This window comes from Molothrus aeneus, chromosome 3, assembly GCF_037042795.1.
Source record: "Molothrus aeneus isolate 106 chromosome 3, BPBGC_Maene_1.0, whole genome shotgun sequence".
Classification (NCBI taxonomy): domain Eukaryota; kingdom Metazoa; phylum Chordata; class Aves; order Passeriformes; family Icteridae; genus Molothrus; species Molothrus aeneus.
In genome coordinates, this window is record NC_089648.1 from 90,539,830 (window position 1) to 90,684,008 (window position 144,179).

At 39.0% G+C, this 144,179-nt stretch overlaps 1 protein-coding gene across 1 annotated transcript; it reads left to right on the top strand.

Moving 5' to 3' along the window:
• Window positions 1-4,302: 4,302 nt before the first annotated feature.
• UBE3D (ubiquitin protein ligase E3D) lies at window positions 4,303-82,368 on the top strand. Its single transcript, XM_066545894.1, has 10 exons — window positions 4,303-4,364; window positions 4,691-4,893; window positions 6,851-6,941; window positions 11,183-11,414; window positions 15,506-15,575; window positions 17,994-18,063; window positions 18,885-18,993; window positions 24,089-24,258; window positions 50,110-50,248; window positions 81,451-82,368. Exons 1-10 carry the CDS (start codon window positions 4,303-4,305, stop codon window positions 81,469-81,471), a joined length of 1,167 nt encoding a protein of 388 aa, XP_066401991.1. The 3' UTR covers window positions 81,472-82,368.
• The last annotated feature ends 61,811 nt before the right edge of the window (window positions 82,369-144,179 follow it).

Consider the following 144,179-nt stretch of genomic DNA (forward strand, 5'->3'; position numbering starts at 1 on the left):
GGCACAGCTTATGACTATGTTCTCTTGTCCTCTCTCTGGTTGCCTGGCAGAAGAGGCCAATCCCGACCTGGTCCTTTCCAACCCAAACTGGTCTGTGATGCCATAATGTGATATTACCTTTATGTTAGCAGTAGCTGTAATGGGAATTTTCTAAAATTTCTTGTGGTTAGTATGCTTGAATCCTTACTACACATGAAAGTGTATGGGTGCCCACAAGGATGGCATTCAAAGGACATTTTTTTACTGCATTGCAAGAGTGATTTTTCAACTGGCCAGTTCCACAGTACAAAGGGTACAACTCTTAGACTGTAATCTGTTCGTTTTAAGTCATCATTACAGTTCTCAAATTTAAGCAAGCTTCATAATAGCAAACAGAGCTTATGGTTATAAATTACTTGAGTAACTGCAAAAAAAAAAAAAAGGTGTGTTCAGCTTACATGATTAATATTTTAGGCTTTGTCTGTTTTGTCTGAGGACAAGTATTTCTAAAATATTGCCAGGGGAAAATCTCATAATATTTATAAATCATCTACTCGGTGACTTACATTGCCAGCCAATATTTAATGAAGTCTAACTTTATTCTCCAGACTTGGGATAATAATAAAGAGTAAATGCAATTCCGTTTCTCATTAAACTATACCAGGAATCAGTAAATGAAAAATAGTAACTTTTTGGAAAGCTGACAATTTCCACTGGTTTTCTGAGGCATCAAGTATGACTCTACGTGTCATGTATTTTTATTAAAATGGTACACTTAATTCTTTTTTCTTTGAAGATACTTATAAATGCCTTTGAGAAGTAATTGTTAACTAGGTTGGTCGTGCTTTTGGAGCTATTTAACAGTGGTGAACTTCACAGAGGGGAAGTGACTGCCCATAACTGACCATGTGCTTTCACATGCTACTGCATTGCAGAGCAGCTGGATTTCTAAGCTTCCCTTGTGCTGAATTTAGTTGTGGCATTTACAGCTCAGAGCTCCAAAACACTTCTTTCAAATTGCCTCATCGACTTTATGTGCAGTGGCAATCAAAAAAACATTGTATGTCGTTGGGAAGAATATTGAGAACAAGACAGAGGTAGTTGTTTGGCTGCTGTGTAAAAGGCTGGTGCAGCCTCAGATTGATTATGGCATCAATTCTTGTCTTCCCAGCTCAAGAGAGATGTAGAGAAGTTGGGAAAGGCACTGTGGAGAGATGTCACTGCTATATTACAGCAACAGCAATAATGACTGTGACTGTTCAATGCAGAGACAGAAGGCAAAGTAGAGAATTGATCAAATTCTACAAAATCACAAAAGGCAACAAAGTTTTTGTTAACCAAACCCCACAGAATGAGAATAAGGAGGCACAGAGAATTATTTTCTGCAAAGCAGAAAACTTCTAAAACATACTGGCACCAGGGGCTGGGGATTTGGACACTATCTGTAGGTTGAAGGATACATTATTCATATTGATGACAAACACATCCATAAGTGGACACTGAAGGAATTGGGTAGGGATTACCCACAGGGGAAGTACCTGGAAACAACCACACTATGGAGCTCTTCCTTATTAGTACCTTATTTTACTGATGTTAGAGTCAAAATACTGGGCTGGGTCCAGCTCTGTAGGAAATTTACCTTCCTTTTTCTGTAATTATTTCACAGCAGAAATGGGGAGAAACCTATAATAGACAATTTTTAATAAGTGAGGCTCACACCCTGTGAACACTTAAGATTATTCATAACTTTGTAGATTTGGGTAAGCCTTTGTAACATCAAAGGCCCTTTTACTAATACTAGGAGTCAATTCTCCTATAATTACATGGGGTTTATGTTTGACGTATGACCTACTTGTCCACAACAATTTAGTTCACAATATAAATTTGTTTGTGAAGTAATTGGAAATGAAACCCACCACTTGGACTAATTATTTTTCTTCCTTAAAAAAAAAAAAAAGGAAACAAACAACAACAACAGAACCCCACACCACCACACTCAGAACAGCATGTAGACAGTACAGTCCCATCTTAGAACGTTTCAATAAATTCATGCTTTGTAAAAAACAACAAAATAACTCAGTTGAAACTGTCTATTTCCTGCTGTATTTTTTCCCCACAAAATCTAACCCTACTCCATTTTCTTCTTTGGGACTCTCCTACTTGGTTTTGATAACTCCAAGGACTATGGATTATTTCACTATAATCCTGTATTTGATCATACATTGCTATAAAAGTAACCTGTGCAAATTTGCCTATTTGTTTGAAGCTTTACAGATCATGTTTTCAAATAACTCTCTGCAACCACAGAGGGTCTTGTGACTTCTTAAAAAGTAAACACTTCTAACATTGCAGAAAGACTCCTTTTTTTCAAGTGAAAATTTCTTTCTATGGTGTCCTTGAATACTGAGCATCAACTTCTTACATACTCTGAGGGTGGCATCCTGGATGAAGTGTGCAGTGGTGGCAGTGTTCATAGGGTAAGGGAAAGTCACACAGGCGTGTCAGGGTGGACTTACAGTCTCTTGATAAAAGATCTCATGAGAGGCAGTAGAAAACCTCACCCTTGAGCAGCAGCTGCCTGAGTTTGCTATGAGTACAATGTGACAGCATTCAAGAGCTAGGTGCACATGGATTGGGAGGAATTCAGAAAGACTTGTAAAGCTGCAAGAAAGGGTGGAAAGGGTTTTCTCTTCACAAGGCAAGGGGTGAGTAGTAGTGCCACAGCACACAGTCCCTAGTACTGGGGAGCCTGCCAGCAGTCTCAGCAGTCTCAGCAGAGACTGAACAGACAGTCTGAAGAGACTGAACAGTCTCTGCACAGACTGAACTTTGCAGTCATGATGGAGTGACCCCAGCTGGCTGCTAGTTCAGGGGTAGAACCAGAAAAGCAAAAGCATGAAAAACTGTGGGTTTAGATCATAATGTTTTAGTGGATGAGGGAAATAACATACAGACAATCACTCACCACCTCCGACAACAAGACTGCTGATGTTCAGTCAGTATCTGAGCAATGGTCAGTTTGGAAGGACTATGCCCTGAGTTTCTACTGTCACGCCTGATGTTATGTGCCATGGAACATCACTTTGGTCGATTCAAGTCAGCTGTACAACCTCTTCCCCTGCCCCAGGCTCTTCCCCACCTCCAGCCTATTTGCTGGGTGGTGCAGAGCGAGACCCTGAGGAGGCCTTAACAGTGTGCAAACACCATTCAGCAACAGCTAAAACAGTTTACGATAAACCCTGTTTGGCCACGAATCCGGAGCACGCACCCCCAGGCACAGCCCACAGCTCCTGTGGGGAGGTGCCCGATAGAACAGACCCAGGCTCCTCCCGGCGGTGGTGTGGCAGGAAAGCAGATGACAGCCCGATGTTGACACAGAAGAGACTGGGCATAAGAAAACCCCGTGAGAACAGCCAGTTGCGCAGACCTGGACCTTGGGGCTCGGGACTCGAAGGGACTCGTCCCTGGGCCCCCAGGCCTGACTGTACGGCCAGCAGCGGCCAAGCCGGGGGCGCAGCAGACCCCGGGACACCCTCCCGCCGCTGCCTCCCAGGGCACCGTCGGGGCCGAGCTGCTGGATCCTGCGCTTGGATCGCAGCCACGCCATGCAGTGCTACGGGCTTGGGGAGGAGTGACCTGGAACAGCTGTTCGGCGGAGAAGAATCGCGGGGGCTGGCGAGGAGCGTAGGAGCGAGCAGTGCCCAGGTGGCAAAGAACGCCAGTGGCACCTTGGCCTGTATCAGGAACAGTGTGGCCGGCACGACCAGGGCAGTGGTGGTCCCTCTGCTTTGCAATGGAGGCCTCACCTCCAGTGCTGTGATCAGTTTCTGGGCCCCTCAGTTTAAAAAGAATATTAATGTGCTGGAGCGCGTCCAGAGAAGGGAAACGGGGCTCTAGAAAACTTGTCTTAGCCTCAGCCTCAGGAACGGCTGAGGAGCTGGGGTTGTTTTGTCTTGAGGAGGGTCGGGGGGTCCTCACTGCTCTCTACAGCTGCCTGAAAGGAGGTTTTGGGGGTTGGTCTCTTCTGCTTTGCCTATTGTGACAGGACTAGCGGGAATGCCCTTAAAGTGATACAGGAGACGTTCAGATTAGACACTGGAAAAATCTTTTCCACCGCTAGGGCGGTCAAGGGCTGGAATGGATTTGCCAGAGCGGTGGTGGAGTCGCCATCCCTGGAAGTGTTGAGGAGGCGCCCGAATGCAGCGCTGGGTGATGTGGTTTAGGGGTGACTCTGTGATCCCACGCAGGCGGCGCTGTGACGGGCGGGGAGCGGCGCCGCGCCTGCGCCGGCGGGAGGGCGGCCGCTTCCTGCGCGGTGCCGGCATGGCGGCAGCGTTCCTCATGGAGATCAGGCGGGCGACGCAGAGCGCGCTGCTGGTTGTCCGGTAGTGCGGGGCGCTGCCGCCCGCCGCCGCTCGGGCCGGGCGGGGCAGCCGGGGGGCGCAGCGGGTCTGGCTTTCGGCGTCCTTAGCCTTCAGCGCGGGGACCGCTTTGCCTGCGGGCTCCTCCCCCTGCTTGTTCGGCTCGGCACTACTGTGCAAATAAATTTTTCCTGAGAACGGTGCACTGTTTCTCTCGGCTGCTCCTCGTTCACCGCGTGGATCTCGGGGCGCGACTGGGGCTGAGGGGGAGCTGCGGGCCGGCCTGTGTAAAGCAGCAGCGCACCCCGACAGCTCCTTCCTGAGGCATACCCGTTGCTTTTCCTCCGCAGCGCGGCGGCGGAGCTCCCCAGCGCGCCAGTGGAGGTATCGGTGTGCGCGGATTCCCTGGAAGTGAGGAGCGGCGGGAGCTGCGATGCGGCGGCGCTGCCGGCAGGGGTCAGCCTGGCGCCGTCCTCGTGCCGCGGGCTCCGGCGCCTGCGCGGGGACGGGCTGCACCTGCGCGTGCGCCTGCGCCGCCCGCCGCCTGCCGCCGGTGAGGGCCGGCCGGGGCAGGGGCTGCGAAACGGGGGAGGGCGACCTGGGACATGGGAGGTTTAACTGAGAGAGGCTGTGAAGTGTGGATTCTGTAGGGCAAACACCTTCTGGAATTGTCAGTTTTAGAAATTGAAAGTGCAAAAATGACGAAAGGGAAACGCGGTGTGTTTGGGATCTGCTCACAGTTCTCCCCTCCTGTGCTTCCCCATAGTACTTCAAAGTGATTTTCTTTCTCTCCTATTCCGCATTTGGTAGGTGAAAATCGTAGAATGATAAAATGCTAAGGGGTTGGAACGGCCTTTAAAAATCATCTAGTCGCAAGCTCCCGCTGCCATTGGCAGGGATACATCCCGCTAGACCAGGTTGCTCAAGGACTTCCCCAAGCAGGCTTTGAACACTGCCAGGGTTGGAGCATCCTCAGCCTCCCTGGGCAGCATGTGCCAGTGTCTAACCACTCTCACTGTAAAGAATTTCTTCCTAATATCTAACCTAAACTCTCTTGCTTTAAATTTGTACCCATTCCTCCCCATCCTATTGGTAATGGAGTAATCTGATTCATCCAGGCAACTGCTATGCTTATCCAGCCTTAACCACTTAATCATAAAGGGTTTGTGTTGGGACTCATTATTCTCATAGCTGGGGTTTCAGAGGTTAATGTCGCAGGTAACATCTGCAAAGTTACCTTCTTTACTTCCATGATGGTCTAGGATGTGTTTACAATAAATAGAAGGCATGAGAGTACAGCTGTTGCTTTCTTTCATCCTGGCATCCAAGCTCAATATGTTTAGATTCATTTCATACGATGTGACACAGAAAGATATATTAAATAAAACAAAATTGCCATTCTGAGCTTTTAAAGTAGAAAAAGATGATAAAATATGTAATATACAGTAATGCAGCACCAGAAGCACATTGGAATACTCTGTTGGTATGCTGAGATGGCATCTGTACATTAATCTGTAATTATGCCTGTGCTTTGACAACTCAGTTATACTAAAATTACTTAATGTGTCCTATTAACAAGACATGTTTCAAAAGACCAACGATGCACTTTTAAAAATCAACCTTGGAAAGTCATGCTAGTGAAAAATAAATATGTGAACGAGGTGGTAATCAACATGTATATTGGATAGTCTTAGTTACCCTTTTTATGTTTTATATTATTATGCAAAATAGTTGAAATTCTGGAACGTTTTAAAGTACTTTTCTCTTTGGTTGTGTCCTAAATTTCAAATACTGAATGTCAGTGCTGAGAGTAAACTTTGATTCTTAATTTTGAGAAAGTGGCTGATGCAAAGCATATTCATACCTAGAACTAGGCTTAAAGTTTTACTTTCCTTCCACTTAATGTTGCCAGATAATTTAGGGAGACTTTTATAACTTCTTTTTTTTACTTTGGAGAAGTTGTTTGAGCTGCCTTTTATGAGACTCTTTTTGCTTTCCTGGCCTGCAGAGGCCGTTGCTCACTATCTTTTCCTGGAGTGGTTCCACAGTGGTTGGTTTCTTACCTGCCTGAAAATGTAAAACTAGTGCCTGACCCTGCTCCCCATCCTGACTATTTGTGTAACATATCAGTGTGTCCCCTCATATTGCAGATACAGTGATTGTCTGAAATATCATTACAAAAGAGTGGCATTGAATTTGATTTTTATAGTCCTTTCAATTATATCAATATATCAGCTTCCCTTCTAAAGAGGATTTGCACCTTGAAAATAATTATTCACATATACAGTTCCTACTTAGTAATATGGGGCATGAGGTGGAGATGACAAGTTTTTCCTAAATCTAAATACTTGCTTTTAAAAAAAATTAAGGTTGTGTTTAAAATGTCAGCCTTTTTCTTTGTCTGTTAGATTTATCCTTTTTGGTTTGAGGTATTTGGCAAGATTTTTTTGTACAAGTGACTGAAAATTTTACATTATTTTGAAGATTAATATATTTCCTTCCATCTATAGATGTGGTTTTTACTTTGAGGGAAAGCCTGAAACCCAACAAGAATTACATCTTTTACTGTCAGTCCTGTGGTGACATCGTAGTGAACGACCGGTGAGTACTGCAGTGTCTTGTATTTATAGCAATAAATGCCATTGTGATTGGTATTCATGTTATTTTGTGTACTTTGAGACAGCTAAAAGGTATTTATTTTGAAACTGGTAGACAAGAACACATTTGAAGCTCTGCAGATGACAAAAAGCAAAATTACCTGAAGCAGTTTTTAGCTGTTTATTCATTTGCTCCTTGATTTCTTTCTTTCTCTGTATTTCAGGTATCCTTTTCAGTTCTTTTCAGTCTCTTATACATTTCCTTCGGTCATCATGCTGTAATTATAAAGTGGCTGCTCAGAATGGGGATATTGACCACAGCTTCCTTTTAAGCAAAGCCTGCCTCCACATAATTCAGGGATGCTAAATTTGGGAAACAGGAACTGTGTCTTAGCTGTGTGACTCGTCCTTATCTCTGTTCCTTAAAAAGTCTGCAGAGTGAATGAGAATTTTAATAAAAAGGTGCTGCATTGTCTAGCTCCTCTGATGAACAATATTGATGGCTTCAGCTGAATATATAAGAATTGTTAGATATGTACTTACAGCCTTTTATGATCTGTGTGGCTCCTAATACTCAAAACAGTAATACAAATAAGTCCCATTCCCTAAATTTGTTATTTTCATACGTATAGATTTATGGCTAGCTGAATGTAACTGAATTATGATTTTTTAACTTTCTCTTCTGAAATGTCTCATCAGAAAGTCTAGTAATAACTCTTATTTTGATACATTTGTAAAGTAGTGAAACTTCTAATTTGTATTCAGTAACATTTGCTTTCAAAACATGTTGCCCGTTTATATTTGCATCTCTGAGTGGGAATTTTCCTGAATTTCAGCACATCAAATTCATATCCATGTAGTTTAAATCTTTTGGTTCTGCATCCTGTAATGTGACACAAGCAGAATTTTTGAGAAAGGAAAAAGAATGTATGTTCATGCCTTTTTACTTGGCATGTCTCCTTGGAGGAAGCCTCTGAATCCCATGAATATTACCAGTAAAAAAGCCTAAGACACGAGTAGAAAAGGGGAGCTGCCAGTGTATCCAACACATTCTGTTCCAGCATTTCCAAAAGGAGAGAGTAGCATAGTCAGAACTTCTAGCTACAGAATTCATGTGTTCCTCTCTCCAGGAAGAATTAAGTGTGACAGTGACAGCAAAGGTGGAAGGATTGAAAGGAATTGCAGAACTGTGTGAAAGAGAGCATATTAAAATCTGAATTACTAGGCAGGAGTCTGTAATAAGAAACACCTGAGATCTAGAAAATCATACCTTTAAGAAGAAATTTAAATAAATGGGGTAGTGTAGATAAGGCTGTGGAGAAGACATAAGGTTTTTCTAGTATCTAGGAAGTTGCTGCAAAGAGGGTGGCAGTAATCTTCAGTTGAAGCATGAGGAATCTAGGTGAAAATGAAAGAAAAAAAACAAACCAACAAACCACCCCAAACCTATTCTAAAGCTTATTTTTTTGCTGTTAGAGACTGCATAGGAAGTTTTCCTTTTAAAGGTTAAATTAAGAAATGTACTAGGAAAGGGTTAAATGTAAGTAATCCTTCCTTGGTGCACAAAAATTTACTCTATACATTTTCTGAAATCCTCTGCCTCAGTCTGTTTTCTTCCATAAATCTGATAGCTCTTGAGAGAGTTATGCTCTTCCATTCTTTTCAATTGCCCTCACATTACATACATTAGAGAAAATGATTAGATTTTTTTTTCTTCCATCATGCAAGAGCTGCAAAGAATTAGGGATACTTTCTTTTTTCTTTCTCTCCTTCCAGTTGGGCTAAGTGTACCTCATATATATAATAAGTCTTTAAGACTTTATTTCTGTCATGAAGAAATTCTTAAAGGCTTGTGGTGTGTGGATGCCAGATGCCCACCAAAGGCACTCTATCACTCCCCTCGTCAGCTGGACAGGAGAGACTGAATTTAACAAATAATAATTGGTACTGCACAAATATTCCATGGAAAAACTCATGGCAGGGGAAATCTAATTACACTTTTCCTCCATAAGTAGTGTTAAGCCTGACAGTTAACTGACAAGCTGGGCTGTCCCAAGATTTTTTAATAGGTAAATAATGGAAACTGCAGTTAAAGAAATGCAGTTGTTTTTCTCTGATAGAACTGAACAGTTATTTTATGTTTAAAAGTCTAAAGTCCATTTTACTTCCAGTTTTCAGTATTTTCAGTAGACAGAATGGTATTACTGGGTATTAGTTAATAATGACATTTGGGTTTACTTTTCTTCATCCAGTCTTAGAGGGATAAAGAATACTTACCTTAGACTGGAAGATCATTTAAGAGTTACATCCTTACGGCAGGGCTTTTATAGACTAGTGCTCAACTTCAAACTTTTTAAAAATAAGTTAATTACCTACTTTTCTGGTTGGAATCTGGGAACTATTTACAGCAGGAGATTCAGCCTGGCTAGATTAGACACTTTCAGGAGAAAGCTACTCCTAAAGGTACCAATCTAAGAATTGTTTGTTTCTCTCTGACTGTGAATGCAGCCTAGGTGGCTATTTTCAAGTACAAACTCAGTTGTTATTAGGAGCAAGTTTGGAAAGATAAGTCACCCTGTTTTCTAGGATTTATCATGTTATTTAGTAGCCTCAAGTTGTTTTGTTTGTTTGGTTTTTTTTTTAGGAAGGCTCTGTTTTTATGAGTTTTACATTTTTCCAGTTCTGGTAACCCAGGATATGGCTTCCCACCCATGAGTGGCAAAAGCCTAAAATACAGTGGAAATGGTTTATTTTCTGTATAGCTCAGAGTTAGGAGGAGTTTGTTTAGGAAATTCCTACTGGTTGGAAAAACTGCTTTTGTTGGGAAAGAAGTGAAAATCTTTATGCTGTAGACTGTGAGAGTAAAGAAACATTGATTTAATGAAACAGGACAGCATGAGTCTGCAGCTTATGGTAATGCCTTTTTTTTTCCCCTTGTAAGAACATTGCTGAGCTTTTTGTTACTATTGTGTAAAAAGCAATACAGGTAGACTTTTTTTTGCAGTGTGAGTCCAGGCACTGGAACTAATTGTAAAGAATCAATTAGACCAACATCAGAACTAAACTGTCACTTTGACAGGATTGAGTAGTATCTCAAACAATATATAAGACCACAGAAAATGAAGACAAACATGGGCAGTGCTGAGAGGTGATCTTAGTTTTGGTAAAGCTGCATCAGAGGATCAGTTATTCCAACTTTCATCTGCAGGTGGAGCAAGCAGAGTTTAAAATGTATTGTGTATCTAGATAAAAGGGATTTTTTTTAGTGGAACATTTTTCTTTCACCCACGGAACAATTTAAAAGGGCCAAGAAGCTACAGTGGGAAGAAATGACATCTTCAGAAAATGTTAGTCTGGGAACTTCAGGAGAGGGAGGATGTCTAACTGTTGGCTTAGCAGCTGTGTTTTTATTTGCAAAGTAGCACCATAAGCAAAGTTGTATTTGCAAGTTTTAAGTAAGGAGTAGAATCAAGAAACTCTGGTGAAGATTTCAGGCGACAGCTGAAGAAATAGAGTAACCATTCAAGGAAACTAGGCAGAGAGCAGAAAATGCAAATCCAATACAACTGATAATGAAAACAAAGTATTTTTCCAGAAACAGTACCCTTGGTCCATACAGCTACCCAGGAGAAAGGGATTTGCCTTTTTTGTATGTGACTTCTGAAAGTCAGATCTGAGTATCTGAATCTAAATTAAGATTGAATTATCCTTTGCTTGTTGTTTTGTTTGTTTGGGTTTTTTTATTGAAGATGCACTGTGGTATTTTTTTCAGGTATTAGCTTTTTCAAGTCTTGTATCTGAGACAACATGCTGAATCTTGCTGTGGCATGAGTCTGTTTCTATTGGTTTTATGGTTTTATAGCAACATTTGATGCAAGGGAACAGTACAAGAAGTAATAATACATGTAGTTGCAAATGCTCATTGTCATATTTTTCATGACTGGGTAGAATCTTTTTATTTTTGCCATGTGATTCATTTCAAGAGAGGACTATGTTAAATTCTGCCTTAAAATCATTGAAGATTCACCCTTGGGAAATGCTTCATCACAGATTTGGCAGGAAAATCAGCAATTGCTTTCCCAGAATATACCCAAAGAAAGTGCCTTTGGCTGGAAAGAGAGTCAAGCACTTCCTTTTGAGAAAAGGATACTTCCCCCACTCTTTGTAGGAAGCCTAAACTCTCTTTAAGTGACTTAGAAGTGAATTATAACATAACTGAAGTATTTGTCTTCTCTTCCCTCTAAGGAAATTTCTCAGAGTTCTTCCTCTACCGAGTGAAAACTGGAGTGATTTAGTTGAAGAGTGGTGTTGTCACCCCGACCCCTTTGCCAGAAGAACTTTGCACCCTCAGCATGGTGACTGTTTTGTTGGAGACACTTTTCTTCTGTTGAATTCAAGAAATGAATCACATGTACCTGAATCTCCCGTGTGCTGCTCCGAGGCTGGACACCATGTTTCACAGAGTGACTCCAACTTGGTAAAGTATTTTCTTTAAATAGTTCTTAGGTGGAGTTATTTGGACTTTTTCATTGTAAAGTACTTTTTTTAAACTAGTTTATTTAATTTGTATGTATTACAGAACTGGTCTGAAGGTCATAGGGAGTTCTTGATATTCAACTCTACAGAAGCCAGAAAATATTCCAGGCTATGTTTTACATTTTCTAAAGCTCACACCACAGTCTTGATACTGACCTCAGTATGCGAGTAGAATTTAGTACTAGAAACAGAAGCTGCTTAATTATGTAGTTCTAAACCCAGATATTTTCCCCCAAAATTATCATGAGTGAAGGACATCAGAATTCAGTAAATTAATAACTGTGATGGGTTAGGTGTTTGTTAAAGGGTAGTGGAGCAAAGAATGAGGTGGAAATTGAAGTAGCAATTGTTTTTTTCTTACACGGTGACTTGAGGCATAATCATGACTATGATTAAAGAGAAGTGGGATTTTTTTATCTTTTTTTTTTTTTTTAGTTTTAGAAGGACTTGAAAATATCAGAATGCGTGCTTTGCATTTAGATGTGGCTGACTTAGGTTCTTAAAGCATAGTAAGGAAATTGAGTTTGCTTGACTGCTCTGTCTAGTGAAAGGAACCTGCCATCCTATATTATAGCTCTTGTGAGGTGTTCCAGGGTAGGATAGATTCATCAACCAAGTCTGTATGAAGAAGGCTGTCATTTGGCTTAGAAACATCAAAATTTGATGTTGCACATCACCATTTGTTGGTGGTTATGTTTCAGTGGTGGGATAAAACCCATGAAGAAAGACAGTTCAGTGCTTTACTTTTGGACATCTAGCACTTGTATGAAAATTCAAGCAATGATCTTTTCTTCTGCCAGAAGAACATCCATTCAAGCAATGATCTTTTCTTCTGCCATGGAAGAACATCTGCCAGAACATTTGTACTGCAAATGCAACCAAGCAGTAGATTACCCTGTACAACAAGGGTTGGGCCTACACATGCTGTATTTTCTCACAATTCGAAGTATTAAACTGTGTACATTGCTGCCTTGGCGATTTGTGCCTGTAAAAATTGATGGCTTATTCTATAGAGATTTCCAGCATGAAACATTTTATCTCTTGAGAAGCAGACTGCCTGATTTCTACCTGCTGCTTATAGTGATATGTATTATCTCCAGGAAGAATCACCAGGATTCTCACAGTTCAGTGGCTGCTGGTGCTCCAAGCAACCCCTCTGTGTGGGGAGCAGTTCTGTCCTGTGGTCCCTATCTGCAAGGCTTGCAGCTTGGTCCCTTTGGTTTCTTGTTCCCTTGTTCTTTGAAAAACAGAATATGCAGAGAGGAAAATAAGGACTGATATGCTGGAAAGGTATCAGCATGGCAGAAGCAGATTAATTTGGCTTAACTCTGTGACAATGGAGTTATTTCTTCTAAGTTTCCTTTAGAAGGAGGTGGAGTAGATGATACCAAATTTCCAAGAGGACAATGCTTTCTGCCAGTGGTTGCCAAAATGAATTCTCAGTAGTCTTAAAAGAGATCTTAGAACACCAGGAATAAATATGGGAAGAGGCAGGGCTCATGGAGTTCATATTGCACACTTCTTGATCAAAGAGAATGTGTGTAAAGGATTGATTTGGAAGCAGAAACGTAATAAAAGGATGTGGAACAAAGATTTTATTGAGATGTTGGTTGAACCAGGATAACAACAGAACTTTTGAATGAGGGAGGAGGCTGTTTTATGTCGGGGCATACAATAGTAGTTCAGTGTGATGAATTTTCATGTTTGCTTCCTTATACTTGCATCGAAGTTGAGAATTTGTTCTTTGTTTGTATCCAGTCCCTTTTTCTACATCTTTCACACTTGCAATGAGTTCTCATTTCTGTGTTTGCTTATTTCCAGCATCACTCAGTTGCCAAGCAAATGAGCACAACTGTTAGATCCAGCAGAAGCTAGACTAATAAGGAAAAAACCCTCATACTGAAGCAGAAATTTCTTCCATAATATGAGTAATAGAAAGTTACAGGCAAGACAGATTGCTATTGGCATAAATGTTCTCATTTTAGAGAATAGTGTTGCAGTCTGCCCCAGTATGAAAGTTCCTTTTTAATTGCATTGCAGTTCTTTGGAAAGTGTTTGCCTATGACCAAAATAGTAGCAGGAATGTACCAGAGATGCTTAAACAATCTTTTCCAGACTCCAGTGGGACCAAGACAGCATCCGTCCATTGCAAACATATTTTTCACATCTATTAGTCTTCCAGTGTAACATAGTTCTTAAATGTCACATGGTTTTGCAGCATCTTAATAGTATCTCTTGGGGAAAATATTTTTCCTGACACCATATCAGTGATCCTTTGGAATAGGAACAGAAACTATTAGGCTTGTGATCCACCTGCATCTGCAGATTGCCAGCAGCTGCAAGTTGTCAAACAGATAAATTGTTTTAATTAGTTGAGCTAAAACTATCCTTTTTTCCATTGAAGCATGATACAAGGAGTTAGTGATGTTTTTAGGCACAGTTCTCAGTCAGCGCCTGTAACTATAGTCAGAAAAAAATACTCAAGTTGTAGCTTTCAAGGAAGTAGTGTGTATTCTGCACTTGTCCTGTGCAGTGTTTGTACCAGTCTGAAACACTGGCTTACACAAAACCTTTTCTGTTTATCCTTGCTTTTCACACTGAGCAAGTAATTTCACTGCATACGTTTGAGAGGACTAGCAAGGTAGGAATTGGGAAAGGAGATAACTGCATATATATGAATCAGATTATATTCCTGATCTCCATAACAAGGGGACCGTACTTCCAACATAGTCAGCTCTCAGACTCATAGTTCGATTCTCTGTTTTTGATCATCATTAAGGTTATATATAAGTGTAGTGCTTTCAGATCAGAGCTCTAGTTGCTACACCAGGTTAATAAGCCCACACAGAACCAGTTCTGAAGTTTAGACTTTGGATTAAAGTAAGAATTATGTCTGCTTGTTTGATGTATTAAATTTAAATATTAACACTGTAATTAGTAGGAGTCTAATAGGGTAGATTTCATCTAGATGTGAGATCTTTTTCAAAGGGCGGTAATAGATGCATAAAGCTAAGGCAAATATTCAGTGATGTTCTGGAGAGTGTAGAGACTCCTTGAACTTGATATTTTTATCCGCATTTTTTGTTTTTAATAGACCCTTGATGACATTGCTTCCTCTGAACTTAAGAAGGCTTTTTGAACTTGTTAATACTTTTAATATGAAAAATGCTTTCCTATCGTGAGTACTAAACTGTATTATGCATCGTGTGACAAATGCCTTCCTGTTTTTTTGATACAAACAGGGTTGGAATTTCATAGCATGAGCTATGAGGGCATATGTTTGGTTTTTTTTCTGTTCAGCTTTTCCTAAGCATTTGTGATTTTAGGTATCTCAATGATACCCCTCAGTTTTCTGTCTTCCATATGTTCTCCTGTTACATGTATTTTCATGCTACATATGGAAACTGTTTTGCACTTCTGACAGTTATTCTTTGTCAATACCTTTTCTTTATTTGTTTGAATAGAGGGAGAAGGGTTGTTCAAGAACAGAATCCACTGCACCTTTCTGGCATATCATGCTGTGTTGTGTATTTCTGCTGTTTCCTAGTAACTCAAAATAATCTGCAGACATTTTCTGCTCTCTGCTGAACGTATTCAACTCCTGTAAAACTGTCCACAGTGAACTGTTACTAGAACTTGTTACTGAGTAATGGTAGTCACATTGCAGCATACTATTTTATGTATATATTAGGGAGTACTTAATTTCTGATGCATTATTTTGCCCTTAGCACAATCAAATTTAGCTTATTGTTTTATTATCCAGTCACTCAAGATTACAAGATTCTCCTGTTAGCCATTACAGATTGTGCTGTATGGATATATTGCCAGATTTTAACATCAGTATGAAACATGCAAGCAAGTCCAAGTGTGGAAAGCTGAAGTAGTTAAGGCAAATATGTGTGCATGTAAACATAAAGAGGACAGAAACAAGTAAAAAGTTTCCTGTCTGCTCTGTTAATTATGCTAAGCTATGCATTCCATTTTCAGAATATCTGAGTGACATTTAAATGATTATTTTTTTTTGTCCCACAGAAGTCAAAAGAAAATACCAGAGTAATTTGTAAGCGCTGCAAGACAATGCTGGGAGAAACAGTTTCATCAGGTATGAGATGTCCAAACACAACTAGACTTAACTGCATCAGCCATTGAACACTGGAGGTTAAAAACACTGAAGGAAAATAGTTTATCAATAAGGTGCAGTCTTAATTCCTGTGTGTTTGTCTCATTCCCTTCTGGAACAGATGAAGTTGTTGTTGCTTCCTTTGTTAGATCTTGAAAATTACTTTCAGCAGGAATTTTGATTATCCTTGTTTCTGTGGCATATTTGGCTAATTCCAAACCTTTGGAAGGCACAATGCATGATTCCAGTTTACTAGGAATCCCAGTAAAAGTGGAGATTTGAGAAATTTTAGGTTGCTTGTCTTCCTGTCAGTTCTACAGAATAAGTGAAAGGTAAATTCAGAACTTGATCAACACAACTAGAAGCTGAAGATTGCTAACAGTCAGCCTGGTTTTGTGGGGAGGAAGCCTATTCAAAGAAACAGGTTATGCCTCATCTGATGATGAACTGATGGGATTATTGGTTTAAAAGCTGTAATTATATTGGATCCGCAGGGTTTACCTTAAGTGTTGTAAAGAAGAGTGTCTGGTTGTTTTTAAAATTCAGCTATTCTTGGAAGAGAAGCAATGATAAGACTGTTATTAGCAGGATTCATTCTTTCATCCTCCCTCTCTTCCACTGCATCAGTCAGAGTGAGCCTGCCTCAGTTCAGAGATCTGGTGAATATAAAAATATCTCAGAAAATGCAAAGCCTGTTTAAGAAATGCCATAAGGTGAGACAGGACAGAAGATCTTCTGTGTCTTCTGTTACAGAATGTTCTGATTGTCCTGTACAGGGATCTGAACAATACAGGCTTTAATGAAACCAAATTTAAGGTACAATGTTTGAAAGCCCTCAAAGCAAGATGTGACTTTGGGAAAGGAGTGCTGGGAAAAGAGCATGAATAACAAGGTCATGAGTAATAGATCAGTGGGAGTGGGGAAAGGCAAACACTATCAGTGTGCAGGGATTTGGTATGGACTCTGCACATGGCTGAAGTTAGATAGGATTTCCATTGTTTTGGCCATGTTTCTTCAGTAGTGCTGGAGATTTTGGTAGAGTTCAGAGAACAAAAGAGAAGTATAATGTAAGTCTAGGCAGAGCCATCTCTGTGAAAAGAGACTAGAGAGCAAACTTAGACTGGCATGCTTTGGTGCTTCCTCATGAGTAGGTATCAGTGTTTTGAAGATAAAGCACGATTAGAGTGCTGTAGCTGTGGAGACCAGGTTCAGCCTTGAGATTCCTCAATGGGCTATTCCTTCCCCCAACTCTATCCACATTTACTTGTATGATTTTTTCTTGGGAAATCACAGCTTCTATCCCTCTGCAAGCAAACATCTGAATTCCCAATACCCTTGTAGCAGTAGCACTAATTCATTACTCAGGGTAATGGCTGAGGAACTAGAGAGACTGAATTGTCTTTTTTTCCTGTCTCCAAGAACTCATATTATATGGAGCAGACTTAATTAAATTTAGAGGTAAAATATAACTTCCTAACACTGAAGATAATTTAGAAAGTGTAGTATTTACCTGAAGAGGGGGTTACCAAGCCTTTGGAGAGTTTAAAACAGATTAAGTGTCCTGAAATGTTTGCTTTCATTCAGTTTTAATGGTATGTGTGGACAGAGATCAGATGAAACCCTTCCATCCTTAAAACTTGTGGACCAAATTAATCTTCTAGTTGTTCACACCTTGAGACTTAGTAGAATGAATTTATGACTCTTAACCTATTTTGCTGGCCCTCTCGTTAGGCTGTATTTGCAGCACAGATCTTCAATATGATCATCTTTGACCTGCCTTCATTGATGGGGATTAAATTATGTCCTCAAACACTTCCATTTAGTGTGAAAAGCTGTCTTAGTGGAGCTTTTGGTGAACAGTTACATTGAAATTCAGAATGTATGCAGTGTTAACGTTGAGTGAGTGTGATTTTCGGAAAGAAGTTCCATTCTGCTCTTTGAGCAAAGAAGGAAATTATTCCCCCGTGTGAGCTGTTATTAAAACTGTCTCTAGTGATTCACTGCAGCATTACTAAGCAGCAGAGGGTACTAAAATACTTATGTAAGCTATGCTGATCTCAGTGCTTTAGGAAAGTTCTTTCAATTCATCTTTCGGGTTTGGCTTGAGCTCTTGCTTGCTTGGTTTCAAGATGATTGTTCCCAGCATTAAACAAAGATCAATATGAATGAGAAATTGCTGATCTTGTAATTAGCTGGGAGCAGTTTTCTTCAGGCAGTGTAGATTTTTTTTGTTATGGTTGCTTCTACTCCTACAAACCCAAGCAAAATATGATTGTCTGCTGCACCTCTTAATTGACTACTGAACAAATATTTGATTAGTGTAGTGATATGGTGACTTACAGTCTAATCTTACTAAGTTGATTATTCTATTATAGTTGAAAAATATTTTTTTCATTTTAGGTACCATTAAATATTATGTCACTGAGGTGGTTATTCAATCAGCTGAGGAAGGTTTCAGTCCAACACCAAGGTAACAAAATAATCACATATGTTTCAGAAGGGATTCTAGAAATGCTCTAATATTGTAGTTTCTTGAATAATTGCATATAATAACAGAGTGCAATTTTATATAATCATCACAGATTTAAGCATTGTAAAGGCAAAGTAGCCTGAATTCACTCGTGTGCAGTTTTGTTTGCTCATCTTTGTGTGTGATGCAGGAGATTGTGTGTAATTTGTCACAGTGTCTCACTATTGAGGTGCTAAACCAAAATAAAATGCTTTTTTATTTTGAACTCTTTAAGTTTGCACAATGTCTGGTGACTAATTATGGAAACAGAAGTCTATTTCATGTAAAGTTAAATTAAGTAAAGTTTGAAATGTTTAATTTGAAGTAAGACTTTTGAATTTTCAAGTAATTCAGTTTGAATTTAAGACTAAGATGAAACAGAACTTGATCTAGCTACCTGGTATCATGTACAATGGCTTAATCACAGTTCTTTCTTTTTGGGAATTGTATTTGAAACATGCATAATTCTGAACTTTGTGTTCATATGTGTAAAATATAATGGGGAAAAGCTTCTATTCAACCTTTGACAGTTGGTGTCAGCCAAAATAAAGGGTGTAAAGCAATTTAGAATCCTGATCTATTAAAAAAATTCCTGTTGTAGGAAATAAAAAGTTCTCTGGTGTTGAGTGAGAGGAAGATAAAGAAGCCCCATCTTTCAGTAAAATGTGATTGTAGGATGTAGTGGAATTGAAGTATGAGTTACTCATTTACCTGTAGTGCATAGAGATGAATGACTGTAGTTGCTGTGAAAACAGATAATAATGTGGTTAATTCTTAAACAGGTCTCAGTTTGTACAGAGCATTGTTGCTCAGTGTCTTTTGGAATTATCCTCTGCTAAAAGCACATTTAGATTCACCATAAAAGGAGATAATGGAAAAACCTATATTCTGGTAAGTTTTTAAATCTTCATCTTGGTGAAGAAGATTAACCCATGTATCCCAGTTCCTAAAATGTACTATTATGGTGTTCATTATTGTATGTTTAAAAAAATTAACAAATTCCAGTTCTTGAAGTGGTTCTGAGGTACATCTGTTCAAGTAAGAATATCCACAAGTTTTTACTCTAATTAGATGTGCACATAGAAATTTTATTAATACAGTAATGAAAGTACTAGAGATGCACCATAAGTAACACAGAAAAAACACTATTTTGTATCCAGAAAATATGGAAAGCTTAAGTTTTAATTTTTTAATCTATATTTCACCTTCTTGCTCCAGCACTTCTTCTCTTTAATCACCAGAAGTGAATCAAATTGTATAGCATCTTTCTCAAGCACTGTCTCAAGTCAGCAGGGACTATTAGTGTAGTCAGTACATTGCACTGCGAAGTGAAGTGAAAACAAAAACAAAATTGCCCTTTATTCCAAATGTTCTAATGCTGCTAAACTTGGTTAAGCTTGATATTTAGATGGTGACAGCTAGATTCCTCAAATTTGTAAGATGGATAAGAGTTAACTTAATACTGTATACTTCTTATAACCAGAGATGTTTCCTTTTATGTCCAAACTAAATATGGGTATAGAATTTGTATTTTTGCAGTTTATAGAAATAATTCATAGACACAAAGAAATACATGATTAGAGATTCGTGCCCTGGATAAACTTATAAATGCACTTTCTTGAGGCAATGTAATTTTATAAACTGTTGTACATATGCATTGTCCAAGTTCTATGATTTTGGATCATCCAGATGCTGAGGGAAGTGTATATCTGTTGCCTTTAAATAAATTTTAATGCCAAGACAACATTTGTACAACTACTGAGAAATATCTCTTCTGTGATGATAAAATGAAGGTTTCATAAGCATACCTAAAATTATATATATTCTAATTGAGGAGTCATCAAAAATTATTGTGATTTTTCCCTTGTAGCTTATCTGTTCCCAAGTTACGTAAAATTCTGGTGCTTAAGTCTAGTCGTTTAGATACAGCAGACTGATTATTTTTTAACAGAAAAATCACTTTATTTAGTAGATTGCCGTTACTTTTAGCTCTGAGCTGCATTTTTGCCAATGTATTGATTAGAGGAGTAGGCTGAATTAGATAGGGACTGGCTTCTGATTGGCATCTTTTCCTTTATATTGGTGAGTTGTTAGTTTTTTGCAGGTGTTTTTAGTATTTAACATCAGAAAGTCCTTACTCCTGTCCAGGATGAGGTTCTCACTACTGTGTACACACCAACAGCTGTTCTGGAGTCATGGGTTAAGTCTTAGGACTCGGAGGCCTTGTGGACACAAGTTTAATGTAAGCTCTGTTTATATTAATGATTGTCAATAGCTCAACAGTAAAACGTGGGTGCTTGAGGCAGTGAGCACAGAGCCAAGTTACACAAGTAGTCTCATCACTGATGCATCATGAACCAGCTGTCCCACTTGTTTGTTTTGATAATGAGCCAAAGCTTGTGCTTACCTACATGAATACACACAGCTGAAACTGTGTATGTGATAATTAAGGTTAAGGTTTCTCACAAGTATTTTTAATTTTTTTAAACCACATATGTATGTGGTTTAAACCACAAATAATATGTATACTTATTTTCCTCATTTCCTCTGGATGTATCACTTAACACTATCAATTCTGTTATTTGCACATACCATAATATGGGTTTCCATTTTTTAAGTTACACATATTCTGTTGTTTACGTTATACACTACTTAGGATGTTGGGTTTTCTTTTTTTCATTTTTAAAGGATGTTAATTTAAAAAAGTTTCTTTGTTTCAGGGAAAAAAGTGGTACATACAGGTATCCTTATTTGTCCTAACTATATCTCTGCCCTCTTCACATTTGTGAATCACTTGCCTCCTCTCTTTGCTCCAGTGTTGAAGGGTTCCCTGCCTTGTAGTTGCATGATTTAGAAGCTGAGAATAAGAGGAAGACAGCAAACAGATAGTGAGATAGGAGGACACAAGAAAAATGGGACATTATTGGTCAGCATAGCAGCATCTCAATAGATACCTATTTTTTCTCTACTGCAAAAAGTGTAGCTTTGAAAGCAGTAAATAAGTAATTTTATGGATAGATACAGGGAATTCATCTCATGGATGGGATCAACCTCATAAGACCCAAAAAGATTACATCTGTGAAAATCACTGTGTGCAGGGGTGGTTTGGACTCTTTGAACACTATCTCCAGTCTTTCAGTATTGAAGGAAAGGTGTTTTTTGGAGTGGGATTAGACTGTAAAGTGTTTTGAAAATAAGGCAGCTTGTATTTCAGGAGTGAGCTGAGAGGAGTGGGAAGAAATCCCAAGAAAATTAGTATGTAACAAAATGGGAGAGACCTGTCAGTCTGATTATTGTCCCTGTCTTGAAGGGCATGAGCAGAACCGATTTGTATTTGTTAAGATTGGAGGTGAGGTGGACATTGCAGTGGTCAAGCAGTGAGATAATGAGAACCTTGCTGAGACTTAGCTGCCCAGCTCTCTCAGGGAGCTTTATTCTTTGTGAAATACGAGGAAATGACATCTTTACCTGAGCACTCTGAGTGTGAGAATGAAATAGCTGTAATGAAAGATGTTTGCATTAGTGACCTGGGTGATGATGAAGGTAATGGTAATGTCTGCAATAACTAGGAAAGAACTAGCAAGGAAAAAGAAAAAGATTTAGCAGGTTTTTTACCCATGTTAAATTCAAATTGATGCCTAATTGTCCACAATTTGATGCTGGAAACTCAGACTGAGATATAGGGAAACTGATCACAGAATCTAAATTGTGGTATTTCAGCTGTTTGGTTCAAGTCCCTTGAAGTATAACCGGGGTAGCTTTGTTGCCACTTGTCCCCAAAGAAAATCTTTTTAAGTCTCTTGACAAAGTGATTTGAAACCAAAAGAAAACAATGAAAGGAAGATCAACAACCCCACCCCCTCAATACTTTTTTCTGATTCTGTCATTTCAGAAAAGGTAATCAATGGCATTGTGAATTAATTCTACACTTTATGTATATATATCTTCTGCAAAGTTTCTTCTCTTACTGGAGTTAATATGGAAGGAATTTGTTTGTGCCAGCTCTGCTGTACAAAGAAGTAGAAAGAAAGGAGAGATTGCACATTGCGAATAACATAGTTGAAAGCACAGCTCAAAATATGAAACTGTTAGCCAGAAATACATGTATAAAATTCTTAGAGTCAACACACTGAGTCTGGGTGAGCAATTGTTCACTCAGATTGAAAACAAGATCAAAAAATAATTCATACATAAGGAAAAGAATGAAAATGCTGCCTAAAGAAGTAAGTATAGTTCAGAAGTTGATTTTGCTCTGGGAATCCTTCCACCCCCAGAGATTAATTTACTTTCTCTATATTGTGTGCTAAATTATTAATGCAGATCTGTTGTGTTGCTGGTGAGACAAAGATATTCATACAAGTTCTAGAACATGATTGTGAGATGCCACATGTGGTACTTGTGTAGAAAGAGGTGCATTTCCAATGGACTATGTTGCAAATGAAATGCTTTGGTTGCTTTCTCTGCAGCAGATTGCAGAAGGATTCTGAAAGGAGCAGACAGCTGTTGCTACATTGTTCCCTTGTCTAGTTTGAAGGATATTCTCCTGCTGAAAAGCATCCCAGGAAGCTCCTTCCACACAGAATTGTTAGAAATTTCAAAAGGAAGAAACTCTGTTCAGTTTGTGTTGGCATGTGTTTCTGTGTTTCATTTTCTTCCAACACCTCTTCAGCACTTGGCTATAAGCACCTTGTGTAATGGTCCTAGCTAATGAGGTATATTTTGCAGTTTAGGCTGTAAATGTGTACAGTGAGTTACTAGAGCAAAACTGATGAACAACCTCTTGCAAAGCCAAATGTGCTTGCTTGTCATCATTCATGTGCATATGCTGAAGTGATTCTCCTCCTACTATCCCCTTCCAAGATATCTTTGTCAATATATCTCCTTCCTTCTTTATGAAGCTTCCACTGTAATGTTCTGAGCCTTGGGCTCTGATAAATTGTGACTGTCACATTCAATTACAACATATACTATGTGTCCTGTTAATGACTGCTTTCTCCCTCCACAGGGGATATCATGTGTCTGCTACATAACATTATGTAACTTGTTTTACTTGAAGCCGATTAGATCATGAGAAGCAGAAGATTGCTCTCTAGTGAGCAACACTGTATAAATCCCATTTTCTATGATAAATATTTCATATATAAACATTTCATACAGGTGCCAGATTTGTAAAAATTTATTTCTATTGTTAACTTGGATCACTTCACTACTGCAGGCTGTGAATTAAGGAAAAGCCTGACTTATTTGTATGGTGTTTAGCAGGAACCAAGTCAGAACGCTGATACCAAATCACACAAAGATTAAATAAGATCATTAAATAAGATAATAATGGGATGCAAAAAGTTCAGATTTCTCAAAACTCTCCCCAGTAAGTATTTCTCAAATTGCTGTGAGCAAATCGGGCTGAAGAATGCTAGTCCCATTATGAAATTTGATATTTATTTTCCAAGTGAAGGTCTGCTGCAGCTGTTTGTAAATTCCAACATGCCTTTTAGACCATGTTAATTGTTGTCTTTTTCCTTTCATGTATTAGGTCCATAGAGTCATAACCACCATGCATCTTCTAAAAATCCTCAATTTTTGGCACTTCAGTGGGCAGTCTTTCAGTTTCCTGTCTTTAGCCCTCAGTTGCTCAGCACCATATGCTTGACTAATGCCTAAAAAATTATGAAATTGGAGAAATAATACATCTGGTACTAAAAGAGATGACTTGGGACTATTGCTTTTGTTCCTACCAAAGGGAATGTGCTACAGCCACAAAAAGAGGCAACTTCAATACTGATAAATCAGTATTGTGTTACCCTTTTTTCTCCACTAGAAGCTGTGCAGACTCTCTAAATAATAAAATATCAATTTATGTCTGTTAATACTTTGTTAGAAACTTTGTAAGAATGTGGCTTTAGTATCAGCTGCTTTAGGGTCACAGTAAAGTAACAAATTGAAATGTATCTAATGTACAGTAAACAAAATTATTTTTCATTTATAGATCTGGCTTTTAAATTCTGACACTTTGCTGGTAGAGTCTTTAGGAAGTTCCTCCTCCCACAGTGGTTTTACACTGTTTGGAGATATCCTTACACCTAGCTCTGGACCAGTGGGATCCTGGAATGCTCTCAAAGTCCTTTACCAGCCATGCATTCAATGCAGAAATAAGGAGTAAGTACAACCTTTTTTAAACTCAGATTCTGGTATTCATTTTCTTTGCGTTAGTAATTCTTCCATGTTCTTTGGACAGTCTGTTAATCTCAGATATAAACCTCTTTGAATTTGCATATTTCTTATAATGTTTTTTTTAAGCAAAATGCCAGAGGAGTAGTATTTGGTTTCTATTACAGAGAACAACCAGATTGTTTTTAGATTTTTTGCATTTTAATATTAAAATATAGACCAAAGAGTTTTGTTGTTTCTAAGGGCACATGTTGATAACTTAGGTATTAGCATTTAAATTTCATTTGCTTTCAGCCCAATGACGACGTTTTTTCAAAAAGAAGCAGGGCCCTGAGAGAAGGGAAAAGAGAAGTGACAAAGGTAGTCAAGTACAGTGTCATAAAAATGTTTTTCTTTCATATGTCTGAGTGTACTGGAGCCCTCATAAAGGAAACATTTGATTTCAGCAATCTTTGAGTTCAACATTATGAAAAACATACACTGCCTAACATGTTAGAGCCTTTATTTGTTGGAGAGTAAAGATAAGAGCATGCTGATTAAACAATGGCTCCAATGTTTGCAGGTGATGAAGTATGATTTAAGCATAATTTACTGCTTTTTTTGTGCAGTGACAGAAAAGAAAGCATTGATTTTGTATAAGTCACACTTAAATGGGGTTTATTGTTGTTTTTTCTTTAAACTTTGGAAACTAGGGGAAAGATTTAAATAAGTATGAATGAAGACATTCACTCCATACTCAGTCAATACACAAATAATTTATGCCCAAGACTTCATAAAAGTGCAACAGAAATTATTTTCTCACAGAGACAAGCAAATGTGTCTATGAATTTAATATTTTTGTAGGAGAAACATACAACTAACAAGCATGTGTGATTCATTATAGTGTGTTTATCCTGCATGTTGCCAAGTGTATTCTTTTTATAATTCAAGCAGATGCAATAGTGAATAGCAGAAATAAACTGTGATGAATGGAGAGAATGCAAAATTTTAATATTTAGAGAAAAGGTCATTCTACATTGTTAATGTTAGTCATGTAAGAGAAAAAAATACCTTTTTTGATGTAATAGCTTCAGAAGATGGCTTTGGAAGACCTTTATGATCTAAATGTTATTTAGGGATCCAAAATATATCCTGAAGTATTATAATTTAAACTGCTTATTCTGAGAATGGGAGATGTTTTGCAAGAATCTGTCTAAAATGAAAGATATTTCACTTACTACTCTTAAGTCTTACAGAAGTGTAACTTCCAGTTTGGCTTTTCAAGTTTCATTTCTTTATCACTGAGAAAGCTTAATTATCTTAACACACGTTCATCTACTCTGGCATATTATTGAGATAAAAGTCATCTACTTAGTCATTTTCCTGGCATTCACAAATGCTTTTTTTGAATGAAGTTCTTAGCAGTAGTATTTTAGTGTGAGATTATATTCAGTTCTTTCTATTTCCACAGACAGACTTGTTAGAAATCACCTTTTTGCAACTTTTTTTCCCCGCTCCACTACTTTGTATTTATCTTTGGGATTTTGCAGTGAGCATAAAGAACAACTGAGGTTTTAATTCTTCTCTGACAGTAATTGGTATTTTCTCTATCTATTTCCTGGGCAAGTAAAATTATGGAAGAGAAAATGGGAGGATTTTTTTTTTTAAGCTTTTAAACTGTTGGTTTAGTATTGTTTTTCCATTTTTATATTTCTAGGAAAGCACAGTAAAAAGGACATTAGTACTTCAACCTGTTTGCACTAACTCATTTATCAGCTGGCCTCAAGTACCACCTGAATCTGTGCAATCAGACTGAAATCTTTCTATACCGAACAGGAATGTAAACACAGCATAAGCAAAAATATCAAAACCAGTATGACTTATTTAATGGGATGCATTTGCATTTAGAACTCAAGTGTCATGTTGTCATACATACATGATTTCTTGATTAGTGCAAGTTCCAAAATTTTCAGATGTCCACATTCTGATAAAAATTATAGCATTTAACCTTGCTGTCTTCTGCACATACACCTGCCTTTGGAATAATGGAAAGGTTTCAGAGCCCAGGACCTGCTTCCCATGAGAGAGGAATAAGCAAGGACACCTCCAGAATAGAAAGGGATCAACAGGAGGTCTGCATACGACCTAGACCCCAGCAGACCCCAGTAGTGATGTGTGCACTCTGGCATCCTGTTTTAGGTCAGAGGGCCTCTTCAGTTCCTGTGAGTCCCTGGGTACACTTGGGTTCTGTCCAATTCTGGCAGGGCCACAATCTGAGCTGTGTGATGGGAGGGGAAGCACCTTTCTTACCTGTGGACACTGCAGAGTCTGTGCTGGTTAGCTGGGCCATAGGTTAAAACAGATTAAGGTTACCTAGAAGTATTGTTTTTAATATCTAAAGATAGTAGCACAATCACATATTTGTAAAACATGTGTAAAGAAACGAAACAAAATCTGTATTTAGTTTATGTACACAAGCATAAATCTACTTATTGTGAGATAAATACACGGTTCCATTGTAGCAATTGACATCTTGGGCTTTGTGAAATTCTTCCTTGGCAAATGCTGCTGCTAAAGAGAGTCTGTTTGATATTGCCTAATAATTCACATTCAGGCACTCTTTCCTGGGGATGCACTTGAATATTTTTCTTGAGGGGAATGTAGAAGCTTTTGAATGTGATCTTCATTTCAAGACTTCCAGGGTGTCAGAAGAAATTTATTGTCTCACTCGAAAACTCATTTTATCCCTCCTTTATTCAGAGCTCCGTTTTGCAATTCTTTGTAATTAACTTAATGCTTAATGCTCTTCCTCGGATACAGAAGTGTTTTTCCCCTTAAACTAGGAATTATGTCTTGTGAACAACACTGCTTCAGTGAGCAACAGAACTCTCTTTCCTCCAGTAAATCACTGGCATATCTATCACTGTACCTTACATTCACTATTGCTCTAAATGTTAACAATGCAAAGGAAACAAACATTCAAGTAGGATAAATGTCCGTGGTTCATTACTGGCTGCTGACTGCTAATTACCCATTTGAAGTTATTGCTGTTTAGGGCTGGCTGATCCTGAAGCCTTTTCTAACAAAGCTGTGGTCTGAGTTTGGCTGAGCATTGCTGTGGAGTTAATTACCTGTTGTGTGGCATCAACAATATGCTAATTTCATGACAAATTTGTTGATCTGTGTTGACCATCAGCTCCTTTCCAGGTGGATTGTAGTCTAATGAGCAGCTTTCCTCTTTTTTTTTTTTTGTGCAGGTTTTGTGCCTTTATCAAATGACATCCTAATTTTGTTCAGAATTTTTTTCCTTCTTGGAAAGGTTGTGGCCATTTTTGTTCCCATCATGTGTTCTGCTGATGGCCCTTCCCAGCTCCATGTTGTCTGTAGAAGGAAGAATCATCTCTCTTCGTCCAGTCTCAGGGAGAGCAACTGACATATGGGATAGGAACAAACTGTGAACATGTCATGTGGAGCCTCTCTCCAAATACCTTTATTTTGGCAAGGAATCTTAACAGCTGTGCTCTGGGTACTCTCTGTATATTAGACTGCTTTGCTTGAGGACATTCAGTAACTTTTAAGGCATTGTGAAGTTAAAATAGGGTTAAGAGGTATCCAGACATGCTACTTATAGTAGTTTTTGTCATTTCTCCTTAGAGTTGTATTCCTCTATCTTCCTGAGGGTAGCCTTAAAATGTTGTAGTGATTTGTATCTTACTCCTTCAGCATTGAAACAGAGCTAGAAACACTGAGGTGTGTGTTATGTGTGATAACACAAGTTCTGGCTAAGTTGTCTGCAGTTAGGCTTTTAGCCCCTGGGGGAGCTTTATGAAAATTCTTATACAGCAAATTAATTGAAACTGCATGAAAAAAGTATCATATAAATGTGTTTGAGTTCCATTGGAGAAGGATTCCTCATGTATTTTCTGCTCTGTCCTTTATAGATAGTGTGATTATGTTGGTTCCCTCCACTTTTCTCTCAACAGGGCTACTTTTCTCCACCTACAAATCTGCTGTGCAGACAGAAGAGGTCTTCCTTTCAAGTAGCAGGTTCTTAGCAAATAACACCTTATGTAAACAGCCCTAGCTGCTGGGAGTGATAATAGTAAATACTGCTGAAGTGAGAGTGTTGTAAAAATGTATGAAGAAAATTGAAAATGTGGTTACATGGCAATTTGACCATAACTTGATCTTAGAAAATATATGTGAAGGTAGAGTGGGAGGAAAATTGCACTTTTCCCTTTAGAGTAGAGTGCTAGGCAAAGCTTTGTCAAAAGGTCGTTGATAGATTTTTGTATCTCATATGCATCTCTGAATGGTTTACAGCTTTTGCAGAAACCTTTTCCTATATAAAAATTTGCTGCTTATAATTTGGGAGTTGAAAAATTACTTCCAGAAATTTTTCATTTTATTAGCTTTAGAGGGACAAGAATAAGCTGGAAAATTGAGTTTGTGGCTGAAAACCTGGAGGGTTTGAGTCCTAGTGCTTTTATTACAGTCCATATATCGTTAGCTGTTTATGAAGCTGTTATTGATGTATTCCAGAATGTTGTTTATTTCTCCCAAGAATGGCTTTCATTCTATATATGACCCTAGAGTAATTCACTTCTCATAAAAACATCAAACTGTGTCCTGTTTCACTGATTTTTGAATGTCTGAGATTTTCATAGTTTTTTGGTGACTCTTGCCTGTAGAAAACACATGGGACCACATAGATCAATAATTGATTGACTGAGGAGTGACCAGTGTTTCTCTGGCTTGTGCTATCTGTAAGCTGATTTCTCTATCTGGAATCATTAAAAGAGTAGATGTGATTGTAAATAGAACATGAAAGGTCTGGTTTGCTTCAGATTTTTTTTTTTTCCTGTTCCCTTCTTGAATTATTTAATGGTATCAAGTTAAGAGAACTGACACAGTAGGTGGAATGAGTTACCTTAGAAGAGATGGCTGAACAGTCAGGCAGAAATTTTTAAAAGATAGAGTCTGATGCCAGTCAGGGTTTTGGGACAGGAAGGAAAAGAATACTTCTCAGAGTTTGATAGACATGTGGAAGCTATAAGCCTCATGAAATTTGAAGGCTTAGGCAGCAGACTGCTCTTCAGTGGCATCCTTCCTCACCTCTGGGAAAAAGTGTACACAACTTTTAAGTATAACTTTCAGGAGAAATATCCTGACTTGTTTATTGAAACTACACCTGCCATGTGCAGCAGCCTTTTATGGTAGTTACTTAGGAACTTAGTTCTTGCTCTTAAACACTGACCTGATATATCTTTCCACTCTTTGGAGCTGTTGTATTTTTGGTATCTAATCTTTGCTATTTAAAATTAGAAGTACTAATTGAAGTAGATAAAACTATTGGAATAAACTTTTTGTCTACTGAACAGATTCTCATATTTTTTCTCAAAAATTTGGCTCATTTTATCATTCCTGCTGAGCTTTTTACTTAGGTTGCCTTTTTTTGTTCATCTTTTGAAATTTCACATTGAAGTCAGAGGAGGAAGGATTCCTACTGTTTTTTAAAATGGGATTTGTAATCCCAAATTGCTTATCCATTTGTTGATTATCTGACTGATAGCCTGCCTGTCTTCTTATGTATTGTGAAAAATGCTGTTGTATTAATACTGGTCTTGCTGGGTACTGCTTTTGTTCTCTGCATTAAAAGTGTTAAATACTATCTACAGAATAATTGGCAATGTAAAAATATGAAATTGACTGTAAGGGCGATAGCTTAACTACTTCTTATGGTCAAATTTTTTTAAAGAAAAGATAGATAAATATTTCTTTAAGATCTCTGATCACAAATATGCTTTTGAATCAGGATTTGTGATTCTGTAATGTGGTAAAACAAAAAATAAGTTTCAGGCTTTTACCTTCTTTTCATATTCTTCATATTTATTTGTGAAACACTGCAATTCAGGTAAGCACAATTTTGGTAGTTTTCATGTGTCTTTGACTCATCTTGCTGTAGTTCAGCTCTTTGAGGAATATTAGGATTGGTAATAAGAGAAATGTCAAGTTGGGTGGCAAAAAAATTGTAAATTAAAAGCAGCAAGACTATCTGAAACCAATTTAAAATGTGTTGTCGGAAACAACTGCATTGCCAGGTAGTGAATAACACTTATAGGATGATAAGAATGTTAGAAATGCCATGCTGGGTCAGAGCACTTTAGCACGTTCTGCTTAGTTCTTATTGTCCCTCCAACATCCAGAAATGTTCTTCAGAGCAGTGTGTGAGCACTTTTCTGTAGTGCTCAGCTCTGTGGTTGTATTAAAGATGTCAGAGGATACAGCCCTGCCTATTTCTTTTACTGTCTGTTCATTTGTCTTTTGGTCATTTGTTTGTATAAATACTTTTTGGCCTTGTGGTGCTGTCTGCCTCCACAATCAAGTGACAAGTTCCAGAAGTTCACTACTAATGTGTAGTACTCTTTTGACCTCCCATGAAATTACGTCCTGCTAGATTTTGGGTGGGGATTAGCAAACCACAATTCAGAATTCCCACCAGCTAAATGGACATGGGGATCCTAAACTACAGCATGTAGTGTTCTTGCTGATTACAGTTAGAGGCTAGACTTACTTGCTGGAAGGAAATCAATGTCACATCTACTCAAGTCTTACTGTATTTATGTATAGCTCTCATTTTGCTTTCCTTGTAACACTGCTTTTTTTAAAACCGGGTAGCCTAAATATGATAGTGCTGATCGATTGAGGGTAATTTTATAACCATACATCGAACATAGCAGATTTCCACTTGGATGCTTGCAGTTTGTTTCTCATAGACTTATAAAGACTGTTGGGTTCGCTTGGGAACTCTTAAGTACTCAACTCCTGTAATGCCTTTAAAATGACAGGATCTATTTGAGCAGGCAGGAATCAAATAATGAGGCAAGAGTGAAAAAGCAAATCTTACGAAAGCTTATTGGACAGATGGTTGACATTAACTACTTAAACTTCAAAACTTGATTTATTTATTGGATTTTAGTATCTTGACCTGTTTTAAATTAATTAGCATTTGTTGTTTCTATTGTATTTCTCCATGACAGGCTGTGTAAACTAACAATACTTTACGATTTAAGCTGCCACTTTTACTTGAAATATTTTTGAATTGGTAAGGCTAAAGCAAATTGGGAGAGTATGACTTGAGACCAAAGAAAAAAGGCTTATTTATAAAATTGGTCAGGATACTTCCATCTTTGTGTGTGCAGCAACAATAGGATATTACTGCTGGTTGCCTCTTTTGAATACTGTGGCATCAAAACAGAACAAGTAATTCTTATGATGGCTCCTCTGCATAATGGCCTTAAGCTATAAATTAAATTATTTGTATAATTAATAAGCATAATAAGTGATACCTGTCACAGAATCACAGAGTGGGTAAGGTTGGAAGTCACCACTGTGGGGCCATCTGGTCCAACCACCCTGCTCAAGCAGGGTCATCGTAGAGCATATGGCATAGAATTGAATCCAGATGGTTCTTGAATATATCCAGTGAGGGAGACTCCACAACCTCTCTGGGCAATATGTTCCAATACTCAGTCACCTGCACAGTAAAAAAAATTCTTCCTCATATGTGGGTGGAACTTGCTGTGCATCAGTTTCTACCCATTGCTTCTTGCCCTATTGCTCAGCACCACTGAGAAGGGCCTGGTTCCAACCTCTGACATCTCCCTTTAGATACTGATAGACATTGATGAGGTCCCCTCTCAGCTATCTCTTCTCCAGACTGAACAGGCCCAGCTCCCTCCGCCTTTCTTTATAAGAGAGATGCTCCAGTCACCTCATCAACTTTGTTGTCCTCCACTGGACCTGCTTCAGGAGCTCCTGTCTGTCTTGTAATGAGAAGCCCAGAACTGGACCCCAGCTATGGCCTCACTAAAGCTGAGTAAAGGGGCAGGATCACCTTCCTAATGCACCCCAGGGTACCACTGGCCTTCTTGGCCACATGCTGGTTCATGGACAGCTTGTTCCACTAGGACCCCCAGGTCCATCTCCCAGCAAGTCAGTGTCCAGCCTGTAGTAGAGCCCCAGGGCACTCTTCCCCAGGTGCAGGAAGAGTAACCCCTGGCAAGTACCTGAGGTACTTGCCTTTGTTGAATTTCAGAAGGTTCCTCTCTGCCCCTCTCTCCACTCTGTCAAGGCCCTTCTGAAGGGCTGCAGAGCCCTCTGGGCTATCAGCCACTCCTCCAGCTTTGTGTCCTCAGTGAACTTGGAGAGGAGGCCTCTGCCCCTCCATCTAAGGCATGGAGGCATAGGTTAAGCAACACTGGGGGACCACCACTGAACCTTGGGGGACATCACTAGTCCAGGCCTCCAACTAGACCCTGTGCCACAGATCAGGACTGTCTGGATCTGTCCTTCATTCAGTTCTCAATCCACTCACCATCTGTGGACATGAATGTTTGAGGAAGATGTGGAGGAGATCTGACTGGAAAGCTGGGAAGGGTTGTTTCAGGGAATAAAATTGTGTGGAATTTTAGAGCTTCAGACAAGTAATTTCCAAAAGACTGGACTATTAGATCTACTCAGAGTGACATGTTGGATTGACCATGTCTGTTTTCCCACTGTGTGTGGCCATGAGAGTAACAGCTCAGTAGCTGTTCTTGCAGGGAGGTGAGTATTTTCTCTTTATATGTCTAGTTTAGCTTCTACCTCTGCCAGAAGACTTTCAAATGCACCTTCAACTTGACTCTTTTGCTCTCTGGAGGCAATTTGGAGTGACATCTGTAAGACCCCAAAAACATGCTTGAAAAGAGTCTTAAAAGGGCTTATGGTTTTTTATGTACTCTGACTTAGATGCACGGGAAGAATACTAGTAAAGATATTCTGAAGAGGTCAAAACAATAAAAAAAATTGACTGGCAACTTTGGAAAATCAGAGAATTTTGACGTAAGTTTAGAGCACCATTCAATCAACATAAAAGCATCTTCTCAAAGCATTGGCTTAGCAAGCTCCAATCCCATCCATTTTTAAGTTACTCAAAACTGTAAGAAGAAGGTATGAGTAGAAGAAAGAGAAAGACAGGAGGGTACAGAAGAGAGCAAGTATAGCTACCACTCCTGGTTCCAGTGGTGTTCAGCTGATAGAAGTTCCAAGAAGAGATAGGGCCACGATGTGCTCACTGCATGTCCTGGCTTAGATACCCTTTGGCTTTCCTGGGCCCCTCCCCTGCTGGGACTTCTGGTTATCTGGTCACTCTGGGGCTAGAGTGGGGCTCCAGAGGTGAGTGTGGAGCATTGCTTGTGCTGTGCCAGGGATTGGCATCCTTTGCAGGGCTGCCATACAGGCCTGGGGGTGTGTGGGGCACATCATTGCCTCATGGAAGCCAAGGCCCAACCCACCCCTTCCCATATGCACCTGAAATGTTTTGAGCCAGGAATCCTTTTAGTCTCAGAACATCTTTGCATAGAGAGCCACACTGGTACCACAGTCTTGATTGGACTGTTATTCAACCATTTGTTAATTATCAAGTGTGGTTTTACTTCTTTACCTATGGTGTGTTCTCCTACATCTGAACTCCATTTTAATTAACTTAATATACATAAGGTTTATAGCAGTCTTTTTTTCAGCTGTTGCATTTCCTGTTTGAACAAAGTCATCTACTGAAAGACTTCTCATTGAGCTGGTGTCTGTTGACACAGTTTTCCATGCATCCTTCGCTTCCTTTTATCAAAAATCTGTTTTAGTCTGTCTGTAACATGAATTCTTGCACCAGCATTGGTTTAAACATAGATTTAAGTCTTCCATCTAAATCCCCTTTCTGTTCCTTTTTTCTTCTTCTGCTCTTGCTCATGTCCAGAACTTGGCTGCCAGGCTGCATGCCTCCCTTATTCTGTATCTTGTGTTTCTAAGCTGAGACTAACTTTTCCTTTTTCTTGACCCATAACATTTTAAGAAAGCTCATAAAACTAAAGAGCCAAAACAATCTGCCTTCACTAATCTGACTGTGTCAAGGTGTCTGTGTGGGCTGCAGCCCCCACAGTGCTCTCACATGGTTGGTGGGTGGCTCTCTGATTCCTCCTGCTGTGCCTTGTGTCTGCAGCCGGACAGCAGGACTCTGGACAGCTCTACCTAAAAGCTGCCAAGGGCTCCATCAGCGTCAGCCAGGATTAAACAGGCGCTGGTAAATCTCTGCTGTAGCAGAAAGGGGGAAGCTTCAGAATAGTTGAAAGGGAAAACTTGGGAAATAGCTCTGAGGAGACGAGGTGTTAAAACTAGGGACAGTTTTGGGAAGGGTGGAGGGTTTATTTATGGAAGAGTATTTCCCTGCACAGGGGAAAACTGACAGACATGTGAGGACACATACTGGCAGAGGACATGGAAAAAGGGCAAGTGGAAAGTTGAGTCTTTCCAGATATGCAGTTGGTCTGCTGTAAATTTCCAAAGTGAGCTGCGGGATGTAGTAAAAGGTGTAAAAAAATTTATACTGGTTGAGGATTTTGACTTAACTTGAAGTTTACTTTTAGGAGAGGAAGCTGTGCTCTTGACTGCTGGTTTTATTAATTTAGGATTTAATTGCTTGTTAAATTTGACTTCTAGCCACATCTGATACTTCAGTTTTGTGCTACCTGCATAGAGTGAGCTTCTGTACAATTTTTGCAAGAGGTATAATTTTTTGTGGAGTGGAAAAAGGGTGATAAAAATAAACTTGTCTATTAAAATTGTGGTTTCAGTGTGAAAGGGAAAATATGACATGTATGAAATTCTAACTTCAATCATTAGGCTATTGTTTGGCAATGGTTTAGATTGAATGAATAGAAAGAATAAATCTTGCTGTCAGCAAATTTGGGATCTACCACTTCTATTATTTGTGGTGTTTCTTTCTTTGCTGCAGGTAATTGCATCTTAAAATACTGAATTTCCTTCTCTTCTGAAGTCAGTACATCAGGAAAAAACTTCAAAGCATCAAGCTGAGAGATTTTTGTGAACAGTGATTACAGCATTTTTTCTGTACAGCAGGATAACTTCTCCCTTTGGATTCAGACATAATGTTCTGGAGTGCCTGGTATTTGTGAATATTTCTATATGGAATATCAACAGTGCTGTGGAAGAGATTTAATTTTACCCAGAGGTTTAAAAATCAGAGGCCAGAAAACATTTTCGTCTTTATATTGTTCTGAAAATCCATTTCAACTTCAGAAATGGCCCCCTGCTTGGTATAATAGGACTTTAAAAGGGAATTAAAGTTTATGGAGCATGTATAAATCTTCATGTGGCACAGCTGGTAGGAATAACCTCTGTAAGAACACCCAGCCAAGTGCTTTGTACTGTGGCTAGGGAACTTAGAGCTTTATGTACAGGGTAACAGCAGTGCCATCTCATCATGCAGACCATTGGTTCATTCAACTTTGATTTAATTTGATTTTTTTCTTCACAGATAATTCTTCTCTGCTGCTTGCTTGGTTTGCTTTGCTGACAAAACCACTGTTACTATTTGTGGCTCTTCCACAGCCCTGAATGCACACCTGTTTCAATACTGTTAGGGCAGGGTATCAAAGACACCATCCCTCTGGTACCAGTGACAGTGTTGAGACTGCTGGCTGGTGTGACAGTGGCAGTGAGCTCATATTAGGGCTATGTTTTCTACATAGTGCTTAATTCCCATGGTTTGTGGTTAGAGCCTTTCCTGGGGACAGGGGTGGGACCATTAGTAACAAGGCAAGGATATAGATACCACATTGCTGCTGGGTTTGCCTCTTTGCCACTCTCCCTGCACAGCCTAGATGGCAAACTCAGATTGTCTTGCAGAAGGCAACCCTGCTTTTCAGTCATGGTCTTAGGTGAGGTTACTGCACCAACTGTTTGTCTTGCTTTTACAGCACAGACATCTGAGCCACTTGACAGTCAAGTCCTCAGGTGCTGCAGTGTAGAGCATGTGGTTGAAAGTAAGTTGTTGCCAATTCTGGATTGCTTAAAGACACTGTACATTGAACCACGGAAGTTTAGGAAATGAGTGATGAGCAGTTCAGGTGTCCAGGCAGGGTCAGCTGTTGAAACCAGTAGCTTCATCAGCCCTGCTCATCCATCAGGTCACTGAATACCAGGAGTGAGTGATGCAAATATCTCCCAGTGTGCTCACAGTGCACAGAAATAGCAGGTTACACCAGCTTTACAGCATTTATGCATTGGGTCTGAATGTCTTCTTTTTTTCACCTGTAACTACTAATTAAAAAAAAAATCTTACTTAATAAACCTATGCTGATTTATCATAATTGCATCTATTAATCCATTTGTGATGGCTAGATGCATGAATTTCAACAGTCCCTTCCCTAAGGCCACATTAGTCAGTATAAGCTCTGACTGATACATAGAACAATTTTTTTTTCCAAACTCATAAGGATGTATAAAAATTTTATGATGTTGCTTTAACAAGGCCCACTGAGATTTGGGATTAGATATCTAAGGCCTTATTGAAGACAAAACATTTCCTACGTTCAGCCATGCAGAGCAAAGCTACTCTTCAGACAGCACTTTAAAAATGAAGATAATTTGATAAACATAGAATTGAAATAATAGAGAAAGGTATGAGGGATCTTTCCTCTGAATTCCTTTACTGCAAAGCCACAGTTACTATTAACAAATATAAAATGTAAATTGGAGTGGCAGCATTGAACTTTAAGGCCATTTCACTATACCAGGAACCAGCAGTGAAAATCTTTAGCATTGTTAGAAGAAAACTACTTGTAATGCTGAAGAAAAGCAGAGGATGGAAGATAGACTTCATTCCCTTGCAGGAGAATTCATTCTCCTGTACAGTTAATCAGATTTCTTAGTCTCACTCTTCAGCACCCAAATCTCTGTGCTTTCTCTAAGAGGAAATTTTTACTCAGGTATGCCACTGTTGGGGCCTCAGCTTAGCATCCCTCTACTTCCTTCTCCTGGGAAACTCTAGAAGGAAAATTAAGTGGAATGTATTTCATGAGAAATTTCATGTTCAACTCCCTCTTGTTTTCTTTGAGGAATTAAGAAATGAAACTGTTTCCACAGGCTTGGAAATTAAAAATCTGATTTAACATTAGGCCATTTAACTAAATTATAAAAATTGAACCTAATATTTTTAGGAAGGGTATTTTACAGGAGGCCACAGTGAGGTTGCCAGAGAGTTTTAAGTTCCACATTTTCAAAGCAGCAGACTTGCTTTATACATGTTCACTCCTTTGCTTAAACCTGAGCAATCTGTCTATCAGAAACTTAAGTGCATTCTTTATCTCTCTCAAGAAACCAGGTGTTCTCCTTTTGTAAGGGTTATAGATTGATAAATATGTACACTATTCAGCTTCCTTTGGGCAAATTTCTACTGTTTTAATTTTCAGTGTTTGCTGTAAAAGTATTTAGATTCACTGAGAGTTCATACAGGGCAGTCTACAGGTAACTGAGCTGCACAGTCCCAGAAAACCTTGAAGAAAAAATGGAAGCCTGAATGTGGCTGGGGATGGTATTGCTGTGTTTTCAAGCAGTGACACTGAGTATTGTATGACTTAATGCAGACACACAGATCTTCTACATTAGTGATTAAGCTACAGGTACTGGTCTTTAAGCAGTATCTGCATGAATTTTTACACTGTGTAGATCCAACAGGAATATGTAATCCCTCCTATGCCCCAATGATGTTTTGTTTCAATAGGTGATGGGAGCATTGTCTTGGAATGTCCTTGTTACCTACCTTGCTTAATGTAGAATGATTTAGTCTGGATACAAAGTTCTGCTTTTAAGGATGAAGAGTTAGTAAATCGTTAAATCTGATGAAACACCAAACAATTATTGTTCATTTCTTGAATTGTTTTGCTATTGTGGGGCCTTCTTTTGGTTTTTCTGCAGCATCTCTGAGATTTTGTTAATAATGATTATTGCAGTTGGGCACATATGACATAGTTGCTTCTGCTCTGTAGATATTTCAATCAGAGTTACCAATTTGGAAATCAGCTGGTAGCTGTTTTGGGCAAGCAAACCAGGTATTTTTGGACTGACTTCAGTAATGTCTCATTGAATCAAGGAGGACTTCAAACAAATTAAACTGGAAAACAAATCAGTCACGGATGAAACTAGGAGCTTAATAACTCAAAATAATTCTTGACATTGCATTTGTGATGCTTAGAATTATTATAAGAGATCAAGAATAGTAAGTATTTTTTTAAAAAATCTTGGACATTGTATACTAATTTATTTTGAAATAGATATATTAGTAAAAGACCTTGCTAAGGTACTGCAGCTTGGTTCACTGCCCCTGTTTTCATTATGAGAACTTCTACTTCTCTTTGAAAAATAAATTATCTTTACAGTCTCCAGCTTTTTTTTTATCCCCTTGCTCTTAGAATAATTTGCTCACCTGAGAAGTGATTGGGTGAACTGAAGTGAATTAAATGCCATTTCAAATTACATGGGCCTTCTCTTTCTTAAGCATCTGACCCTCAGTGGGTCTGGGCATACTGCTCATGAGGTTTTTGGAACCTTTTGTACTAAACTAGTACAAAAGAATAGAATACTAGAATTCTTGTATTTGATCTGCCTTGCCACTGTTTAGAATGATGGTTTTGGATTTTTTGATTGCCTCTTTATCAACCTTTCACATTTTATATGGTGAAAAATAATTCTCAGATACTGGATGTAGCATTTGTACAGAGGGAAACTTTCTGTGAAGGGCCCTTGTATTTATAATAGGATACCTGACACCATATTTTTTATGTTCACTAATATAACACCCCATTTTGATGAGTTTTAAAATAAAGATTATATTTTCATGGAGAGATGTAAAGGCACTTTCAGGAGAGTAGTGCTATTGATAACATCTGGGCATTCAAAAATCTAGACATGCCAATATTTTTGAAAAAGATATAAATGTCTTCCTCCTGAGTCTCCTATTTTATGATTGGAGTTTCCAGCATTGAGAGGGGAAAGTATGAGGAAAGAGTCTGTAAAATTATTCCTGTGTGAGAGTTTGGTGGAAGTGGAGCCCAGGAGATAGCAGAGATATTTTGAGTTTTCTCTGGTCCTTCTACTTAGTGTCAGTCCCTGGAAGGAAGGGCTGAGTGGCAGCCTATTGCCTCAGCCTTCAGGTGGGAAGCTCAGCTGCATGTGGGAGATGCTGCTAATGTGCAGACAGTGAGTAGAAGGTGCTCTACATTTATGACCCATCTCTAGAGTCCCTTGATAAGATTCTGTAAGTTATTGAGGTTGGTTTACAGAAAAAATACACCAAGGCAAATACCTTTTTTTTTCTCTGGGAAAGTGAGGCGTTTGTGGCAGTACTTGGACTTGATAGTGTTAGGTTAACAGCTGTACTGTATGATCTTAGAGGTCTATCCCAATCAAAATGATTCTGTGATTTTATATTTTCTGTCTGTCTTGCCAGTTGCCTCCACCTTCCTTCTCCTGCCCTGACTTTAAGCACATTTGCTTTATTTGCACGATTTTGGAGATAAACCTTTTGGGTTATACTTTTCCCACAATATCTGTAAAGCAAGTGTTCATGTAGAGGAATATGTTGTCAATCATAAAAAAAACTATAGGTTGACAACAACAGTTGCAAGAAGAGTCTGCTGAGGAAAGCAGCCGGTCCCGCAGACATCACTAGTCCCATAAGCAGGCTTCCCTAAAATTAAATGAACCTTTTAAGGGTGAGCTGTCTGGAATTACTTTGCATTTACTAGAGTAACTATATTGATGCCAGCAGGTGCCCTGAAGGAGCTTTTACACAGTACTTTGTTTTTCTACAGCTCTACTATGCACTTGCACCGTTCAGGAAATAAGCGCTATTAGAAGAGGCGTACATGCATTTGCTGGGGCAAGTGGCCTTTACATACCCTTAAATACATGTTGAGAGGTTAGAAAAAACCAAAAAAAAATGTAACCTGAGAATTCAAGTATTTGGTTCAGACATACTGGGAAGAGAGGCCTTTTAGTTTGGTGGTGTTGCTGTTCACATTTGATATTCCTTGCAAGTAAGATGGCACCAGTCAGGCTGTTAGCACAGGTCAGTAGCACACTGCTGTGTCCTCTGCATCCATCCCAAGCACAGTAGTCTACAGTTATTGTCATACATTAGGGAAATAATGAGCAATCTGTTCTAATATAGAGCAAGATGTATCCAGGAAGGAATCAAGAGGTGCTTAAGGTGAAGAAAAGTATTTTAGGAAGCATTCAAATCTATCCGATCATTCTGAGTTGTATAGCTATATTTAAGAAAACTGCATTGTAGAGTCATAGTACTACTTTTGCTACTGCCATCCTCCACTATGGTGAATTATCAGCAGTGATCTGGCTGCAGGAATCTGATCTTTATTGTTTTCAGAAAAGTTAATTCTGAAATTAATTCTTTCTACCTGGGATGCAGTAAGACATGAAAAAAAATGCAACTTAAAGCCTTAACACAACCATGAAGGTGAAGAAGCTTATTCTAAAGCTTTGGCCATGCAGTTTTTATGACAGTAATTTGCCTCTCCTTTTAGTGGGACCTCATTACTTTGCTGCTGAGAAGTCAGCAATTGCATTGTACTTTGGAGCTGCACCAGCAATTCTGCATAGTGTGGATGTTAAAGAGCAGTCACAGCAGACTTTAGGCGATGCTCAGCAAGAGCTAAACTCCAGTGCTTTTCTTGGTTTTGTAGGAAAATTAAATGAATGTGGATTCTACTCTTGCACCCAGGTAGGCAAAAATTACGTAGGAATTTTTAGAAAGTAGTTTAAAAAAATATATATTGTGACAGAATTCACTGTCTGCCTTGTTTTCTTCCTGTTATATCTAGGTATGTTTGACATCACAAGCCCAGCAGGAGCTTTTTCTCTGTGAGCTTCTATTCCTCAGTCAGGTGCTCTAAAAAGACCTTCACTGTAACTGATAAGCATTTGCATCAGTTTTCTGCTTTTACAGGTTCAGTTTTTGCAGTAAGCTGTTGATCTTGTAGATGAATGAAGAAAGACTGTCTCTATCCATAGATAGTTGTTGCTATGGGTTGTCTATGTGGCTAGATCTGCTGCTGCTATGCCTTTATGGACTGTGGTTTTGCTGGTAGAGCATATTCTGGGCCACACCCAGCAGGTTTGGGATTTTATATCCAAGACTAGTTCCCATGAAATTAAAATCACTTTTTCTCTTCATTCTTGGATGAGCCTATTTCTGCTTACCTGGTGCTGAAACTAAACAAAGACCAAATATGTCTTAGTTGTACTCACAGACCATCTGTACATAGTTTGAATACTGTTGAGAATTTTAAATTTAGTACACTTGTGAGTGTTTGTGGTCCCAGATATCTAGGTGTCCCATTGAACATAAGTCTGCTTTAGACATTGTTACTTGATTTAGGTTTTCATACATCCATTTTAGATCCTATGAATCTTCAACCTACAGGTTTCAGAATAGATGAACACCTGCTAATCCTTCTGTGATGTTTAAGCTTTATTTCAGTGATTCTCGCAGCTGAAATTGTGTTTTGTCTTCCACAGAGACTGTACAGTTGGTGCTGTTTTGCAATGAAATGAAAATATTTTATGGGTGATAAGAGTTTGCAGCTTAAAATTAATGCTTTTGAAATTGCATAGCAGCCAGATGGAGGAGGAAAGGCAATGTAGAAAAGAAGTTGGTGAACACCCAAGAATATTTAGTCTGGAGAAGTATGTTGAGCATTACTTTGAAATTACATACTCCATGGCAAAGTTACTCCTGGACAGAACTAAAATGTCAAGATTTATTGCCGTGCTAGAAGTTGCAGTATGTTGAGATAGCTTTCTGTGCTTCAGAGGAATAATCTACTTGTAAACAACCTTGTCTGGCCCAGTATATTAACACAATTGTTTGGTTTTCTGCTTTTGCCCTTTACCCTTTGAGAAAAAAAAAATTAATTCTGTGGACTATGCAGAGGCTTTGTTCTGCAAATAGCATTTCCTAATAAATATCCCAAAACCAATGTAGTTACATTTAAGTTAATATAGGGCAGTTGAGTCTACTAAAAATGTTGGTTGGTGTGAAGTAATTTGGGTTTTGCTTTACAGTTCGAAATAGGCAGCTTTACTTCTCTTTCTGACTTCCCTTAAATAGCTTACAATGATCAAAGCATGTCAAGAAGTTATAAAATAATTTCAAATGCATTAATAAAATTAATGTCATTGAGATTCATATGTAGTTGTTTAATGCAAACAAAATGATTTAATCCACTGGCTTTTAATGTACCTTTTAGCATGAGTTATTTAATCTATGCTATATATTGGAGTTAGAAATGAGAAAACTGCATGTGGAGTATGTATTTTAAATCATAAAAGCGTTCATCAGAGCAAATAGCATAATTTTAATTAAAAGGTGCTTTGAAATACTACAAGACCAGTTGATACCTCTTATGTCAGCCCATCTGAAAAATATTATGACACTGGTACTCTGGTGAGATTAAATCTGAATTTTCATTATAAGACTTTCTTATTAGTATTAAATAACTTGCCCTTTTCAAATGGTGACACATTGAAAGTTCAAGAAGGGCTTACATTTTGCAGGACAGGGTATTTTAGACCTGGTGAATTGTTTTTGCAGTGGATTTCTAGCTAACTTGTTTTTGACTAGACTCCAGATTTGCGTATTTTTTCCAATCAAAGTATTCATTACTCAGGAAAAAAAAGCTAGAATACTGTTAATAGTGAGCATGTCCTTCTATATGCAACTCTTATAGTAATTTATAGAAATATGTATCATTGTATGTTAATAGGATTGTTGTATATATAAATAATATAATTAAATAAACTGCATTAAAGTATATATACTATATGCCATATATATGATGCACTTTAGTGTAAGGATTATATATCAGTAATTTTATAATGAGATTGCTTTTCAAGTGATAGTATTTAAGGTCATGTGAAAATACAGAAATTCAGTTAAATGAAGTCTTGTCTCTGTAGTGCTACACTGAAAAAAAAATGTTAAAACTTCAAGATGGAACTTCTGTGTTGACCACTGTAGTCCATTGGAAAAAATACAGAGGCATGCTCACTGCCTTCTTACTTCCCTAAATATTTTGCTCTTCTCTTGCTCATTTCCTTGCAGGGACACCAGTGGGTTAAATTTCTGTTCTTATGGTTTTTGTTTCTTATGAGAGATTTAATACCTATTGGTGTGGGATACCATGCGACTAGTAAAGATCCCAGGGAAAATTGGCTCCAAGCCCACACTTGGCGCTCCCAGCTGCTCAGGATAAATAATGAATGGTAAAACATGACCACAGATGTTAGTTTCAGGATGGAAGCAGTGGTTCTACAAAGCAAGTTTTTTTCCAAAGGAAAGAAGTACTTTCACTGTAGACTGTGAAATACTGCACTTCTTAGTCGTCCATATCATTTAAATTTTGGTAAGAGTTCAGTAGCTAATGAGCAGGCATTGATTTTTATGTTGTTTTTAGATTGCTGGAAGGATAATTAAAGGTATAAATAACTCAGCCTCCTGGTACATTAAGTATATAGACACATCATCAACCATAATTAAGAATTGTTTTTAGATTAAATCACTTTTACAAATAGTTATTTAATTTAGCAGGTTTGTCCTTTGGTTCAGTAAAGTCATCTGTCATTTCTCTCAGAGCTGTAGCTTGTGGAAAGGGCAGCTTTAACAACATTCACTGAGCTCTGAGATTCAGGGCTGAGCTTCTGTCAGCTTTTATATTGGATTCTTCAGCACAGGCTTGATTCATCAAAGCACTGAAGCTACAGTTAACATCTCCTGCAAGAGTTTCACAGCATTTGGAGCCCTAAATGCAGAGCACATTTACCTAGATCATAATTAATAAAATATAGTTAGTACATTGCCTCAGCAGCACTGAGTAAGAGCTTTTGCATTTCCCCATTATTCAGTTTTGACCTGTGTAGACTACTCTCAGTTGTGTATTTATAGAAGTAGCTTGCTAAATTAGAGGTGATGATGGGGATGTTCTGGAAAGGAAAAAAGGGCTTATCTGTTCCTCTTCAAAAACAGCCTTACTTTGTCTGTTGCTGAGACAGCTCAGTTGCATTTAAAAGTGAATCTCATGTACAATGAAGGATTATTATTGATAAATGTCTTTAGCACTGATGGAAGAGGATTCTTTTGAAATAAATGCAGTCTAGTCAGAAGTCTGGTACAGTTTTTAAAAATCTTGTGAGAATCTTCATCAGTTTTTCTCAAGTTTGAGATGCAAAGTTTTCTTTTGCTTCCCTGATTTGCCATGTATATTGCATTTTTCCATGAAGACTTAGGATGTTGTGTGTGGGTTCCATGACCTGATGGATGACTGTGTTAGTTTACTACTTATATCAAGAAATTATGAAATGAATGTAAATCATTATTTTGGTGTTTTAAAACTTGGTTTTAAGAACACAATTTTGAAATGTTATTCTAACTTATATAGACAATTCATTGGGATGAATTCCACAGGGAGCAGTGGACAAATACCATTCCCTGATGCATGGTGATTCAAATGTAAAACATTTTCTAAAACCGTTGTGATCAATTGTTTCTGTTAGAGAAGTGACTGTCTTTCATCTTATGTGAGTAATTTTCAAGTTTTACTCCTCTCTGCTTTCAGAATTCATTGCTTGAATTTCAGAGAGCATTTGTTGATTTATTTTTATTTTTTAAAGAAATCAAAATTTTCCTGGATTTCACATTATTATCAACTAAACAACTTTGAAAATACCACTTCATTTTTAAAAACATTTTATACATGTGACTATGGGAACTTTGCTTTCCTAGCTGTATTTCTTTGACTGGTTATGGGAATGTGAGAATCATATAAAAAAATATAAATTTCTCCTTCAAATGACCAGTTCCTTAGAGAAAGCATTGAAAAGGACAAGGGGGAAGATAGTCTCAGTTTGTCATTTTTATTTCTTACTTGTTTGGAGTGATCTATTCTGACAGTTCAGCACATTGTTGTTTCACATCAGCATCTAGCCAAGTATCGCCCTCCTTGAGCAGAGTTTTACTTCTTCATTTCTGTACTACTTCAGGTCAGTTCTGAATTGTGTGCCAGAAATATATGGAAGTTTTATTAGCATTCATGGTATGTGGTTCTGTCCTTTTCAGAATGAAAGTTATGTGAAGGTTCTAATTATATCTTTCAATCTAATGTCTGTTAATTGTGTTTTCATGGGTAAGACTAATAGATATCTCTTAGATTGAACAGAGGAAGTTCTGAGTTTGAGGTTTCACTCTGATCTGCAGAGGTTGCATCTCAAGTTTGATTAACACTAGGGAGGCCTCTGTCTGTTGTTCTTGCTAGGTATCAATTCAATTATCACCAACTCTTCTTCCTGCCTCAAAATTTAAGATTTTTTTTCCAGTTGTCCTGAACCCACAACATAGAGTGCACTTAAGTAAAAGCACCAAATCTCTCAGTTTGTTTCACTCATTAGGGAGTGTGGTGGGCTCTGAAGAACATGTTTACTTTGTTTATAGTAGTTGATGTTGCTAGATAGAAATACCATATTAATAAATTCATGCTCATATTCTCCCAGGCAAGCACCACTTGATTAGCTGGTATATATGTTGCTGTGTTCCATTAGCAGCTTTTCTCTGTGGAGCAATTTATGTGCATTTCTTCTCAGTACTCTCCTGAAAATCAGGAAAACATGAAACTTCCCCAAATCTAATTTTTTTGAGATCTTTCTTAAGAAAATTTGGTTGAAATAAGCTAAAAGGATTAATACAAGTTTTGGGGAAGAGTGGGATAAAGAAAAGAGAAAGTGGAAATGATAGTGGGGCCCTGGAAAATGTTAAAGATAGACTCTGAAAATGTTAGGCTTTGTGTTTTGCCAGATCATTGCACCTGCGTAAGCAGTATATATATGATATAATTGTTAGATGTGATGATTGTTTAGTAATTAAATAAAATTATTGTATAATCATAAGAAGAATCATGAGAAACTATGTTAGAAATTTAAGGGGGGGCCACGAGAAGCCATGCTTGGCTGAAATCTATGTATACAATAGAACAATATAAGTTTAATAATTAACATGAAAGTTATATAACGATAGAATATAAAAACATGTTCATCCTGAATGCATGTCAGAGTCAGATTTGGGTTCGTAACCCCTGACACCCAGAGCTCTTCAATAAAAGCACCTACATATAATCATTCTTGTGATTATATGTTTCTGAATGCTAACAGAAAGAATGGAGTGGCAGATGAAATGCTTAGAATTATTTGTGTTTTCCTGTTGGTAAGATCACTGACAGACAAAACTGGATGATAATGGTGATTTGCAGAGGTGGATTTAACTGTGAAAAAAAAAGCACTCTGGCATGGTCTTTTCTTGACTCAGAGCATGATCTGAGTTTGTAAAATTTTCCCGAGTATGTTTTCCTACATCTTACTCTTTTAAAGCCTGGTATCTAAAGCTGAAATTATACATTTCCCTCAAATACTGGCAAGGCCAATCGGTAGTGGTGTGATTTTACTTGTCACAAAATTGGTCCAAAATAGGTGCAGCCTTGTACCCCACAATGACTTAGGGAATTTGTTTAGAATTTATAAATTTTGTTTGGCACTGAGAATCATGTTTTTTGTGTCAGACTGTGAAGTCCAGAATCTCAAGATTTCTTTGTGGTGTAGAAAAGTTGAATATTTGCTGAAGAAAGTACAGCATTATTTCCGTTGTCAACCTCACTTTCCTCAAGCTTATGTCTTATCTCCCCCCTTATTCCTTTCAGCCAGCATAGAAGCTGTGCTGTGATGTCTGGGGATTGTGCTGGGAGTCATCAGCTGAGCTGTCCTCTGTGGATGCTCACTCTCCTGAGGAGCATTATCAGCCCATCTACCTCTTCCAGTAAAAAGCAAAGTCTTCTCTCCTGTACTGGAAGTGAGACAACTCCCCTTATATGGAAAGACCATGAAACTAAGGTGAAAAACAGTGGATTCTTTGCGGTTTGTTTTGCTTTTGTTTTATGCATAGATGCTTATCTCTTTCCTCTACAATAGAGATTATGGAAGAGTGCTTCTAACAGCAACAGGGATAGAGAAGAGCAAAGAGAAATCTAATAAAGCAGTGATTTTTCCACAGCCATTTGTATTAAATGCCGTGAAAGGGCAAGTCACAAGAACTAATTCCTAACGTGTGCTCCTGGAGCAGTAAATGCTGGGATATGTTTTGTTTGTAATAAGGGAATGCACTGGAATAATTTCAGGAAATATTAATAACTGAGCAATTAATAAACAAGAATTCCAATATAATTAGGCTAAATGTCTTTATGCAAACCTTCTTTCCCTCAGATAATCCAACAGCCACAAAAGAAAAATCCCCAGTTTGGTGTCAGGGCTGTAGTAGTTAGACTTTAAAATGAGGAGGCATCTCCAAAAAATCCTTGTATCAAAACACAAGAATAGAATCAGGATACTGATGTAAGTTGTGATGTTTTGAATATTGCTTGGAGTTCTGAAAAGTTTCTTTGAAGAAAGGGTGTTGCTGTTTGGAACACCTTCCCAAGACCCAGAACCTTAGCATACTGCCTCCAGTCTCCAAACTCTCTAGGTGTGTTTGAAGGTGCCTGCACAGTGCTTTGTTTAGACTTGCTGATTTCTGAAAAAGAGAGCCCCTATTTTGCTAGCTTCACCTAAATTTTCCTGCATCACCAGACTGTAGAACATGTAGAGAAAAGAATGAGTAAGGAGCATACAAAGTTAAGTTTCTAATTATGTATGGAAATGAAATTACCAAGGAATAAGGAAATGTAAAGCTCCATTCTGGATTACAGTTAACAAGACTCCTTGGTTCCTGAGTACTTAGGGCTCATCATCTAGCTTTAAGTGTTCATTCTAGAACATTAATAGAAACACAGAATGGTTTGGGTTAGAAGGGACCTTATGGATCTTCTAGTTGCTGTCCTCTTGCTGTGGGGAGGGACACCTTCCAGTAGATCAGGTTGCTCAGAGCCCCATCCAACCTGGAACTCTGAACCACTCAGGGCTGCCTTTTCTGGGCTTGGCCACTTGTGCAGTCTTTAGTCTTATAAAATAATCCTGTTTCCATTCAACACTGACGTAGTATTTGTGACTTAACTGGAAGTTTGTACCTTCCAATAATGAGAATACTCCAGAGTCTCTTCTAAATATCTCACCTTCCTGTCCTACTGGTCAGTTGGGGTTTTTTGTAGTAGCTTTAACAACTTTTCCAGATCCATGTGTCACAGTATAAATTTCCGGTGAGATAGTACATATTATAAAGGTTGTTAATGTGTGGGAGGTTTTGCCCTCTGCTCTTTGGTATGGTCTCAGATAAGTTGGAAATCTTAAGTAATGCACTGCCATTAGAAGAGCCAGGGGGTGCCTTCCTCCTTCTCCTTACCATGTAAAACTTAGATCTTCTTTTGTCAAGATGACTCATTCTGGTGAGGTTTGAGAAAAGAAATTATATATCTGGTAATCTAGATGTGATATGATTCTCTTTGTCTTTTATTGTGGGGACAAAGAAAAAAAGAGAGAAAACACTTCTTTTAGAGAGATGAAAGCCCCTCTGGCATTCTGTGCATTATAGGTCTTGCTTCTGTGTATCAAAGCAGAGTTGGATTCTTATATATGCATAGATAAATTAGGAAAGAGAAAAAGATGTAAATATTAGAAAAAAAAGCAAAGAGTTGAAATTTAAGTGGCTGATTTCAGTCAAATGGAGGTAAGAAAGTGAAAGTACACCCACTCTTTGAAGAAAGATGTGTAAATTACACTAAGTAGGACATCTTCTAGAAGAACTAAGAAGGTGCTGTGTATAAAAAGTGTATGAAGCAAGCCTGTGTGTAAGAAGCAAGACTTTACAGTGAGTCATTTGATTTGGGAGGCCTGAGAGAATGAGAACCATTCAGGATGACACAGATACTGTGAAGAGAGTATTTGCTCAGTTTTCACCATGCTGAATGCTGGGGCCCCAAGTGTCTAAAAAATGCAGCTATTTCTAGAAAGTACATTAAAATAAGCTGTTATGTTCACAGGCAGTGGTTCAGTCAGAAGAGCTGGAGGAATTTAAAAGTGAAAGCCGATGCTAAGATTGTTTATTGAAATTTTGAAGTCTTGGACAGGGAAGGGTAGCAAGCATTGTCTTCTAAAGCAATGCACTCAGGTATGCTGAGAATAAATGGCATTCATCTTACCCACAAGTATCTGATATTACCTACCCAAAGTTATTAAAGTAACTGGATGACTGATCAGTCTGTCAGTTTGTGTATTATGGAAGAAATAAGCCTGCACTATAGGAAGCAGAATGATCTTGTGTTTTGAGTAAATCTTTTTGAACTAATCTTGTTCTTTACCATGTGATAGTGGGAACAGTTTACAGGAATATGCTTCTGAAATGTTATTTTTATGAGTGACTCTAGAAATCTTAACTCTTTTACTACATCCAAATAAAAAAATCTGTATAAGGTGAACTGGGATTGATTTTTGCTTTGTATAGACTGTTAGTAAGTTGAAAATCATGCCTGACCTCCTGTCTTCAAAAATTGAATGGAATCTTTCTAGAAACAAAATAAAAAGTGGAAGCATTATATAATTATATATTAATATATATATTAAAGTACTGCAAAGAATACTCTATGTGTAAACTCATTGTATAATGGGAAATTACAAGTCACAGATGAAATTTTGTTCAGAAGTAATGAAACTGAATTAGAAACACAAGTTAATTTTTCTAAAATAGGCTAAGTTTTCCTTTCACATTATGTATATTTTTGAAAGATATTGGTGGTATGGGTAAGGCACTTTATCTAAATAAACCGTGTTTTTCTGGTAAAACACACTGATCTTTGACTTTTACAGGGAAAACATGAAGAGAAATTTATCACAGTGATATGACACATTTTAATACTTAATTGAAACTCATGGTTTAGATGTATTTTAAGAAAATGAAGAAGCTTTTTTTTAACCTTATAGGCTTGCTGATGCATGGGAAGATGATATGGGAGTTCATCCTTTAAAGTTTCCATCAGAAACATGTTTGGAATTATTGTTGATACTGGGTCTGAGTACCGCATCTCTGCCACCTTCACTTCGATGCATGAACTCTTTTCAGGTAGGGAACAGCTTCTATTTCAGTAGAAATGTGTTACTTTTGGAAAAAGAGAGGTACCTGGGGGCCATAAACCCTTTCAGAAGGTGTGTCTTCTGCAGTTGTATGACTCTCCGTTATATTAAAATGTAGAACAAGGTGGAAAATTCCACTGGATTTTTAATCAATTCGTTACAGTTTAAAGTGATGAAATTTAAAGAAATTTCATCAAATTTAGGCTACAGTAGCTAGAATAATTATAAAAAAATCTTTCAGGCTTAAAAAAATCCTCAGCAACAAAATAAAGATTTCCAGTCATGAAAACATTCTTCTGTGTGTTACTTTGGAAGTTCTCAGCAGTCACAGAAATTTTCCAAAGGAAACATTGTTGCAGGCATGTTAAATTGTGGGTTTTATTTCTTTTGTAATGTGGTTGGAGAGTATGATTTTTACAAATGCAGCAGAGACAACTGAATTCATGATAATATGACATAGCAACTCAGCCTTTTTATGATGCTTCTGTCTTCCCCTGTAGTTAGTAACATAGTCTGTAGGTTGAGTATTGATGCAAATCTTTAGTAACCAGCTGTTGAGCAGGAAGTATGCTGAGTCTGTGTTTTTTCTGGCAGCTATGAAAGAGTCATCATCTTAGTGGGACTGAATGTTCTTAACAGTTTGTAACATGAAATCAGGTAGCCTCTATTTGTCTGTATTTCCTGTTTGTACTTAAGGCACCTCTAATTAGTATTCCTGTGCTATGTTTACTGAAAAGTAGTCTTTTTGTAGATTTTGAAACAAAAAAATGGTTGTAAAACAAAATCAAGTCATTGACTTTAAGAGAGTTACACTGATGTACAGCTGCTGAAAACTCCAGTTTTAGGAAATAGGTACCTGCATTGTTTCTCACTTTGCATCTTGTGTGCTTGGAAATAGAGAATCTGTACATGGTGATCACTTGGGTACAGCAACAGCCACTGATTGCTTCAATGTTATTTTAATACACAAAGTCAGAATTGTTACTGGGTTGTACATTTAGAGGCCATAAAATGGAAGAATTTCCTGCATGCCAATAGATTGCAATAATTATAAATCTTAAGGATTGGCCAGCAGTAGTAATCCATGCAGCTGAGTAGTCCATGTTTCCTATTAAGAAGTGAACATTTTTGTTGTCTAATCCAAGAGGATGTATTCCTGTTCTTACATTACCAGCAGTCTGTGGTAAAGTCTCCCCTGCTTTACCCCTGACAGGTTAAATGGGAGTCTCTTCCTGTATGCCGAGGCTGTGTGTCCTGTATTGTTTCTGTGCATACTCAGTCCCATGTTGTGTATTTGGGATTCCCTTTGATTTGTGTATGGGGTAGAGACAGGAAGTGATAGATGTCTGTCAGCTGGTGTTTTTACCTCGGAGTACACAAAACATCAAACTTTTCTTTTTTTCCTTGGCTGACTCTGGATGATTGTGCTCAGTTGCTCCTGGGTAATTTTAGCTTTGTGAGGCTACCTCTGTAAAGAAACCATTGCCCAACAGGGGCGCATGGTACAGGTTCTGGAAGCATAGGGTTATGTCAGCCATGGGGTGGGACATCATGCATCCCCTGGAGACCCCCTGACCATGGCCTTTCAACCCCAGATTTCTGTGGAACAGATGAAAGCAAACAGTACTGGGCTGAGTTCATTTACTGGCCTGCACAGATCGTGGTTGTCCTGCCTGTGTGCCAAAGTTGGCAATGTGATCATGTCCTGTCTTTGACAGCAACACACTTTGCAGTTTTTGAAAAGCCCAAGTTAGAAACCTGCTCTGCTAAGATAATGTTCTATTTTGCCAAGTGGGAGGAAAGGAAAATGGCTTTTTTGATAAAATTCTGTGACTCCAACTGTCACTCTCCTTGGCAGACAGTCAATATCACCAAATGTTTGCCCTAGAGGGCAAACACTGTCCAGTAAAATATTGTTTTATTTATTTTTATCTTTATAAACCTTGTTTGGATCTCAGTCAGTGAATCCATGAAGCAGAAACAAAGTTTGCCCAGGCTTTTCCCTGATGCTTTATAATGGTTTGCCAGCCTTATAATTTTGGGGATTTTTTTCTGGCTTGCTTCTTCGTGTTCAGCGAATACTAGAATTACAGATCCTAGTTTTTTGTATTTTTCTTGGAAAAAGCTGGCAAGATCTGAAGAGAGCTTGAATAATGAAACTAAATTGTGCTGTTGCCTGGGCATAAGATCATGCTGCATCCAAAATAGTGAAGATTGTGAGCCAAAAAGGGAATAATAAAAGGGCACTAATTGAAAACTGATATTTCATGTATCTTAATGGAATAATGGCAAAATGACAAAACTAGCTATGCTTTATTTTGTGGTAGACCTTAATCTGGCAGTTGTCTAGAAAAATGTAAAACATTTTAATTCTATATTACAATGAAACTTGTATTTGAACTGAAAATAATTGCAGAGTTCCCTGTTATCTACACAGTGGAACAGTGGCTGTCTTGTTCAGCAGGGGCCAGGGTCCTGCAACTGAATGCAGGAGGAATTAGAAGGGGAAAACAACCCCAGAAAGTGCCAGAGTTTTCTCCTTTCTTTTATATGTGTTTCCACAGTTGGACACATGGTGAGGAGTTAAATGGACCACTGCTTTCTACTGGTGCTTTTCTTTATGTTTTCATACAGTATTTGGAAATGTATCTAACAGGCAGCTCTAATGTAATGATCTAAAAGTTAGAGTTTAACTCCCAATACCCTGTTGCAGGAGCTTTTAAAAATCCAGGTTTTTTAATTAGGTAACCAAAAATTATCTCATTGACACTCATGTTTTTTGAGAATGTATTTACCCCCTCTCCCAATTATATTACAGTACTGCAGTGTTGACAAGCCAAAATTTTAGTTGGTATGCATCTGCATTGGGTGATGCTTAGGCTGTAAAAAGCACACAAAGGAAATCTGCTTAGTTGCTAATAATCTGTAATAAACTCTGTTCTGCCTTGTGCTCTGGAAGTACTCTCTGGGACTAGCTTAGCAGACTCTGTATCAGTGCTGAGACATAAATTACATTTTATTTTCCATTGGTGTGCTACTGCTTAGTAACATAATATTTGAAATCACTTTTCAATTCAGTTTTGACCCCGTAAAGATCTTTCAGTGTGATTTATGTTGCTCAAGGAGCCTGGGAGAGAAGTGCAGCAGCAGACTGTGCTACATAGCTCTGCTGAGTTTAAGGTGCTCACTAGAGCCAGCTTATGAGTTTCCCCAACTGTTGAGCCTAGATACTAGGTTGTCTTTGGCTCATCTCTCATTTCACCTGAACAATTGCAGTGATATTTTTCTGGTGGGCTGTAGAGAGTTAAATCTTAGGAAGCTTGAGCCTGTAAACTCTGAAGGACTGTTTCTTGCTGGTTGATGGCAGCTCCTGGGTTTACTGGAGAAGATGGTTTTTCAGCCCTGACTTGTACCTTCCCAGGCTTGTAATCCCTCATACTAAGGATGTCTCAGATCAAGGTAATAGGATTGACTGAGGCACTTGATACTTACCCTGGAGCAATGAGAAAAGCAGTAAGAAAGGAGAGAGGAGTTTGCTGCTAGAAAAGATTCATTTTTTTCGTTTGCTTTTGCTCTGAGCGCTGTTTTGCCGCTTTCTCTTCAGCTCCATTACTCTGCACGGAAAGCTGTGTTACCTTATTACACACTCAATCTGTATGGCTATCCACCCACCTGAGCTGTCAGCCCTTTGCTTTAGGAATGCTTGGGCTTTACTTTGAGTATTATTCTTAATACTTGCAAACACTTGTAGCTAGCACCCACTTGAGTTATCATGCACTTTATCACAGCCCTGCTTAGCTGCTGCTTCTGAGCACAGTCTCAGAGGCTGTGTTGGTATTTCAGAGCCTACAGCACAGAACAGTTAACACAGGGAGATGCTTTAAAGTGACAAGTAATCTCTGCTGTGTTTTTCTAACCTTATCTCGTCTTTCTCTGAACTCAAGCACAGTGAACAGAAAATGTCCTGGATATTGAATTCTTATGATGATATATGGGGCTGTTGAGCACATTTTCTCTTACTGCTCTTGTTGTGAGAAACCAGACATTTTACTTGCCCTATCAAGGCACTATTCATAAGGCCACAGACTGTAAACAACAGTTTTCAGAATTAAACAGATCATGGTTTTATTTTTACTTTTATGGTTGCCTGAAATTGAAGGAAGATTGTGATTAAGAACTGCTGAGCTGCTTAAAAATTTTGTTTCAAATAGCTCTTGATAGTTTTTGGAGCTGCATCCAGCTTTCAGCACAGTGTCTGCTTTGGTTAAGAGAAGTGAAGCCACTGTTTAAGAAAAACCAAAAAACTGTTTATTCTACCATTGCAGTAAGAATCCCTAGTGGCATCTCTGAAGGAAAAACTCATTTGCATTTACTTTGCTTTCAAAAATGAAGGAAAACCCAAGGTTTCTCATAGAACAGCCTGTTAATTCTCTGTCATTTAGTCTCTTAATACAGTGCAGAAAACTTGCTAATGGCAAGATTGTTTAGAAATACAGAATATCAGTTGCTCAGAAAAGATAAGAATGAATAAATACAGTATTCATTATAGTTTAGTAGCTCTAGTGTATGAGTATCAAAAGGGTCATGGAAAACAAAATATAAAATTACTGCTGTCTCTCAGGTCTATGCTTGGTCCTAACTAAAGTGTCCCTTGATATTTGGTGGTTTTAAATATAGATACTTTTATGTTTTATATGTCACTATATATATGAAAAGCAATTTCAAAATTATTTATTGCAAGAAGTTAGCTGAAGATAACAGATGCACCTGTGTCTTTTGACAATCCTTTTTGAAGCTAACAGCTGAGTAAAATTTACAAAAATCCGTTCAGCTTTTCCATTTGTTCTGGGCATTTGCAGCTAGAGAAGATGCACGTATTCTTTTAAGCTGGATTCCTCTCCTTTGGAGCACTGTCAAACAGCAGCAAAAAAGGATAAAAATACAATCAAAGAAAATATTAGGAGTGAAGAAATGGCTTTCAAAATATTGTGTCTTTTATTAAACTATGCCAGAAAGGAATAGTAAATAAGTGAATTTATGCAGTAAAATGTCTTATTATCCCTTTAAACATTTTTTTAAATCACAGGCTATTACTTGCTTAGTGCAAATCTCCCACAAAATGAAGTAGAGGCCTGAATATGTATATTCTATAGTATTTCACAGGCAAATGATGAGTTCCTAGTCACAGTACAAATTTTTAAAAAATATTTCTCTCAAGCTTGCCTATGTCTCTGAAACTTTTGCATTAACACTGACAATATTATGAAGCAACCACTGCAAATACATTGTAATCTGTTTAAATACAGTCATGTTTGTTTTCCTTAGCAGACCAACTCTATATAATGTAAACTATGCTGAACAAACGCTGAATATTTAATGCCAGTCTCTTTTGGCTACTCAGATTTTACCCAAAATAATGATGTTTTGATTTTTGCAGGTTACTATAAAAGTGCCTGCTATATGCTTTTTGTAGTTTTGACTAACGCAGATAGGTTTCCAGGATGACACAGAATGGACTTTTTTCTGTTTTATTTGTGATTATTATGTGTAAGTTTTTAAGTTTAATTTCAAATTATTTATTTTAAACAGGAAAGAAGTACCTAATTCTTATATTTGAAAGCAGACGTAGTTTTGTAAAACATGCATACAAATAATTCAGCAACTTTTAAATAAAAGAACTTATAATGTATATATTTAGGAGTTTTTTCATGTTTTTTGCATTTAATAAGAGCCATACTAAATCTATTGAAACACTGCAGAATAATTAGGGAAAAAATTCTTAAATTCTATGAACAAAATAAAATATAAAATTATGAATAAATCCTGCCAAGAGCAAATGATATTAAGCAAGTTAGTGTTTCAATGACAAGTCTGAATACTTCTTTGCAGAATTATAGAAATTTCTATGTTCAATTAAGAAATTATTATTTTGTCTGCTGCTTAATGATTCCATATTAAGTTGATTTATATAATGTCACTCAGGTTATCTTACTTGGTGCTCACTGTAAGCTGTCTTTTAAAAGTATCTCTGGAGCATTCAGGTGTATGTGTTGAGACTATCCCTTTTGTTTGTTGTTAACCTCAATCTCAAAGGGACCAATTTTTTAGTTGAACTATAATTAGTATTTTTACCTTCTTGTTGAAACTGTACCAAAAATGTTTCATACTATTCTGCATGCAGTTTATTAAAGCATAATGTCTCCTGGCTAAGAACTGTTCAGTTCTGTATATGCAGGACCTTATTGAAAAATGTCCATGTGTCCTTATGTGTCCCTATATGTCTCATCCATATCTGCAGCACAGGCTCACATTTCTAGGCTATGGTTTTGTGATATCTGTAGCTGCTTTGGTCATGCTAATGGGAAGGTATTATTTCCCCTATCTAATATGTGGTGTGGCTACATTTCCTCTAATGGGAAGGAGCTGCCCATTTATATTGGTCTGAAACAGAATGAAATCAATCATGTGCAAACCTAAACTGAAGCTATGAATAGGAAAAATGCAAGCCAGGCTTACTTGTGGAAGCACAAGATTTTGTGATTCTTTCAGTGCTCAGTGGTGGAAAATCAGAACCTTGACAGCAGTGGCTCTAAACCAAGATTCAAAATTTGTAATCAGTTTCTCGGAAAGGGTAAATTGTTCTTTTCTTCCAAGGCAGTTCTCCAGTAAAGAGGAAATTAAGAGAGAGTGAACCTGCACTTACCATAAACAGAAGGAGATTAAATTACAAAAAAACCCGTGTGCTCCAAGTAAGAAGCAGTGAACATGTAGATGCAGGCAAGTGCCTGCTCTGGAAGTATGGTTTCCTGCTGCTTGAGAGGGAAGATCTTTTGAAAGAAATTAATTTCTGCAATTCCCTTTGCCTAGAATATAGCAAAAACCACCTGTTGCATAAACATGTAGTAATACAGTTCAAAGCAGTTTTCTTAGAAAAGATGCTCAGATATGTCATCATGGGGGTTTGACCCTGGTTGCCCACCAAAGCTGCTTTATCACTCCTCTCCTTAGCTGGACAGGAAACTGCAATGAACAGCTCCTGGGTGAATGAAAGGATGGGAGGAAATCACTCACCAGCTACTGTCATGGCCAAAACAGATTTGACTTGGGGAAATTAATTGAATTTACTAACAATCAAATCAGAGTAGGATAAATACAGAGAAGTAAAACAAAATCTTGAAAATGTTTACCCCCAAGTCCTCCCTTTTCAGGTTGAATAATTTCTCAATTCTTTGACAGCCCCTCCTAGCAGTGCAAGGATGTCGAGAATGTGGGCCATGGTGACTTCATCACACATTGTCTCTGCTGCTCCTTCCTTCTCAGGCGGAGGACTCACACACATTTCCCCTGCTCCAGTATGGATCCCTTCCATGAGGTGACAAGCCCTGCCAGGAAACCTGCTCCAGTGTGGGCTTCTCTATTCACAAGTCCTTCCAGGAGCCTGCTCCAGCACAGGCTTCCCACAGGGTCACTGTATCCTGAAAGCATCCACCTGCTCTGGCACAGGTTCCTCCACAGGCTGCAGGGGAACCTCTGCTCCAGTACCTGGAGCACCTCCTCTCCTCCTCCTTCACTGACCTTGGTGTCTGAAGACTGTTCCTCCCACATAGGCTCACTCCTCTCTCCCAGATTGTTGAGCAGGATTTTTCCCCCTTCTCAAGGCTGTTATCCCAGAGGCACAGCCACCATCACTGATGGGCTCGGCCTTGACCAGCTGTGGGTCCATCCTGGAGCCAGCTTGCATTGGCTGTGTCAGACATGGGGAAGTTCTGGCAGCTTCTCACAGAAGCCACCCCTGAAGCCTCCAGCTACCAAAACCTTGCTATGCAAAACCAATACAGGCATTTACCATTTAGATGTGAATGTACTATTAGTTGCAGGGATCCTGTTTAGATGGTCTGGTATAGCCTGTGAATAAACTGCTTGAAAGGGGTGAAGGCAGAACTAATTTTTCCAGTTTTCATCTACTGTGAACATTCTGATTTTTCCAAGTCTGAAATCTAAAAGTGTAGTTGTTATGTCCTAATGATTGAGTAGTTGTGTAGGTAATGCACAATTAAGCAGAAATTGAGAGTTTGTCTTTATCAATAGGCACCACACTGTGGAAAAGACAAATACCCATGTTTTATGTACCTGAATATATACATAAAGAAGTCTTATGGGAGGTCTGATATACTACTAGACCATCCATTCCTATTTATTAATTGAGGCTGTTTATGACTGAGAAACAAGCTCTGCTGAAAAGATATATTTAGACCTGTGTGCAACCAAATACTGCAATACATGTTCAACGTGGTTTGTATAAGGCTGCTTGCCTCCAAAACCTTGGCATCTCTGAGATAATCTTAGCTCTACCCAGATTGCAATTAATAGCTTGATTTATGTGAGGTGCAAGTGTCAATATTGTAGCTAAAAATGCACAGAAATCACATTATCAGCTACAAAGAGCTCTTTTGCTTTAAAAATAATACTGAGTCATTGGATAACAATGGTTCTATAAAGGAGATTTTCCTTAGGAGTTCATGTTGTTATGCTGTGTGTTTTGTGAATGTGTGTTGTTAGGGAAAGCTACAACATTGTTCATTTCCATTAAGAGTGTGGATAGAATCTTTGAAGCTTCTTGAGGAGTCCAGAGAGCTCTGTAGAATAAAAGATGTATTTATAAGGATGATTCTTAGTAGGTTTAAAAGTGCTTTAAAAACGGATGGATACAACTCTCTTAGATTTCAGCTATAGGCTGGAGTAGATATGATGTTATCACAAATTAAAAGATTTTGAGGAATCCTGAGGGAGGTTGTCAATAAATCCTAGCATTTTATTAACAGACAGGTCAGCTTGCCAAGGCACTTAGAGCAGCTCAGGAGTGTTACATGTTCAAGAGCTGGAAACAGTAATAATGTCTTCAAGGAGACAAATGGACAAATAAACAGAAGGCTGTAAACCCAGAGCATAATAATTGAATCGGTGACTTGACTATGATAAAGTACATGGTGGACAAAAAGGAAGAGGGCTGTTAAGTTCTCCTCTTTTTATTGTCAGTTGAAAATGAGTCTGGAATGGATCTTTTGATGAAGAAGTCAGTAATGCCTCCAGTGAGAAACATACAATTTGCCTTCCCTCAGAAGGAGAAGTCCATCATTCTGTTGCAATGTCAGTAGAGAGTAGTGCGCTCTAAATGTTTGTGCTTAAATCATAGGTCTGTTCTGGGGGTGGTGGCTGATGACAAATGGTCCTGCTTGAAAGCTTCTGCTTCTTAAAGAAAAAAACTCTGTTTGGATTTAGAAAAGCTAGAATGGGCATGGCATGGGGAACAGGACAGAACACTGTTTGTACAGGGGTAGGGAGAAACCTGAAGTGTAAGAGATGAGATAGACCAACTACCCTTTCACTAGGCTGGTGATGTTCTCATTGACATACACACCAACACAATTGTGACTGGCCAAAACAAGGACAAGATTATTTCCTTATTATTTCCTTCTCTAAGTTGTTTGCTGCTTTGATCTATAGAAAAGATCAGTTTTGTGAATATTTCTTTGTAATAGCTCCACTGCTTTTGATACGAAGGAAGCTGGTTTACACATGGGAGTGTGTGGAGGTATCTCAGCCAATGCATTTTATAGAGCTGCTAAAATAAGATTTGGAATATTCCCGTGGGAGGAAAGAGAAGGGCAAAAGGGTGTGTAAGCATTAACACAACCTACTAAAATAAGGAGACTGTTTAGCATCCAATAGAAAGCTGTCATGCCTTGAGGTGAAATGTGGCAACCATTTAAGAATATGTAGAAAAACTTGCAGAAATCTGAAGATGCCGTAGCAGAGTGAGATCACAGGGAGTGTTGGGTGGGCAGAATGTGATTGCTGTTTGGACTTTTGCCAGGCATTTTGGTTAAAGTTTCTTCATCTGTCTCCCAGAAGCCTGACAAGTAAAATAGGAAGTTATTCTGCCTTATGGAAGGAAAGAAAGAAAAAAATATTATTCCTAAAGAAAAAAAAAAACGTATTCCTATATAGCTAATGTAAACTATAAAAGCATGGTGTATAGAGAAAGAGACTATTTTAAAACACCATTTCCTAGTCTCCATTGTTTTTGTGAGCTAGGGCACTGTAGATAAATGAAACCAGATCAGGGAGCTATATTTCTTCTGTTGCTTTTACTGAGCTTGAGTTTTATATGCAAAACAGAAGAAAAAAAAGTATTAAGCACCTTGCATGGAAAAGAATCTTGCCTGAAAATCTGTACAAGTGAAGATGTTATTTTAATTGTACTGACTGTTTTGACTACTCAGTCCACTTCCAAGTTCTTCCAGAATGCATGGCACTTCTAAATATTATCCTGAAAATGACTGAATGCTTTACTGTTCAGATGTTTTCACTTCCTGTTACTGGTACTGCTGACCCTTGTTCTGCTTCTTATCGATAACTGCATAATTCAGTTTTAAATAAAAGGTTTTCTTGCTGTTGATGCTCCAGTCTTTGACATATTTGCTATTTTCATATGTCCCACCAAATTAAAAAAAGGCTATTTTTGTGTAATGGGGGATGACTAGCTAACAGATTTCTTTCTTAACTCACCAGAGAGCTTGCTGCTGACTTTATATTTCATGTTTTCATACAAAGTCTATTTCATTCATCATTTGCTACATTTACAGAAGTTAAATTCTGTCTTGTTTCCCAATTTATTAACCATTTTGAGTTTTATGCGCTGATGAGTTTCCATGTTACTTTCTCATTTTTATTAGATACAAATTTGCTTTGTTTCCGTGCCATTTATGAGCAGACAGCTCTTTAATTCTTGCACTTTTTCCCTGTTTAGACACTAACTTTTAATGCTTACTGTTACCTAATTGTATTTTCCTCTTTTCAGGTGTGGGAGGGGGGAACAACAGGGCTTTATATCCTTCTTTGTAGCAAAGTAGAATCAATTGTGCTTCCTAAACTTAAAAAAAAAAGTCTGCTGAACACACAGAAGCCTTCCTATCATATTTCAGTTTGCCTTCTCTGCTTGCACAGAAAGGAAATACATTTTCAGCTGTATTTTTGTGGAGCAGTAGCTAATGACTAGTCAAATTAATCAGAAGTGTCTATTCTGCATGATTGTCCTGAGGATATATTCCTTTACGTGACTGCTTTTCCTATTTTAAGGTAGGATGTATAATGTGACTAAATAATGTCTGTAAAATTAACTGTATTCTGTTCTGTATGCTTTTATGTGTCTGAGCTATATTGCTCAATGCTAAGATTGATTTAGACTTACTGAATCTTATTCTAGATTTTTTAGGCCACTCCTGTGTGAGGAGTTTGGGGAGAGACCATTCTCCCATTTGCCTGGTAATTAGATCATCTTCTGAGGACTCTGCTCAACAAGGTTGTATCTACAACACTAGATTTAGATGAAGCAGAGCTCTGATTCCACCTGGAAATTATTGTGCTTCTGTAACTTAGTTAAAATGAACTGTCAGAAGTGAGACAATGTTTATGTATTTTTGAAGTGTAGCTCAGAAGCTGGAGAAAGCCCTGGTGACACTTCATAGCTAATCATTTTATGTAAGCCTTTCCTGCAAAGGCAGGGCATGCATTCCTAATACAAAACAATGAAGAAGTCAAGAGGGACTCTTTTACAACAATACTGATACTGGTTAAAGTACTAATACTTGCTAAAGTGCAGTGTCACTGTTGGATTATACTCCTTTCCCAGCCTACATTCTGATAATTTACAAAGCAACTGAATGCCTGAATAAATATGACATATTTAATATGATTAAATGTTCAATATGATTCCAATATGATTCTCAAAACAACCCCATACTATTTTTTTACGACAAGGTAATCATCTTGAAGAAGATGCAAGTCACAGAAAAAGAATTTCATGTAAAGTTATTATCTTAATCTTACATGCTACTCTGTTTATGCAGAAGTGACTTGTCAGTCCAGTTTTCACCATTCCAATAAAAATTGCCAGGACTTTGGATTACCTTGAGTTCTCATTCAAATGAACAAATACTGAGTGGTTTTTAACCATTCAAATGAACAAATACTGAGTGGTTTTTAAAGTTAGGCAATCATTTGGGGTGTCCAATTGAAGACTTTAGAGCCTTTTCCTCATCTTGTAAGCTTAAAAATTCTAGTGGTGGTCCTTCAGTGGTGGCAGCTTTGCATTTAATTAGTTTGTGTGGTATTACAGAAATTCACCTGAAGCGTTTGTGGTGATAGCTCAACATTGTAGGCAAGGACCTGAACCTTTTGAAGTTAATATCAAAACTCTCTTTGGCTTCAGTGGTGCAGAACTGGCCTGCAAATGAATAAACCAGCCAGCTGGATATATTGTAGGGAAATAATTATTGCAGACTCTGAAAGTTCCTCATTAACACTATTGCATGTGAACTTTGCAAGCAAATGCTTGAAGCTAATCTCCGATAGCTATTTGTTAGACAAGCGAATTAATAGCTGTGGCTGCTGGTTCATGCAGAGGGTTCTCTGTTGGGTTTTTTTTTGTCCTTTATTTGAAGACTTCAATCAGTATAAATGATTTAAAGGCCTCACTCCACTAGATGGGGAAAAGATGCTTGTAATGTAGTACTTGCTTACACTCTGCAGTTATTGATATGATATAATATTTTTACACTTGGGTAAGTATAGATTTTGAATAAAAGAATTTAATTAACACTGAATAAATGTTCCTCATAAGGGAAAAATTCTCTATTTCTATTTCATTAATGCTTCATGCTTCTAGCAGTTAACTAATTTAATTTTACTCCTGGTGTTCAAGGTCTGTGCTTTTCTTTCCTTCTGTTTTTCAGTCTTTCTGTTTTCTAAACAGGCTTTATTTGGTTTTTTTAATTTGGGAAAACGAAGATTAGCCAGAGATAGAAGATAGGGAAAAGTGCAAAACATTTTTTTCCTATAGTTGGACTTTGTGTAATGCACAGTGGACATGTATCTGTGACTGTGCATAAAAAATGTGTAATGTGAAAAAAATTAGGTTTTTGGAAAGATCCCTGAGATTTAAAGATTACAAGCCTCTATTTTTAAAAGCAAGCTAAGGGACAGTTCATTCTTTTAAATCAGTAAAGGTAGGGAGGGTCAGTCACGTTATAAAAGTAACCCTTGCACATGGAAGCAACCATGCTCATTTAATTTGGCTTAGTAAGGCAATTTAAGATTTTGAGGATCAAAGTCCCTTTTGAGAGTTGTTTTTAGTTGTATATGCAGTACAATAGAATTTTGTATAAGATGCTTAAGTTCAGGATACAAAGTGAGTGAAATGATGTGGCAGATGTTCAAAGTGAATAAAAAATATCTGTTCGTGTTGTGTGTCAAGCAGCAAGGGATTTAGTGAGAAGTCTAGGAGAATTATTGTTTTAGAAGTTTGAGGCAAACAATTTTTCATTTTTATTTTTTCTACTCACTACAGTTTTGTTAAAGGTTTTCATGCAGAAATGTTAAGTGTCTGGTGTTGATCTTTGGTAGTTCTTAGTGTTTATCTTATAAAGCTAGTAAAATTTTGAAGAACTTCAGGTTATTTCTTTCAAACCTTAAGGTCATGCTGTGATCCTCAGCTTTGGAACATTTCTAACGTGTTCTTGATAATCATCTTTCTACATTTCTACTAATTTATGCTATTTTTCATTCACTGAACTTGGGGAAATGCTAAATTTTTTTTATAATGCAGGCAATTATGGTTCAGCAGCATATTTTTTTAGTGGCCTTGCCCTAAGGAAGATGTTTTAAACAGTATTTTAGAAGTCTTAGAGCAGGCCAATGTGCTGTAATAATTATACTTCAATAATCCAAAGTGATGCCTCCAGGGAGATATGACTCCAGTGTATACTTTGTTCATACATATTTATCCTTGATGGTAAAATTGGATTAAAAAAATAAGAAAAAGAATTGGAAGAAAGAATCTGGAAAATTGATTCTTCTTGAAGGTCATTAATGTTTTCTAAAAAGAAGTTAAAAATGAACATGAAAATGTCATTGTTAAAGAAATTGTTCTAGCTTTGTTTTGCATAATAAGATTTTTATCAGTACAAGAAATGGTCTCATACTAATAAAAGCTAATTGTTATTTTCCTCTGAAACTGGAAAGTATCCAGTGGAGAAACAGACAAAGAAAAAGAAGGGGGAGGAAAAGAAGCTTGAAGAGAATAATACGTACTACATGGAGCCATAAGCTGAAGGACAGATTCATACTATATTGTGATATAAAGAGGTTGCAAAGGAGAAGGGGAGAAGAGAAGGCAACCAAAACTGCAAGATAAGGTTTAATTCAGAAGCATTTTCTGTCCATATTTGACTAAAGTATCTTTCAAATGAATGAAGGAGATTCATTTATAAAAAGAAGCTTAGGCAGCAAAATTAAGAGGGAATGTGAAATTTGCACTGACTAAACCCCCCAAAAAGACCAGAGTAGACAAAATCCAGTTTGTAAGTTTTACAAAACATTTGAACCATTTGTGTTCAAGGATGCCTTAGAACTACTAAACTTTGTTAGTTAGCTGGTTCACTTAAAAATGCATGCAACAGAAATACATTTAGAGTCACAGAGTCATTGAGGTTGGACATGATCTCCTGATATCCCCCTGCTAAAGCACAGACAACTAGAGCAGGTTACCCAGGACCACGCTCAGTTGGGTTTTAAATACCTTCAAGGATGAAGATTCCACAGCCTCCCTGGGCAGCCTGTGCCAGTGTTCTACCCTCTTGCAGTCAAAGTGTTCAGAAGGAATTCCATGCTCTTTTATTTGTGCTTATTGCCTCTTGTCCTGTCAGTAGGCAGTACTGGGAAGAGTCTGGCTCTCTCATCTTTACTCCCTCCCATCAGGTATTTTTACACATTGATATGATCCCCCTGGACCTTCTCTTGTCCAGGCTGAGCAGTCCCAGCTCTCAGCCTCTCCTCATAGGATAGACACTCCAATATCTTAGTCATCCTCATGGTCTCTTCTTAGCCTGTTCTTAGCCTTTTCCTCACTTCATTAAGTCCATATCTTTCTTGTACTGGGGAGCCCAGACCTGGACTCACCAGTTTAGATGTGACCTTCCCAGTGCTGATTTGGGTGAAGGATGAGTTCCCTCAACTTGCTAGCAGCACTTTTCCTGATGCAGATGTATGTGCACTATGTTCTGTTACCTGGTCCTCCTTCATGAAGGGTGAGTCTTCCCTGCTGGTCTCAGGGGCCTGGGATTCTTGCAGGCTGATGATCAGCAAAGATTGAGGCAAAAAGGACATTGAGTAGCTCAGCCTTTTAGTGTCTTTTGTCAGCAGGGCCTCAGGCACCGTGCAGGCTAATGCTGTGCTACTCACTCCTTGTGTGTCTCTGAGAACCTGGAAGGAGCTGCCTCCTGGCTCACTCGCTTCTCACCCTCTGCTGACATGGTTTGCTGTCCATGGTGGTGGCTGTTGTTGCAGTCAGCTGTTTAACTGGGGACCCAAAGAAGCCATTCAATTTCTGAGGTGTAGGGTTGATTGCACCTGTTAGATGTTGCTCTAGATCTCTGCAGTGATGGATAGGTCAGGAGTGAATATTGGTTTGATGGTAGTCTCTAAATAATTGCATTATCCCAACCCAATGAGACCAGCAACCCCTACGTACCCCATACATGTGTGCAGTTAATGTCTTTGTCTGGCACCAGTGTTTTAACAGATATTTTATTTTTGAAATGGGTTTTATTTCAGCCAGTTATCCAGGGTGCTGTCAAAGAAGCCCATGTGTGAGCTGTGCTTTGCAGTGATAAATGAGTACAACTTGTATCATAATCTGTTGTTTTTTTTGCTTGGATCCCTTTTCAGAATGTGATGGGTGGCCTACTTTATGGGGATGAAATATTATTTTCCTGTTCTTTTGTGACATAATGGGTCTTGTAAACAGTTGCATAGTGTTTTGGAGTAGGTGGCATTATTAGGATGGATATTAGTTATTTTGGGAATGCTGATACATCAACTCTGTATTTGTCTCTTGCATCTTCCTCATCTTTTGCTAATTATAGTTGGTCTTGAGGGGAATCAGCTTCCTAAGTTAAATAGACCAGAGTAACACACAGTGTTTCTGGAGTGTATTCAGGTGAGAACTGGTTTATGTCACCTAATTCCATGTTCACAACCCCCAGATTATTTCACAGTTCTGTGGTGGGCATATGCTAATGCTGCTACCTACACTCCTATTTGGGAGCAAGCTTCCAAATCCCTTTGCCCTGAAAGGAAGTAAGTTCCTTTCTCTTCTCTTTCCAGGCTTATTGAGCAAACTTGTTCTTTTCTTTCTGCTTTAAGAATTTTTTGGTGTCTTTTTTCTGCTGATTGATATATTTCCTCTGTTCTATCCATTGCATTTTTTTTAATCAAATATAAGCTCTTCAGCAGATTCTGTGATTACTCGTACATCAGTTATCTGGAACTGAGAAGAGCTTGTGCAGATTTTTTTCTGGTTGACTATTTTGCTTACCTAAGAAAGACTCCCTCCCATCTTTTTTTTCTTTTGTCTTCTGTTCTCCCCACCTGCTGGCTCCTGAAAATTGGAAACATGAGAGGCCTTGTCTGAGGATTGGATTAAGAGCCAGGAAATCCTTACTCTTTCCATGACTCATTCATTGTGTGTGTCTTTGGGCAATCTGTTACTTTTACAGATAAAAGCTGTGCATAGCACTTGGCTGAAAAATTAAAAGCACGATCCAAACAGATTATTTCAAATTTCAATCAATGTGTGGCAAAAGTGGACAAAAAAGGGAGGCTGCAGAAAGTGAGTATGGGGGGAAACAGTTTGTTTATGAGCTCCATGCAATGGTTATAAAGGGAGATAGGTAATGCTCACAGGAATTTCTGTCTTGTTAATCCTTTGATTCTGTCACAGTGCAAGCATATGCTGTGGTAGTAGATGCATACACATTCCTCAGTTTCAGAGCTGATATGTTTTTATTAGAAATGAAATGAGTAAATAAGAGCAATGGAAGAGGAGCGGGTCCACTGTTCAATAGATGTACCTGCACTCTACTTTTTAAATCCAGTTCTCTGAAGGTTTTCTTGGGAGATTGGTTTGGTGGTTGTGTTTAAATGTGTGTAAATGCCTGAGGTTTTCCTGAATGTTTGCCTAATTTTTGTCACATTTCACATCTTTAAGGATGTGAACTCTTCCTCACAATTCAGAAGTAACAGAGATCTAGGGGGAGAGCAAAGGTCTGGGGCTTCTAGGCAGGATCACTTGGAGGTCAGAGAAGACATATGGAATCATTTACCTGTATTTTCCATGATAAATCAGGCATGAAAATAACTTCAGGAAGTAACAGAATATGATATGATGATATGGAAAGCTGCCTTCTGTATCCTGCTTCCTCATGTGACTTCTCTGTATAAAGCTGAATATGGTGAAAAGCTGCCTATGGAACCCGCTGCTTTCAGAGTGTATTTGCAGATGTTTTAATACCATGTCCATTCACATGACTCTGCCTATACCTTTATTTTGACTATTTTAATGATCTGTACATCAGCTCCAATTGCTGTGGTATTGAGGGTGGTAATTCTCTATTCAGCAGCAACCTATCTATCTAAGGTAGCCTTTCCATCTCCCCCAGCTCTTGTGCATGTAACCTTGTCACTTCCTTCTGCCTCTTTGGCATTATCCAGTGACTATGCAGATGTGCCAACACAGTGGGGAGGAAGTTTGCAAGAGCATTTGGTTATTGCTTAACCTTCCACCAAAGAAATGTATACTTTCTGGTGAAATACATTAGTGAAGGCTGCTGGGGTCCATGTATAATCTTTGATATTTCATTTGGTGAAAGTGAATGCCTTATATATTTTTTTTTCCTTCATCTTGTTGGTTTGTGCTTTTATTGCAGCCATATCCTGGATTCTTCAAAAAAAGGCTGTGCTTGGGATGAGTGTTTGAATAATTAAATGCCTATATGTGGGGTTTATTCCTGTTTTTGAATAGTCATGGTTAATTGAGAAGAACAGTATCAGGCTTCTGAGATTCAGAACTTCCAGTGATGCTACAGTATGCAACAGGTCATTGTTGCAAAAGGTCAGTCCTGTCCCTGCAGTGGAAGTTGCTGTGCCAGTGAGTGGGGTCAGTCTGACCTCTGCTTTAGAGTGTTAACTTGCATTTCCCACTGTTGCTGCTCTTCTGATATGCTGGGATAGGAATCTAATGAAGAGATTGGTTCAGAAAGGGTTTTGGTCTGAATTCTGTGCTATCAGATGTTTATCCTAGCTTCTGTGAGCAGTTTTTACTTCATAGACTCACAGTAATTGGTCTGGTTTATATCTGGGACTTCATGGAATTCTTGTATTTCATCAAATTTAGTCCTGTTATTGCAGATAACATTATGGATCATCAATGGGTCAACATCTGTCTTAAGATCCCCCTGGTTCCTTGTACAGCCCTTCCTTTTGGAAAGCAAATTAACTTTCAGTTGTCATTAATTGATGCATTCATCAAAATTTTCCAAATCTGTCCTGATAGAGAGTAAGTATTTAAAATTGTCTGGTGCCTATCAGAGGCAGGAATCCAGAAGCTATTTATGAGTCTAGATTTGACTCCTATAAGCACTTCACCACATGAATAATTGTCTCCCTTGGACAATAGAGGTGTTCCAATGTGTGTACAGAATCAAAGATCCACATTGATTCAAAGTTCAACTTTGGAATAACCATGTTATTGTTGAGGAAATCATTAGAATCAAGAGGATGAGGACGTTTGTCTCTGGTCAAAATTGTTTTTTCAGTATTGTTTTCAAAGAGAATTCTCTGTCATAACTTGTTTTAAGATCTTTCTTACTCTCTTGCTAATTTAAACTTCTCTCTCATGGGTGACTACTGACAAGAAATACTAAGAAAGGATGCAATTTAAATATACTGAAGTCAAAGTTAATTGCATTAAACCTTCTTAAAATGCAAGAATCATATAATACCAGGAAAATAAACATCTAGCATGCAGAAATTACATTACTACATTCCTTCTCTCAGTTGTTCTACAGGCACGCTTTTTCATAATGAAAGACATAAGGGACTTGAATATAGTTTAGACAACCATTTTAATTTCTTATGATGTTCTCAGTCAAACTTTTGACTTTTGAGGTTCAATCATGCTGAGAGTTCCCAGAGCTGAGAGCTCATGCTGCCCATGGAGAGTCTTCCTGGTATCTCCATAGTTAAATTTTATTTATTTTGTACACCATGTCCTACTCTCACAAGAATGTGGCAATAAACATAGTAGTAACAAACCTCATACATCTTTCAACACCTACTTCCCCACAGATCTTTGCTTTTAAAAATCTTCACTTTATTTACTTTTACTTTAGTATGAATTAATAGTAAACCTTGATGAAAAGAGGTTTAAATTGCAGGATTGATGTTTGAGCACAGTCTGCTTTCAAAAAAACAAACTACTTGAAAGCTTTTCTCTTCAATTATCTTAATGCTACAGGAAAAATATTCTGAAAATGGTAAATACTGTATTTTCTTATGAAGCTTCAAGGTCAATAATGGTTCTTTTTACCAAAAAACATGTTTTCATGAGTTTGAGCCTTAAAATGGATGGTTTCAGCTTTTTTTCTGGTTGCAGCAGGCAAAAGAATGTGCTCAATCCCTGGAAATAAAAATCAGTTTGACCTAGTAATGGCTGTAGGGATCTTAGAGACCAGAAATCAAAAATTTTTACACTGTAAAAATACCTGATATAATTTAGGAGCTCAGATCTCACTGAGAGTGGCCTTAAAATCCAACATCCTTTAGAGGCTTTGTAAATGTTTTATTACCCAGCCAGTATTAAGCCGTGTTTACTGAATGCTTGGCCATTTAATAGGCATCATGAGATTTTACAGGAACGGGATGACCTGGGACCAAAGGACAGCCCTGCTCAGACTCTGTTCCCCTGGGAATGAATCATAATAGGAGAAGATATTTTCCAGAATATTCCTTCATTACTGTGGTTTTGTTTTCTTCTGTGTGTCTCTCTATTTCACAGGATACAAATGAATGCCTTATATAATTTTTTTCCTTCATCTTCTTGGTTTGTGCTCTTATTGTAGCCATATCATCTTCCAAACACCTGTTGCTGTTTTAACTCAGTCTTAATCTCTTGCCAAAAGCTGAACTCTGGTAGGAATGCAGTAGTCCCAATAAAGTGTTAAAAATAAAATAGTAGTTGGTACTTAAATACCCATTTATATACACAAACAAATTAATCCTCATACCTCATGCAGGGAGGTATTTATTCTCACTCCAGTTTTAATTGCCAGGAAGCAAAGAGAGAATTTAAGCAGCTAATTTTCTGAACTTGCTTTTTTTCCATGAAGTTTTCAAAAGATAATCTAATGAAGAGATGTGTTCAACCTATCTAGTTTTAAAGTGTTACATAACAGTGCCACATTCTCCTTTAATCTCCTCTACTGTTTTCTTTAGAGTTATGGTTCAGATTGCATGTAAAAATAAAGATTGTGTGTAAATATGGGCATATAACCAATCTCTCAATAAAAGATATAATTTATTTCTGTTCTCTAATGCACCCATTTTATGTCATGTTCCCTCTGCCCCCTCCTCACATCTTACTGGTATTTCAAATCATATGTCACATAACATTTGGGTTTGGTATGTTGAGAAATGGGTGTGCACACAAGAGATGGCCATGTCTGACACTGTGGCAACATTGAGTATGTGACAAGATATCCCAGAAGTTTCAGCATGGCATCACAGTGTGCTCTGCTCCTGTAGCATTTGCTGAGGGAGACTCTTAGAAACCCAGTTGACACCTATGTACTGGTTTCTATGACATAACTAACTATAAACATTGCAGGATACAAAGAGGGTAGACTATTTCTTTCAGGGTTTGGTAGATTTTCTTTTTAGATAAAAAATGTAACAGTTTAGAGACAAAAGCAAAATTAAACTGCAATTATACCCTCCAAGCCATCAGCAAGTAGAGTATTAACCAAAGTAGTTGGCTTGTTTCCTTGTGGCCTCTTTGTTTGTAAAGCACCTTACCACAGTAGTATTTAACAAATCTTTTCCTAACAATCTGTTTGAAGGCAGAGCACGAGACCTCTGGTGCTGCTCTATAATTTCCTGTGTCAGTTTTACCTGTCTATTGGGTTTTCTAAGGCATTTCAGTGTAAGAGATGAGAAGGTTGTCTTATGATTGGCCTCAAACAGACTCTGAACAGGGACCTAAATTTGGACAAAAAGAGAAAGACCGATTTTCATTAAATTAAAGTTCAAAGATGCATTGACCTACAACATTAATATCTAATATCTCTGGCATCTTGCCAGTGTTGAATCCAGGAGATAACTGTATTACTTTTACACTGGGAGTTAAGGAGCCAAATAATTTCTTTGGTTGATGCCTGCATGATAGCTTTGTTAATGCACCGCAATTGTATCTCTTTTATTTAGTGCAAATGCTTGCCTACACTTCAGTTCGTAGCAAGATATACTGCTTTCTCCTCCTTTCTTCTTAGGTTTCCTGTTCAGTTCCTCTTTATCTTTCCACCATGCTTCTTCTAGACCTGAAATAAGCTTAGCCTGCTGTTTTACTCAAATAAAGGGCAAGGAAGTTGAGGGGAGAAAAAAGACAAGAAACATAAGCAAGGAAAGGCATCTCCAGCCAGGCCCTGAAGGGGATTCTGACTTCTAGATTTTACCTGCTGCTGCAGCTGGGAAACAAATAACTATTTCTGTAGTAATCTTTTCCTGGAGAAACTGTGAGCAAGACTTTATCTTCTACTGCAGTATATCTGACATTGTGCAGGTTGGAGGTAAATCCTGATGAAAGGTGTGTTGTGTGTGTTTAAAGGAGAAGGATTGATTAGGAGTAGTGGTTAAAAATAGGAGAAAGACAATTTGAGTTACTGTGAGGAATGATTCAATAAGAGGGAGTAATAGGGAAAATGTTAGTTTATGGTGAGGGGATCATTTGAGCTGGAAAATGAAGCTGGTAATAGAAGAATATATTATTCATTTTTCTGGTTTGTATGATGCAGCACTTGAAAGTCACCTTTCTGTTTTAGAGTGTGCTACAGTATTTCATGTCTAAAAGGAGAGGAAAAGACACATTTTCCAGCTTCGAATCCAGCTGTGTTACAGTGTAATAAAGACCTGAAACCAGTTCATCTCTTTCACATATGTTAGCACTTTCCTCTCTTTAAGACATAGTAGCATTGAAATAGAGTGCAAGGGTATTTTGGTGAGATAGGATGCTTCATAAATTTTGTTGCAGAGAATACCACCTAAGAGCATCTAATTGAGAGCAACAGCCATGCAAATGACCAGAACGTCCCACATCTGGGAAAGCCAGCATCTAATCAAAGATGTAAGTGCATTGTGTGCTGTGAAACACACCTGACATGCACCATACTTTATCAGCTTAATTTTGAGACAGGAGATTCACTGTTTAAGAGAGGTTATGTGGCCACTTAGCTCACCCTATTTATTCTCTCTGGATTAGGTACAATTCACTTGCTTCATGGTCCTCAAAATAAATCCATATATTTCTCTGTTTAGCCCTTTATTTTATAAGACAGCAGACTGTTCATAGTGCCTTGTTCAGGGCTTTTTTCATCCTCATCTTCAATGCAGAAATACTATAAAAAATGCAGCTGCTGAATGCCACAGCAGCACCAGTGTGTCAGTTCTTTCCCTTTCTGGGGAAGATACAGCGTATATTATTGATTCTGATCAGTTGAAACACATTCCCAAGAGTACAGAGAAATCTAGTGGCATGAGAGCTGCAAAAACAGAGCCAAGGCTCAGAGTGACATGGCTTTCAGGGAATCATGCAGGAGCAAGTCCTGCTGTGACAGCAGCCTGTGAGTGTGGAATGGCCCACTGGAGTGCAGGGGTGGCTGACCCACCCTCCTCCAGTTAAGCCTCATGACACACCTTTCAGCAAGTTTTTAGAAACTGCATCATATGTTTAAATTTGGGCTGTCAGGCATTAATTTCTTCACATCTCTACCTTTAGGATACAGCTAGCATGCAGTTAATTGACACAGCAGCTTGCAGTGCCTTGTTTGTTATAGGTTAACCTGTGTTTCACAACTGCCATGAATATATGTGCTTAAACAAACGTTTTTCTGCAGCAGTTTAAAACCACTTGATGCAGAAACATGTGCTGCTCTGACTGCATGATTAGTTTTAAGTTTGGAGTGTGGTGACTACTACAGTAAAAACCAAACTTCATCTGGTGTTGACTAAGAAAATCCCAAATTCCATGGGGTTTTTTAGCTCAGTTTGCTTTGTATCAGTAATTGCAATGTAACATTAGTACCCAATTACACACTCTGTTATGGTTTGCATTCAAGAAAGTGTGTGTAAGACTAGCAAAGTTAAATAATACTGCTATTTCTGTGCCTGTCTTAATGATGGGCACCTCAAGAAATAACATCTGCCATGGAAATAAAAATAGTACAGGCTAATGAGGAAGAGTTGGCAGGAAACAAAATAAAGCCATGAAGTTTTGTGGCTCCTAGATATAAAGAAACAAAAAGATTAATAGCCATCTTATCCTGAAATAAAACAAACTCAAAAAAACTTTTCCTTTTTTCACACGAAGAACTACTTGATCTAAAATGTTAAAGAATTGCTTGTCTTCCTATCAGCTAAAAACATGGAGAGATTTATTTTCTACTGTTTTTGCAACTGCCAGTGGTTTTCTCTCTAAAGCTTTGGCAAGTTTCATCACACAACTGTTAACAATAGCAAAGTGATAGCTTGCAGTACACATGCACAGCCTGGTACTCTTAAGAGGAATCTCTTGCTTTTTGTAATTTATCTCTGTCACATTTCAAATCAGCTTCATTATTATAAGAAATTAATACTTTAGGAAGGATTAGGTTGAAAGAATGCATGCTGATTTATAGATGGGTTTATTTCTTAAATCCTGGAGGTACATTATCAGATTGAGAAATCATATTTAAAGGAGGAAACCCTTGCTTTTGTTGAAATTAATTCTACTAGAAACTGAATGAAAGTAATCTAATTCTCTTTCTGCTTGGTTGTTTTGGGTGTATTTCACATTTTCTCCAGCTTGGACAGAAGTGATTTATCTGAGTGGTGTTCTAACCATTTCTTCCTGCATTGAAGACTGGAAAGCCCAGAGATGTACAGTGCCTTTCACATTGTACAGTGGAGGACTTACCTTTCCCCAGCCTTCTGGGAGTTCTGGGGAATTTCACTCTTCAGATGATAGGCCTGCTGAAGCCAGGTTCTTCCCGGCTTTCATTGCCACCTCTGTTCCTCTGCTTCTGTGGTAGCATTGCACTGACCAAAATTATGTTTCTTGTGAGACCTTAAAGCTGTTTGAAGCACATACTCATTGAGATGTGAAATTCCCTGCAGATGTCTGCTAAAGAATGACCTCAACATCCTGTGGAGTGAGTGAGGTAGAGTCCTTCACAGAATGCCCCCTCCTCCCTACCCAAACCTGAGCCCTGTCGGGGTTAGTGGGTCAGACTGCAAAGCCACCATTCCACATCCTTTTGTTCTTCAACCCAATTTGCAGGGTTTTAGTTTGCTGGGATAGCATGGTTCCACAATCTGTGCCTCATTATTGCCTTCATGACATAGTCTTGCAGCACAGTGCTGCTGTGTTTGTCTGAGAGAGTATGCCAGATGTATTTTAGTTTCTTTGAAACTTGAGCATGATAGTGATAGTCTTGAACACTTTTTAGATTGACCCTACACATTAGTTTTGTTATTTCATTAAATATTTTGAGCTTGGCTTGTACAACTGTATCTGTTCTGTCAATCTGTAGTATTGTTTTAGTGAGCTTTTCAAGGGACTTGTATTCTTCTAGAGACATTTTTTTTCAAAAGTTTTTGTTTCTATAGTAAAATACTTAAGACATACCAACCCAGTGATATGAAGTTATGGTGCTTTGAACACAGGCTGATGTTCCCTTGGTTTTCTTAGACCAAAAATGTAAAGGAAGGGTAATTAGATGAAACACTTTTTCATGTTCTGGTGCATACTCAAAACCAGACTTCTCACTGCATGGCATTTAAAGCATGTTGGGAAACGTTGACGTGCTGTGTGAAGTGGCTGCCATTGATGGGCTGTGGAGGGGATATTAGAGCAGCCAATCCTGCTTACCTGACCTCCATGCCATAGGAGAAACAGGCACTGAGTGACCCAAGGTTCAACTATTATCACGAGAGCCTGGAGTACAGAAGAAAAAGAGCTAACCATCAGTGTAACAGAGACACCTTTGCTGCTGGAGTGTAGCCAGTGAGTTTGCAGGCTGCCAGGAGGCCCTGTGGGGCAAGTACATAGTGTGCTGTCAAGGTAGGATCATCTCAATGATTGATGGGTTCTATCTTCTTGGAGGTCTTTTCCAACCATAATGATTCTGTCTCTGGCTTCTCTTATTCTTCTAGTAGTGAACATGCTGCTTTACTCTCCAATTTCCTCTAAAAATACCTTTGCTCTCCCCAAAAGCTACCCCAGAGATCTTGGGGTAATATGCAACAGCTTGGTAACATTCAAGTCTGGAAAAGACAGCTGCTTTTTTATGGGTCTCTGGATTCAGTGGGAGCAAGTGTAAATATAGCAGTTAATGTTCTTTCATGTCTCTCCTCATCTAATGCCATCTGCTTTGTGTCCATTCATTGACACTGGTGCCAAATGTATTTCTGGAACAGGGTATTTGTGCATCTGCAGGCTTGATCCCAGATTGTTAGGTGAGAACAAATATATAAACTGTATGGTGTGGGTAGGCAGGTGAACTCTTAAGATTTAATGTGGTTATTTATAACCAGCTATTGCCAGTAGTTGCTAATCCACAGGGTAATGATAACAGTTATAAGTTGTCACTGCTTCTGGTAGTGGTGCAGGAATGGAAGGAGCACTGTTTCCCCTCTGGGAAAAACCTTATTCCTTTGTCTGCTCTGTCCCTTTTCAGCACCTATGGCAATGCCAAACTTCTCACAGAGTTTATCAGAAATCAAATATTTATAGAGCTGGGACCTAGGCATGGTGCAGATGCTTTAATCCTCCCACTCGTTGATCTGTCATTATTTTACAGGAGTGAGAAATGTGTCAGGCAGGGTTATGGCCTTCTCTGTCTGTTTATGCACATTGTCCCTGTAGTGGTATTAGTGCATTATTAAATATGGGGATAAGGGATATGTAGGTTCAGTTATACTCACACAAACATGTTTATATCACTTTCTCTGAGTCTTTTTCCAAGGTATAAGTGTATTCTATGTACAAGGCATCTTGACTGCAATATAATTGCAACCACACAAGCAGTTGTACTTGCTGTAGTTATTAAGGTTTAAGCCATAACACTTAGCACTAGCCATAACATTTGTAGCAATACAAATCTGGATGAATTAGACTGGTGTGAGGCTTTGAGTATATGTTATCTTTCAAATCCAGCAGTACATGTGGAAAATACCACTATCCTCAGCTTTTCACTCTCATTTCCACCAGAGATTTGTCTCTCCTCTCTGATCTGCCAGCAGAATTGTTTGTGCAAGCCCCTCCCTTTCTTGTTTCTAGGATAAACCCATCCATTTAATACAGACCAGAGGGTAGAGTTTGGTGTAACAGTCTGATTTCACCGGATAGTAGGAGAAACTCTGAAGTGGTCTTTTGTGGGGAGAAAGGAATGGTAACTTGCAGCAGAGAGACACCATGAGCCTGTGAGATTAGTATCATCCAGCACAGCTGGATCTAGGAGCAGAGCTCTGCCCACAGCTGTCCTTGTCTTTTTGGGAAGGTTATTCTCTTCCTGTGCACATGGATAGCATGGCATTACTTGATTACCTGTCAGTCTTGAGTGGAAATAAATACAGCATTTGATGTTGATTGTAGGCTCTAGCCTTGCTGGTGTGTAATCAGCGTTTCCTCTGCAGTCGTTTCATCACGGCTGATTTCACACTAGCACATGTGCAGGATTAAAGCATGGGTATCTGTCTATGTACAGACTGGCTGTTGCAGTAGATATGATTTAAGATAGCCATGTAAGTTGTGTTCTTCTAAAACACGATGTAGCACTATGAACTGGGCATGGTAGTGTTTAAAAATTGGCCTAATGTTCAAAGAAGACAAAAGTAAAATATATTTTATACATTTAAATTTGAGGTTTGAGCTGGTGGTGGTGTTTTATTATTTGTTGTGCAGTGGAAAAAACCACAGCAGTCATATTTTAGGAAGCATTCAGAGATTTAATTTCTTCTGCTGAAACTGAAGCATACATAACTACTTCCAACCCACTATTTTCCTTTATAATTATGCAGAAGTAAACTGAAGTACAATTCCCTCTCTAAAACTAAAGAGAAATTCTGTATCTTCTACATACTTTTGTTTAGCTCTTAGGAGAGACTTAGGTATTTAAAATCCTTCATTGTCAGCTTTGAGAGACATACATAGGGATTTTTATGCACCATTCACTTGGACTCCTTAAAAGAGAGCAACATAAGAACAGTTTCAAAACTTGTGTTACAACATGGGAATGCAACTTTTGATGTATTATTTCCTGTTTTACTGTGGAAGTAAGAACCTGCTCCTTGGATGATTCTTGGAGGTGATTCAAAGATTGAACTTCTTTTTCCTTGCTTAGATGATTTGCAGATTGCATTTCTTTAAAATATGTTGTTTAGCTGCTTCTCTCACGCTCCTGCTTCTCTTACAGCAGTCATCCACTCTGCCAGCTCACCTAGTGGTAGCACTTGGTAGAAGAGATTTCTTTCCACCAGCTTCAGCCATCTGGAACCACCTTCTTTTATCTCTAAATTCATTAGGTCTCCATAGTTTAAAAAATATTTTAAGAAGTTGCAACTGTTTTCTTTCACCTTTTACTCCTCGGTGTTTGGACATATTTCACTTGACCAGGTTGCTCATGGCAAGTGGAATTTGAACTAGATAATCTTTATGGGTCTCTTCCACCCCAAACCATTCTATGATTTTTCTGAGAAAGCCAAGAGACCACATCTTCTAAAACTGAGCATCAGTACCTGGATATCTTAACTTGTCCTGACTCCGAGAGATTTTTAACAAAGCTGATGCTGCTTTATTGTTTACTGAAGGGGTAATCTGAGAGCTTTCAGAAGGGGACAATGTGCTGAGGTAAGGTCAGTAAAAAAACTGATTAGAACTGACTTTTATTCTGAATTTAGTAATAAACCTTTGTAGATGAGATAAGTGTTTGACACATTTTTCTTTCAAAATCCTCTCATAGCAGTGAAATACTGGATGTGCAGACTGCTGAAAGCATTGCTACTAAAGCTGGAAGAAGCAAGTAGTTGTCTGTCTTGTAGAGACTGTATCCTAATAGATGGAAAACTGGGGGAAAACCACATAGTCCCATTTTCCCAACCTATAGTAATTCATTTATTATGTAGAACATATAATTTACTGCTGTTTAGATATCCAACTGCATCTACAGTAACAGTATAATAAAGGAATATTTTATATGCCTCATATTGAACTTTGGATGGATAAGGTGAAACTTCCTAAGTGATTTCGTTTCAGTTGATTTTGTTCTGAAGTGCTTTCATGGGTTGCAGGTGTTTTTAAACAGCTTGATTTGCATTTTTTTTGCTGGTATGTCAGCTGTAGGATGATCTAATATGCTCTTTTCATTCACATTGGTAGTAAATATAAACACAGACAGTAATAATTTATTACTTTCGTTGCTTTTCAGTTTATTGGGCAGTAGGAGAGTCTAGCAGTCTAGGGAAGCATTATGTTGCAAATAACTCTCTCAAAGGAGAAGAAAAGTGTATTTCATGCATTATAAAATATAGCAAGCAGTCAAATTAAACAAATATATCCACTCTAATGGCACATCAAAACTGTGTAGCAAAGGAGTCTGCAATCTCAGGTAGAAAAATCTGCTTAAAATTTTGAGTCTTGTGTATTGAGATGGTTATTGCTTTTCTTGATTTTTCTATTTTTTTTCCTTGCAATGCAAGGACAAATCTTTCACATTGTTAATGTCACTGTGAGTTTTGTCTTTGATTTGACTGATGCCAGGGTTTCATCCGCAGCCTGTATAACTTATGACTCTTCCACAGAGCTAAAACTTTACATTTGCTCATAATTATGTCTCTATTAATCTGAGCAACTAAATCATGAGAAAGGTGACAAGCATATTGATTTTGCTTTCAATTTTTGTCTTTGAGGATGGGAATCTTTGGCATAGTGGATAAATTTCCCTATATGTTGAGTAGTCTCTAACTTTTACAACACCCCTTGGTTGAGCTGACAGAAATTATTTTGGTGTAGCAGCTTACTGCTGGAAAATGCTGATGAAGCTGAAAAAAAACACTTTATGGGCATGTGTCAGTGTGGTGAGATTTGCATGGGAAAGGCAGGCCAACTTCCACCCTTGGTGAGCCAGCTGATTGTTGGCGTGGTTTGCCTATAGACACTTCTGAAAATTTATGCTCTTTAAATCATAGAATGGTTTGGGTTGGAAGGGACCTCAGAGATCATCTCGTTCCAACCTCCCACCACAGGCAGGTTTACCTCCCACTAGACCAGGTTGCTCAAAGCCCCATCCAGCCTAGCCTTGAGTACTTCCAGGGATGGGGCATCCACAACTTCTCTGGGCAACCTGTTCCAATGCCTCACCATCCTTATAATAAAGAATTCCTTCCTTCTGTTTAATATAAGACATGAAAATTTTTGTTTCTGAATTTTAGTTCCAGTTCAGAAGAAGAAAAGAATGATTTGGAAATGTGGGAGATTTCAGGGATCTCAGTTGTGTTGTCTGTACAAACCCTTCTATGCAGTAACTGCAGTTTTCTACTGGGTTATTGCTGTTAGTCTCAGAGTAGTAAAAGAGTGTTCAGGAAGTGAGCTTGCAAGGTATTTTTTTTCTATTCTTAACCAAGAATTGTTGTCATGTCCCATTTATGCCTTATAGATGTGATATTTAGACATGAATCCTTTGTGTGACTGATTCTCTGAGAACTATGTTAGATATGTTAAAAAATTGCTTTTTTTTTTTTTTTTTTACATCCTTTATAGCAGACATATAACTCTCTTAAACATACTTTGGGCACAGGATCCAAAAGGAGTGTTTTAGCTGTGTTTTATCCTCTGTTCTGAATACTCAGTGATACTTTATGCTTGCATTTAATTCCTTCTGGTTGATCATGCTTCATGACTTCTTTTGTCACAGCACTGAGTAGAGTGATGATTGAGGGTCATCTCTGAAAATCCAAAGTTGTAATTGATGGTCATTTTAATCTTCACTTAAGTGACTGTTGAAAGCTCTTGCAGAGAACAAAGAGGAAGTGTCTGTCTCAGAAGTTCTTTTCTTGTATGTTTTTCATCAGACAGGAGGAATAGGTTGTATCTTTTCAGAAGACAGTTGTGTAACCTGGTGGTCATTTTTCTTTCTCTCTTCTTGCATTTTTGCAAAGGCATCTGTACATCTGTTTTTCTGTTTTTGTGATCAACAAGAAATATGTGAAGCAATCTCCTTATCAGATAAGAATCTGGATGTGTCATTTCCAGTCATCTTACTTAACTTTCTGCATTAGTATACTGCATATCCTGAAGAAAGCCAAACAAAATCAAAACCATACAGGAGAAACTGCTGCATGCATGTGACCAAGAACAAATGAGTTTGGGACAGCAGAAATCCTGTAGATTGCTTGTATTTGATAGATCACCTTCCCTCTAAATAGCTGTTAGACAGTGCACTTAGTGCAGTAAAGACAAGAGGTACATAATTTGCTATCTTCTGATCATATACAAGTATTTATCTTCTCCCCTCTGGTAAGATTTTGGTTATTTCAAAATGTAGGACATTTTTCTTTATTACTTTGGACTTCTCATTGTGACTTTGGAATCAGGATTTGACGTAGAGTGACAGCACTGTTCAAATAAACTAATATTCAGACAAAACTGGGAATGTATCAAAGATTTAAACTAAGCTAGTTTCAAAATACTATCAAATAGCCTTTGAAGTTAGATGAGATAAACATTCTTTGTTATTCTAGGGGAAGAAAACATTTTAGTTCTACAATACAGGCAGTGCTTGAGCAAAAAAAGAAAGTTTGGGAATTTTTAGGAGACATGTTAGGTAGAGAAGAGGTGGAAAAATAGCAATACATCCTCTGTTTTCTGATTGCACTAGTGTGTCATTAAGTAAAAAGATTATTATATCATTTCTATTGATACAAAGAAGCATCTTTGTTTCACCTGCAGTGTTGAAATTAATCATACTATTTTTTTGCTTCCTTTTGTAGGTTGCCTTTTTGAAGATGTGAAGAACGAAGATACCTGTGTTGAAAACTGTTGTTAGATTTATTTTCAGGAGAAAAGTGTACAGATAACTTCCAATAGTGGGACTTTTAGAAAAAAATCCCTTGGCAATACAAAAGAAACTGAGGTGGGGTGGGTGGGTGTATTTTTCATATCTGAATGTGTTCAAAACCAAAGACTTGACTTTTGTATCCAGTGCATTCTTAGATGTCATTGGAAGAGTGACTTACCTGTCACTCCTGTGACATCCAGCTGGGGTGACTATTATCCTGTCTTCACTGCTAAAAGGAAATTCCCTCTGTATCTTTTACTACCTTTACCAGTGTTTGATAGCAATGTATATATCCTTAGGAGAGTTCACAACTGATAGCAAATGTTTTAAAATGTCATGGATACTAATGTGAGTTCTTTACCTTCTTTTTTCTGGTGAAGTTAGAAGTCCAACTTTAAAATATAAAATCTGGTTTTTGTAAAACTTAGATGTTTATCATGTATATTGTTTCTGCATTAAGGTTTGCCTCTCTGCTTGAGAGTGAAGGAAGATAGTTTCTGCATACATCATATGATGTATGTTTTGAAGAATCAGGTTTTATGGTTATTTGGAATAATTATTATTATTATTTCAAGGAAAGTTAACATGCCCTTTACTCATTAAATGATCCTAACATAGGAAGTGATCCTACAAAGTGTTGGACACCTCAGTATCCAAAAACAAGGAGCTGAGGCCTCACAGCACCCACTCTGGATATAATTTCTCTGTTATTATTTTCATTTTCAGTATTGAAGGAAGAACAAAATTATTCTGACTTTTGTATTCAGGGACTAAATTATATAGCTCCAAGATATTTTATCTATGCACCTATGTTGAGTCATTTTATGAATAAAATATTTTTTCTAAATTAGTTTACCATTTGTTCTGCCTAATTTCTTTGACAGCTTCAGCTTCCCATGATGCCTTGAGAAGGCTGACCTAGAACAGAGGCTAGACAGAGTTAAAGAATAAAGTAGGTATTTATTTAAAGGCTTTAATGGATACACCTTGGGCAGTACAAGAGCCTGGCCAGGGCCAACACCCAGGATGAACCCAAAATGGTCACTGGTCCAAAAAAATAGACGACCGGTCAGGAGATCTCACACTTTCGTAAGTTCTGGTCCCTTTGCATATTGGGGCTAATTGTCCAATTACACCTTCAGATTATGAAGTCCCATCCTTCTTGTTTGCTCTCTTCAGTCCACAGTTGTTTATGCTCTTAGGCTTGAAACATGTATAGATTGTCCTTGGTTTCAAGCTAGAAAAGGAATTGTTTTGTCCACCTACTCTGTGAAGAGAGCTTACTCACACTTAATATGAAGCTCAGAACTACACACCTAGGCAGCATAGATTCTGGAAAAAATGAATGCTAAAACTTAAAGCATCATTTCTCTTCTTTAGAGGCTGACAAGGCCTTTATCTTGTCAAATCTCTATTTTAAGTATCTGCTAATAATAGGTACTTAGTAACAAATAAGTAACAATAGTAAACAACTAAAAATAACAAACATCTAAAAATAATTAATATCTAACAACAGGTAAATATCTTAGTATCTAAGTAGGACTGAGCAATTTGCAGAAGGAAATCATTCATACCACACCAAAATATTCCATCTTTAAAATATTTTTCAGCCTATGGTGCTGTGGTTTGTGGCTCCAATGGTGGCTCCAACATCCATATTTTGACAATAGCTGAACTTCCTCTTATTTCACACTCTGCACCCACTTTTCCTGGTAAAGAGGGGCAAGCTTAGCAGGGGGACACAGCAGGGACAGCTGATCTGAATTGGCATGGGGGATATCCTGTACCATACAGCATCAAACACAGCAGTGAAAGTGGTGGTAGAGGAAGGAAGGGGAGGACGGGTGCCTTCCAAGTTTGTGGTTGCTCAGAGAATACGTGAGCATTGGTCTGTTTGTGGGAGGTGATGAGTTAATGCCTTTGCATTGCTTGGTTCCATTTCTGTTTGATTTTTTTCCCTCTTCTTTTATTAAACTGTCTTTCAATTCTCAGATTTTCTTGCTTTTTTCTTCCTGTTCTCTTCCTGTTACTGGTAAAGGAACGTGGGCATGAGTGATGGGTGCTTGCTTACCTGCTGGCCAGGGTTGACCCACCACAATTGCAAGTAAAGTTGTGAAATTCCCAAAATAAAAAGAATTAATCTCTCTGTTCAAGCTGGCCTCCCATTTGGGGACATTTTCCTTCTCAATGTTCTCAGTGGTCATAATTGCCTGTCTGTGTCAGCAAGGCAGGGCAATTTGACACATTTAGTGTCATTTTTCCCTTTCTTTGATTCTAGCTCTGAGACCTCTACTGACATTTAACTACTGAAATTACTGGAAAATATCAGACCACATATGATAATATATAATTGTCTCTGATGTCTTTCCATTTGAAAGTAGATTAATTTGGCCATGTTCAGAAAATAAATGCTCGTGTGCTCTGCAGGTACCAGGCAATACATTATTCAGAACTCCTGTTTCTGAAGACAACTTTACTGGATCTTTTTTCTCCCCTCCTATTTTTTATGTCACATTTCCTACTGAGCCAGTAGTGGATTTGAGGCTTGATGGTTCATTTGACACTTTCTTGAATTCTCTCTGCTTTATGAAAGCAAAACTTGGCCTTTGTTATCTTTGCAGTGAACCATGGGCCCTTATAAAAAATGGACTTATGTTCAGAAAGACTGTTGAGCTCCCCTCACACCTTCTTCCTTGACCCTTGCCTACCACTGCTCTTGCCTCCATTTCTCCCTCTGTTAAATAGCAGGGTATTTTATTTTTTTGTTTGCTTATTAACATCAGCATTTTGAGAAGTGGTATAATTGCAAAGTACAATTAGTTACTGTGTTATTTGCTTTGCATCCAGAGTTAGTGGTACATCTTAGTCTAGCTTAAATACCATGTCAGGATACAACTGTAACAGAAAGTTTGTTTAGTTTTGAAGTGTGCAGACAGTAGCTCCATGAAGATGGAAAAGCAAGAACAAGATAGGGGCTAGCATAGAAGCTGTGCCCTTACAAAACATTTGGTCCTTATTGCTTGCCCTCTCTCTCCAGCATTTTTATCTCCTTCGGTCTGCATTTCTCACTGCAGAAGCTGTCTTAATTTTTGCTTTCTGTAGTTCCACACATGATATTAGTCCTGAAGTAATAATAACTAACCAATGATCACAACCTGCATTAACTGAGATGTGCATCCTTTCCTAATGCAGTTACCAAATACTGTGTGGCACCAAGAAGATATTAAAAATGTTAGCTTTAATTCTTGTATGTTATTAGATTATAAAGCTGGCTATTGCTGTGGTGCAGAAAACATGCCTGTCAGACCAGTACTGTACTTGCCATTAGCAACAACAGACAACAATATTATTGCTATAATTAATGGGTCACAAGGCAACTGCATTTGTGTAGGGCTTGCTATTACTTCTTAAAAAGGGTGACCATTTAACTGGAATAGTAAATTGGCATACTAGATTGAGTCCCGGTGGGGCAGTTTTAATTCCAAAATTAGGGTGTCTTTCTTGCTTCATTTAAATCCCTGCTAGAGTAGGTTAGGATAAACTGAATAACAAATGGGTTAATCAGAGAGCTGTACTGGCCTTACCCTGTGAGTTGGAGGGCAAGTTCTAGTTTGCCTCCATCTTACTTTTCTGTGTAGAGAAACTTTTGCATATAAGGAACAGCTTTAATTAAAATTTACAATAGATGATTCTGCTCTCAAACATACTGGGTTTAAATGCAAATGCTTTCCAGTAATTTTCTTTTTGTTTTGCTGCCTTCATCTTTGTTCCTCTCAAACATCATTTTGTGGTTTCAATTTTAGATTTTGTGTACTATCATTCCTCTCCTAGCTGACTGCTCTCCATTATAAATGATAGGTAACTTGCTCAAGGTACTGCTTTAGCTCATCAACCTCTTTCCTTTTGATTTTCCTCCATGGGTTTTTTGCTACCATTGAATCACTGTCATAGAAGCACTGCAAAATCTGCAGATGAACAAATTGTAGAGACATTGAGCAGCTCTTGTCTTTTGAAACAGCTTCAGTTTATTCATTCAGAGCAGGCTGAGTTGCCTCATAGCACATGCCAGGGAGCATTTGGCAATGAATATCAGGAATTCTGCAGGTCCCCATGAAAATGGCTCAGTAGCAACATCTGTGTCTTCTAATACCTGAATGGGACCATGAGTGTTGAATAGCATGACATTTTTCTTGCTGTGGATAGCAATTGCTGGGTCCAGGTCCCACAGTTCTGTGGTTCTGTGTGTTTGGCTGGTGTTCTTTAAACATGGCAGTAGTGCTATTGTCTCCCTGCCACAGAGTTTATTCCCAGATAGGTGTCTTACACATGGATTGTGTGGGTGTTCTTAGTGATAGATACTTCTTCTACCCTCTTATATTCAGTGATAATATAAATGTCTATCAATTTGCCAGTGTAAATAGTAGAAAACTGTTTATTTCAAAATATTAAACATCTAGAAGTCTATATTATGTGCTTTTAATAATTTCTTCAAGACTGCAAAGCATTTAATTATTCACATTCTTTTGTGATAATGGTTTTCTGTAGCACAGGCAGGATGGCACAGCTGCAGATGGGCTCTACCATGTCCTTGTGGCAGCACCACCAATGAGGGGTTTGTGAAACAGACTTTACACCTTCATTACTGACACTGGGTTATTACAACCCTAGTGGGCTGGGCATCTTGTCTTATACTGCATGTGTGTCCTCACTTCTGAATCTCTGACTGTATCATAAGACTCACAGTTTTCCCATTAGCAACAAGGTCATTTTCTCAGCAGTGCAGCTGGGAAAAAAGTCCCTGTGTGGCCATCAGCTGAGTTGCACAGATCATCAGATGGCAGACCATCAAACAAAATAAAGATGATGTAGCTGTTCCGAATTTAGTGGAGTTGTTGCCAATTTATATCAGCCAACGATGTTCAATGTAACAGGAGGGAGATGGAGTCTCTTGTCTTCCCCTGTCAGTCCTGTTTCAGAATATAAAATTGGGCTGGCACATAGATAGGAACAGGGCTGACTATATCTGAGAAAAGCATGAAACCACATCTGGACAGATATGGAGTCAGTTCCATCACTGAACCATCATAATTAGAGGGCGCTGCACAGCTCACAAGTGTTCCTGCAAGAAAGGGCATTGGCTGTAAAAAAAGCAGAGGGAAGAAAGAAATTCAGTCAGTGCTCTATCAGCTCTGCATGATGGAGTCCTAGGTTAACAGGCTTATTGAGTATATCCACGATGCAATGACTCTACTCTCAGCTTCTTTGTCAACCTCGTCAGAAGTTTCTAGTTTCTATCTGTGACTAATGGGAAGCATGACATGCAACAATCCAGTCATATATTTAGTGTAGGCTGTTTGCTCAGATTACTTGACTTGTCCTTTATAATAATTATTATAATTATTTATAATAATATAATTAATTGTTATGAATTTAAAAATGTTCCTCTAATCAAAGATGATACAGTGATGGACAAGGGGACACATGCACACTAACATTTGATATTTTATGCCTTGAAGTTTTAGTCACAAAATCTCAGCATGGGTGTAAGTGTTTGTTGGTGTATATGAAAATATTTTTGATTATTTAGAGGAAAGCATTAAGGAATTCTGAGATTGTCATGTGTTTAGACACAGCCTCTGAAACAACTTCAGAGACCAGTCTCTCTAGGTCACTAACTGCACCTTGTGCATCTGATTTCATGAAGAACTCAAGATCAAAGGTCACATTCAAGCAGTCTTAATACTGACATCATTCCTCAATAATAAAGCACAATTTTGGCTTCTTTTCCTTGTAATGAAATGATGTTGCACACATTGCAAAATTATGGTAATTTTATTTTCCTGTAATTCATAAAGAGCATAATAGGCAAGCAACAATGCACTGGGGCATTTTATTAGGAAATTAAGGGTCATATTCTCTAGTTTTTCAGAATAGCTTTTCTTCTTCCCTCTGTGTTTTTTTTTTTCAGAATTGCATTGCTTTGGTACCATCTCACTTCTGCAAAAGGCAATTTTGTTAAATGTATCCCCAAATGCACTGATGAAGTTATAACTGTTTGGCAAGGGCTTGGAGACAAAGATACTGCTGTGAAAAATGAGTCTTGTCAAAAGAAAACTGATTTGTGAGCACAGAATGTGGACAACGTGGTCAATGTTATATTATCCATTTGTCTCCTACTTTCAGGTATATCCACAATTCTGAGGTATTTTTTTATGTATCAGGAGCATCTATATGGACTCTGTCCACCCTTCTTCACTGTCAAATTATATCAGAATAGAGATTTTTTTCCATCTCTTCCCACTCTGGCTTTTGACCAGTGTAAGTGGATATCCTGGGGCTTTGTGGCTGGCACTCTGGGATTTGGACACTTTGTTCCTCTTTGAACATCTGCACTTGTCTATAGCTCTGTCTTTATCTATGCCAACAAAATGAGAGAAAAGCACAGTCTAGTCTTGAAAGAGATATTCTGAGGAGAAACATATTAAAAGACTGTGAGTTTTAGGCTAAGCAGTCAAGGATTTAGTAGATGAAATATGGATTTGCTACAGACTATTTCTAAAAGAAGGCATATCTTGTTCCAGACTGAGAGTTGTGTGGCATTTTGGCACAAAAGTGGAAAGCTGTTGCTCCCAGTGTCTGCTAGGAGATCATATTATTTCCTTCTCTTAACTCGTAATGTATTTACCCTGCCTTTGATTTATGTAGCCAAGAACAAGAAGTGAAGCACTTACACAGGGGAGATAGGTAAATACTTGTATTAGTTCCTTGTGTGCCAGAGCTGTTAAAAGATAAATTTTCAGATCTTTAACTCATGGGATAGTGTTCCTAAAGAGGACACCTTAAACCTGTTTATATGTATTTATTAGTTTCACTAGTGTTTTATTTCTGTGCTGTTTAACAGCAGCTGATATCTTCCCAAGTTTTTCAAGATCCCAGGGTGTTTATTCTAGTTGCAGTTTTTCTTTCATTGAGATTGGCAGAGTACCTGGGCTTCTCCAGCAAACAGACTGCAGGTTTATGTTAGCCAATGAGCCAATAGCTCATGCAAGTCTAGGGAATTTTGCTTTTTGTTAAAGTGCAGCAGCACAGTTATACTGTCACAGAATTTTTATTAATGTAATAGCCAGTCTTCTTAAAACATGTGCTGCTTGTTTTGTCCTACTCCATCTGTTTGAAAAAGAAACATTAAAAGGTTACATGTATGTGTGTTGCTTTGATCACAGATTTGGAATTTCCTGCCTCATATAAAGGAGCATGGATTAAGTGTAACTCCAGTCTAACACCCAGATCTAACATTTGCATGCAAAAGTGGGGACAGTCCTGTTTTTGCAAGGTATTCTGGGAGACCCCTTTTCCAAAGTGGAAAATCTGTACTTCAGACCCTCAGATAAGTTGTCAGAGGTGTCCCTTCTTTTACAGGCAGCTGCTAAGACCTAGGAGGGATGCTGCCTCCCCTTGTTGCCACCGACAGAAGCATAAAGAGGTGACTTCTCAAGTATGTGCTCTTTTTGTATAATCTGAGTTTCATCATATTAGCTGGGCTGAACATCCTACAGGTCATTAGGAAGGGTATGTAATATAGGAAGGTTTAACAGAAGTGCAGGCAGAGAAATGTCCTGTCCCTCCTAATAGATGGTATCAGACAAAATTTCACTTATTTGCTAATATTGCCTTCCTACTTGGTAGCCCACAAGAGAAATAGCACCTGAAGAATAAGGCAGGGTCCAACAGCAAATACTGCATGAAACAGGGTAGAAAGCCAAAAGCTGAACTCTTTCAGTGAGCCCTGATGACTGCCTGCATTCTCACTAAACCCCTACTCTCCAGGCTTTTTCCTTTCATGCTGTTCATGCACCATGCAAATACTCTGATGTCTGTGCAACCTGTATTTCTTTTGTCAGCAGGAACACAGCCCTCTAACCTCTGAAAGCAACACCAGATTCTCTGGGCAATTATGTTGGCCATTTTGTGCTAGAAATGGTCCTTTGGTACTGTACTAAATTTAAAAATAATATGTTTTTAAATTACCCCGAAGGAAACTTTAAAAGGTAACAAGCAAGGGGTGAAGGAGATGAAGGGAGAACAATTAGAACTAGATGTCAGGAGATGTTCTGCACATAACAGAGCTACAACAGCCTAACACCACTTTCTCTCTGGAACAGAAAAAATCCCTCAGTCTGGCTCTGCTGTGCAACCAATGCAAAGGCAGTTTAAATACAGCAGGAACAGACTCACCGACAAAGTTATGAGGGGGTGCTAATTTCCAACATCCTTGTTCAACTCAGGCATCCAAAAGATGCACCAGCAGAAGTCCCTGCAGCCAAATCCTACCCCACAGATTGTCACTTGTGTAGTCTCAGTGCTGAACACTTTCCCACCCCATGAAATGCAAGAGGGCTTTTGCTTTACAAAGTTTTGAATTGTTGCACTCTACCTGAAATTCCCCTGCTCGAGGGTTCACGTGGTCAGGGGTGAAGCTGAGCTTCCAGGCCAGCACATAGAAGGTGTGGAAGGCACATGCTCCTGGGATGCCTTTCTTGTACTTTCTGATAGAAAGGTGGATGAGGAAGTTAATCAACATGGATCCTATTATGCCTTCTTAAAAACGGGAGTTTCAATTAAAGAAACACATGCTTAGGAAAGGTTAACAGATCCATGTACTGCTTAAAAACTGAAACAAATATGAACACTTTCAAAACACATTGTAAATGTTTGTAAAATGCTTTCAGAAAATGAAAAAGAAAATTACATTAAAAACTTAATTAAAATATTGACAATTTCCTTACTAATGTAAGGAAATTCCAGTTGGAAAACTATTGAGTGTCAGAGGGGCAGCACTGAATGCCGTTGGATATCTGAGCTCCCAGCTGACAGATGGTTTCTAATTTAGGGCCAAATTAAGCCCCCATTTGTACAAAGCAAAGGAACACAGAGTCCCCAGGCAGGTGCAAAGAAGAGCAGCTTTATTGCAAAACCCAGGTCTTTTTAAGCAGTGAGGCCTTTATCAGTTACACAGTTTTAGTCATAACAGACATAGTTCAACCAACCAGCATACACGACGATGTGAACACATAATGGTTATATAACTTGTTTTTCTACCTCTAATTCAGCTGTGTCACTTCCCCATAGTCCTCTTCTACTTAGCCAAATATCAGGCCTGAGCCAGGATTCTACAAGGGTAACAAGGCCCTTATTTAATAAGGCTTAGCTTATATGCAACACCCATTTATGCCAGCATGTGTCCCCAGGAACTCTTTTCACTTCATCAGTGCACTTGAGTCTTATCCCTAGGTAGCTGAGACCATAAATGAGCCCTTATGAAGGTTTTTGCTACTGAGAATTCTTTCAGAGCCTCATCATTATTTAAGTTCTTTCCTGAATAATGAACAGGCAAGACACAGTAGGCAGAAAAGACTGACAGGCGTGGATGTGCTGTTATAAAACCATGAAATGTCCTAAAACTTGATGATTCTGACTCTATTACAGATAACACTCTTAAAATTAGTCCTTACTGTTTACTTCCCACATTTAAGTCCCATAAACATTGAGAATCCAGAAACTTCACGTTATTAAGGCGTTGAATGGACCTGATGACAACACATATCACTCTGTTACTCATGTGGAAGCTTTTCAAAATTGTCTTTCACTGACTTCTTTCCAAGCCTGGGTAGAACAGGTCTTTACAGCTGGACATTAGTGTGGCTTAGGAGAGATGTTACATGTGTGTGTGACCTTCAGGCAGTCGCTGTTATGGGCACATCTCTCATGGTTGCCATGATAAATGATGTTATGCTAGCTAATTAAATCAATGCACCTCATTAATGCCTTGCAGCTTCTAAATTCCTTGTCACTCTCTAGTCTCATGGAACACTTTCCATATCTGCTCTTCTCAGGCTGACATGCAATCTTTGGCACTTCTTTCTCTGCAGAGACACAGCAATTCCAGTACTCTCTATCTGAAAGTAAGTTTGAGAAATGTCTTTAGTACATTCAGTAAGAGAACAGTTGAAAGGGAACTGGTAGCACCTCCTGCTTCCCTATTGAATTTGTTTTCACAGTTTCACAAATGAAGAACCTTATGCATCTTTTGAACATAAGTTATAAGCTAAACAATGAAAATTACTTTTTTATTATTATTTAATGTGTTGGGAATTGTGTTAATGCAGGGAGAGAGCAGCTGCTGAGAGATGTTACATGAAAGAATGTAAAGAATCCTACAAGGATTTTCACTCTCTTGCAGCATTGACAAGGATCTGAGTTAGGAATATGGCAGACAATATTGTCCCCATGTCTATTGTGTGTCTATCTCTATGCTTACACATAATAGGGAGCCTGTTTCTGATCCCTTCTTGACTTTTGCCATCTATTGAATACATAATTAAAAGAGGTTAAAAACCTTCACCCCAAAACCTCCCCATTTTTTTCCACAAAACTAGTAGCCTGAGTATCTATTGGAATATGTTAATTCTCTTGGCAATTTTAATTTTCCTCCCCTTTTTTTCCCCTCCCAGTAAATCATACCATCATACCGCCTCAGGATGAAAACAAAAATGATTTGGTGTTTTGTTACTTAAAAAAATTTTCCCATTTCTTCAATCTTTATTTACATTTTTTTTTCACAGGCAAAAAAAAAGGGAAGATGAGTTAAGCATTTCTCTGGAAGAAATTGGAAGAAGCACATTTCTACAACAGCTAACTGAGCAAGAAGAAACAAAAAAGAGCAACAGCCAATGTTTTAGCCAAGCCTAGCTGCAACCTATGTCTGAGCTGCTTGTTATAATTCAAGTGCATGTTTTAGTAGGGGTAAAGCCACATTGGTTTGAATGCACTGAATGTCAGCAATTCCCAAACAGAGGGCTTCCTGGCTGTGGGCAAACACCAGCCTTGACCTGGACTCTGTGTAGCTGCATTTGATCATCACACTCTAATGCCTTTTTGAATGGGCTTGCCCCCACCCGTGCCAGGGTGTAGGAACACAGCCTGGCTCCTCCCTAGGACTCCTGTCTTGTCCTGCTTGATTGTAAAGAGACAAAGGAAGGTTTCTGGAGTGGAACCTGGGACAAAATCTCTCTCCTGCACCTTTAGAGCTACTAACTCCAGACCCAATAGCTGTGCTGCAAGAGGGAAGGGTGAGAAATAATCAACTTGACCTGCAGAATAGACTGGAGTGTGGCCAGGGAAAACACTAGGATGTTTTCACAAGGAAAACACTGGGATGTCACCCACAGCATCTTGCTTAAAGGTTTGCCCAGGAAACCTTTTTCAGGTCACTGAAATCTGCTTTCTTCTGACCCTGCAGCTCTTATGCAGGACTTTTCCTGCCTTTCTTGCACTATCTATAGTTAGGTATATTAGTAAAGGCCCTGGATATAAAAGAAGTCCTCAGATTGTGTTGCTTCATCTACCACTAATCTGTCACATCATGGTTTGTCCTGCAAGAATCTGGGCTGCATTCTGAAATCCAGCTCATTATTCAGAGGTGATACAAGAGCTTTCACCTGTCCTGTTTCTGCAGCTAATAGAGCTGTCAGCTCCTCTGTCATTCCTTGTCATCCCATCCAGAAACACATAGAATGCCCTAAAGAAAACAGGTCGTCCTGAGAGTGACTCTTGAAATAATTGACCCTTATTCAAGTGTACATACAAAAAAGCTTGGACTTTCCCCTTCAACTGCAATTTGTATTTGCCTCTCGTTCCACAGAGAGTTAATGTGGATTGGAAATATGACATTTGCCAGGAAAATATCTGTTACAGGTGCCAAAGGCTCTTCTGTTGTCAATGCTTTGAGATATTTTCATGTGTGTTTGGAAGAAAGGCTTTCCTCTCTGTCTCCTTCATTTGCCTTAAGCCCAGCATTACCATCTCATTCAAGAGATGATAATGACTGTGTTCACTTGTTGCACTGGATGTTTGTGCCAAGGATATTTATGAATGTTCTATCTCATTTTAAATTCAAACTTCGGTGCCTGGAGACACTTTTGTATGAAAAGCAATTGAGTCACCATAGCAGGGAAGGAAGGTTCAGCAGGTAAAGTGGCAGTCAGTCAAGAAGGTGCTTGTTGGCTAGTAAAGTACAGGGGATGACAGCTGCTCTGACAAAGTGACATTTGCATCTCCAGAGAAGTGAGACTTCTTAATTTAACTGGAGAAGTGTCAAGATCATCTGCTGACTAAGTTAAAAGGAAGTAAGTTTCAGATAGAAAGACAAAAAGTTTCTAAAGGAAAAAATAAATCTGCTCAGAGCCCCTGGAAAGAAGATTAGTTACAGATGGTGGTGTGGAGGAAAGGTTTTTCTCTAACAAGTACAGCCTGTGACACATGGCATGCAGGGAAATAGTGTCCCTGACATGTCTGAAGACTACCTGCAGCAAATAAGAGGGAGATGGAGTAAAAAGGACCTTTTATATTTTCTCTTGTAAGTAGGCTGATTATAGCCTTCTTTATTATGCTTTAAAACCCTTACTGCTGCAGTGTCTATTTTGGATGCTGTAAATAAATGTTCCCACTTGGATTTTGCTTTAACTCAGATGGAGTTAAAGCATTTGGTTAAACAAGATGTTCCTTGCTGAAGGCTGCCACAGCCCTAATAGGCAACTGGGGAAGTTGTCACCTAGAGGTGAGGAGGTGAAGTCCTCTCTTCCCACAATCAGGGCTCTTAGCAGGACACTGATGAGCATTCCTAAATCTCGGTGATCTTGTGGGAATTTGTCACCCGTGCACTTGAGCCATGCTGTGTTTTTAGTCCTCTTTGAAAGAGTGAACACCCCTGATAAGACTGAGCTTATCTTTCTCCATTTCTTTCTGCATTCATGAGCAGCTCCTGGTAGGCTGGGGGTACAAGCAGTTTACCAGCAATTATATCAGAACATTTGCCAGCATCTTACTCTGACTTCTAATTCCTAAAGCAGCAAAGGGAATTATTGCTGCCATCTCCAAAGCAAGACTACAAAGGCATAGATGTAATAACGCATGCACCTAAGTATTTACCCAGCTTTTTTCACATTCCTCTTTTTGTTTTCCCAAGCAAAAAGCAGCACTCCCTAGCAACCATTTTAAGGCTGAGGGCACACTGAAAGCAAGCTTGACAAATGAAAGTGAAATGCTGCAGCATGTGGGACTGGTGGACAAGCCCTGTGGAATTACTAAGCCCACATTGTGCATAGCCCCACTGGGCTGCATCCCTGGGGGTCCCAGGGATGGGAAAAATGCAAGCAGCCACCTAATCTGGTGAGCAGGAGGTGCTTCAGAGACAGGCTCCTGTGTCTTAGCAACTCGGAATCCTTTCCCAGAGTCAACTGCTGTGCTCTTTTTTTTTTTTTTTTTTTCTTTTTTTTAAAGAAAGTGGTAGTGAATGTTAAGCTTACTTCTTAACAGGACTGAAGAAATGAAAGTCCCAGTTTTAAAAGCTGACCAAGTGGGCAGGGCACTTACCTGGGCTGCAGGAAGCATGGATTCAGATCCTACTTTTGCCTGAGGAGATCTGACCATTGGTGTGTGAAGAATAGACCCATCACCAGGATGGGATATCTAAGACAAGACTCTGCCTAGTGGTGTCATCTAAAGACTCAGTGCCAGCTGTGTAGTTCTGCCCTCTTCTCCATGCCCCTGTGATGGCTTTCTGACCACACAGCACACTGCTACAATTCACAAAGCAGGAGACATTCACCTTGGTTTAGTTGCTTTAGTTTTTCCTGGAAGGGGAGAAAAATGGAGGACGAAGGTGCTGAAAAGTAGAACTTTGTTCCTTGAGTATCAATTGGACTGATCCAGTTGCACCTTTTATGATCTCACCTGTCAAAGCTGCTCACTCAACCTCTCACAGAACTGTAAAATGTACTCTGAACATGATAAAGACTCTAGCTCTCTACTCTATTTCTCTATAGTGGAAATGTTTTTCTATAAAAGCTGAGACATGGACTTTCTTCTCTTGCCATGTATTTCCCACTGTGTTGTTTTTTTCCACTTGAAATCATACTGAGCACATTTCAGTGGCATACCTGTCATACACAGTAAAACTGAGATTCTGCAGTCTTAACTGACCAGGGCTCTCAAGCAGAGAAATGAAGGACTCACTGTGTTTTGATTCTCCCTGTGCAATCTTCAGTTAGTAGGGCAGCTGAGCACTCTCTTCCAAACTCAATAACATGTATAATTTTGAGGGACTTTAGGAAATGTCCTGGCTGCCTGCCTGTGGTGTGGCTTCCCACATCACTCACGAGTACTGAGCTTGATAACAGATAGAAGTCTTCATATTCTCATCTGTCATTCTGTGCTCCAGTGGCTTCTCCTAGCAATAAATGTTATTGAAAATGTATCAGCCCTTGGAGGAGATGCATAGGAAAATAATAAGGTGAAGTAGGTGTCAAATGTCTAGCCAAGATGATATTAATACCAATCCCCACTAAATAAAGTGTCAAACCTGTCAGTGTGACCATCAGGCAGGGAAGTTAAAAGGTTAAAAAGCAATCAGTGTAGCTAGCTTCTAAGTATATCTTCCAGTTCTTATCAAAAATCGTTGTCATTATTCTTGGGGATCTTTATAGCAAAAAAATAAGAGGCTATATAAATACCAGATTTTTTTTTTCTCCAGGGTTTTTTTAGTGCCAGTGAAAACTTCCAGTTGTCCAGATCCATTAGTTTTGGTAGAGGCTGAGCATTAGAGAGCCACATTCTATCCCCCCCTCTATGCACTATTTAGAAGTTTGAGTGATTCAGAACATCCACTGTCTGGTGTCCATGGCTGAGGCATGTTAGACAGCAAATGGCTAAAATAATTTCAGTATCCATGATAGGTATCCATAGCAGGATATTTGAATTCAGCACTAAGTATTTTTGATGGTTTTGAAATTCTTACAGGACACCCAATTTGTTACTTTTTTTGGTAGGAAAAATTTTTGAAGTTTTATGTGAAGTAATATATGGTAGAACTATGAAGGACTAACTTGTCTAGTCACTGAGACTGAAAATATTAATATGCACAAGGGTAATAAATCCTGTTGGGTTACTTTTCTTTGGAAATGGTAATTGAGCACATTAAAAGCTTAGACCTCTTGATTTCTGCTACCTTGTTTCTTACTCAACTTAGTCTTACCAAACTTGCCCAAAATTGCATGGTTACACTCAGCTACTCCACAACTGACTGTTCTCCATCAAGGCACAGTCCTGATTTGTTATTAAACCAATGCTTATTTTATTTCCTCATTGTTTGTTCTGTTTTGTTAAAGGTTGTGCAGCTGAAATAATAATACTTCATTAGTACTGGCATTAAAGGGAAATTGCCAGATTTTAAATAATCAGTTACTGAAGCAGTATAAACTCTGTTTCAGGACACATGTCTTGTATATAAGCAAATAAGTTGCACTCTAGCAGCCAAATTAAGGATTTTAGGAACTTTCTTTTGAATGTTCTGACTTCTGTTGAAAACAAGACAGGTGACAGCTCTCATACAGCATAGGAAAGCTTGTGTTCCTTAACAAAAGAGAGTTTACCCTCAAAAAAAAAACCAATATCCCAGGTAACTTAGGGACTCCATGTATTTCTGCACTTGATTCCCTACAGCATATACATATTTTATATGCTTTAAATCTTATCTATGCCATATATATGTGTATATATATATGTGTGCTATATAAGTTATGTGTGCTATATAAGTTATATGTGCTATATGTTATAAATGCTATCTTAGTATATATAAAACTATGCGAGAGTTAGTAGATTCCACTCAGATAGTGAAACATCAGGTAATAATATCTGTATATTTAGGCTCAAAGGACTTGTCAGAAATAAAGATAGTCTGGAGCATAATATAGTCAAGTTCAATTTGTTCTTGGTAAGGTGACTCCAAATTATATTAGAGACTGGGTGGCAGCTCCTGAGGCAGTTGCAATAACAACAGTTTTATCAGCACTCATTCACCATTTTCAAGAACAAAGGTTAATAAACAGGAGATAGAATATTTATTCTAATATAGGTCCCTGGGGTACTAAGTCATCTTTAATGAGAAATGAGGTAATTACCAGTTCTGTCACCTTTCGTCTCTCAAATACACTTGAAACTGTTTAATATGAGGCCCATGTTGTTCAACAGAAAATAAAGACTTAGGAATTATTGTAAAATGTTTCAGTATTAGTATATTAATCTAAAGACAGTGAAGCTGGAATCAAAGTAAATATGTCAAGGCAATTTGAATGCCTTTCTTAAATCAGAATGGAGTGAGATGTCAGGACAAAAAAAACCCCAAAAACATCAGTTGTTCTGGTCTGTCATCGCCACAATCATCACAGACTCGGCTCCTCAAATTAGAGGTATTTTGGGCTTAAAATGGAAAGCATAGGGAAAGAATTGGACTGTGACAAATTTTGGAAGGAAGCATTTCTAAATTTGCATCACCTGCCTTATATGCAGAAAGCTTGTGGAGGATAAGATGAGATTGGCTAGGATAAAAATAAGTCACAAAACAATGTTTGAGAAGAAAGAACAAGGAACAACTACAGTTAAAGGAAATACGGAATTCTGGAAGGCTGTAATAGTAATTTTCACTTGCTTTATGACATTTTCTGGATCAAAGGTTCTTGAAGTGGATTTAAGTGCCTTTTTGCAATGTCAGAGCAGTGGAAAGGAGATACAGATGTAGATTAGAACCACGTTCTGCAGAATCAGGTTATGGAAAGATAATTGCACAAACAGCCTTCATCCATATGCTGTGCAAGGCAGGCAGGATTAAAACGACCCAAGTTACACAAGGCAAAATAAATAGTGGCTCTCAGGTTCCTGGTGGGGCAGGGACACAGCCTTCTGGAGCACAGTCTCCTCCATCCACCTCTGCACTGGAGAGAGCCCAAGCAGCAGAGACATGGGGCTGCTGGAACCTGGCTGCTCCCCAGGGCAGAGCTGGGAGAGGGACTCCAGGCTGGACCCCAGCTTTGGCTTCCCCTCAGGTGAGATGAGTCAGGGGGATGAAGATGACACAAAAATGGGTGCAGTGTGTGGTGTGCCAGATGTTGGTGCTGCCAACATTCACATTTGGAAGGAGCTGGATAGGCTGCAGAAATGGGCTGGCAGGAACATCATGAGGTTCAACACAGAGAAGTGAAATTCTTGGGTGGAGAGGCAAGGGTGCTGGTGGGATGGCTAAAGGACACAGAGGGCTGAAGGGGAGAAACAGGACATGCAACAACCAGCTGAGGAAAGGCACCTGGCTGAAAATGTGGGGAAATGGCATCTAGCAGGCTCCTGCTTTTCAAAGAAGCTATGAAAGAGAAGAAGCTATGAAAATGTCTTGGTGGCAACAGCAAGAGAAAGGCCTGGATGGTGGCCCTGCTGGAGCCTGTCAGTGGTTACCTCTGTATCTTTTGCAAAGGCATTATGGGGATCAGTGACTTTCTCAGCCCCCATGCCCCAGCCCCTGGGAAAGAGACTTGCAAAGGGAGCAGTGGGGACATAGAGCACTCTTTGAATATCCACAAAGAAGTTGTGTGGTGTGCATTTCGACCCACCCCCCCAACAGACCCCGTTCCTCCTCCTCACCGCCCCCCACCACTGCTCCCACTTTTCTTCATGTAAACATTCATTTAGCTTTAAAAAGTTACTGGCAGATGGCTGATGAGGTTGTTCCCAGGTTATAGTTGCTAAGCCACCTCCAGGCTTGGTTCATTACTGAGTAATTATGGCTTTGCATCTTCTTGTTTGCTATTCAATAATTGTCCTCTTCAGTGAAAGTGCCTATTGACCTGAATAAAATATAATTGTGTCTCCCATTGACTTTCAACTTTTTAAAAGCATTTCTCCACTGAATTGGCTTTCTCCAATAATGGTCGTGTTTGTTATGGATTTCCCTGACAACATAACAGTATGGAAATAAGCATTTGTACTAATCTTTTCTGCTTCAGTTCTAATATGCAATAGTCATTTTTACATCTGCAGTCACAGTCCTGCAAACCCTTCACTGTAGAGGTGAAACTGCTCCTCAGCATCACCTAGTGCATCTCAGCTTCTGTGTCTCACAGCTTCTCAGAACTCCCTGTCCCATAAGGGGAAGGTGCTGAGGCATCTGCAGTAGGTTGGCACCTGTTTTAGGCCTCCTCCATAAAGACAGCTTCCAGAAGTGCTAGCACTAGTAAATCCACTTAAAAACTGGGACTACAGCCTCTGATCCATCCACTTTCCTTTCTCATTTGAAGGTTTAGAAAGCTCTCAAACCATGAAAATCTTGGGAATGTATTGTTCCTTCTCTCATCGTGGTGCAGTAGCTTGGGAGCAATTGGGGAATTCACTTCTGGGGAAGTGGTACAGCAAACTCCCAGTTAACTTCTTGAATTAGTACCTTCTCCATACTGAAAAATCAGCAGGTTTGTTCAAAACTGCACTGTACAGTCCTGCACAACTAACTACTGCTGTCACTGATCCCTTTTATACCTTAAGAAAACTGCACACAACACTTCTGAAGGTCATTTGATGTGGTAGGCTTATTACACTTATATACAGGAGAAAATTTTCAAGAGTACTCCATGCAAGTTTAGCTGTTTTGTTACAATTAATGAGTTAATTGATGCTCTTTCAGGCTCATGAGATTTTAGTGCAGCACAATCATTTACATGTTGAGAAGTAGAGAACATAAAAATAAAATGAAAATAACTTTTTTTCCTCCAAACCTTGTGATTTTAGTTTTTGTTTAAAAAACACTAGAAATAGTTTCTGCTAAGAACAAGTTACTAAAAAAAACCAACACATTCGGTCAAAATATTTTTAAACTTTGCAGGATAGTCACTTGGTACAGGGACTTAAATATTTAGTTTCAAATTCCAACATATGCTTGTTCCACTTGGAAGGCCTCTGTAAACAGTTCCAATTACTGCTAATTGATTTAAATCTCAGAACTCAGTAGGAAATCGCAGATGTTAACTTCTAAGCAATGCACTAAAACTTCCTGAGTTTCTCACAAAAATATTTTGGAGTAATTGCAAAATATCTTTCTGAGGTACAGGGATTATATGAATTTGTTCCGGTGAGAGCTGTTACACGGAAAGCATTGATGTTAAGCTTGTAAGACTGTTAAGGAAAATAACTTTATATTTGTTTTGAGACCTTCACCCTCTAGAAGACTGAAAAAACCTCTAATGCTTTTGTACTGCAAAGAAGAGAGAAACGCTTTCTTTTTTGGATGTCAATGGAAAATTAGAAGAGAGAAACTCATTCTTTTTTGGATGCCCATGAAAGACTTCAGAATCCTTTAAAAAGAAAGGTGACCATTTTCTTGAAAAGCTGAAAAAAGATGTGGCAGAAAGACCTGAAAAAAATCTAGTCAGCAGAAAATAAGTCTCCTGAACAATGCTGAAGCTTAAGTTATGGGACAGACAACAGAGGGAAAATGTTCTAGATATATTTGATTAAAAAAGCAAAAAGTTGTTTATGAACTTACACAATGGACATAAGTACATAAGCAGGATGCAATAACCACTTAAATGTAAATGGAGACAAGCTTCAGCAACCAAATTGCTTCTGGAATTAAAATGACCCTGCTCCCTTCCTCGTCCTCAGATACGACCTACAGATGCTATCTGCTGGCTAATCCTCATTTTCATTTCCCTCCCTGTGGCAGTTATGATGAAGTTCTCTGTAGCAGAAGTGATTTTTCTAAAGTAAAAGAAAAATTAAAAACCTTTAGTGCTGGTCACATAAATTCTTTAATATCGTTAAGAATTCAGTAATATCACAAGCTGACAGGGATATCATCTTGCAGCAAGATGAAGTGCTGCAGATCAATTACTGGCAGGTTGCCCAGCAGGTGAATCAGGAGCTCAGCTTGTATGGCTTAAAGCTCTGGGACATCTCTGGGCTGCAGATTATTTTTTTGCTGGGCATTCAAGACCTTAAGGCTTGGTGGCTCTGGCACAACGCCGACTAAAAGCAACAGCTTCCTGAAGATAGTGAGTTGGATAAAGCTACAATCTAGAAATCAGGAGAACTGGGGACTTCTATGTGACTGCCCATGCCTCTGCATCCTCTTTGTAAAACAAAAGCACTGTCTGTGCCCTGTGAAGCTTTCTGTGTCCATTAGAATGTGCTGTATATCAGGAACATGGTGCTCACAGAGCCTCTGAGTGCTCCAGGCATGGGTCCCAACTCAGAAGTTGACAGAGGGAGAATCCCTTTCCTCTGGTGTAACAATAGCATGAAGGAAATTACAGTGGCCTCCCTTCTGCAGATCAGGTCATGATTGTGTCCATACAAGTCTGTCTGTCTGGCAGAAGTGTCTGTCCCCATGTGCACTGGCCAGAAATGAGCAGCCTAGTGGGCAGACCACCATTTGAGAAACGTGCTCTGGCCTCCAGTCAAAAGGACACTGCCTGGCTCTGCTGGCAGGATTAGGGGATGCTCTCTCCCTACAACTACCTGCCAGCCATTCCAAGGCACAAAGCCTCACTCTGCCTCTCATCCCCCACCCCATTCTCTCAGAAACCCAACAAGACAGTAACAAAGCATCAGTCAACAATCATCTTCCAAGACATACAGGGTCAGTAAGTTGTGGAGCACTTTGTGGGTCATCCAGATCCAAGAACCCACCTCAAGACTGGGACAGCATCCACCAGTTCCCTCAGCCTGGCAGGGGCACAGCCTTTGTAAAGTAGGAACACAGGTAAGGGCTAATAATAATGCCGTCATCCACTTCCAGCTTGCTCCTCAGCGTTTGCTCCTCAGCTTTTTCTCCTTCTTGGCAAGTCTGACAATCTTATGGGCAAGGCCCCAGTTTACTCTGCAGCCTGTTCCAAAGGTGCAGAGTAAGTTGCCTGGACTGGAAAAATCCCTCAGCCTCCATCTGTACTGTGCTCCAGTACTGACATTTGTTTTATATTGTGACTTTCTTAGATTATAATTTTAGTTTTGCAAACTGAGAGGGATCCATTGTATATGTTGTCTTCTTATCCATGCTCTTAAAAACACAGATGAGAAAGCAAAGATGGACAATACTTACACTAAGAAAACCAGCCTGAGAATCCAAAGTAACCTATTTGCCTGTGTTGTTATGTGAACATGTCAGAAGGGTTATCCTGCTGTTCTTTTAATGAGATTGTACTGGGGAAAAAAGGAGCGGGATGCAGGCATGGTGAATGTGTCTAGCAAATCTTTAAATGCCTGAGCAGTGATGATAATGCGAGCATGGGTTTATTGCTCTGCATTTTAGAAATACATTTTAAAAACGTCCAATTTTACAAGGCATCAATTTGCATACAGGCACTTCTGCCTCTGCTTTCTTTAATTTTATTGCCACTGTAATAGAGATTTGGAAATCGAATGCACTTCACTATATTTCAAGGCTCTTCCTATAATACTGGGTTATATCCAATTTATGAAAAGAAGGCAATATTTGCCCTACCCTCTCTGTATCTGATGGAAAAAATACAGTAAATTGATATTAATATATCCAATCCTTGTGCATATGGATGGATATAAGGGAGATGCACGTTTCAGTCTCATAGAGGTTTTTACTCTTGCCTTAGGTTGAAGCATATTATTTAGTTTCTTTCACCTTTACTCCTCCAGTCTCATGCTGGGTGCTGATAATGGGAAGGTAGGTTTATTTGCTATAGAGTCTTCCTTGAGATTGTTTCAATTGCACCTTAGTCTTTGAACTTGTCTGTCATTCCTGACTTCAAATAAAAAGAGCTTGGGAAGCGAGGAGCTGGCCTCCTTTTCTCCACTAACTGGCTACTGTCATTATACAGCTTCCTTTCAGACTCCCTGACACTCCTAGCTTATGTTTTTTTAGACAATTTCTTTCCAGCCAGTAAGTTTTCACTAATTGGAGGCATTATTCCTAGAAGCAACTCAGGTCTAATTATTTCTGTAAGTTATGTGTCCATTTTAACTTGAAATTGGCACTTGAAGTCAAATCCTCTCCCTCACCACTTCCCCAGAAGCCTACTGTGGGAGGTATTGATGTGGTCTCTATGGAAAAACCTTGGCATTCTGGGATTAAATTGGTGTATGAGAAGGGAAAGATTTTGCTTTCCATCCCAAACAACCTCCTCTGGGAGCAGCAATATCTGGTGCTGAGCCACAGCCTACAAGAGGACTCTCTTCTCAATTTATTTTTGGTTACTGTACAATACTGGATATAATTTCATTACCCATTTGCCTTAAGTCAAACTCTGATTACCTGACTTGAAATGCTATTGTGTGGCTTCTGAAAGAGTTATTTTTGAAATCATATTTAAGCATTGGAAAGAGAGCTGAACAAGCTGCAAAGAGAGTATTATGTTGCTAAAGAGTTAAGAAGGGTGCTGTGGAAGATAATGTCTTGTAGAAAACTGGAAAAACTAAAAAATAACCCTGCTACATCTGGATACTGTTTTTTTTTCATGCCATTAGACAGCTATTACAGAACTCTATGCAGTCTTTCCCGCTGGGAAACAAGAGCTAAAAGAAGCCAAATTTTTAGCTATTTTTGCATTTCATTAACAAATGGTCTTACTTGAAAATGCAGTTCTCTAGATCTTGGCAGAAGTGAGAAGCTTGTAGGCAGGAGCATAAGTCTCCTCTCGAAGATCTGTGTGGATGGATATTAAACCCATGAAATTCTAAGCATACCTGGCCATGTACTGCAGGATGAGGGTGCTGGTAATGGTGCTGCTCTGTGAGAACCATACCATTCCAGGGCTGTGTAGCAAACTGCCATCTCCTGTTGTCAGACTTGCAAACTGTCTTCCAGTTGAGCCCAGTACTGAAGAAAAAGCAATATCCAGCCTATTTTCAAACTCCTGTAGCTCCTTAGGCCTTGCAACAATATTATTCTCAACTCTGAGAATAATTTTAATCTTCCCTTCAGATACCAGTGGATGAAAATAATCATGTAGACATTATTCTACACCTTTCCTTCTTCCAATTACTTGCAGGGGATACAGTTATTGCAAGCAGGGAGCGGGTGCTGGGGTGTTCATATCCCCTGGTGTGTGGCTGGGGTGGTCCAGGGTCACATCCTGGCACGGTTGCTGGGGGGGACATGGCATGCCAGGAGCACACCCATGGATCCTGCTCTTCTGCAGATGTTTCTAATATTAGATTTGTGTTATTGATCTCTGCTCTCCCTGGAGCCAGAAAAAAGCCTCCTGCAAGAAGGTAATGAGAAAAGTAAGGCAAAATCTAAAGAACTGAGTTATGTTTGCTGTTAAAGAGCCCTGCAAAATGCTTGCTGTGCAGCTTGGATCATCTGCAGGGGTGATGAAAATCACACTGGCATGGGTGTTATGCAACAGTTATGTCTTTGTTTTTCCTCTTAAAATGAACAAATTTGGATTATAGAGAAACATGAGATTCTGAGGCACTGTGCTAACTGAATTTCTCCCCAGATATGTACAAGTTTAAGGAAATATATCCCTCAAGCAAACTTGCATCATCCAGGGATGAAAAGGTTTAAGGTCTACACTACCAATCTAAAAGCAGAAGTATGTGGAAGGCCACTGAACACAAGAATGGTGTTCACTCACAACATTGTAATTAAATACTAAAGGTCGTCTTCTAGGCTTGAGTGACTCCAGCATGTTCCTTTTTTGCCACCAGTCCTGCAAAATGAGCACAGTGCCACATGTAACAGCATGCACAAGCAAGCATGCAAGGAGACCACAGTGGAGACTTGCAAGATGTCAGCCTGAGCTGTGTAGTTCAGTGCTCCAGCCTGCAGTCACAGTGTGAGGATGCAGAGGACATTATAGCTTACATTTCTGTCCAGGCTATTGAGTCCTTGCTGTTGCTGCTGCAGCAATACTCATACTGCATGGTGCACATCAGAAATCTTGGTTGCACATCAGAAAACTTAGTTATTTTCAGTGCTAAAATATCAGAAACTTCTTTAACTTTTAACTAAGCCTTGGTTGGTGTTAGTATAACTCTCCTGGAGTCAACAGAAAACACTCTCTAAAGAGTTCAGGTGAATTCAGAAGTGATTTAACCTTTCTGGTCCTGTGAAGGGACTTCCTTTGACCTTGGCTCATGGCATGTATGTCTGGCTCTGAGCTCCTAATACTGGACTCAAAATGAAGTGGGTTGACATGATATGAAGTCACCATGTGGATTCAGATTTTGTTCCAGAAAAATTGGACGGGCTAACTTCATACTGAGAAGCTTTACACAAGATCAGGTTTCAGCTGTCCTCTGCAGCCACTGCTCCTTATTCCATAAACTGGAATAAATCCCTTGCTGTTTGTGGAGGTTATTCAACAGAAATATGACCATCTGCCTGTGTCTGCCCCGGATCTTCTTTGTACTGCTGAGTAATCTGATAGCACATTATAAGCACTACTGATCTCAGAGGTATGAGCCTGAGATGAAAAAAGTCTTGAAATAGTTAAATATTTCCCTTAGCACTAGATCGACTCCTATTGTTTCAGAAATCCACTTGAAAAGGATGGGGGAGCATTAAAAACCAAAGAGAAGAGTCAATGCAGCTTTCTTCTGTGTGATTATCCTGCATGTTTATGAGAAAATGATGCTCTTTACCTTCCTTTTTTCTCCTTGATACATGGATGAATCATTAAGACTCTGCTAATAAAGGACATCTAGGTTGTCTGCACAATTTCCTATGAATTTAACAAAGGGATAAATTCAATCAAGCATCTGTGGGTTTGCTGACCAACATCAACTGCAAGCCAAAGGCAGCAACAGTGTTCTGCCCAAAAGCAACCATGGATTTTAGTCTGCTGTTGAAAGTGCAGTATTTTACAGTGCTATTTTATCTGTCCTCTGCCAAAGCTGTCTCTAATGGACAGATTCTACAGTCTTGCTGTCTGTTACCTACCTCTAATTCTTACAGAGCACTGAATTTAGAATGCTACATTTAGCTTGATTCATTACCAGTCTCCTTAGTTCACTCACAGCAGTCCTGTTTGTGTCAACAAAACTTCATGAGAAGCATTGCCTGTTACTCTGATGGCTCTGTTCCTTGTACCATGGCCCTGCTTTTCTAAATAAGATCTTATCTACAGCTATTTCAGATTTCTCTTGGTTCCTTTGTGCTGATATAAGTTCAAAATTGTAATAAGAATTTTCCAGCAGCTTTTTCTTTTAGGGTTGTTACTGCGACAAAGATAAAATATTCCTGGGTCTTTTTCTAATGAACATTCCAAATTTGCAATTCATTATGATGTGATTTACCTAATCTTAATGGGAGGAAAAGGAACACCAGATGATGTAATGCTGCAAAGCTGGGTCTAATTTAGCAGAGCAAGCAAGAGAGAGGCTCTGAGAGAAGCAGCTTTTCACACACTCAGGCACGCCCATTACCTGAGGCCAGCCTCTCTGATCTGTTCCATGACTCTTTGTGATGCTCTTTCCAGTGCTGACCTTTGGGCACTGGCTTGCCTCCAGCCCATGATGGGGCCAGCTCAGATGCTACATGCTGTCAGACATCCACGTGACATCCAGCACTGCCCTGGTCACCAGCCCTGAGGGCCATTATAGCCATGGGCCAGCACTGGCCCCCATTCCCTCTGGCCATGCTGATATCCTGCTGTCCCTCTGTGATTATTCCAGATGTGCTGTCCCTTCAGGTGTTGGTCCACAGCCCACGTAAGGCTCATGCCAATGTCTGTCATCTGTAGGTCACCACACTCAGCCTGTTTGTGTCAGCTCTTGGCCCGTGTGAGAGCACAACACTCCCCTGTCACCTAAAATTGTGGAGAGGAGCTTCCTGCAGTTAAGCTTTGCATCTTTTGGGACCCTGGGCCTAAGTCTCTCCTTTTTGATTAAGTACAGAACTGATGAAACACACACACAGACACACAGACACACACACAAACACACACACACACACATATCTATATGCATGTTATTACTGGCTGTTGTATTTCAACAGAACAGACCAGAAGACTGACAAAAAAACCCCAAAAACAAAGACAAGTAAACATCTCCTTCTTACACTCTCTGACTTTTTGCCATATCATTTAATTCTTGCTCACATTTCCCTCCTTGCAGTTGCAGGGACCCTTCTGCTTGACTGGATGAGTGCAAGGCTCTCTCCCATTCTGGGGCAGGGACTCACTGCAGCTGCCATCCTTGGCAGACTGTGACTCTTGTACAGACAGGGGCCAGGGCATGGGTGGCCACCCTGGTCCTCATGAGCATGTTCCTGGCGTCCACTGGAAGCCCTTCTAAACTCAGAAACTTGTGGTGGCCAGTTAGGGAGTCTGTAAGACTGGTCTGTCTGTTGGCCAAAAAGAGAAACCACATGAAATGTGCTTGTTTAAAAAAAGATAAAGGGAGAAACGACTGAGAAAGAGCTTCAGGAACAAATCTCTTTTCTCGAGTGTGTTTAAGGAGCAGTTGGTTGCAAATGATAATTATCCTCTTTTTAGGAACAATAAATTAAAGCAGATGGAGATGAAGGCAAAGACTCAGCTGATAATTTATAAAGGCTTGTAATCACTGTAATTAAAGATATATTAGAAACCTATAACTAAAGTATGAAGCTGATTTGAAGTAGCTGTTACTTTCTTTCTAATTGTATTTGTCTAGGTTTAGAGCAAATTTGGGAGAGAATCTCTCACAGGAGCTCTGGTAGGAAAGCAGATCCAATCGGCCCCTCCTCCTAACTCGTCCAAGAGAAAATACGTCTTTGGAGAAAGGTGGAAAAAAACTGTTTATTAAACAATAAAACCTAAACGATATCAAACAATAAAACCCCTTGCTGCTCCAAAAGAGATGACAAAGTGAGAAAGTCCCTCCCCGGGTTGTGGCTCAGCTCACTCAGTCTCTGGTCAGTCCCTCCGGTGCTGGAAATGTCGCAGGCCAGGCCCGGCCTGGTGGGCCACAGGTGCAGCTGCCGGTGCTCCCCTGGGTGTTCAGTCCAGAGCAGGTTTAAACAGGTCCAAGGAAAAGGGAAAAAAACAAAAGTCCAGGGAACTTCTTTGCCTCAGCTAGCTTAAACTAACTAAAAGCAAAAGAGAGCTCTGTCTCGCTGTCTGTCCATCCGCAGACAACAACAGTCCCGGAGCAGGAATGTGGAGGAGTGAGTGCAGTGTCTGAAAAAAAACCTGCTGCTTCTTCTCTCCCCCCCTTCACTCTCTGGAACACTCTTAAAGGTGCAAAACTTATTATTCAACATAAACAGAATGAGACAACTGGGGATAAAAGCATCATATAGTCAACCCAGGACACTAATAATGACTGGTATTTGACAAAGTTCAATAAACAGTGCTTGTATTAAAGTGTACTCAGTGCATGCTTGCTGCATGAACTTGTCAGATTGGGTAATGACATTCTTTGCAAGAATATCTGCAGACATTAGAAGGACACTGGGACTTCTGAGTTGGGAGAATACTGAGCAAATTCATCTAACACATTGTGAATATCTGTGGGTGCAGAACTGTCCCCAGCAAAAGCAGATAAAAAAATACAGATTTTAGCTCTCCCTGTATGCCTGGAATGTTAAAGAGTTTCAGAACAAGGGTGAATGTGTTCACTTTAAGAGGTCACTGACTATCACAATGCCCATTCCCTTCAAAATGATAGGACATAGCAAAGCCTTTTTCCCTTTAGTGAGATTTGCAATTAGTTGCAGAGCAGAGTATCAAACTAAAAGTTGCATTTTTTTAGAGCTAAAGGCCCCAAACTGGAGATCTGGGAACCCAGATCCCCTCTCCCCAAGAACAGCAGCAGTCCCTGGAAGTGCAGCAGTAACATTTCTTACTCAAGAAAAGCAGTCTTAGATCTTCCAACAAATGGTCCTGTTAGCAGCTGTTCAATGATTAATTCTGTCTCACTGCAGATTTCTCCTGATTCTGTGTGTGTGTGTGAGTGCCTACCTTCCTCCTCTCTTGGGAGATACTCAGAGAAGGTCTGTTAAACTATGCCTGAGCTGGAAATACAGGCCAGTTTAGTACTCTGAGAAAGCAAGCTAAGTAAGAATAATGTGGCACACTTCTGGAGGCCTCCCAGGAACCGGCAGAAAGAGAACTGAACCAGTATTTCAGCTGTGAAAATGAAGAAGGTTTCGAATCATTAATGCCTAAATTCTGCTCAAATGCTTTGCTTAGCTGTTGCATCTAAATGGATTGTTGAGATGTTGGAACAGGAATAGGAGGAGAGCAGAGCCCAGGTAGGACTTGAGTCTTGTTTCTGAAATTGTGGGCTTGATGGAAATTCTCTTAGGTCTGAGTGATTTAGAACACAAACATCCAAACAAAATCTTTTTGCTGAGGCTTAGCCACGGCTAACAGCCAAGCTCTCAACCAGCTGCTCACTTCACTCCCTGCAGTGGGATGGGGACAGAAAAAAGGACTTGACTAGGGGAAAATAATTTTTAATTTGTTGCCAATTAAATACATAAGAGTAGGGATAAACAACATTAAAAACATTAAACCAGCACCTTTTTCCTTTCCCATTTTCCTTGCTCAGCTTCATTGCTTCTCTGCTGATCTTTCACCCCCAAGAAGTGCAGGGAGCAGGGAATGGGGGTTTGCTCCTCTCTGCTGCTCTTCCCTTTGCCTGGAAATGTCTGTGCCTGGCACAGGGTAGCCCATGGCCATCTCTTACATCTTCCAGCCTCCCAGTGTCTTGATACCTGCAGCCAATGTGGTGTCTTTGTAGTGAAAGGGCAATTTTGGTGCTTTATTGAATTGAGACCAAGGTCAGAAGTCACTGCTGGTTTTGGTCTCTTTTCTCATGCTGAATGGTCACCCAGAAAATGAATGGGAACCCTTGGAAAATGAAAGGCTCACTGTGTATGGTTAGATAAGATCAGAAGTGCCAGCAATGTTTTACTTCTTTGGTAGAGGAAAATAATTAGTAGTGAAACACATATGAAGAAGCCAGTGGATATGAAAGAAATGTAAACATGGATGTAAGTAAGGCAGCAAGGCAAGGGTGACTGCAGTGCAGTGAGCAAGTCACAATTCCTGTGAGAAATGGAACAGAGAGGAGCTTTTGTGATTGCCTTACTTCAGCCAGCCCGTGCATGCCACCACAATGTGCTGGCATTTCTCAATAGCATCTTCTCAGATAGTTCCACAGCGCAAGTACTAAGGATATTTACCCAAATTACATAATTATGCACCATTATACAAGTCAAGTAACTGCATTAGAATTAACAAAATTCTATATATATGCTCTCATTTTAATGTAATTTCTATCAGAATAACCTAAACACCCACTGAAATCCAGAAATAGGCACATTTGGGAATATTTTCCTCCATGTATCCAATGTTTCTATATTTAAATTGCAGCTAATTATGCATATGTACGTAATTTCTTTATTGCTGTGAACAAACAGGAAGAGTTCTGTTAATTTTTCAGGAAAAAAAAGAAATAAGCTTTCAGACTGAAGTGTTTGTTACATTTTCATACAGATGAATAAAGAAAACATTAGTAAGCATCTGTCAAGATTTATATTTGATATTTCTCATTTAAACTTGTAATTTAAAGCATGAATAAAATATGAGTAGTACAGTATGACCCAATGCCCTTTTCACTCTTTTCACCATTTTAGTGCAAATGTTGAATGTATTGAGGGCACAGATGACTCTGAAGACACACAGCTCTTCTCCCTCTCTTTTTGGGGAGAAGCTTTAATAAAATGGAATAATAAAAGAGAACTGTTTTCCTTCCCTTTCCTAAGACTTGTTTGTGAAATGAATCTCTACTCTTGCTCTTCAGGAAGGGGACAAAGACTATGTCCAAAGGGATCCATTCCAGTTCTGCACAATGCAGGTCTGAGCTGTGTTGAGTTTGCTACAGTCACTTCTCTTGACCTCAGTGAGCAGGGTTCTTCTGAAAATTGGAAGCAGAATCAAAGATGAGATCAGCTGGGGAGCCTGAGAACAAGTAGGATAGTCAGAGGTAATGTGAACACAGCACAGGAGCTGGGCCATTTTCACACTTCCATTTTCACCAGAAGATGAAAAAAAGAGTTTTGTCCAGTGTTTCTCCTTATGGAAAGGAGAACTAACTAACTATTGGAGGTTAAAGATATCAAGAGAAGATACTTGTCAAACTGTTGGACACGACACACACTTTCTGTCCATTTCCTAAACTGTGCTAATCTGTGCTCTAAGAGTTTTTCTATCAACTTGGTACAGACTTTAATATTACATCCCAGAGGACTGGCAAATGCCAAACACTTATTCATAGAAAAAGAAAGCCCAAACAAAAAATCCCTACAGTACTGGCCTTGGCGATTATGGACCAGTAATTCTTTCTTAAGAAATTATGGAAAACCATTTGAAACAATGAGAAAATTCATGGACTGCTCATATCTCTCTCTTTAAACCAATATTTTCCTATATAAAATAGGAGAGTGACAGCTCTTAAAAAAGAAGTACTTTCATAAAGCTGGAGATGGAGACACATACCAAGCAGCCACATAAAAGACCAGTGCACAGACTTGCATACCTCTACCTGCCAAATTCCCTTTAAACACAGAGTTAGTGGAATAATTTTCTGAGGAGTGCAATATAGAGGGGCTGACACTGCCCTGCCATCCTTCCTGTGTGCCAGGCCATACCCATGGGCCAGCACCTTTTCTCCTTTTCTCCTGCATTGTGGCCAGAGAAGGATAAGAGCAGACACCAGCAGTGCAAATTCATCAGCATTTCGGCATGGGGAGAGATGAAGGCATCTCTGAGGAGTCATTCAAAGAGACTGAACAAGTGCTGAGTCAGCATCTTGATCTGGATATTTTACTCTCTCCTTGATACTAGCTGCAGAAATGATCTGAGTTACCTTCAATAAATGGGTCTGGAGAACTTTTCACAGAACAGAAAAATCTAATAGATGATATCTTGTCTCTTTCAAGAAAATACAGCTGGCTATCTTTGGTCCTATCTTTTGTTTTAAATGCTCTTTGTCCTAAATTTACTCTCACATATGTGATCAAAGTCGTGTAAATAATGACACTTTTAATAGTGGATCAAAGGAAGAATAGAATAACTACCTCACAACCATTTATTATCTACATAAATAAATCAAGGCTTGAAAAGAGGTTTGTTGAAAAATACTGTCTTTTGGGGATGTGAAGTTAGAAAGGAATGTAAAATTACCCCAAACCTAAGTAAAATTCTGTCTCATGTTTAGGAGACAGCTAATTAAATCTTGCTCTGAAATCTTGCTTTTTCCTCAGCCAGTGTGATGACTAAGACTAAATGCATTTCAAACTTTTAAAGGTTGTTGGGGAAGAAACCAATGGAAAATTAAAACTTAGGTTGCCTTTGCTAATGTCCACAACATGAGTTGTTCTGTTTGCCACTGTCACCGCTGTACTCATGATCTAAACTCCTACTTATATGTATCTACTATTGCAATAATGTGTGATGGAGGAAACTAGGTTCAATTGAACCATCTCTATTATAGAACATATACAAAATCCATCCAAAAAAACCCCCCAAAAACCCCAAACAAACAAAAAAATGCCCAACCCACCCCCCAAAACACACACACATAAAAAAAACCAAGCCAAAAACAAAAAGAAAGATAACCCTAGTAAAAAAGAAAAAAAAAATATACCATCTAGCAAATCTGATGAACTGCCCACATTTAAAATTATTCTACTTGAAGAATTGCATTTTAACAGCCAAATTTCAATTACCAGCATTTGTTCACTCTCTGTTTGGAGGAGTGGTTCATGTTGGTGCCTGCAATCAAACCCTTGCCATGTTTTGATCCATTAGTGCATGTGAGCCCTCACAGCTAAAGGATGCTTGCTTTAGTTTCTGTGCCATCAAGACATGGCTCAAAAGGGAGAGAGACTTGCCTGATCTGCATGGGGAGCATCAGGATGCCTGGATGCAGCAGGTGGGGAGAAAAATCCCCAACCACACCAGCTTTTGCTTTGATCCAAACTCCACAGAAGACATTGATTTTATTGGCTCTGGAGCAGTGACTTAGCCCTTGTTTCAGAAGGATTTCAAACGTGCCTTCCTGCCTGCCTTGTTGAATTGATGAGCCAGAGCAGCTTTCTGAATCCATGTTTAAATTATTATGGCAGGCAAGAAAGTGGAAGTGCTAAATAAGAACAGCCTTGCCTTTGGTGCCTCACAGCTGCCATGCAGAACCACTCTCCAGGAAAACTAAGGAAAGGCAGTCCTGCTCCATGCAGGTTGTGGGTGGTTACCAGGGGCACCAAAGAGATGCTGATTCACAAGGATCTTTCCAGGTTGTCATGTAATGAGCCAAGAGCTCATTTCAGTGTTTTCATCTTGAAGAAATCTTCCCTTTTAGCACAAATGTAATAGAATATACATCTGTTATATTAGGTCTATTTGTCACATCTGTGTTGGGTTATGATTTCTGTCATTAGCATGATTACACTTGTTACGTGTACAGAGATAAGCAGTGTTTGTTTTCTCATCTATCTAAAATATCAGAATGATTGAATGGTTACATGCTGCATCCTAAATATCAAGTTACTTAAATCTCAAGTTCTTACAGAAACTTATCACTTTCTTAGTCTAATAAATACTTAATATTTTTACAAGCTTGGAAAATCACAGTGCATAATGTTAGATTTACCAGCATGGGTAGATGATATTTAAAGCAGAAATATTTATAAAACAAGAACACATGGGAACCAGGAAGTAACAGCTATTTCACTTGGTGGAGTTTCCTTATTTTGCAACACTTTCTAGTCCAGTCCCCTTCCTGAGCAATCCCAAGGTCATCACCTCACAACCTTGAGCAGCAGGTCATTCAACCTGCTAACAGCTTTGAGAGGTGTAATGTGATTTTTTAAAGTTTACTTTGAATTTAGGTTTCTTTAACTTCCAGTTGTGTTCTCCTTATTCAGTCTTCTGCACTTAAGCTAAAAAAAAAGTTTCTGTTATCTCAGTCATTTATGATTTTGGTCACTTCTATAAAAAACTCTACTTATGAACATAGTTTTCTAACTTATTTTCATAACTTATATTTTTTAGTCTTAGGATTACTGCTGTCCATTTTGACTTTTTTTCCTCTTATAAAACACATGTAAGAAAGAAAAGGAAGCCATTGATTTGATGAAAAGTAATGCCCAGCATACTGTCCGTTCATATTTTTTTTCTATTAACTAAACAGAAATGTCTTGGGTGAGGAAATTTCTTTAGAACATGTCGTTTAAACTTTTTTTTTTTTTTATCAAGTACCGCTTGTGTTATAGTTGTCTCTTTTTAGTAAAGTCAGTAGCAACCTTATATTTAGGGTATTATGTGCTATTATAAGAATCCTTGGAGCCCTTTTATAAGAAAGTCTAACAGCATTGCTCGTATCAGGCTTTTGAGATTTTCAGCTGAAGACAAGTGCTTGAGGTAGATAATGCTTTTTCCTCTCCACTCCTGCCCATGAAAATTCATTTATACTTAGCTGAGATACAGGCTATTAAATTGCTGTTCCTTTCTTTCACTGGTGCTCTGCTGGAAAGCCTTGGTATCACATCAGATTGATAACAGGCAGTCCCAGAGTGCCTCTGCTACCTCCAGCATCACCAGGAGGGGGGGAGACAAGAGGGGGCAGCCAAAAGCAAAGCCAGTGGCTTTGATTTCTGCCCATCTGACCTGGGACTTCCCCCAAGACACTCCCTCCTTGTTGGTTGTGAAGGAGAGAGAAGCCAGCATGATTTGCTGTGAGAAGCTTCCTAGACCCTCTCTCACCCATGGTGAGGTTACCTGGATGGCCATCTGCTGCCTTCCAAAGGAAAATCCATAGGCTCCTGTGGTGATGACAGATAAAAAGCCTTCGCTGAAATGAAGTAATTTGGATTGCCAAACTGCCAGCTGTGTGCCTCCCAGCCAGCTCCATGGGGCAGTTGGTGTCCCTTTTCCTCTTCTTCTAATGTAGTGCCTGTGCTGGCCATGCCCACTGCCCACTTCTCACCTGTGGGAGGTAAAACTCTGCTCACCTCTTCCAGCAAGGCTGAGTAAGGATAACATGAATCCACTGTCCCACTCCTGGACATTGGAAAAGAGTCTCCTAGTTTAATGGATGTTATTTTCACTAAAGGAGCTCCAGTTTCCTGCTGTAGGAAGTTTGCTTTTTTCCATCTCACTCAAGCTTTTTGTCTCTTTTTCACCTACTGTTAGTTGTAGGGTGATAAGGTCTCGCCCCCTAATATCCCTCAACCTTCAGTCTTCACACCCTTCACTTTTTCCTGCCCAGTGGCTGTGGGAGAACCTGCCTGAAAACGAACCACTTTGTGCTGCATAGCCATGAAAAATTGCCAGCTTTTTAGTCCCAAGGAGGGACATATCATATGAATACTGTCAAGGAAGTCAGCAAATAGCTTCATCTTTTTTTTCTCTTTCTCATGAGCACTGAGCTAAAGGGAGTGTGAGTAGTATTTGAATTTATGTTCTTCTGCAACAGATGGGTTTTAAGGGCTTGGTTGTTTTAAATATATTTATTCTTAAATACATGCTTGATCTCATCTGCTTTTAAAGTGCTGCCAGGAAGGCTTCTTGACAGTGCCCTCTGGAGACAGAGCGGAGAGGGAAGGAGGCTGTTGACAACATCTGTGGTATCTGGGTGGGCTTGATGTGCCCAGGAGGAGTAACATGGGGCTGGCAGGCAGCAGCTCTTCACCCTGTGCTGAGACAGTGCAAACCTGCCATGTGTAGAGCAGCCCCCATGGTCCAGCTAACAGCTTTCATTCATCTTTTTTGCACACAATATTTCTAAGTGTTTATGGAGCTGATGTACAGCATAAACCTCGTGTCTGGCTTAGACTTTGGCTCCCATGGAGCTGCTTTTGCTAGTGTCAGTTTGGCCTCAGGGTGGTGTTGAGCAGGGCATAAATCACACCCTAAGACAGTGAGACACAAGTTTCTTCATTTGTCTAGTGGCTGGAGATAAGACGTCTAAAACCAGAGTTTTTTCAGCCTGCGTGGTTCTGCAGGTTTGTTTCTTTTCCAGCTCTTTCAGAGGAGATGAATATCAGGATGATGGGCATAACGCACTGTCAAAGGAGAAAATCCTAAAAGCTCATGTCCTATACTAGACCTCACTCCCCATAACCTATTCCTATGCCATAGTTGTCTCACTGGGAAGGAGACCTCACCATACAACCAGTGTTGCTGATGAAAACATGACTCTGATTGACCAGGATGACCTTTTATTTCAGTTGGGTGCTCAGAATCTTGGTGCTTTAGGCAGGAATGGAACTGCCTGAAATAAATGAACTGAAATAATTTTCTCACTATATGGAAAAAAAGTATTGATTTCTGAACTTTATTCACATTTATTCTTCAAACAGACGTTTTTGTACAGCTTAGGCTATCTCCTTTTCTTCACCTTTTTTGCATTCAGACAGCAACATTTCCTTTAATAATATTTTCCTAAAACCTTTGGCTTTTCAAAGGAAGGTCTGCTTCATCAAGCCTGTTGCCAAGAAAAAATGCTTAAGAAGTCCCTTGTAATAAGCTCTATTCCCTTTCTTTTAACACATCAGTGGGTCTAGAGCATGAATTCTCCAGGGACCAGCACTCTAAAAATACCTTTGATGGATAAATTACAAACTGCCACACACTAGAGCAGGTTTTACTTGTGTTGTGAAGGGCAAGGGAGCTAACCAAAATAAGCACAGGGTTGCTGGTGGAATGGAATTTATCATGAGGACTTGGTTTGCCAACCGTTGTCACAGCTATTTTCTTTACCTAAGCACAGGAATAGAAATACAGTAATTACTGTTGGTAAACGCCATTTCACACTGCTGACTACTGCACTTTCCAAGGACTCTCGTTACTCCACAATCATCGCCAGTTTTGACAAATTACACCTGATTAATGAAAACAATATTTCTAAATCAACCATACCTCCTGAAAAGTCACCTCCTTGGTAGGGAAGAAGTATGAAGGGGAAATTCAGTGGGGTTTCTCAGAACTGTGGAGATCCCAGGTGTGCTGCCTGTGGTATCAGCAGTCATCAAATATCCCGAAAAGGGGCACTGATTGAAACGAGCAAAGTGGTGTAAAACAGATGCAGGAAAGGCTGCTGTGAAAACAGGTGGTGAGATTCTGGAGCTTGACACCACTGGACATGAATGAGGACATGTCAGCAGGTTGAAAAAGGGATTAAACACATCTGTGTCCAACAAGCACATAAACAGAAACTGGCAGGAATATGCAGTTAATCTAGTAAAAGTAAAGTATGAGAAAGTGTTGAGGCTCCTGTGCTCCCATAAATAACCTCTTTACTGTCACCACTGAGATCAGTATTGGGTGGGACTCTCTGTTGTCTAACCCAGCAACACATTATTGCCCCTAAAAACTGGAAAACACAAAAATGCTGCTTCTTCCATAGATGCCAGCACAGAAACTTTGGTATGTTCCCCTGGAGTGGAGGGTGGAGGGAATGGGACAACCAGGATTAGGGCTGACCTTAGTCAGAAAGTACACAAGGTAGAAAAAAATCCCTTCCAAAAATGTAGGGGATTATTCTGAAATTCAGCTGTTTACCTGTATGCACTATTGTTACATGTATGTTTCTACAGCTTAGAGTTATTTTATTAAATTTTTGCTGTTGCTGTTTTCATTTTGCCTATATCTTCAGATGTTTAGGGAATACAGCTGGTGAAGAAACCCAGTGAGGCAGTTTGAATTTAGGTGTCCAAATTTGCCTGGAATACTTTTCAGTTGCCTTCACCTATATCAGGATCTGTTTCTTTCTCTTCCCTTTCTTAGAAGTCTTTGGGGATCCAACAATGGCCAGAAGACACAAATATAATTGTAAGAAATTTTTTGTTTACAGCTCTCTTCCCTCTGCTTAGACCTGTTCTCAGTGGGAGGTTTAATCTAGTTAACACTTTTTGCTGAGAAAAGCACATTTTTAGGTTTTTCTTTAATTTTAAAGTAAGTTTACATCCTCTTCTTGCTGAATTGAAAGCACAGGCTTTGTTCCTTCCATGTCATTCATCACAGCCCTAACAGGGAGAGACTGAAGACAGGTTCCACTGGGAGACATCTGTGCAAGCATTACTGCTGCCTTTCTATCCATCAGGTTTTAATCTGGACCACTGCATTTTTCATTTTTCCTTCATTCCTGTGCTTCTCAGAGCCTGTGCAGCAAGCTCTGGTTTCCTTATTTATGCTCATTATAAACTGCCCAGAAGCTGCTGTCATTGACTGAGACCCCACTGTAGGAGAGGAAGGAGACAGCTGCCATCTCCAAAGCTGTTTTGGGGGGGACTTGAAAGCATTTGTGCCTTCAAAACCCCAAGAATAAAACCAATGTGTCATATATAGCTGTCCAAGTCATAAAAAGCATTTCAGGGTAAGTTAGGGCTCGTCCCATAGAGTGGTTACTGAAGGGAAAGCAGGCCCTTGTTGTGGGAAAAGGGGTTAAGTCCAACTGTCTGACTTAAGATCCATTTATAAAGTGTTTTCAGTATTTTATTTATTCATCTATCTAACAATTTAATACTAATAATAGAGCTTAGAGGCAGAAGTGAAGAATAGGTCCTAGTGTGTTAGTTTCTCTGTCAAAACCCAATAATCTGCAGAGACAGAGCTTTCCTCAGAAATACGCAGTTTTCTTGTGGCAGTGTCCAAGCATTGAATTTTATGGAATTCAAATTGAAAGCTCTATTCATAAGTTCTTGAATTATCAGAAATGTTGATGCTCTCAATTTGCATTAACTTCAAGAACTTCAACATCTTTCAGGAAAAAAAAAAACCAAGAATGCTACTTAGATTTCTAACTTGTCATCTGAACTCATGAACCAAATTCTCAGAAACTCCCAAAATGATGCCTTCAGCACACAGAGCTGAGAACTTTTTCTCTCCTCTTGCTGACAGTGGTTTTACAATTCTGATTTATTCTGAGCTTTATTCTCTGTACTTTTTAGTCTTTAATAGAGTCTCATATTGTAATCACAGCTGAAATCTGCAGATTATGCTGTGACAATAAATTATTCAGATGGGCTACTTAGACTTCATTTTACCAAAATGGTTCCATCTCTATCAATGATTGACAGTTATTTCTGAGCATTATTTAGCCTTTCACATCACAAATCAGGACCCCTGCTTATTGCCAGCTCCAGCTTCTGGTGCCAGATTCCCATCTGGCATTGTAACAGGGAGTATTTGAGTAGGACATGCTGCCTTTTTTTAGTATCAAATCCATAAGGCTCACAATGAAAAAACAGCTTCTTTTATCCACTGAACTCAGGCTTATGTATTCTGTAAATCATTCTAACTTCTCAAATGTCAAGATGACTTTAATAGTCCTAATTGAATGGAAAACTGTGCTGAAACTCAGATGTTGAGTTGGAACTCTCAATGAGGTAAAAAGCATCTTTTTCAATAGCCCCTCTATTAAGAAAAGAAAGTTAAGCACTATGTTGTATAGACATTTCCATCATGTTCCTCCCTGCACAGTAATTAGCTCTGCTCCTGCTGTGCCATCCAGCTGGGGCTCTGGGGGATGACAGGGCTCTCTAACAAAGTGTGAGGATCCACACCAGCCACCAGCGCCTGTGATGCCCTACCAAGCCCTTTTGGCAGATGCAGGCTCTTGTCACCTCTCAAATCTCTGATGAGGAGCACAGTGTCCTGGATGACTCCCTCCTCTTGCCTCCCATGCAAGGAGCTGTCTGCTGTGCTGGCCAGGTGTGTGGTCAGGGCTTTTCTGTGCTCTGACAGGGATGTCCCTCAATGAGACCTTCACGTGCCCTTGGCTGGTGGCTTGTTAGCAGCACGTGTCTCGTGCACAGCCAGCTGCTGGGCCAAGGCAGTGGCTCCTGGAGACATCAGGCTGTATGAGCAGGAATCTTGCCTCTCCAGTCTAAGCTTCATGTGCCAAGCCCCAGCTCCCTCAGCCTTTGTTGTTATCACATATATGTAACAATAAGCAAAGAAAGCAGGCAATCTCAAGAGGTATCAAAGGATCAGAAATTTCAAAGCTAATTTAGAAGTGATTGCCTAACAAACAAACAGAAAATCTCTAAGATGATTCCTCTGTGCCCTGTCTTTTATTAAACCAGATTTTGTCTTTCATGATTGAGAGAAGTCACTAAATCTTATCAATGGCATTTTTTGGTCTGCTGTCACAAAATTATCTCCCAGAATACCTTCCTCTCCCCTGATGCTGAAGCATTTTACAAGGCTTTTCTTCCTTTGAGGGATTTTTTTTTTGTACTTATTTTCCTTAGGAAATACATGAATGCGTAAGTATCATCTTCTGCTGTCAGAAATTCATCTGTCATGTTTCAAGAGTAAATGAAACATGACATGAGGCTTTTAAAATGCATTGTATTATCGTATCTCCTCTTTTTCTTTGGAATTGCCTCTAAAATTCAGTGTCACGAATTCTTCTCTGAGAAATCAAAGCAAGTAAATTCAGTGTTGGTGTCAAGATTTGTTTCTGCTCCTAATATTTAAATGAGATACCAGGAGAAAAAGTATTGAAACCAGCTGATTTTTCAGACAAAGTTTACTCGAGTTATCAGAAAATTTTAGTTTCCCTGTCTCCATTTCCCATTCTTTCTCCTACTCACACCAAAGAAAACACCTTTGTTTTAGAGCTAGCACCTTTCTCTCCATGTGTCTGTCTTACTGGAGGATTTCTCAATGCTTCACCCAGCTGGGTAGGGAGATCTGGATTTCTACCACCCTAGCTAAACTATTTAGTGCATAGTTGTTGTCCTGTGGCAGAGGCAGTCCCTGTTACATCCATTTCATGGCTTCTTCCAAACTCAATAATTTGTATGAGTGACATGCCCTCTGTCAACAAGTGACTGATTTAATACATGTACAGGGTTAAACTTGAACATGAAGTGCATGGTATCAGTTTGATTACATGCATTTAATAAGTCATGTATTTAGAAGTACTAGTAAGAGTCAGAAGTTGTGAATATTTGATATTATGATACTGAGAGAACAATGGCCTTGAACATCATAAATTTCTGTATATTTAGCAGTAGAAACAGCAATTGACAGAGAGATGGAATCCTAAGTATTGAGGCATTTAAATATATTTGTTCACAAAGCACAGTTCACATACCTAAATAAGTGGGATAGAAATAGATTTGAAAGAAAGTTGGAATGATGAGCAAGGAGGAGAAGGAGTGGAAGGACAGCTTCTACACACAAAGGTGGCTTCCCAACTATTGCTGACTGCTGCATCCATGAAGTATAAATGTATACATGGGCATGCACATATATATGTGTGTGAGTATGAGTGCTACTACTGCCTATTCTTGGGCATTAAAAGGACATGAGTTAGCTGTCTTGAAGGAGTCCTGACTTGTTCTAAACAAATCAAAAGTCTAAAGTAATGCAATTTATTAAGATGAACCATACTGCCAACTCCACCAATGCAAGCTCTGCAGTAACTTCATTGTCTGGTTCTTGCCAAGTGAGAAAAGCATAGTTGTTTTGTCATACTGTACTCCATTCATTCTGCAACCTGATATAAACAAGCTCATGTTCAGCATTATCCCAAGCAGACCACAGATTTGCCCTTTGTTTGACCATCTGTTATGTTTGCAGTTCCTAGAGAACAAATTCTAATTATAGAATGTAAGTCTTTGTGGATATAGCCTTAGATGGCTGGAATAAGAGGCCTTACTCTATTAAAAGAGGTTTTCGGTTTTCAGATTTAAAGCTGTGTCAGGTCTCTGACCTAAAACTGTGTCATTATTAGAGTCACTGAATGACTAATTGCTGTGCACCAGGACTTTGATAAGTGGTATGTTTTACCCAGTTCTGAAGAGGGATATTGAGGGTGCTGAACAGAAAAGGAGCTAACAGGGGTCTGATTCTTGCTCATATTAGGCCCCATCAGTCTGTGGAGGAGCATAAGGATAAAAAGAGCAGGAAATTGATATTATTTATGGTAGAAGTTATTTATTATTTATATTATCATTAATAAGAATTAATTATTTATTTATAATATTAATTATTCTATTAATTTATATTAAAAATTTCCAGAGAAATAAGATGTGTCATGATAGACCCGTTTTTTGCACAAGCACAAGTTAAAATCTTCATGTATCATAATGCAATATTTCAGAGTTAAGGAAAAACAAGTTAACTGGGATGCTTTCCCTTACTATTTGATAGTGTGGCCTTATAGGCATTTAGAATTTTTACAAATTCACTGTGAAAATTTCAGTGGCCTTGTTCTGCTAATCAGATGTTGGCATTTAATTTCCTGAACTACCTGCAGTCTGCTTCTGGTTGCTGTGAGTAGGGTTCTTAGAGTGCAAATGAGTCCTTTCTAATGAAAGCTGCCCAGGGAGCACTGCCACAGGGATGATTTCCACACCTGGAAGCAGCTTCAGAACCTGCACATGCACAGCCAGCCAGCACTGCCCTGTAGCTCTGCCAGTAGCTCCCATCCAGCACAGAACATGATTTGGGATCTGTTTAGCCAATAAATATTCTTTGGTGAGTGAGCTGAGTCAGCTGTGCAGGTGACTGTAAAGACCTCTTGTACCCTCACTTTCTTGGCTCTTGCTTGTTATTGGCAATATCAATGAGCCACCTTCCTCCCTCCTCATTTATTCCCTGGCAATAGGACTTAACGAGGACAAGGACTCCCTTAATCATTCCTAACCTGGGGAGACCATTGTAGAAATCAACTGGAGTGTGGGACTGTCCTTGCTGAGTGCTTTCCTGGGGAAAGGTTAGTACTAATAGGTATGTTTCTACATTTTTTTAAAGCATCAGTCAGGTTCAAGCATTTTCTGGCCACCAGGAGATGTGATGATGAATCTCTGCTGCCATGGTCAAGGCAGGCAATAGAAGTGTCAGCCACACACCAAACTCACTGCTCCTCATGTGACAGAGAAGAAATTATACCGGAGGAAAGATGATGCCTTGAGAAAAGTAGACTTCTTATTTCAACAAATATTTGAAGATTTTTAGAATATGACCAGTGTTTAATTTGTTCTTTGATGGCACATTGCCTAAAAGTTGTGATCCCTTATTCTTTATTTGCTGGCAACTACAAGTGATACCAACTTCCCATGCTGCCATCCCCAAAAGTCTGGTCCTGGTGGTGACACCTGCTGCCTGCTTTGGCCAAGTGGAGCCCACCTTGCTGCAAGGCTCACCTTTATTTTTCATAGGATTAAAAGGAGGACTGGTGCCACTGATATGTTAGGAGTAAAATCCTTTGGAGGTTGATGATGGCAGTATGGAATTCAGCAGATTCACTCTGGGGGAAAAGCAGCAAGAAAAGTGGTTTCAGTGAGTGCTGCTAAGCTGGGTTTGAGCTGCAAAGCCCCTTTGGGGGCTGGAGCTTTCCTAGAGTCTCACCACAGAGGAGATGGGTCATGGGGAGCCCAGGGGATTTGTTTTAAAAAGTCCATCTTGACACCTGTCCCTTACACTCATGGCACTTTTCTGACCCATTGAAGAGTCATCTTTGGCCACTGCTGGAGCTGCATGCTAAAGGGCTGTCAGTTTGTATGATGCTTATGAGGTTGTTTTTATGCCTATATTATTATATTGTCATTCCTGCAAGCTAGAAATGATTCTCTCTTAAGTTAAATGGCATCTGCTGATGGCTCTTGTAGAATGCCAAATATCTGAGAAGAAGGAGGTAATTTTTTTCTGGTGACTTATACCTTCTTTAACAGGTATACCTATCTTGTTTAGCAGATTTACAGGACTGAAGAAAGGAAAAGAGGTTACAAATCATAGCAATAGCTACATACCCTCAAATTTCAGTTTTATACACATCTGTCAGGCATCTTGTGTGCTGAAATGCCTCACTGGCACACATATATTTAGAAAGTTGGTAATATGTTGCTAAAGCTTTCTGGTGCTACTCAGATTTCAGAGCAGATTCCATCCCTCAAATAGATAAGAAGGGGAAAAACAGGGAAACTACAAAAAGATTTGAAAGCTGCTCAAGACCTTGGTGGAGAAAGACAAGAAAGAATGTAAAATTGTTCAATGCATTTATTACTGACCTTACATTTTTATAAGGCTAGTTATTCTGTTCTGATTTCTTTTCTGATATCAAGGGGTAGCATTAAAAATGTCACTCTTACAACACAAGAAACCAATTTTAAAAAAAGCTCCTCACATAAAATAATCTACATACCACTGAAAAGCAAGAAAAGGTGATTTAATTAAATATTTTTAAACTAATTTGCTATGATTTGCAATATTATCATGCAAACAGTTTTCTTCAGTGGGTTGCTGTTGCAGTTGGAAATTTCTGTTCCAGCATTGTTCATTTTTTTGTTAAGAAAAACAATGCCTCATTTTTTTGGTGATCCTTTATACTCTCTTTTTTGTTTTCTTTTTGTAGTTTATTCTAACACAAAACAAATGGAAAATGTCACACCTTTCCAATAGAATCCTTTGTCATAACAGAACTTGTCTGAGAATTACTTTGGAAAAGACGGGGACAGTAGTGAATTGATGATTTGGCAACATGCCTCGTCTCACAAAATATATAGTTTAGGTTAGAATCAGAGTTTCCAGGATATTTTATCATCCAATTCCATCTTTTCCCATCAGAAACTTCCTCACAAACAGTAACCTGAAATAATGTCAGCATACATCGTGTTATTACTTTTTAGATTTTTCCCACCTGTCATTACACATTCACAGTAGAAGCTGTCTGAACAGGTGTGAAAACAAAATGTCTGTGCTGTTGAGGAGCATTCTACTCCTTGAAACACATCTTGTCTTCTCTGTTGCGTGCTCCCCAGGTGTATCTAATAACATTAACAACATCATATGTCATAAAGCTGCAGTCTGACTAAATATGGCCACTGACTGGTGATCTCAACTGGTCTCAGCACTGGTCACAGTGGATTAATAAATTCACTGTGTAGTATTGAAAAAGACGTGCAATAAATTACATTTTTTTCTGTCACTGGAGCATCCACACAAAATGTTCAGGTTAGTCCTTAATGAAAAACAGACTCCCTATTCTCTTGTTTTGATGCAAAGAACCAACAGTGAGGAGATGGACCAAGAGCAGTGGCAGAAGCACCAAAAAAGGCTGGTGAGTACATGGGACAAAAGTTCCTTCTTGGGCACATCTGTCTTGTGGATCTGAGTCTCCATTATCTAGGCCTGGGGCTTTCTGGTTTCTAACCTGTGTAAGGGCATTGTATCATGTTTGTTGGAAATGAAAGATGAAGAACAACTATTTTTTCACCGACAAATATTAAGGTTCTGCCTTATTATACCTAGTGTTTCCAAATAACAGATGATGTAGAGAGGATTGGAACACGGTGTTTTGTTTGTCCTGGTGTTAATGAGCATTTGAAATGTTGATGTGTAGGCAAATCTATTTCTCTTTTAATATTTTGCATATATATTACTATATAATGCCTTGTGGGGGGAATAGGAATTTAACATCTAAATATATTAATATTCAACAAATAGTGGTGTGTACAAAATAGAAGAAGAAATTATTTTTTCCCCTTAAAACATAGCAGCCAATGTTAATTTGGCTTCATGCAAGCTATTACAATGGTTGTACTAATTTGTCTCTCTAATTTAGGGATGATAGATACTAATTTTTTCTTCAGGAAATACACAGCTCTTTGCTTGTTTTCATTTAGGTCACCTCATCATAGTTTGAAATGATGTACACTGGCAGAAAGGGGTTTAGTATCCCTTTCAGTTTGCCAGTGGAAGATTTCACAAGTGCCTTGAGCCAAATCAGAGTAAACCCCAAATGGAAATAAGATGGTTTTTTTTAACATGTTGTAGTCAACCAGAGGTACATGGTGTCCTTAGCTGCTCTGGATTGCCATGGCCTGAAGTCTCTGATCAAGCCTGTGTGTTTCTCTGGAAGACTGTTGCTGGTATCACTTTGTGACATTGATAATGGTGACCCAGCAGTAACTGGATTACATTCCACATCCTCATTATGAAGACCAGAATACATGATCCTGGAGGTTCCTTCTGCTCTCAAAATACATAAATCAATTAATTTACTGGTTTACTTAATGTGATTTAAATACATTATGGAGATATTTCTATATGAAAAGAGTGGGAGGGAAGGAGAGAGGTTTATAGTCAAGTGAGAATCACTAATTTGTAGGCTGGGGCTATGCTGGGGCTATTCCTTTTGCACTTGACTGATAGTGGTGTGAATATGTCATGTTTTTTGTTGGACTTTGTCATCCACTGAAGTTAACTGAAGGAGTTTCACTGGGTTTGGAGGGCACTCCTGTTCTGGTGAGCAGTCATAGAAAGCTTTCATGAGCACAACAGTATTCAGCAGTTTTGCTGGCATGAATTTAGACTGTGTAATTCTGTGTACCCAATTACAAATAAGTAATACAAGATGCTGCCACCATATGCCATCAATGTATAAAAGTGCCAAAAAGAAAGGCTTTCATCTAGCTCTGTGACTTTGGCAAAGAGCAATGAATACATGAATAGATCTCCTTCAGATATATTATATGGGTGAGTGTGTTTCACAGGTTACAAAATACTTTTAAAGCATACAAGGTATATTCTTAGCTTGTTTAAAACACATTACACACCAAGCTTCTCCTGGTTTTATTTGCTTTGCTTCTTCCTCATTTTCTCTTGTATTGGAGTAACAACTTATCATGCAGTCTGCTTATCTTCCTCAATAATGAAATTTCAGTTTAACTCATTATGCTCCCACCATCATTTTTTCCCCCTATAATACTTCTTGATTCATGTAATCTCTTCCTAAAAAGATGAAATGCTGGGATTTGTAATTGGAATAACCTTTATTTATGAGATTGTAATGGTTTCTTTCCTCTAAATTGATTTAAATCAACACAATTCAATTAATTTCTTTCTTGTGCTTCTGTCAGTTGTACTAAACCAATATTCTAATATTGCAGTAGGGTCTATAATGTTGTTTATATAATGCTGTTTCCTGTCTTGGCACAGGGTTTACTGGACTTGCACCCTGTGCAAGATGTACCTCCCTTCTGGTACAAATGCCAGTCTGCTTCAGCTACTTATCCTCATGCCCTAGATTTGTACTTGGGCTTTTTCCTGTTCTGCTACATGCAAATATAGTAGTAGTCTCACTTCACTTTTTGTAGACACCTACAGTTTTCATTTGGAGTATTTTGGTAAACTGGCAACTGCTTTGATATTTACTTTAGCAGGTGGTTGGAATACAAGATTGTTCATTTAGAAGTAGACTCTCTTTTAAAATCTAACAATTTAAGTGGAGTGTGAAGTCAAGCAACCTTGAGATATGTGAAATACAAGAGCTCCAATATAGAGGTTTGGTGACTGTACACAGGCACTTTTTTTTTCTTTTTTTTTTTTTTTTTTCACAAATTGATGCTTTTGTGACTCTTTTGTTCCCTCTGGAACTTCTTTTTACAAAACCCCTAATTAAAATTAACAATTCAAGGATGACTTCAGAATATTTATATTTTTTCTGCTTATGCCTTCTACTGGAATATAGTAGTTCATTCTTGTTTCTCTAGAGCAATGGAAGATTATTGAAAGAGAAAAGCAACTTTTCAAATACTGTTAGATTGGTTTTTATTGTTTAAGTTGTTTCCAGGTGATGCTTTTCACCAGATCTTTTGAAATCAATATTATCTTAACTTTTCTCCACCTCAGCCTAAACAACTTCCATCTGCATACACATTTTTTTACTGAATGCAATAAAATTAATTAGATTCAGAGGAAATTTTCTCTTTCTTATTCTATTTTTGACTTCTTACCTTTTCAAGATTTCTTCCATTTCAAAAATTCTCACAGGAAGAAGGAGAAAAATCAAAAATGTGATTAATTGCTATTTTAACACCCTTGAAACTGAAACTAAAGCCTGAGAAAGTTTTCAGAAGATCAGAGAAACTGGGGAAAAAAAGAATGAAATTAGAAAATTACAGGCATTTGGTGATAGAGAGAGAAAAGGGAAAGAATAAAGAGAAAACATATTGCCTCAAACTTCATCTTGGATTTTCAGCATCTAATATTGAATGAAAATAAAACTGTGGAGTGAAACAAATTGGAAATATTTGCTTAGTTTTAAATACTATTAATGTTAACACTTTAGGAATATCAAAATGAAGCTAAAGGCACCGAAATTGCCCCCAATTTGGGAGTTTGCTTGGAATTCACGTGTTACTTACAGACGTGATTATGGCAAGATCCTTCCTGCTCTTTCCAAAAGGCCTAAGCAGCTGAAGCACTTATCCTCTAGGGAGGACTGAGTCTATGTCTTCATCCAGATGCTCCCTGTGTGTCCTGAGAGAGGCACCTTTCCATACTCTGCTGGCATCACCCATTGGGTAATGCCGTAGGTGAGGGGCAGGTTTGGAGTAGCAGATGTGTGCAAGCATAACCTAGCCCTTGGTTAGGGCAGGCACACAGCTATAGCTAAAATGTACATTACATTAGACCATAATTAAAAGCCAGGAAATAGTTCTGGGGCCTCAGACAAAACACATCCGACTTAAAGATGAGTATTTTCCTATTTACCTTTTTTTTTTCCCTTTAAATTTGATATCACAGCGGTGGCAATGAATCTGCCTGCCCAGCGTGGATTGAGAAACCAGGCTTAACCAATCTTCTGGCAAAGGACTCACTCCAAAGTCTGATAAACCTGCACTTGGCTGTCTGCAGAGGAAAAGGGAGCAGTACCCATGCAGCAAAGTGCTGCTGGCTGAACAAGAAGAGCCACAGCAGAGGAGGCAAGAGGGCAAGCTGGAAGTCATCCAGCACAGTGCAACTTGGCTCCTCATTCCCTGGAAAGGTTGCTCATGGAAAAAAACCCAAACTTTAAGATTGCAAACAAAGCCATTGAATAGGTAGAAACACATAGAGAACTTCAGGGATGCAAAATGAGATGCAGGAATTCAGTTAAATGGTGAAATGCCCTTGAACATACAATGGATTTCGTCCCATTCCAAGTCTTTAAAGTCAGACTACACTCTGTGGAGAGAAGCACTCTGTGTGTGGTAAATGCCAGCCAAGAGCTCCAGATTGAATTCACTGTGTCATGTGATCACAAAATGGCAGACTTGAGCACAGAAACTGATGTTTTGGTTAAAAATGAGAAAAATTTCAGTTAATAAGAACTTAATTTTACTGCTCTGGCTTTGAGTTCTTTCCCAAATACTCACTATATGTGATTGGCCAGATGATATTTAGGGCAGCAGCTCATTCTTAGACTTGTGTAAAGATAAATTTTTCCTTCCATGGTTTCTTCACAGTGGTCTGATATGGAGAAGAACAAAGGCATAGTGCTGCTGCTGATATTCTGAGGGAGATTAGATACAAAGGAGTTGCTGTAAGCCTCATGAGATCTTCCATATCCTGTGCATATTATCAAAACAATTCCACAGAAGATATAAAATTTGGGATATAACAAGGAGTATTAGTGGACCATTAAGACAGAGTGGAGATCAGCACAAAGAAACTTATAAGCTATTTGTTTTGTGATGGACACTCTGGGGTGGTGACAAAATCTGCCATCACTGGAAACATTTGGAACACTGGGAGTACACCTTATTGGTTTCATGCACTTTTTCCTATACTTGCTAAAGAGAAAACAAAAATATCCAGGTGCTTGGATCAGTCTTGATGTTTATTTGAATAAATTCCTAGCAGAGTGCAAAGTCTTTCTGAGAAATGAGAAAAGGACAGAATGGCAATTCTGAAAGCAAAATTGCAAGAAAAGGTAATATAAAAGTAATGTACAATTTGGTAATAGTGTGCTAAGTAAGTTATTAGATTGCAGAATTGGGGAGAAACTAGACGTATTCTCACGCTTGTTCAGTCAAAAAGAAACATAAAGGTTCTGTAAAGAGTGTTAATGTGTTGCATATATTATCTTCTACCTGAAATAGGAATGCTAACGAGTTGCAAAGAAAGTTATTGTGACACTAATTTATTTAAAAGAGCTCTTTGAAGCTTGTGCTGTTGGCTGATGTGGGGCTTGATTTAGGATGAACAACCAGGACAATTGCCTCCAAAGAGGGGCTTTGTAAGGTTAAAATGGGGAATAGAGGAAGAGAACATGTGCCTGGCCAAAGTCTGATGTCAGGTGTAAGCAAAATCATGACATTCCTTCTGTTCTAGGGCAAAATACTGTGGGTTTTTTTTTTTATTTGTGGTTTTTGTTTTTGTTTTTCTATCGCTGCTTTTTTTGTTTGTTTGTTTATTTGGTTTTTTTAATTTTAATTCTAAAATAACAGTTCTTAAAAATAAGGAACATTTCACAAATAGCAAAACTTCTATCAAGAAAGACAGACCATGGAAAACCTGGAGCTGGTACATATCAAAGACAGAATCAACACGTAAAACTGAGCTGAGGCTAGTAATATAAAATTAATCATATGGTGTTAGTTTACATAATAAAACCTTTGGTACAGAGATGTCTAGACAAGCTGACCCAGGAGACCCAGTGGGAGAGCTGTGGAGGGATTGTCACCAAGATTTTTAGATAAAGGGTTAAAGGTCTAGATGCTCTGCTGAAGCAAAACACGGTGTCTGAATCCTTAGAGCTCTTGTAAACGAACATATGCCATGGTGGCAGCAGCTGAGGTGGGTAAAATGCCTCAACTGTCAGTTTTCACCTTGAGGGTTTTTTCTTTGTTCAGGTAGGCACCAAAATTAGGTGAGTCAGGCTATTGAGATATTTTCATTTGCCTAATTTTTGATCTTCCAGACATGGCTCACAGCTCATATTGATGGTATTTCAGCCTTGCAGTCATCCTTGTGCCTGTGACAGATACACCAGATGGGAGCTCTTGCCAGCAATCCCATGCCAGAACCTGATCAAGCATACTTTTCTGGGTTGCTGTACTCCATGTTCACACATAAGGCTCTGCCTTATATTGACTTGCCTCTTACATTCATGTTCTTTATAAATAAAAGAGAAATGTTCTCATTCCCTGGAATAAAAATGCAGTTTGTTTATGTAAATATTTACTAAATCCTGCTCTGCATTCCTTTAAGCCATAATATTAGACATTATAATTGCTCTTTTTATAACCACGCTGACAAGCTGAAGAGAATTATGACATTAGGTAGCCTAGGCAGAAGGCTCAAATAAATTTATCTTCATTGATGAAAACAAAAATCCTTGAGACTACTTCATGGATTTTAGGTTTTGCTGAATTGTTTTTATGTCTTATTTTTTCTTTTTACTTTGAACTTTACTTAGAGTAGTATTCTAAACACGGAAGATTTGAAACAGGATTTGTTCTCTGGCCATTTCCTGCACATTACAAACCCTCTATAACTCAGAATCCTTGGACCAACATAAGGAGGTCACTTTGGTGGATCTCAGTTGAGGATTTTAGTGTATTCCTTCATGTCAGTTATAATGAAAATGAGGGTCCAGATTTCCCTGCCTGGCAGATGATTTGGTGCCCTGTGCTGGCGGGAGGGTGTCAGCTGAGGGAGGAGGTGGGTGGGGACACTGCTCTGAGAGAAGGGCTCAGGTGAGACCTGGTGGGGAAGGGCTGGATGGCCACCTCCACATCTGCCAACTGAGCAGTGCCACAGCACAACGTGCCACACAGATCTCTGTGTCTGTGCAGTTTAGAGGTGCCTTTATCACAACACAGAAAATTTCTTGACCAGCTTGACATTTCTTCCCTACTACCCCAGGCTCCCTTCCCTCTCACAGCCAGATTCTCTTGGAAATCTGCTATTCACAAAAAGCAGCTGAGGCTTTGAAAGCACAACCTGACAGAAACCCAGGGAAAGGCCATTGCAGAGTTTGGTGATATGGTAGCTTTACACTTTCTAACAGGTATTTACCGATGACTGCAATACTAATGGTAACTTTCTAAATCTTCTGCAGTGGATGCAGTCAAAGAAAATGGAATGAAAACCTAGGGAGAGATGCTGCACACCAAAGCAACTTCAGTGCCCCTGAGACAGCACGTCTTGAAAAGAGAACTGAGCTCTGCTTACTTCTGATATAATCATCCACACTGAGGTATTAAGTTACACTGATGGGTACAAGTAAAATGGAAGCTTACAAAATGAGAATTCAAATATATAAACAGGTTTCTGTTGATGGCAACCTAATAAAGGAGGTAATTCTCCAAACATATTGTTCCCATTTTGTTTCTAATTACAGTGAACTACAAGGTTAGCTCTGCTCTTTAAGTGCACTTTAATTACTCTCTCAATGTTGACTTTCTGCATTATGATTCCTGTAGCACACCATAGGAAATAGATGTTTAATTAACCAGATGTCACTCAATAAATCTTAACTTCTACTCTGGATCAGAAAAGCCAATGTTAATGGGCATAAAAGCACCAGGATTTTAGAAATAATTTACTTTTTATGTTCCTTTAGCTCTTTGTTATACTAAGGAAAATGTCTGTAATGAAGGAAAATTAAACCGATGCTTGTAAGCATTTAATTTAATGAAAAATAGGTCCACAAAGTAAAAATATGATTCTAACATTATGTAAGTATTGACATTTCATAACATGTAGGAAAGGCAACTGATAATAATGAAGTTAAGAGCATGGTATGATTGCAGCCAGACATGTTGCCTCACTGTCATACTTCACCTCATCTTGTCTAGACTTATTTATGAATTTATGGAGCTCCATGCAAAACCCATATTTGTTATGCTCTTTACTGTGAGTGTGGTGAGGCACTGGAACAGGTTGCCCAGAGAAGCTGGGGATGCCCCATCCCTGGAGGTGTTCAAGGCCAGGCTGGATGGGGCTCTGAGGAACCTGGTCTGGTTGATAGGTCTTTAAGGTCCCTTCCAGCCCAAACCATTCTATGAGTCTATGAATATGTTTGGCTTTTTGGGACTGGTTTTTGTATGTAGCTCTACAAGCTCACAGTCCCTGGTGATGTCATCATGGTAGTCTCCAGAAATATTAGCTGTAATAGTAATACACAGGACATGTAGCAAGGCAGAGTGACACAGATTCTCAATGCGTCAGCTGAAACCATTTCCTAGCTTTGGAAGAGGAGGGCAGAATTTTCCCTTAGACTCTGCTGACCATCCCAACAGACCTGTATAGAGAACTGCTTTGTTTCACTCAGCATCTATCGTGATAATGGTGCACCCATGAACCCTCCACCAGGAGGTTTTTAAATATTTCTGGCAGCCTTAAGCCCAACACAGCCAGGTTTTCAGGTTAGTGACAGCCTGAAACATTTAGGTGTTTTAATAGCTGGATTATCTCTTCAGATGTATTTGTCTGCTGTTTCTAGAAAAGTAAATGGGGCTCTCCACAGTAACTTGCAGCAGTACAATCCCTTTGCCTGACATCCTCTTCTTAGGGTAAGTGTCTTGTCAGACACCTAAACCCTAGCTCCATTTCCCAAGTAATCTTGGTTTATATTATAGGAAACTCTCTACTCCAGCTACTTCATTTCTTTTCCCCCTTTTCCATTCCCTATATGCCAACAGTACTTCAGCCTTCCTTTGCAGTGTCACTGAACATGGCCAGAGTGCCATAAAAGAATACAACAGGCCACATTCTCCTATTAATAATTGCAGTGCAAAGCTCCTATTAAAATTAATGGGCACTCCATGTGCATTGGAGTGTAAAAATAACCCCCCTATTCTCATATGCTATTTCAGTCTCTTCTTTCTTTCTAACCTATGTTTCTACTTCCATTACACCTAATGAATGCAGTGGGAATGCGGTTCCTTCTCCCTGAGGTTAGCGGCATCAAAGCTGTCCCTCAGGCTCAGATTCATAGTGTGGCTGCCCAGGGTCTCCTTCAAAATGGAACCAGGCACATGCTCTGTAGCTCTTGTGAGACCACGTTTTAGCATTTTCCAAGAGTGATAATGTGTGATAAAAATACTGGATGTTTTTAGAAACCTACCCAAATGCAAAGGTAGTGACATTAGGAAATATGCTATTCCTGAAAGGTATCTGTCAAGTATTAATTGCTTTTCCAGTCTTGGTACTTGTCTCTTTTGTAATGTCCAGCCTACTTTTTTGGCAGAACAAGGGCAGCTTTTAAAAGTTGGCCTCTCAGCTGCAAGGTACCTTCCTGCTAATCTGGTAAACCAACAGCGAATTCTCTACTTGCACCTCCAGAGCAAGTTTTTCCATAAGTCTTCTATGTCCTGCTTGCAAATAGCAGCAGTCAGTACATTTTAAAAATGGTATGATTCCATCCAACTAACATAAACAAAGAAAATCAGGAAAAGAAAATGAATTGTGTATGGGAATCCTCAAAGCTAGTAAGTTTGATAAAGCTTCCAAAAACTAGTAAGAAAATATTGCATAAATATCTCTTTCAAAATGTGATGAAAATATTTCAGATATGCATCAACAGCCTTAACACAGCCCATTTAAAAGACAGAACCCCATTGTTCTTTTAAGAAAGATTTTCCTTTATTGAAGAGAACACATTACCAAAACCATGCCTCTGCATTTGTTAGCAAGGAAGACATGAAAATTCTTGTGTAATCTCCCCTGCACTGAGTTGTCCAAAGGCACCAGGGCCTGGATGGAGGGCTCAGAGAGGGCTGCTCCCAGGAGAGCTGGAAAACCCATCCTGCAGCACAGGCAGGCTGTGGCTGCTGGTGCAAGGAGAGTTAATGCAGCATGATTCTGCCTTTGCTCTTATGCTGGCTGCTGGTGAGATGTCACAGCACTGAAAAGGGGCAAAGGAATCCCAGCAGCACTGTCAGAGCTTTTTCTGGCCTCGTGTGGGAAGATGCCTGTCCTATGGCTGAAACATCAGCAGAGCTGTGGCATGCACAGGGGAGCCTGGCATGACTCCTGTGTGCTCCTGGCCACTTGTCTGTGCAGGGGAGGCCAGGGGCTGGCGCAGGCAATGCACCAGCATGAGGCAGGCTGTGTCTGAACTCCTGACTCTCTTCATGACAGCACAGCCTGGCAGTGGGCAGGAGTTTTCCTGGTGGGACTTTCAGACAATCCTGAACACCTTACTGCAGCTCCCTGCATGCCTAGACCCGTGGGTAGTCTGGGTGCCCAAATGTGCTCTGCTGGGTGGACATTGCCTCTGAAGTTTACATGAAACTTTTTTCATTTTTGTTGTATAAAAACATTATTCCAAACTGATTAAAACTCCCTATTAAACTCCAGATCTACAATATCATTTCTGGGCTGAAATTTCCTATCCAAACCATGTTTCTTACTTCCACCTGTGCCTTAATTCTCCTAAAGGAAATCAGTCTTCGGTTGCTTAATTGAGCTCTGAGTTTAGGAAGGCATTACCATTCAGAAAGCCTCCAGTGAGTTCTCGTTTGTGTTAAATTGACCAGGTGACTCATCACCACCTTTTTAAGATAAAAATTCCCACAACTACAGTAATAGCTTCAACCTATAAAAATGAATAGTATCAGGCAAAATAGCCACTCAGTGGTGAAATGGCATTTCTCAAAAGACAATTTTTGGGACCATAGCGTACCCTCTTTGTATGCATGTCTGTCTTATGACTATGCCTTTACTTGCCTCTTGAAAGCTGGACTTTTCATAGGGGTTCCCATGTGGCTGATTATGCTGTTGTATAACTTAATAATATACTTCACATGTGCCATTTCAGAATATGTGAGGCGCCTTTTAATTACTCTATAATGATTTACTCTCTGTACTGAAGTCTAGTGAGTCTATCTGCAAAATAAGATTCTTAAAGTAGCTGAGCTTTTATAGCATTCCTTTTACCCAGTAAATTTCCTTTCTCCCAAGGGACTTCTACTTTTCAGGAGTACTTTGTGAGGTGCCAGAGGAAAGTAAAGGAGATGGCTGCTCCTAAGGAACAAACAAAAGCCATTGATCCTGGAACAAACTGAAAAAATGAGATTTTGTCCTGTTTCTCTGGTGAGAAGGCAGGATTCTCAGTAACATATGCTTCTTTGTGAACATTCAGTTTGGGTAATTAGCTAGATGGGGACCTGCACTTATCTAACTTGTTAAAAGCCACTCTGCTTATGTCATAAAATGTATATCACACATTTCAGTAAAAGTTAAGTAAATAAGAATGAATTAATTCAAAGGAAAAAAAACCACCTTTACTGAGCTTGGAAACTGTGCTAAAGTTGTGACTGATAAACAGGAATGTGAAGCCAGAAATTAATAAATGAAGTGCTGTCTCAGGATTGTGTGGCAAGGGTTTGGCAACAAGGGGGACACAGGGGTGGCTTCTGTGGGAAGCTGCCGGAGGCTTCCCCCATATCTGACAGAGACAATGTCAGCTGGTTCTGAGACTGGTCAAGGCAGAGCCCACCAGGGACAGTGGTGGAGCCTCTGTGGTGACATATTTAAGAAGTGGAGGGGGAGGAAACTGCCCAAAAGCCAGCAGCTGGAGAGAGGAATGAGGATGTGTGAGAGGAACAGTCCTGCAGACACCAAGGGCAGTGAAGAAGGAGGGGACAACATGCTCCAGGTGCCAGAGCTGAGATTCCCCTGCAGCCTGTGGTGCAGACCAGGGTGAGGCAGCTGCGCCCCTGCAGCCCATGGACCACCATGGGCTGGAGCAGAGATCCACCTGCAGCCCCTGGAGGAACCCACAGAAGAGCAGGTGGAGGCCTGAAGGAGCCTGTGATGACCTCGTGGGAAGCCTGTGCTGGAAAAGGCTCCTGGCAGGACCTGTGGCCCCGTGGAGAGAGGAACCCAGAGGGCAGGGCTAGTGACCCCATGGGACAGCTCCCTCCTGAAAGCCTGTTTAAGAGATGTTTAAGATCTGAGCATGGTTCTAGGTGTCAGCTGGGGATGAAAGCTACAAGACAGTTTATCATATTCCTTTGGTGTTCCAAACTCCAGATCTCCTCTGCTTTGGGTTTCTGTTTCAAAAGGTGCCTTTGACCAGCTTGGTATCTTGCAACACTGCAGTGAACCTTACAGCTAGGGCAGGCACTAAAAACAAAGCCTTCTTACATGATCTGGAGCTGACATGAATTTGCCTGGACTCAAGAAGGATGACAGGTACAGACCTGGGCTTATCTTCCTCCAGGAGTACATCTTCCTCTGATAAGAAAAACTGTCTGACATGGAGATGAATTAAATGAATTTTCTCTTTATTGTTGATTTTTCTGGTAGTCTTTTTTGTTGTTTTGGTTTTGTTTTGTTATTTGGTTTTGTTTGGTTGGTTTTTATTTCATTCTTTTATTTTTGTTTCGCTCTGTCTTCAAAGAAACAGAGCCTCTCAAAAATGACACAAATAACAGAAGTTCCTGTGCATCTCAGCTGTTTCCCTTTATCCCCAAAGGAACCTTCTGTCCGTCTTTGATAACATCTACAATGACAGTTTGGGACTTTAAGTCTTCTTTCATTTGGTTAGGTTTTTTTTTCTCTAAAAAAAGCCACCTCAGCATATGGCAGATTTCATGGATGATGATGTGATTTTACGTGAAATACATACGATATGTTGATTACTGCCTAGTACTTACTCATCAATCAGCTCTTCTCCAGTGGCCTCTCCTAATCATATCACTGAGACTGAGCTTGAAGAGCACTCCTTTGCTCCAATAGGCAACAAACTAGAAGATTTGCCCATATGTAATATCTTTAAAACTGAACAAGAAAATAACATTATCTTGGGCTGTGCTTCTTTTTTTAGAAAAGAGGATAGTGCTGTTGCATATTTGAAATAGTTTCTTGAGCTGTCCAGGCAGGTGTAGGGGGTGGGGAATTTGACAAGAATCTTTCACCTCTTTCACCAAGGCTGTCAGCAGCAGCGACATTGCACCCTTCTGTACTCCTGAATGACCACAGCAGTTGTGTTCACATTCAAATAATTATCAGTTGCCCTTTCAATCATGCTGACTAGGAAGCTGCAGCTGTAATCAGTGGCAAATTTTTAATTAAGAAGTTAAGTACTTCTTATCAACAGCTGTTTGAGAAATAAGCCAAGATTATTTAATGGGTCCCTTGGATGTCTGAAATATTACACTTATGTTCTCTGTCTTATAGTGAATTCTGCCCTCACATCTATGGACCCATCTACAACTCCACATCTCTGTAAAATATGTAAGGTCTTTTTATATATATGTGGGCATTTAGAGTAGGATCTATAAGTGTTTGATTTATATGAATCATCCCATAGATAATGTAATTACTGAACTTCTATTAGTATGAAACCTAAGGAGCAGTTTGGCTTAAAAGAGATTTATGATGATGAAAACACGTGGGGAGAATAAATAAAGGAGTTGGGTAATATTTTATACTAGAAATATGCCATTTGTCACTGAGGAAATAATTTAGTTTAAATTTCTTGGTGATAATTATATTTATTCTGTCTAAAAAAAATCAGAAGAGTATTTTGATACAGATGATTCTTTGATTATATTTTTCTCTTACATACAACATAGAATGTCACATTGCATGGTCCAATGATCCTTCCCAAAAGGAAGTTTAGTTGAATGCTCCTGGGTCAGAGGTGACAACATAGATATAGGCTGCACTGTGCCAGAGGGCATCAAGAATTGGAAAATGGCATGTTGCATTTGGTACAAAAATATGTCTTTACTTTCCAAATCTATTTTGTAGATTATTTTCATTAATAGTCTTACTTTGAAAATTTTCCAAATGTATATCAACATTTTTATTTACTTGAAAAACAACTGGCAAACACTTTACTATTCCCAGAATCTATTTTTCAATTTCTAATGGAAGTCTGAGAGCTTAAAGTTACCTTAAAGCATGGCTCACCTAGCTGTCTTCAAGAAAATTTGATGAGCAATTACAGTATACATTGTCCCTTTAACAATGAGATATTTAATATCTAAGATTCAGGGCAAGGTTCCCTTTGCTCATCCAAGCACTGCCTTCTCCTTTATTTGAAGACATGCATTTGTTTCCAATGGAAAGCAAACAGCCACTTCTGGAATGCCCTGTCTTGTCAGTGGAGTGAAAACAAAGGCTTGATTGGACATCATCTTGTCTCTGAAGTTTATTCATGAGACTCAGAAGGGTAAATTGTGTCTGTGGTCTGCTGTGGCTGTTGGTGACATTTGAGATACAACATTCAGAGGGATAGTGGTCACTGGATGGGCCAAGGTTCCCCTGCTCTGGTATCATTACATGTGATGGAAGATTTTTGCATCCAGGGGTTAAAGCTGGACTTGAAAATCATCTGAGCATTTCTAAGCATTGATATGTGGGAGATAAAAACCTGGTATGCCATTCTTCCAGCCTGTGTTTTAGTGTCCAGAAATGCTCATTGGCATCTTTGCAGAGTTAATGTAGGGTAATTAATGCACTAATTCTGGCCACCCTTTCTGAATGGGAATGGTGACTAGACAGGCAACAAGATGAGTAGAACTGATAAAAAAGGAACAACTGTTATCCTTTCAGATGGCCTTGAATTGGTAAGATCCCCTTGAGTCCTGTGTTCACCAGGAACCCTGTCCAGAAGATCTGACCTTTCAGACAGTCTTGTGCTTCTTCAGTCTTCCCAGCCTCCTCTTCTTCTTCTCTCTCTGAAAGTCTCCAATCTTCTCACATCCATGCAGTTAGGAATGTAAAACACCCTGTTGCCTCTCTGAAAACACCATACTCCTTCCTAGTAGATGGTAGAGCCCTAACTTAACTCCAAACTCCAAGACAGCTTGCTAGTAGATAATATCCATTATTTTTATATCTGTGCCTAGGGGGCATTCTTTGTCTTGAGCAGGACATCTTTTTGATGATCTGGGTAGGAGTTATTCTAACTGTGAGCAAGTTTAGAAGAGTGCCATTCTCTCAATTCAGTAAATCAGATCAGCTTGTAGGCAGTCGCCTACTCTAGGGAAATATTTTTTTGCATCTCCTCTTCATGCACAAACATCCCATTGTTTGACATATTAATAATTGCAGAACCTGGAAAATACTATAGGGCCAATAGTGTTCAACAGGTCATGCTTGTCTGTGTTCATCAGAATCACAATTAAGGGAGAGCAGATGTTTCCAACTGAAATAAAAATAGAGTGAAAACCTTGGTCTCTTCTCATTTGAAGCCTGTCTAGAGTTTCAGAAAGATTCAGTCAACTTTTTCTCATCCATTTTACTGTTTTGTTTTTCTGCATGCCTTCATAACAAGGCAGGAAATGTAAGTAAAAACATAAAAACACTCTTCAGGTGATATAAGGGAAGTATTTGTTGGCTGGACATAAAAATATGAAAAAAAATTGGGAAAAGCAGCTAGTTCTTTGAATAAATAAACTGGGTTTTAGACTGATGGATAGCAGAAACCCATCTTCTATTCAGGGGACACCACTTCAGGTTTTGTCTCCTTTTAGATAATTTTCATAGAATCTTTAAAAAGTTTTTGCCTCTGTTGCTTTTTCCAGGGCTTCATTGTGCTTGCAAATACAATTCAAGCACAGAGTTTCACACCTGGACAGATTGTGTGCAGAGGCCCAGCCCACCCCAAGCTGTGTGCCAGTGTGCACAGCCCCAGCTTGCACCAGCACCTCCCTGCTTTATCTCACTACTATTTTAGCTCTCTGTATGGTTTATAATCTTCCATCTTCCTTGCTTTACAGCAACCCAATTTTTTTTCTAGGATAGATTTCATTTGCTTAATATTTATGCTCTTTCTTATCCTCATTATATTATCATTTCAGAGCTGCATGGTTTTGCTAAACATCTCCATCTCAGCACTGCCTATACACGGAATGTGTTTTCTGGATCATCAGCAAAAATTGTTTACAAGGCATTGGCAATATTTGTAGACTAGGAAATTAAACTGACTTCTGATTTGTTTTAGGCTCTTAAATTTTCTTTCTCAAAGCCAGCTCTCTTCCTATTGGATTTGAAATGGGATTATTATGCCCATAGATACAAAAGTGTGTCCTGGAATTTTCTTTGGTTTTGCTCCATAAAGAGGATCAAAATCTAGATTTTTAATGCTGTCCTGAAATATTGTCAAAATGTACAGTATTTTTTCTGTATCTCATCACACAGCTAGTGACATTTTATCATGAAAATTATTTGTTATCCCTTGTTACAGCTTTTTAATCTCTTTGGAACCATTTGTTCATCTTCTAGCCAATCCTGATGTAATCACTTTGTAGATTTCATGCCACTTTCTCACATGCTTTGGAAAATCAAAATAACCCATCAACCTTATTCCTATTTCCTATTTATTGTCATAATTTCCTCAAGCACAACAGTCAGATTTCTGGTGTGATTTACTCCTTATGAACTCACTCAATTTTTTATCACAGATTACATTATCTTCAAAATAACTACCTGTATATTAAACTTGCAATGCAGATCTTGATCATTTCTTCTGAATTTCTATGGCTTTTAACCTAGTGAATAAATAAAAAGTTTTCAGATTGGAAAAATCAGCATTTTGCATGCATGTATGCACCAGACACTATTATTTTGGCAATAATATTTTGAGCCTAAAAAAATGATGATGCTTTTCACGTTTTATGATTTTGGAGGTTTTACACAATGCTTTTCAAAAGCTACAGAAGCAAAAAAAAAAAAAAGAGCAAGTGAAGACAGTGAAGACATGCCAAGCAGGAAAACCAAATGAAAGTTTGACTTCCACAGGATGGGAACCTACTCTCCCTTCACTGTATAATGCTGCTCTGGGTCAGAGGATCTAAGAAGGTAGGGACTCATAAGAAATGGATAACTAGTACAGGATGTTCCAACCTGGGGAGGGAGATAAAAGGGAATTAGAAACTTTGGATCTGCATCTGGACCCTGCCTTCCCTTTCCCTTGATAAAGAGTAGCCACCTTTGACGAGGGGAAGATGGGAGCTCAAGCTTGAAGTGGACAGTTTTTAATGGCATATCCTACAGGGTTCTTTTATTGCCTCATCCCTTTTTCTCCATGGTCTTGTTTTTCTTAAGTAATTCTTTTTAATATTCCACTTAAATGCCTACCATTTTTCCCACAGCAGAATAAACTCTTTATTTTGCATCTTTAATAATAATTTTCAAATAAAGTGCTGTGTGTTTAATATGAGAAGAACATTTCTCAAAAGTCCACTGATCAGTCAGTGCCAAGGGGGGAACTCCTGGAGCAATCTTTGGTGTAGGATGCAGCAGTTGTCTGGAGCAAAGCACATCTTTTTGTCAAAGGCAGGGTTCTAAAACCCAGTTAGAGGGCTTTAACTAGTACTGCTTTGGCAAAAAGGGTAATGGGTGAGAAATTTCACAAAACTCAGTTACAGGACTCATGTCTCAAGATTGTTCAGGGGGCTTGCACAAGTGAGTAATAAATTTGGTGCTTTTAATAAGAAGTGTGCAATTGTATAGATCTGAAAAACAAATCCCTATGAGACAGCATTCACCTGATCTGCAGTAAGGAAGAGAGGGCAAACATTTACGTTGGTTCAGTTCAGTCTTAGCACAACAGAAACCATGAATTATGTTTTCCAGGTCACTTTCTAAATATACACACTCCCCCTCTTATTCTCATGTGCATTCCCTGGAGGTTGTCTGCAAGCTACCCCCTCTAACACTTTATCCTTCTAGACTCTTAACCCAGATCCTGTATTGTACTTCCTCTGCTGCAGTGATTCTATGCCTCTAATTCCCCACGTCAGCCTCCTGGATGCAGCTGGAGGCTTGCTTTTATAAAGCTCCTGCAGGTCTTCTGAGTTGCTGGTCATGCACAGGCAAATGTGGCTTGGTACACAAAATCATATAGAAGAAATTCCTCAATTTGAAGTCAATTGTATTTATCAGTGCTTCTGGTATGACAGGCACACCCACCTTTAGAATTGCATATAATTTACATTTACCCGATCTTTTTTCTGCACTTCTGACCCCTTTTTGACCCTCAGCATCAACCTGACTGGTTTTACTCTAGGCTTGAAGCACATCTGGGAATACTCTTAGTTTCTGCATTGCTCCATTTCAAAGTGCTTGGGACAAAGAGAGAAATGTTGAGCTCTTTCTTATTTTAAACTATGTTTTGCAAATTAAAGCTGCAGTCAAGGATCTTCAGTATGAGATCCTGTTTTGCTCCAGTTTTTTGAGTTTGGCTTCACACCTATCCCCTGATTTTGGGATGAAGGGCAAAATGTTTTGACTGTTGTTGTGATAAAGCTGATAGATGTGCTGGCATTAGGGTGCTTGGCTTGGGTGGGGATATCAACCAGGTGGCTGAGCTGTGAGAGGCAGCTGTGGGCACCCTGTCCCACTCCTCACCAGTGCAAACATTGCATTCTGTGCTGAGGCTGGGCTGCTGCAATGCTGGAGGTGCCCAGCACAGCTCTCTGCACCCCAGTTATGTTACAGGTGTGGACTGGATGGGCTCTGAGAACACTGGAACCAGGTGGTGGGACATCTATTTCAGCATGGGAGGGAAATAATTTGTGTGCAGGGTGAGGATAGGCTCTGGATAAATGTGCTAGTCCAGGGTAAAGCGGATAGTGTTATCAATAAAAATTGCAAGGGCTGTGAGGAGCCAAAAGGCTTTGCAAAGTAAAAAGTCCAAGCTTTTGAGTAGGAAAGCATCAGTAAAAAGTGAATCTGGCATAAAAAAAGGTACAAATGGCCTCCCTATTTAACATCACCATAAACATTTCTGTACAAAACCCGTGGCTCCATGATTTCTGTGACTGAAAAGGTAAATGTTAAAATCCCTGCCTTGTCCAAACAAAACAGTATCTCACTAAAACTTGCCTACCTATTTCACTGTGATTGTAACCAAAATTAAACAGCATAAATTATATCTTTGCGTTATTTTTTACCTGTTCTTCTAAAATTCTAGAAGCATTTTCTACAATATTTCCATTTAAATGTTTTTTGTGCTTATGTGCCAAGCTATACAACCGGATTTTGGGACAGCAGTTCACAGATGTGGTTTGGAGTTGGAGATATCTTTTCTTCAGTTGACTTTGTAGGATCACAGAACCTGAACCAG

What these genes read in the sequence shown, in the direction of transcription:
- UBE3D (XM_066545894.1), top strand. Translation starts at nt 4,303, where the DNA reads ATGGCGGCAGCGTTCCTCATGGAGATCAGGCGGGCGACGCAGAGCGCG. An exon ending in CCGCCCGCCGCCTGCCGCCG is followed by an intron (nt 4,894 to 6,850) that starts GTGAGGGCCGGC and finishes TTCCATCTATAG; the next exon opens with ATGTGGTTTTTACTTTGAGG. An exon ending in ATGGAAAAACCTATATTCTG is followed by an intron (nt 18,994 to 24,088) that starts GTAAGTTTTTAA and finishes TTTCATTTATAG; the next exon opens with ATCTGGCTTTTAAATTCTGA.